The sequence below is a fragment of the Mustelus asterias genome, chromosome 21 (assembly GCF_964213995.1).
Source record: "Mustelus asterias chromosome 21, sMusAst1.hap1.1, whole genome shotgun sequence".
In the NCBI taxonomy this organism is placed as follows: Eukaryota; Metazoa; Chordata; class Chondrichthyes; order Carcharhiniformes; family Triakidae; genus Mustelus; species Mustelus asterias.
The window spans coordinates 77,337,730-77,469,238 of NC_135821.1; the positions used below are offsets into that span (position 1 = coordinate 77,337,730).

At 44.0% G+C, this 131,509-nt stretch overlaps 1 protein-coding gene across 1 annotated transcript; it reads left to right on the forward strand.

Annotated features, from left to right (window-relative positions):
• Positions 1-6,082: 6,082 nt before the first annotated feature.
• On the forward strand, positions 6,083-85,756 carry LOC144508991 (S-adenosylmethionine decarboxylase proenzyme-like). The gene is made up of 9 exons (XM_078237211.1): positions 6,083-6,287; positions 10,168-10,254; positions 33,144-33,270; positions 33,887-33,989; positions 34,255-34,297; positions 49,936-50,080; positions 64,357-64,449; positions 78,627-78,782; positions 85,634-85,756. Exons 1-9 carry the CDS (start codon positions 6,181-6,183, stop codon positions 85,754-85,756), a joined length of 984 nt encoding a protein of 327 aa, XP_078093337.1. The 5' UTR covers positions 6,083-6,180.
• Positions 85,757-131,509: the final 45,753 nt, after the last annotated feature.

Consider the following 131,509-nt stretch of genomic DNA (forward strand, 5'->3'; position numbering starts at 1 on the left):
ATCCTTAGCCTTTTCTACTGATTTACTCTAAGATTGGCATTCTCTGCCCCTTGCCATCATATTCTGTTTATCCTTTCCCATTTTAGTACCTTTCTCTCTCATTCCTTTTCTTTACCACATCTTCCCAAATATAGTTTTCCCTGTTTCCCAGTATAGTTTGCCTCTAAATGTTAGAAGCAAATGACCTGATGAACATTGGGTTAGAAGCAAATGACCTGATGAACTTGGGTGGCACGGTAGCGCAGTGGTTAGCACTGCTGCTTCACAGCTCCAGGGTCCCGAGTTTGATTCCCGGCTCGGGTCACTGTCTGTGTAGAGTTTGCACATTCTCCTCGTGTCTGCGTGGGTTTCCTCCGGGTGCTCCGGTTTCCTCCCACAGTCCAAAGATGTGCGGGTTAGGTTGATTGGCCAGGTTATTAAAAAAATTGCCCCTTAGAATCCTAAGATACGTAGGTTAGAGGGATTAGCGGGTAAATATGTGGGGGTAGGGCCTGGGTGGGACTGTGGTCAGTGCAGACTCGATGGGCCAAATGGCCTCCTTCTGCGCTGTAGGGTTTCTATGATTCTATGAACATGGGGAACTATCCTAACAATCTATCAGTCTTTGAATCAAACTGATACGCAGGAAGATTTTAAAATTGTGGGTGGGATTTTCCACTGTGTAGCTGTGAGGAGAGATTGGATAGGTTGGGGTTATTTTCCTTGGAACAGGGAAAGCTGAGGGGTGACTTGATTGGGATGCACAAAATTATGACGGGAAGAGATAGAATGAACAGGATCAAATTGTTTCTCCTGGTAGGGACAAATATACTCCATTAATATTTCTCCAGTTTAATTAAGATGTGGAGATGCAGGTGTTGGACTGGGGTGGATGAGGTGACGAAGGAATTGACCCAGGAGTAGCGCTCCGAAAGCTTGTGGTTTCAAATAAACCTGTTGGACTATAACCTGGTGTCATGTGAACTCTCAGTTTAATTAAATGATTTACACTCAGAGAAACAAAGCCTTTTTTACAGAAGAACACAACATTCCCCCAAAATACTTTTAAAAATAACATCCATTCTCACACTTACTTCTGGGTCAGTCGACAAGCGTCACTGTAGGAGATACACTTGCTTGTTTTAAATTTGATATTTTCGAATTAATTTGAGAATTCATCTCATATTCATTTAATCATTTGTTTCAGTCTGTGGTATTATCTGTAGGATTATATTTTGTGTTGACAGATTGATGGAGTATGTTCCATTGATAGACTTCAGACCAGTGCAATGAGAGAAGTGAGCTTCACACCCAATCGTTGGAACAGACAAGTGATACAAAAATAATTAGTCATAAATTACAGTCCCTACCTCCCACTGCGGTTAGTAGAATTCAGAAAACAATATGGCATTTTTAAAAATCTGTGCCTTTAGTACATTGATCCATTGACTCTGTCTACACTTCCCGCTGTCTCGGCAAAGCAGCATACTGAAGGACCCCATGCACCCCGGATATTCTCTCTTTCACCTTCTTCCGTCGGGAAAAAGATATAAAAGTCTGAGGTCGCGTACCAACCGACTCAAGAACAGCTTCTTCCCTGCTGCTGTCAGACTTTTGAATGGACTTACCTTGCATTAAGTTGATCTTTCTCTACACCCTAGCTATGACTGTAACACTACATTCTGCACTCTCTTGTTTCCTTCTCTATGAACGGTATGCTTCGTTTGTGTAGCGCACAAGAAACAATACTTTTCACTGTCTTTTAATACATGTGACAATAATAAATCAAATCAAAGTCTTTAAGACAGAGATAGATAGGTTCTTGATCAATAAGGGGATCAAGGGTTATGGGGAAAAGGCAGAAGAATGGGGATGAGAATCATTTCAGCCATGATTGAATGGCAGAGCAGACTCGATGGGCCAAATGGCCTAACTCTGCTCCTACATCTTATGGTCTTATGGCCCTGTCGTATACATAGCCCAGTTCAAGTCTTGATCAGGTCTTCAAATCATGATAGATGTTTGAATAAGTATTTAAAACATAGATACGAGCTATGTAAAAATGTAGGTGGAATATATTTTGAATGTACCATTCTCTCTTGTACCTAACAGATTCATTCTTGATATAACTATGTTTTATAAATATTTGTTAATTGTCCATGCTCATGACTGGTCAAGCAGGGTTAGAGTATGCGAGGGAATGGAATTGAATGTGGAGGAGAGGACGGTTTTGGTGTTTCTGATTTTGCTACATGGGGTGGGATGGGAATGAGATGGGGGGGTCGGGGTAGGATGAATTTGGTACCTTGTGCTGGGTGTTACATGATGGAAGCAGTGTTCAGTCATGACGGGCTGAACACTTTTACACAATGGGTCCTATTTTACCATTTTGGTTCTAAGTGCTGGGCGGTCCTGAAACTGGGAGTGTTTCAGATCCGACTTTTGGACCCGTTCTCAGGTGCCCCCATACGCACTCTGCCTGCAAAAATGTCAGCAATTCCACTCTGCACAAGCCTGTGAACGGGGCTTAATGTGCCCGAAACCCTGTAGCTCCGATCAACATCTCCAACTGCGCATGCGCAGAAAAAAATATGATAGAATGCGGCTCCCCTGCCACATCACTCTGGGGCTGGATAATGCCTCCCCCTGGCCCCCACAGACATTGCCCCACCCCCACAACATTAATGACCCCCTTATCTCCCCCACTCACCCGCCACTGAGACCAATCATGGGCCCCTCCCCCCTTCCTCCCCACCGATCCTGGGCAGCGTGGCAGCAGACCCCCCCTCCCCCACACCGACCGTGGGCAGCGTGGCAGCAGACCCCCCCTTCCCCCACACTGATCACAGGCAGAGTGGCAGCGGACTCCCCCCCCCCCCCCATCCTTCCCCCCCACCCTGATCTCAGGCAGAGAGCCGTTGGACGCTCGGTTCTTACCTCCTCACTAACTGGAATGCCCAAATTGGACTTTTGTGGAGCATGTCTGCTTCATGCCGATTCTGGATGGGTGAACATGGTGGTAAAGGGGGAAGTACTGATAAGGTTGGGCATGCAGCCCATTAAGTCAATTTAAATGCATGCAAAAGTATTTAAATGACTGTCGCGCCCGTTTCGGGCGCAGTCCTGATTGCGGCTATTTCGTGCCTGGTAAAGGGAGAACCGGTGCAGAGGCGGGCGCGGATCGCGCTACTCGCCTCACGCCCGACTTTACCAAGTATCCGTGCCTGAAAATGGATGCAACCTGTTGGTAAATTCAGGCCCAATGTCAACTTTCTGTTCTTGCCACAGATGTTCTCCAGCTGCACATTTCTAGCACCTTCTCTCTTTGACTATTTTTTCCAGCATTTGCGATTTTAATTTATTTTCTAAATACATTTATCAGTCAAAAGATTGTAAAATTGTAAAAACATTTTGTAGGATTGCAAATGGGAAATACTTCCATTGATGATTGAAACCCTTAGTCAGCATCATAAGAGTGTTACATATTATGCCATTCATGTCACTGCTTTATTTACATAATGGTCTGTCATGAATCTTGCTTTCAGATCTTACAGCAGTTTAGCTGACTCTAAAGAGGTATTTTATCTCAAAATCAGACAGTTTAATAGAATCATTTATATAAGCCTGAGACATAGGGCTGGAATTTCATGCTTTAGTCCATGTTGGAACAAAGTCATGATTTAAATATGGCTGACAGGTCCCAATTCTGGAATTCCCACCCCCATTCTTGTCATGTGGGTAAGGTCAAAAAGTGTTGATAACTTCACGTCATAATTCAATGCAATAAGCTTCATATGTTTTTAATTTAGTGATGAATAATGGACTTTGTTTCAAAAAGGAAAGTGACCTTTAAACTGACCAGCATTGTAAAGGAGCATTAAAGTAATTTATCCTGTGGATAAAGTGTTCTTCTGGATTCAATCATATTAGGTTCTGGGTTCAAGTTCCACTCCAAGTCTTGATGATGGCCATGGAAGGAATGTTCAGGGTGTAGCCTATCAGATCGTTAATCAGCCTGTGAGCATTTCCAATACGCCTCGCCGTTCTCCAAGTTGAAGAAAGCGTGTGAAAGTTTATTTATTTATTAGTGTCGCAAGTGGGCTTAAATTAACACTGCAATGAGGTTACTGTGAAAATCCTGTGGTTGCCACACTCCGGCGCCTGTTCGGGTACACTGAGGGAGAATTTAGCATGGCCAATGCACCCTAACCAGCACGTCTTTGGACTATGGGAGGAATGATGTGAAGATGCCGGCGTTGGACTGGGATGTGCACAGTAAGAAATCTCACAACAACAGGTTAAAGTCCAACAGGTTTATTTGGTAGCACAAGCTTTTGGAGCGCTGCTCCTTCTTCAGCTGAGTGAAGAGGGTCAACTCTTCAGTGAAGAGTGTCAAATAAACCTGTTGAACTTTAACCTGGTGTTGTGAGACTTCTTAGTGTGGGAGGAAACCAGAGCATCCGGAGGAAATCCATGCTGACACGGGGAGAACGTGCAAACCCCGCACAGATGGTCAAGGCAGGGAATCGAACCTGGGTCCCTGGCACTGTGAGGCGGCAGTGTTAATCACTGTGCCACCGTACCACCCAAAAACAAACATCACCATACTAAAGGTTTGCCTGTTGTATAGAGGAGACTTACTCTAGACACAACATTGCCAAAAATTATTACAAGACTTGAGTTAAGGCAAACATATCTCACTTATCTCGGGCTGACTGTCTTCCCTGATTGGGGCACAGAGAGGTAAGTAGTTGCTTGCTTCAGTTCTGCAGCTCAAACTGATGCAATTCATGTTGAGTCAGTGTGGTGTGAGATTTCCAGCATCCGCAATAGTTTGCTTTTAGTTATGTGGGCACCCATACTATGGTCAGGACAATAATGACAATGTGCTTGTACATTTTGTGGTGAATTGTACTGCTCACCATTCCCTTCATGAGAAATTCACAACTCCCAGCTAGCAAGGACTAATACCCACTGTTGGCAGTTGTTTACAGCAACAACTTGTACTTCTATAGCACCCTTAACTCGATAAAGAGTGTCAAGGTGTTTCACAGGACTATGTCCCCTTTGGGGTGGGTGGGTAACATCATTAGGATTTCTTTGGGATGAAAGTTGCTTGGCAGAGGAGTTTCAGTGCCAAATAATCTGCCTTGATAGACACAGTACCACACTGATATTTCAGCTCACTGCTACCTCACCAGCCACACTGACTCAGTGAACTGACTGTGAACTGAGGCTTCCAACTTTATCATAATGTCTCTGTGAGGGGTGTGTTTCTACCTGGGCAAATAGCAGAAGGATTCGAGGATCTAACTTTAATTCTGCTGTGGCCTGCGGCCAAGCTCCCTACTCCATGTAGAGCATCCTCACTGGGGGAAAGTCTACAATCTATATTCGAGAAACAAACAATGGGGATATCAGTAGCTTGCTTGGAGACTGTTAAACAGGGTGATGTTCATATCATCCTGGTGACTAAAGAGAAATTGTGTATTTCATAGACTCTTTACAGTGCATAAGGAGACCATTTGGCCCATCGAGTCTGCACCAACTCTCCGGCAAAGCATCCCACCCAGGCCCTAACCTTTAATCCCATGTATTTACCCTGCTAATCCCCCTATCTTGGGACACTAAGGGGCAATTTAGTATGGCCAATCCAGCTAACCCGCACGTCTTTGGAGTGTGGGAGGAAACTGGAGCCCCCGGAGGAAACTCACGAAGACACGGGGAGAATGTGCAAACTCCGCTCAGACAGTGACCCGAGGCCGGAATTGAACCCAGGTGCCAGGTGCTGTGAGGCAGCAGCGTTAACCACTGTGCCACCGTGTAGTGAGGCAGTTAAAAAGTGACACTTTAAAAAAAAAACTTTCAGTAATTCTTGGATAAAGTTCAGTAATTCTTGGACAAAGTTCCAAAAGGAGGACAGTCAGGGTACTTTCCCTGCCAAATCATTAGGGGCAAAGGCGAGTTACAGAGTTTGACAACTCACTGGGAAAGGATGGTGGACTACAACTCCCAGGGTACATTTCATGGACACCCAGTTTAAATAAACACAGCTAAAGATCAGCCTGCCACTTTGCTGCCGAACTCACAGATGGCAGGAGACATCAGCTAGCGGATCCCAATACCGTTTACATTCGCATCAACCACAGACACACACACACAAACCGAGCAATTCACCTGAAAGAGGACATTCAATTCGCCATGGAAAACAGTGTCCATTTCTTTGAAGGCACCGAGAAGCTGCTTGAGGTGTGGTTCTCTAGGAAGGATGAAGGTAACGGATCGGGAGATCTCCGCAACATCCCCAGGTACAAGCGACGAAGCAGCGACGGGAAGGACGCAGCAATCCTTTTGGGAATCTCTGTTTATGTGTAAATGCCACTCACTCGCGTTTGGAGAGAACACAGAGCACCAGCCGCTTTGAAATGTTGCAAAGGAACTTGCTTCAGCTTGGTGCCGGCTTGCTGCTGGACGTCAACCAACTGGGGAGGGGGAGGGGGCGTGGAGAGCAGGTTCAAATCAGAGCCAAATGATGCTTCAGATCTGTAGATTCCTGAATCACTTCCCATGGTCGCCCACAAATCAACTTTTCTTTTGCAAATTTAACATAGAAACGAACTAAACCCCAAATAAATTGCCCACTTGAATTCCTACTCATCCACATCACGCATTTATTCAGACAAAGCTAACCCTTAAACTCAGCTGCATAGCTGTTGCTCACATTATTTCCACTTTAAAGAGCGACTGACACAGCCTCTTTCTCTCAAAATTAAAATGTATAAAAAGAAGACAGTTTGGAGGTGTTTGCAACAACAAAGAGGCATTGCAGTAAAATCTACTGACTTCCAAATGTCATTTTTTAAAATCATTAGTATTATTCCTGTACCCAAACCCCATCAGGACCAAAACCAATTTCTGGTCATTTCCAGGCTAGTTTTTACTGGGAAGTCTTTTTATTGATGGTCCTGGGGTGTTCCAGACCACAGATTAGCTTCTTGGAGATTTTTGTCCCAAAAGCATTGTTTTAAATATCGCTTTCTGGAAAGGCGCTGATTCCTCAGACTGCCTGAGTTCACTTGCTTATTTTTCTTTTCTTCTTAAATAACCTCACGGCCCTTTGCAATCTGCACGGTTTTCAACTACAGAAACTCCCTGGCCCAGTCCAACGGATGAGTTATTTTACTACAGCTGTATCTGCAGGAGACAGCAGTGGATTAATGTACCTGGAGGTGAATGCATTTGGTTGGTGCTGTGTATTTGCAGAAAAGCTGAAAGAAAATGCAATCACTTTAGTTTTTTTTTTAATGTGTCAGCTCACATCAAAGGGTTTCAACATATTCTATAAAGTATGATAGAAGAAAGGGCATGATTTTTAAACAGTGTGAAAATAGAACTACCCCTATTTCACCAAATCTATATCCAAATTTAGTAAAAGCAGATTATTTGGTGTGAACACATCTTGGCTTATTGCAAACTAAAATCAGGGTTGTACTTTTCAGGGTATGAAAGGTAATGTCAGAGTGCCTTAAACATCAGTATACGAGGGCGCTCGTGTTACAAACACACTGACTATTAATATTTATATCCAGTCCCCAAGCAGCCTCATTAAAAATACAACACACATTGTCATTCGACCATTTCCTATCAGTGTATTTGAGACAAGATCACTGAGCGTGATCATAATGAAGGATAAAGTGCATTCTCCCAGTGATCCTCTACAGAAATAGTGAGCCTGGCCTCATTTATTTCAGAGGTAAGATTGTGTTTGTGACATTCAGCTGGTGTCTGACTCTGCAGTATTGGCTTCACTGCAACATACCCCAAGCTGATAGAGCTATTCTGGGAAAGGATGTCAAACATTCAACCGTCAGCAACTACCCATTTGATTCAGAACCTCATCAGTAGGTTCTTTTTAAAACAAATTAATAATTAAAATAATGTTGAAGTTTTCACAACTATACGTATTACAGCAGTGATTATTGAGTATTGTGTATTACTGACAGATACATTAAATCAAATATTTTGTATTGAGATTCTTCTCTTGAACCCCCTTTGTTTTAAAAACAATCTCCATATTAGGCATTGCATTAGGCTCATTTGTACCCAGTTAGGGGGATGGTAATATTTATCAAAGCACTGCTGCCTCACAGCGCCAGTGGCCCGGGTTCGATTCCCGGCTTGGGTCACTGTCAGTGTGGAGTCTGCACATTCTCCCTGTGTCTGCATGGGTTTCCTCCGGGTGCTCCGGTTGCCTCCCACAGTCCAAAGATGTGCAGATTAGGTGCATTGGCCATGCTAAATTCTCCCTCAGTGTACCTGAACAGGCACCGGAGTATGGCAACTAGGGGACTTTCACAGTAACTTCATTGCAGTGTGAATGTAAGCCTTGTGACTAATAAATAAACTTTACTTTTGATCAGTCTGCAGCGAGCAGGGCTGGGGAAGGAGCAGTGTGTAGATATTGGACAAGAACAGGAAGAGACTTGCTAGTGATATCCTTTCCCTGCTCCCCAGTTAAAACATGCTAACGCTTAATTGGTGAGTTTGCTGATGAAGAATAGCCGCTGGAGGGATGTTGAGGAGAGGCAGTGGAGTGAGGGCAGAATGAAAAACCTTGGGTACAGTGTGCGAATAGAATACGCTGTGAATCACATATCTAATTATCTACCTTTTAATTAACCACCAGTAATTAAACGGTCAGGAAAACTTGGTAGTGGATAGTTTTGGTCAGGAATCCATCTTTAAACATCTACCTTCCTATTTTTGATTAAGTATTTTTTGGTTTTAAGAAACGTTCATCCTCGCTGGGAAATTGAGAAGATAATCCACTGTTGCCTTGACAACAGATCACTCACAGAGGCTTTTAGTCAGAAGTGCTTCAAGGCTATCTCTGCAGCTTATGCCATTCATATCTGTAGGTCCAACTGCCACCCCCACCCCTCCACCCCGCAAGCCCCCTCACCTTTGATTTCCAGAAAATTCAGACCTTCACCTGAGGAACACTATCACTGTAAATATTTGGAAAGATGGGAATATTCATCATTCATCATTGCTGCTTGATAATGTTATATGTCACTCGATGTCAGCACACACAATAGCACTTGGTCAGTGTTGCTAAGCAAATTACATTACATGTTTACACTTATCACATGTTTGGGTGAAAGCTGCTGTAAATTGATGGCAACAGGTAATATTGGAATGAACCAGAAATCGGAATTGTCTGTACAACCGGGTTCAATTCTGGCCTTGGGTCACTGTCTGTGTGGAGTTTGCACATTCTCCCCGTGTCTGCGTGGGTTTCCTCCAGGTGCTCCGGTTTCCTCCCACACTCCAAAGATGTGCAGGTTAAGTGGATTGGCCATGCTAAATTGCTCCACCAAATTTTTGCACATCATTGTTATAGATTGTATTTTACACTTGTAACAACAACAACACTGCTACACTATAGAGCTTGACAATATTGCTAGAGGGATGGAGTTTAAAAACAGTGAGGTTATGTTGCAGCTATATAAGGTGCTGGTGAGGCCACACCTGGAGTACTGTGTACAGTTTTGGTCTCCTTACTTGAGAAAGGATATACTGGCACTGGAGGGGGTGCAGAGGAGATTCACTAGGTTGATTTCGGAGTTGAGAGGGTTGGCTTATGAGGAGAGACTGAATAGACTGGGACTATACTTATTGGAATTCAGAAGAATGAGGGGAGATCTTATAGAAACATATAAGATTATGAAGGGAATAGATAAGATAGAAGCAGGGAAGTTGTTTCCACTGGCGGGTGAAACTAGAACTAGGGGGCATAGCCTCAAAAGAAGGGGAAGCAGATTTAGGACTGAGTTGAGGAGGAACGTCTTCACACAAAGGGTTGTGAATCTGTGGAATTCCCTGCCGAGTGAAGCAGTTGAGGCTTGAATGTTTTTAAGGCAAGGATAGATACATTTTTGAACAGTAAAGGAATTAAGGGTTATGGTGAGCGGGCGGGGAAGTCGAGCTGAGTCCACAAAAAGATCAGCCATGATCTTATTGAATGGCAGAGCAGGCTCGAGGGGCCAGATGGCCTACTCCTGCTCCTAGTTCTTATGTTCTTATTAATGTAACAGTAAGTCCTTTACTGTGACTGGACAGCTAGTCACAATGAAGATGATGCTAAAGCTTTTGTCAGTAACTGCTACCATCTTCTGTATGAAATAGATTTGAGTGGAACAAGCTCCTGAAAAATGTGCATTGTTTGATTGTCAGCGTGACAAGAACAGACTGGCAAGATGCTTATGTGCTCAGGTAAGAGACAACTATGGCACATAATATAGATATTGATTGTTGGACTATTTTAAGGATCCCTTAAACCCATTGTTTGACACATGCTTATTCTGTCTGATTAAAAAAAGGATCCTGTTTTACAATCACCTTGATTTATAAGAAAAGACAAGTTGAGCAAGTTTTAAGATTGTGTGATACATAACTTATATGACCACGATAATGAATGCATCTTATTCAAGGGCAAATGTTTGAAAAGTCTTCAACACAGACTCCAGATATTTGAGAATGTGGGGCACTTTTGAAAGTTACTCGCACTGTTCATTAAATTATTATAAGAGTATTATTGGATGGCACAGTGGTTCACACTGCTGCCTCACAGAGCCAGGGACCCGGGTTCAATTCTGGCCTTGGGTCACTGTCTGTGTGGAGTTTGCACATTCTCCCCGTGTCTGCGTGGGTTTCCTCCAGGTGCTCCGGTTTCCTCCCACACTCCAAAGATGTGCAGGTTAAGTGGATTGGCCATGCTAAATTGCTCCGTTAGTGTCCAAAGATGTGTAGGTTAGGGGGATTAGTGGGGTAAATACATGAGGTTATGGGGATAGGGCCTGGGCAAGATGCTGTGTCAGAGAGTCGGTGCAGACTCGCTGGGCCAAATGGCCTCCTTCAGTACTGTAGGGATTCTATGATTCTATGAAAGCAAAAAGTCAGAATGATTTTCAAGAGTCAAAGGTACACATATAAAGTATTTGGGCAATTGGATGAATTGATTGGCCTTCATTCTGGCCTCTTGAGGCCATTGTAACTTCCTGTTATGATGAGAACTGAGTGATTAATGGTAAAATATTGTACGTTTCACAGGAGGAATGTAGGATGTTGCATTCGCTTCAGGCATTGCTTGTGCACCCAAGGCTATTCTGTTACAGGAAAAGCGCACTTAAACCATTTACAACCAGAAAACTGAAAGCATTATTTGCTTTAGAAATTTAGGTTGCATTTTGCAAATGTGAAGAATGGGGACTCAGTCTGCGTTCAGTTTACACATTTAATGAATTAAACCTTTTGTGAATGTGTACAACACATTCAATTTGTAGGGTGGCATATTAAATATTTATAGCACAAAAAAACAAGAAAAATCCTCCTGCGATTGACTTAATTAACCATGTATTAAGTAAGGGACATAATAAAAACCAAACTGTCACAATATGCAGAGGCCATGCATGATTATTCCTTATGGACTTCTGAAACATTTGTTCATGTCCTGCTTTACAGACTCTAAGGTCCATCTTCTGCCTCAATGAATAAAGATATCAGGGATTTTTAAATCTAACTTTGCCTTGTTGCTGTAGATGTCTCAAACCAGTTCTCTTTAGAAAGCACCAATTTATCCCAAATCAATCCTGTCTAATAGTGTTTCACATACTCACAATCTCATGGAAAGCAAAAGGCTTATCCTTGCTCAAGACGTGGGAATTTTGGACTTGCACTCTCTAAGGTCGAGAGCTTCAAATTTTTAGGTGTCCAGATCACCAACAACCTGTCCTGGTCCCTCCATGCTAACACTATAGTTAAGAAAGCCCACCAACACCTCTACTTTCTCAGAAGACTAAAGAAATTTGGCATGTCAGCTACGACTCTCACCAACTTTACAGATGCACCATAGAAAGCATTCTTTCTGGTTGTATCACAGCTTGGTATGGCTCCTGCTCGGCCCAAAATCGCAAAAAACTACAAAAGGTCATGAATGTAGCCCAATCCATCACGCAAACCAGCCTCCCATCCATTGACTCTGTCTACACTTCCCGCTGCCTCGGCAAAGCAGCCGGCATAATTAAGGACCCGCCCACGCACCCCGGACATTCTCTCTTCCATCTTCTTCCTTCGGGAAAAAGACACAAAAGTCTGAGGTCACGTACCAACCAACTCAAGAACAGCTTCTTCCCTGCTGCTGTCAGACTTTTGAATGAACCTACCTTGCATTAAGTTGATCTTTCTCTACATGCTAGCTACATTCTGCACTCTTTCGTTTCCTTCTCTATGAACGGTATGCTTTGTCTGTATAGCGCGCAAGAAACAATACTCTTCACTGTATGTTAATACATGTGACAGTAATAAATCAAATAAGTCAAGTAAAATAGTGTTGTACTCATGTTTCCCTTTAGTTATTCCAGCTGTGTCTCAGTTGGTTGCGCTGTCACCTAAGGTAGTGGGACTTGAGAGTGAAAATCCAGTGCAGTACTGAGAGATGCTGCACCATTTGAGACGCTTTTGGATGAGACCCTATCTACTGTCTCGTGTGAGTGTATAAGGTTCCATGACACTATTTCAAAAAGCAGGGGTGTTACCCACCGTGACCTGGCCAATGTTTATCTCTTAATCACCATCACAGTAAATAGATTATTTAGTCACATAGCTTGTCTGTGGGAGCTTGCTGTGCACAGATCGACTGCAGCATTTCCTACTTCTTCTTCTTCTTTAGCAGTCCCTCAGGGTCGAGGAGGACTTGCTTCCACTCCAGGGAGGTGGGTTCTGTGGTGGTGGCTGAATGGTCCAATCCTGGAGGCGTAGACTCTGCCACAGGTTTGACAGGGGGTGTTTGATGAGGTGAGTGGGTGGGATGCTCTGGATTCTGCACTCTTTCCTCAGGTGTCCAAGGACTGCACTGACACATTGCAGTCAATGCTGGATTTCATTGTCGATGTCTGCCTGTGCCAAGAGGAGGCTCCTGAAGTCTGGGAAATGATCCACATTGTCCAGGGCTCACTGTGGATCTTGATAGTCGGTGAGCAGTTTTGTGTGGCAGAAGCGGGTTGGTAGAGAACCTCTGTTTTCCAGATGTTTAGTCTGGGGCCCATCCTCTCCTATGCCTCTGTGAATGTGTTGGCGATGGTTTGTAGCTCGCCTCTGAGTGTATGCACACACAAGCATCGTCTGCGGACTGTAAGTTGATGACAGAAGTTGGGGTGGTCTTGGTTCTGAACGGGAGGTGTTGGATGTTGGAATATTTTCGCTTGTCCCGTAGGTTAGCTCTGCTCCAGCGGGGAGCTACAAGGTGATGGGGTGGAGTGTTGCTGCGAGGAAGATGGAGAAGAGCGGTGGTGCGACGATGCAGCCCTGTTTGACCCCAGTTTGCACGAATATTGGGTCGTGTTGAGGATCACGGCTTGCGTGTCATCGTGGAGCAGGCAGAGAATGGGGATGAATTTCTGTGGGCAGCCGAATTTGAGGAGGATGTTCCACAATCCTTCACGGTTGACAGAGTCAAAGGCCTTTGTGAGATCGAAGAAGGCCATGTACAGAGGTTGATGCTGCTCCCTGCACCTTCCCTGCATGTGTCACACGCTGAAGATTACGCCCATTGTTCCTTGCGGTGGGCGGAACTGAGACTCGGGAAGGAGCTCTTCAGCCACCGGGAGGAGACAGTTGAGGAGGATTCTCACAATACCCTTTCCCGTGGTGGAGAGTCGGGAAATCCCTTTGTAATTTCCACAGTTGGGCCTGTCTCCTTTCTTGAGGATGGTCGCAATTAAGGTGTCTCTGAGATCTCCTGGCATGCTCTGTTCATTCCAGACAAGGGTGATGAGGTTGTGCATTCTTGTCTAGAGTGCCTCTCGGCCGCATTTTAATCCTCCAATGGGGATTCCATCTGTGCCAGAGGCTTTGTTGCTTTTCAGCTGTCAGATGGATTTTTTGACATAATGGTGAGTTGGCATTGCGCTGAGATGGTGATGGGTAGCGTGTTGCAGGATGGTGTCGAGGGCACTTACGTTGACGGCTGCATCTTGGTTGAGGAAGTCCTCGAAGTGCCCTCTCCAGCGGGCGTTGACTACCTCTCTGTCTCTGACGAGCACCTCTCCCTTTCTGGCTCTCAGTGGGCGTGTCACTGGCACATGGACAATGGATGTTTGTAATTGCGCTGAAGAAGACGTGCACGTTGTGGTTGTTGGCAAGTTGCTGAGTCTCCTGCACTCTCTCCACCCACCATCTGTTCTTTAGGTCACGGGTTCTTTGTTCTCCTTGGCCTTCAGTTGCCTTTAGGCTTGTTTCCCCTCACTCGAGTATTGGTGGAGCTGCCAGTTCAGGAACGCCCTGTGTTTGCGATCAATGAGATCCTGGATCTCCTGGTCACTCTCGTTGAACCAGTCTGGGTGTTTCCAGGTTGAGAGCCAAGCGACGCCTCACAGGTGCTGACATTGGCGGCTTTTAAGGTGGACCAACTGTGGGCACTCTGCAGCTCTCGCTCATTGGTCATCGCAGGTTCACTGGGAGGCACCGACAGAGCAGCTCTTTCTTCTCAGGGTTTTTGAGTCCAGCAACATTGAGTCTCCTCTGGCACAGTGCTTTCTTTCTTTGCCGGTTTGGGGTCAGGGTGATGGAGGGGGTAGAGAGGATTAGTCGGCGGTCAGTCCAGCAGTCGTCAGTCCCAGCAGGTGACGCGGAAATCTTTGCAGTCCTTTGCTCGGATGATGATATAGTCTATTAGGTGCCAGTGATTGGAGCAGGGGTGTTGCCGTGAGGTCTCATGCTTGTCCCTTTGGTGGAATAGGGTGTTTGTAATGACCAGGTTGTGTTCTAGGCATTTTGTCAGGAGGAGGAGTCCATTGGTGCTTGTTTACCCCCACACCTTTCCTACTTTACACACCTTTCCAAAGATTTGCGTCCCTCCTGACTCCAGCATTGAAGTTGGTGAAGCATTGAAACAGTGACTGCCCTTCGAAAGTACCTCATTGGCTATAAAGCATTTGGGACAACAGGTGAGCAAGGAAGGTGCAATATAAATGCAACTATTTCATTTTTGAACCCTACCTCATATTTCCTCTCAAACTTTTTTCCAATTAAAGTAAACGTAGTCAGTTGAATCTTTCTATGCAACTTAACCATGTGAGTCATTGAAGTGCAGACCAAGAAAACTACCATGTAATTGGATTTGATTTATTATTGTCGCATGTATTAATGTACAGTGAAAAATATTGTTTATTGCATGCTATACAGACAAAGCATACCGTTCATAGAGAAGGAAAGGAGAGAGTGCAGAATGTGGTGTTACAGTCATAGCTAGGCTGTAGAGAAAGATCAACTTGGTGCGAGTTAGGCCCATTCAAAAGTCTGACAGCAGCAGGGAAGAAACTGTTTTTGAGTTGGTTGGTACGTGACCTCAGACTTTTGTATCTTATTCCCAATGGGAGAAGGTGGAAGAGAGAATGTCCGGGGTGCGTGGGGTCCATAATTATGCCGGCTGCTTTTCCGAGGCAGCGGGACATATAGACAGTGTCAATGGATGGGAGGCTGGTTTGAATGATGGGCTGGGCTTTGTTCACACCCTTTGTAGTTTATTGCAGTCTTGGGCAGAGCAGGAATCATACCAAGCTGTGATACAACCAGAAAAAATGCTTTCTATGGTGCATCTATAATTGTTGGTGAGAGTCGTAGTGGGCATGCCAAATTTCTTTAGTCTCCTGAGAAAGTAGAGGCGTTGGTGGGCTTTCTTAACTATAGCCTCCGCACGGAGGAGCTAGGACAGGTTGTTGGTAATCTAGACACCTAAAAACTTGAAGCTCTCGACCATTTCTACTGTGTCCCATTGATGTAGACAGGGGCATGTTCTCCACTACGCTTCCTGAAATCAATGACTATCTCCTTCATTTTGTTGACATTGAGGGAGAGATTATTGTCATCGCACCAGTTCACCAGATTGTCTATCTCTTTCCTGTACTCCGTCTCATCTTTGTTTGACATCTGACCAACTACAGTGGTGCCATCAGCAAACTTGAAAATCAAGTTGGAGGAAAATTTGGCTGCAAAATTGTAGGTGTATAAGGAATATAGTAGGGGGCTGAGGGCACAGCCTTGTGGGGCACCAGTGTTGAGGATGATCATGGAGTAGGTGTTGTTGCCTATTCTTACTGATTGCGGTCTGTGGGTTAGGAAGTTCAGGATCCAGTCGCAGAGGGAGGAACCGAGCCCTAGGCCATGGAGTTTGGAGATGTTTTGTAGGAATAATGGTGTTGAAGGCTGAGATGTAGTCGATAAATATCTTTGTTATCCAGGAGTTCCAGGGTTGCGTGCAGGGAGATGCTCATCCCCAGTCTCTACACTTGCTGACCTATTGTTCTGATTCCCACTCCGCTGCCACACTCATTTAAACCCACCCGAACCATACTAGCAAACCTCCCAGCCAGGATATAGGTGCCCGCCAGTTCAGATGTAACCCATCCTTCTTGTACGGGCACCACCTTTCCTGGAAGACATCCCAATAATCCACAAATCTGAAGCCCTCCCTCCGGCACCAATTCTTTAACGTGCTCAGCAGCACTATCTCCCTGCTCCTAGCCTCACTGGCATGCGGGGGTCCGTGTGGCTAGCCTGGAGCTCGAGCTTAGTCCTATACTGTCTTTTGGCATCTTTGATGGATCTCCTTAGATCATATGTGGCTTTACTGTATAGCTCAGAGTTGCCTGACTTGAACGCCTCAGACCTCCTGGACTTCAGCAAGCAGTGGATATCACTGTTCATCCATGGTTTCTGGTTGGGAAACACACAGATTTGCTTCTTTGGCACACAGTCTTCTACACACTTACGAGTGTGTAAGGGGTGGCACGGTAGCACAGTGGTTAGCACTGCTGCTTCACAGCTCCAGGGACCTGAGTTCGATTCCCGGCTTGGGTCACTGTCGGTGTGGAGTTTGCACATTCTCCTTGTGTCTGCGTGGGTTTCCTCCGGGTGCTCCGGTTTCCTCCCACAGTCCAAAGATGTGCGGGTTAGGTTGATTGGCCATGCTAAAATTGCCCCTTAGTGTCCTGAGATGCATAGATTAGAGGGATTAGCGGGTAAAATATGTAGGGATATGGGGGTAGGGCCTGGGTGGGATTGTGGTCGGTGCAGACTCGATGGGCCAAATGGCCTCTTTCTGCACTGTAGGGTTTCTATGAATGAAGTCAGTTACTGTCGTGGCGTACTCGTTCAGGCTGGTTGCAGAGTTTTTAAATACTGACCAGCCTACTGACTCTATGCAGTCTTCATCCAATTCCTCAGAACAACAATGCACAATTTTCTTTGACGGATTCTCCCATCTCAGTTTTTGCTTGTAAGATGGGAGCAGGAGCATAGCCCTGTGGTCTGATTTGCCAAAATCAGGATTCCAGCACACCTCACCAAACATGCTCACAGAACAGCCCACTCTATGTCCAAGATACTTTTCCAAAGTTTCCCCTCCCTATCTCAGTGCAATGCAAGGCTTCTGATTCATTCTGCAGGTTGCATTCTATATTTAGGCTTTTCCTAAATTAAAAACACAGTCCAGTAACAGACTCCTCGACTGCGCCATGTCAGTTTGTGTTTGACTCCAACAGATTAATGTACCCAGAATTGTTTCAATTAATGACACCTCTTTCTCCTCAGTCTAATATCGTGGTAGACAGGTACAGCAGGGCAAACAATTAGGAAGTTGTGGCTTTAACTATACTGCATATCCTTTGTCAAACATTGAGGCTTCAAAGACATAATCCAAAAGAAATCTCCCACATACAGCTTTCCAAATTCAATTCAGTTCCAGGCCAACCATTTCTCTCAGAATAGCTGCCATCTCGTTTATTCACACCATCGCAGTTTCGAACAATAATGTAAAGGTCCGGTGATTTTAATATTAACAATGTATTGTGCATTCTCCCCTCTCCTCCTCCCCACTTCACAATGCTGTGCTCCTTGCTGCCTCCTCCACAATATTTCATTCATTACCTGCCTGCCTCATCCCCTACTCCCTTTCCACTGTGTATCCACTCCCTGGTCAGAAGGGGTCCACGTTGATCATCGCTGCTACATTCCAGAGCCCAGGCTGCCTGTGAGTAATGCCACGGGGAGATTACTTAATTAATAATTAAAATGAATGAGGTAAGTGAGGAAAAAATGGATTTAATGGTGCATCTTGTGCTTTAGTTCCAGTGTACCTAAAGGGAATATGGACACTAATTAGGTTTTTGTTGTGAGATGTGGGCTTAATACATTTGAAGCAAACAGTTTCTTCAACTCAGTAAATGTAGTTGCAGTAATTAGACCACAATGTGATGTCTGCATGAAAGACTCACTGAAATTACCGTCACACGTTGTAGAAATTTAGCTCCAAACACCGGAAACAAATTACTGCAAAATCATTGAAGTTTGCATCGAAGATTGAATGTTGTTAGCACCGACTTCCAAGATAAAAAAGATGTGGCGATGTCGGCGTTGGACTGGGGTAGGCACAATAAGTAGTTTCACAACACCAGATTAAAGTCAGCAGTTTTAGTTGGTAGCATGAACTTTCGGAGCACTGCCCCTTCATCAGAGGGGTGTGGAGGGATATGGTCCAAGTGCAGGTCAGTGGGACTAGGCATAAAATGGTTCGGCACAGACAAGAAGGGCCAAAAGGCCTGTTTCTGAGCTGTAATTTTCTATGGTTCTATCAGGTGAGTGCCTGGCACTGTGGTGAAGTGCCTGGCACTCACCTGATGAAGGGGCAGCGCTCTGAAAGCTCGTGCTACCAAATAAACCTGTTGGACTTTAACCTGGTGTTGTGAGGCTACTTACCGAGATAACAAACTAATTCCTTAGAAAGGCACTCAGATCTACAAACAGATGAGCATTTCCCAGGGAATGGAGATAGCAAAAATATTCTGCTGTACAAAATCGACAGATAATCATTTTTGTTCTTTTTTTTCTCTGTTGGAATCACTGACAGAGATTTTAACACAAACTGTTAAAAGAGGTGAATAAGTGAAAATGTAATTAGTTGCGCTGTGTAGCAATTTTCCAATAAGCCATGGTTTGAAATGCAAATGAATTAAAGAAGCAGGCAGTTGAATTCTTGCAAAATAAAGTTGAAGATTCAAAGCTTTCTGTGTAACACTGTGATATCCGCGGATGGAGGAAATGAAAATGAATGTCAGAAATGAACAGTGAAGAAAGGAGTGGAAGAAGCATTGACAAAAGTTGGAAAGTTATAAAAATTTACATTTCCAAAGCATCTTTCTTGACCTCAGGACGTTCTGAAGTGCCGTTGAGCCAATTAATTATGTCTGAAGTGTAACCACTGTTTGGAATGTAGCAGCTAAATTTGCATATAGTAAATCCCCACTAACAGCAATGTGATAATGATCAGATAATCTGTTTTAATTATGTTGATTGAGGGATAGATATTGGCCAGAACACTTGTATATAACACCCCTGCTCTTTGCGAATTGGTTTCGGGCAGATTGGACTTTGCCTTAACCTCTCATTCAAAAGTGAGTAGCTCTGGTGGTGTGGCGTTCCCTCAGTGCTGCACTGGAATGTCAGCATTGATTTTTGTGCTCATGTCTCGGAGCGGAGCATGAACTCACAGCCTTCTGGAGGCGAGAGTGTAGCTCACTGAGTCTAAATCATTAACTTGCACATTCAACCAATTATTTGCTTTCTTCGCCACTTGTCAACATCCAATGCACATCACTACAATCAGATCTATTTTCTGCTGTTACCTAAAGCGTTTGCCACTTAGCATGTAATCCATATTCTCACCCTTTCTACTCAATTTCAGTATTATATCTGTGTCATATTCCATTTGTCACCATCGAATGCCTACAGTGCAGAAAGGCCATTTGGCCCATCGAGTCTGCACCGACTCTCTGAAAGAGCATCTCACCCAAGCCCTTTTCTCTGTCCTATCCCTGTAACCCCGTGCATTTACCATGGCTAATCCACCTAACCTGCACATCTTTGTACACTAAGGGACAATTTAGCATGGCCACTTCACCTAACCTACACCTCTCTGTTCATGACCTTATCCTGATCCAAATCCCCATAGGGCACCACACAGTGATTAGCATCAATTTTGTGTTCTCCATCAGCTTAGAAACCTCGGACAATATTCTGTGTTCCAAATCATTTATAAAAGTTCTGAAAGAGTTTCCTAAATGTTTTTTTTTCTTCCTTCAGCTATCAGTTCTCTATGTTGAGTAATGGTGACACATTGGAGAAGAGACTATGTTGGAGCGAGACACAGACAGGGTGTGTAGTTAGGAATTTAGTCCAGGTGGGAATTTGGTGCGGGGTGGGGGGGGGGGGGGGGGGGGGCGGCGGCAGCGGGGGGGGGGGGGGGGGGGGGGGCGGCGGCGGGGGGGGCGGGGGGGGGAGAACAGGTGTTCCTTTTTTTACTTTTGTTTCCGTCTCCACTTATTGGTGAATTTTCTTCTATTGGCTCCAGCTCGGAGATTGCAACTTTCTCGAACTTTAACTGTAAATTATTAACTAATTGACTATGAAATAAATAAGATTGACCATAAATGGCAGGGCTGGTTGTGTGCCTTGATTGCAGCATTTGAGAATCTATGGAATGCCCTGCAATCCCAGACAACCGTATCTACAACAAGTGTCGGCGGCTGAGCAGACCCCGGAGAAGGGGGATGCAGATGGTGCCAAACATTAGAGTCTGTAGACTCGGGGGTTTCCAGGCTCAGTGTTTTAAACTCAACTTCTTGTCGTCCGGACTGAGCAGCCAGAAATACAGACCCGAAAGACCAGCTTTAAAAAAATCTGAACTGTCAACCTGAGAGTTTCAGTTTTTATAAAGCCAGTCTGTCAGGTCAGTTTCACTGAATTGCTGCGCTGCTGCTTCTGACCTTTGGCCAACTTCAGGGTTACAATTTAAAAAAAAAGCCGGCTGGACAACTACAAAGCTGCACAATGGTTGGAAGCAGTTCATATTCGCAGCTATCATCAGGGGAGTGTCCCTGGTTGAAAAATGAGTGAAATCCTTGCAATAATTCTAAAGCCAATTGGATACTGGTGAGTGAGGGCTGCGGGTGGTAGTAGGGGTGGTTGGTTGAAGATGTGGGGAATGAGGCAATGGTGGGGGAATGAGCGCATGGGGGTGAGGGGGCAGTGGGAGGGGTGAGGGTGAGGGAGGTGGTGGGGGAGTGAGGAAGAAGTGAGGAGTAGTGGCTTGAAAATGTGGTGGTAGGGGGTGGTAAGGAAGTGGGATGAGGAGTGTTGGATGTTTGAGGATATGGGGGTGAAGAGTAGTGAGGGAGTGAGGATGTGGAGATGGTGGGGTAGTGGGAGATTTGGATGGTGGGGGCCACTGCAAGGGTGAGGGGTGGCGGGTGAGAGGCTGGTGGAGGGTGAAGTGGTGGGTGTTTTGGGGGATCACCACAAAATGAAATACTGTTTGAACTTTTCCCAAAACTCTCTTTTGAATTTCATCCAGCTTTTTGTCAATGCTGTAATGCAGGGAGGCACAATTCTGATGACGAGTTGTGTTGATGAGAATCTTAGACCACATCAAAATAAAATGTAAGAAACTCAAAACTTGGAGTGATACAAAACAGGATGTTGACCGTTATCATCCAGTTTACCACTCTTGCAAAATATGGGAATGAAATCTCGATTAGTCACTAGGCGAATGCTTAAAGGTTCAAATGTCTGTTACATTCTTGGGGTTCACCCCAGATAGGCAGTAAATTCACAGTGTGTAATAAAACTTGTATGACAACTTCTGGGGAAAGGATAACAATCTAGTTCTTGAGTTAAGTCTGTACTGAATTTTTGTACTAGAACAACAACTCAATCTCCCTTTTCCTTCAGCTGCTTGTATCTGTCTGACTGACAAATCCTGGGGATAGTGTCATTAACGTAAAAGGGGCAGATGCCATTTATGATATAGTGTGGATTGGTGCCAGAGAACTCAGAATGGTAAGGTTGTATTAGCTACAGAGTTGAATTGTTTTGAAAATGTAGTGATTTCTTTGTGGCTATTTCCTAACATCAGTTGATTGCTGTAATTAATTATCTTCAGAGAAATAATTTCACAATTGCTATAGTCATGCTGCCGACTGCATACAGGTGTAATGAAAAAAGGACTAAACTTAGGATTATGCAACATCTTTCACAATATCCTAAATTGCTTTACAACCTAATATAGACATAGAACATAGAAGATAGGAACAGGAAGAGGCCTTCGAGCTTGCTCAGCTATTCATTACGATCATGGCTGATCTTCCAACTCAGTAGCCTAATCCTCCTTTTTCGCCATAACCTTTGATCCCATTCACCCCAAGTGCTATATCCAGCCACCTCTTGAATGCATTCAATGTTTTGGCATCAACTACTTCCTGTGGTAATGAATTCCACAGGCTCACCACTCTTTGGGTGAAGAAATGTCTCCTCACCTCCGTCCTAAATGGTCTACCCTGAATCCTCAGACTGTGACCCCTGGTTCTGGACTCCCCCACCATCGGGAATATCCTCCCTGCATCTATCCTGTCTGGACCTGTTAGAATGTTATAAGTGTCTATGAGAACCCCCCTCATTCGTCTGAACTCCAGCGAAAACAATCCTAACTTAGTCAATCTCTCCTCATACATCAGTCCTGCCATTCCCGGAATCAGCCTGGTAAACCTTCGCTGCGTTCCCTCAAGAGCAAGAACATCTTTCCTCAGAAAAGGAGTCCAAAACTTCACACAATACTCTAGGTGTGGCTTCACCAAGGTCCTGTATAATTGCAACAACACATCCCTGCTCCTGTGCTCAAAATCTCTCACAATGAAGGTCAACAGGCCATTTGCCTTCTTTTCCGCCTGCTGCATCTGTATGTTTACCTTCAGTGGCTGGTGCACAAGGACACCCAGATCCCTCTGCATACTCCTCTCTCCCAGTTTACAGCCATTCAGGTCGTCTTGTTGTTTGCTTCCAAAGTGAATAACCTCACACTTATTCAAATTATACTGCATCTACCATTGATTAGCCTACTCACTCAACCTGTCCAGATCATGCTGAAGGATCTCTGCATCTTCGTCACAGTTCACCCTCCCACCCAACTTGGTATCATCTGCAAACTTTGAGATGTTACATTTTGTTCCCTCATCCAATTATTAATATATATTGTGAATAGCTGGGGTCCCAGCACTGATCCCTGTGGCATCCCACTAGTTACTGCCTGCCAATTTGAAAAACATCCATTAATTCCTACTCTTTGTTTCCTCTCTGCCAACCAGTTTTCTATCCATCTCAATGCACTTCCTCCAATTCCATGCGCTTTAATCTTGTGATATCTAAAGCAATCATAATCTCTTGTGCGGACTTTGTCAAGCGCTTTATGAAAGTCCAAATATACCACATCTACTGGTTCCCCCTTGTCAACTCTACTAGTTACATCTTCAAAGAATTCCAACAGATTTGTCAAGCATGATTTCCCCTTCATAAATCCATGCTAACTCTGTCTGATCCTGCCACTGCTTTCTAAATGCTCCACTATAAAGTCCTTGATAATGGATTTGAGAATTTGAGTACCTTCTTCCAAACAATGCTTTCCATTACCCATCTTCAGCAAGGATCCACCTCCAGGATTTCCAACTCTCCTTTCACCACGAGCATTGAGGTTTTTCACACAACCTCTCAGGTACTCAGTTCCCAACTGAATACTATTGCTTGAGTAAGGACACAAATCTTATGATTGCTTTAGATATCTGGCTTTGTTCTAACTAATTTCACCCAGTCTGCCCTTTCTAGTTCTGTCTTTAACTTCAATGAACACCCTGCTCAAATTCCACCTTCTGATTTCCTTTTTTACTTCAATCTTCTTTAAAACTTCTTTTCATTCTCTATTTTCTAGAACTAATCGTCCTTTAGTTGCCTGGGACTTGTGTACTTCCCCATTTCTCCATTGTATGGCTTTTCTTCTAGCAGAACTATGGGAGCTGTTTCCTCTCTCACTGCTAATCTTCTTCTGCTAGGAGTTCAGCCAATCATTCCACTTTATTGCTGAGGAGTCATTTGATCTTTCTACCCTGTGAGATTACTGATGAAATAGAATCCAATTACACGCCTTGTATGAAATCATTATATTAAATAATATCATGCACCAGACAGGAGAAAGTCGATTACTTCTTCCACAGAATGGAAAAGATCGTGTGCAGTCCATCTGGGTTTGAAATTATTAAATCCTTCCCCCAAATAGAATCATAGAATCATAGAAACCCTACGGTGCAGAAAGAGGCCATTCGGCCCATCGAGTCTGCACCGACCACAATCCCACCCAGGCCTTACCCCCATATCCCTACATATTTTACCCGCTAGTCCCTCTAATCTACGCATCCCAGGACACTAAGGGGCAATTTTAGCATGGCCAATCAGCCTAACTCGCACATCTTTGGACTTTGCGAGGAAACAGGAGCACCCGGAGGAAACCCACGCAAACACGAGGAGAATGTGCAAACTCCACACCGACAGTGACCCAAGCCGGGAATCGAACTCAGGTCCCTGGAGCTGTGAATTTATTGTCACCGTATCCATATGGTGCAATGCGCAGAATATGTTAATGAGGGCTCAGGACATCACCATGTTATCATCTGCATAGTGCTATTAATAACAGGATATTTTCCTGTCAAATTAACAATATTGCTCAATGTTGCTAAAGTAAAATTTGTGCTCTGTGGTTTATTTAATAGGATGACCACAAACAAACACTGCATTATATTGTCGCTTTTAATCTTAATTAATCCTAATGTCTTGTTGAAGTTGTACAAGACATTAGTAAGGCCACACTTGGAATACTGTGTACAGTTCTGGTCACCCTATTATAGAAAGGATATTATTAAACTAGAAAGAGTGCAGAAAAGATTTACTCGGGTTAACCAGGACTTGATGGTTTGAGTTATAAGGAGAGGCTGGATAGACTGGGACTTTTTTCCCTGGAGTGTAGAAAGCTTAGGGGTGATTGTATAGAGGTCTGTAAAATAAACGAGGGCATATTTAAGGTAGATAGTCAACATTTTTTCCCAAAGGTAAGGGAGTCTAAAACTAGAGGGCAGAGGTTTAAGGTGAGAGGGGAGGGATACAAAAGGGTCCAGAGGGGAGAGATACAAAAGGGTCCAGAGGGGAGAGATACAAAAGGGTCCAGAGGGGCACTTTTTACATGCAGACTACAACCTGGAGCAGTAGAGGCTCCAATATTATTTCCAACATATGGCTGACCAGGAATCTCTCGCGCTCTCTGCAAAGATTTGTAGTCTGATACTCAAACTGTTGACCGTATTATGAATGCTCCTTCCTTGGCCATCAGGTCCTGGAGTGGGACTAGAAATCAGAGACAGGGATCCATCAAGTACAATGTAAGACTTCAAAGAACAAAGAACAAAGAACAGTACAGCACAGGAAACAGGCCCTTCGGCCCTCCAAGCCTGTGCCGCTCCTTGGTCCAACTAGACCAATCGTTTGTATCCCTCCATTCCCAGGCTGCTCATGTGACTATCCAGGTAAGTCTTAAACGATGTCAGCGTGCCTGCCTCCACCACCCTACTTGGCAGCGCATTCCAGGCCCCCACCACCCTCTGTGTAAAAAACGTCCCTCTGATGTCTGAGTTATACTTCGCCCCTCTCAGCTTGAGCCCGTGACCCCTCGTGATCGTCACCTCCGACCTGGGAAAAAGCTTCCCACTGTTCACCCTATCTATACCCTTCATAATCTTGTATACCTCTATTAGATCTCCCCTCATTCTCCGTCTTTCCAAGGAGAACAACCCCAGTCTACCCAATCTCTCCTCATAGCTAAGACCCTCCATACCAGGCAACATCCTGGTAAACCTTCTCTGCACTCTCTCCAATGCCTCCACGTCCTTCTGGTAGTTGCTTAGTAGTTAAGTTAAATACTCTAAAAGTGTTCAGTAAACCAGTTTTTGTTTATCATACGCTGAACATGAATGTAAGTCTGGAACCTGGATGAATTCAACTCGTGCTTTGTTTCCAAAATGTGAGTAAATATTTTACTCTGAATAAGTAAAATTTAAAAAAGCAGTTCAAACATTTTTCATTAATTCTCGTCTCCATTAAATTTTAACCGTGGGTCAAACTCTGAGCAATGAGAGTTCAATAAAACCAGAAAATACAAGGAATACTGGACAGGTCTGGCAGCATCTGTGGAGGGGGAACATTTCAGATCAGTGAACTTTCAACTTAACAGTTTGACATACCTCTCTACTATTTTCCCAGTGACCAAACTCCATGCCCACCTCCATCCCCCAACTCTGTCTCCAAGTCCACCCACCTCAGAGCCAGGAACATTCTGCCCCACACATTTATCCTGTAGTTATAATGAGCTGCTGGGCCTGACGCAGAGCTCCACTCCCATCCCAGACATTTTTAATGTTTTGAGCTCACAAGTGGGAGAGTTAATTTGCTCAAAACATTAAAATGGACCTTAATTAATTTAATAAGTTATCCCAGACACTTGCTCAAGCACTCAAGTGCTTCTTTAAATCCACCCTCTGCATTGTAGATACATTGCATGTGCTGTTAAATCCAACAGTGTGGGACAGTGTTTGGATTCGATCTTACCCCACTACACTCTGTGATTAGATCTGGACAAATCTATGGAGTTATACTTTTACGTCAGTGGGAGACTGCAAATATTTCTCTGTTGAGAATTCTATATCTATAAGACCCTGAAAATTCTAGGGCAGAGGGCAGAAAGGGAGACCAATGTATCATAAGTACAAAATAGAACTCCAAGGTGCTGCTACAGCTCCTTGGGAACAGCAGTGGACAATAAGCATTGCGTTTATTATAATAGTCAGATACCAGACTTCCAAAACAAGTCGCTTTCTCCCAGTTCGGCCAGAGTGGGACAGAAGAAGCAGTTCAAGGATGTGCTGAAAGTCAACATGAAGCGATGCAATGTTGACACCAACTCCTGGGAGACCATCGCCTTGGACTGAACCAGATGGTGATCGAGGCTGTGGGAAGGATCCCAGCATTTTGAGACTCGATGATGACAAAGTGAGAAGGAAAATCGAAAGTGGCAAAAAAGAATACGCTGCGACTGAATTGATGATACACGACCAGACATCCCACAAATGCCCTGCATTCTGTGTAACTTGCAGATCACAAATGGACCCCACCTGCCATCTTCAGACTCACAGAGGACAATAATCCTTGCTAGCGAGGGATAGCCAATAATAATAACAGAAAGAATTGATCAAAGACCACGCACCTCTGTGCAGCAGACACTAACAATGGGCCTAAATCAATGATTTAGCAACTTGTGAAAAATATATAATTATGATGCCATTGCTTTGAATAAAAAGATCTAAGAACCAGCAAACAGAGGATAGGGATTGAGGGAGTTGAGTAAATCTGTAATTGGAGCCCCTTGTTTGTTCATAGTGTTTCAGTAAAAGTTTATTTGTTAGTGTCCAAGTCGGCTTACATTAAAACTGCAATGAAGTTACTGTGAAATTCCCCGAATCGCCACACTTTGGCACCTGTTCAGATCAATGCACCTAACCAGCACATCTTTCAGACTATGGGAGGAAACCGGAGCACCCAGAGGAAACCCACGCAGACACAGGGAGAATGTGCAAACTCCACACAGACAGTGACCCAAGCCGGGAATCGAACCCGGGTCCCTGGTGCTGTGAAGCAGCAGTGCTAACCACTGTGCCACCATGCTGCTCCATGTATCTATGTGAACTGGCTACATTGAAATGCATTGAACTGACCATGTTTACATACATGTATACAAAATATATATTTTAATACATGTTGTGATCATCGTAGTGCAAATTTCATATGTATATCCTTTTTTATGTTTAAGGGGAATGTTTAAAAATTCAGCTTTATTCTGTACAGGTAGTTGGTATGTCTGGCAGGAACGCAGCTCAGATGCTAGGAGAGCAGGATAATTACTCATTTCACCTAGGAATTTGTTACTTTGATAGAGCTAATGGACTTTTGTTTACAGATTCTTTGGGGAAGTTGATCAACAGGGTCATGTGATGATGTGGTTACTGGGCAGTGCTGGGTCTGTAGCAGAGAGGGGAAGATTTTGCAGTTTAGAGTTGCAGTTTTTGCTGGGAATTATTTGAAGGTCGAGATTTCTACAAGTTGCTCTGAAACTCATTTTCTCTCTGAAAGCTTCAAAACTGTTTACACTCATTATAGAAAGTATATTTATGATTGTTTACTGAATTCAAAGTGGCATTTAAGACTGGAAGAGGAATGTTGTTTATTTGTAACTGAAACAGAGATAAATTAGAAATTAAAGTTGTTTTCTTTTCATTTGTAAATATTGTTCAACTTTTAATAGTTAAGCTGCTTCATTTGTTAGAGTTATATTTAAACTGTGTTATTAAAAAACGTTTGTTTCACTATAAAAGATCCCTAATTGTTTTTATTCATTCGTGGGACATGGGTGTCGCTGGCTGGCCAGCATTTATTGCCTATCCCTAGTTGCCCTTGAGAAGGTGGTGATTTGCTGCCTTCTTGAATCACTGCAGTCCACATGCTGTGGGTTGACCCACAATGCCGTTAGGGTGGGAATTCCAGGATTTTGACCCAGCGACTGTGAAGGAATGGAAATATATTAATATAAAGTGCTTTATAAAGCACTGGTTAGGCCCCATTTGGAGTACTGTGAGCAATTTTGGGCCCCACACCTCAGGAAGGACATACTGGCACTGGAGCGGGTCCAGCGGAGATTCACACGGATGATCCCAGGAATGGTAGGCCTGACATACGATGAACGTCTGAGGATCGTGGGATTATATTCATTGGAGTTTAGGAGGTTGAGGGGAGATCTGATAGAAACTTACAAGATAATGAACGGCTTAGATAGGATGGACGTAGGGAAGTTGTTTCCATTAACAGGGGAGACTAGGACGCGGGGGCACAGCCTTAGAATAAAAGGGAGTCACTTTAGAACAGAGATGAGGAGAAATTTCTTCAGCCAGAGAGTGGTGGGTCTGTGGAATTCATTGCCGCAGAGGGCTGTGGAGGCCGAGACGTTGAGCGTCTTCAAGACAGAAATTGATAAATTCTTGATTTCTCGAGGAATTAAGGGCTATGGGGAGAGAGCGGGTAAATGGAGTTGAAATCAACCATGATTGAATGGTGGAGTGGACTCGATGGGCCGAATGGCCTTACTTCCGCTCCTATGTCTTATGGTCTTATGGTCTTATATACAGTCAGGATGGTGAGTGGCTTGGAGGAGAACTTGCAGGTGGTGGTGTCCCCATGTATCTGCTGCCCTTGTCCTTCTAGATGGAAGTGGTCATGGGTTTGGAAGGTGCTGTCTAAGGATCTTTGGTGAATTTGTCAATGGAATTACTCCTGGAGCAAAACCTATCCGCACATTTATGCCAAAATAGACAAATTGTTGGGGTCTAATCTGGCATCCTGAGGTAACTTGGGGTTCTGATCCAGCAGCCTAGCAATGTACACATGTGAACTGAGCACATTTATATACATGTATGTATGTGAACTGAGCACGTTTATTTCCATGTATGCATGTGAACTGAGCATGTTTATATACATGTATACATGTGAACTGAGCACATTTATATACATGTATGCATGTGAACTGGGTATGTTTATATACATGTATGCCTGTGAACTGAGCATGTTTATATACATGTATGCATGTGAACTGATCATGTTTATATACATGTATGCCTGTGAACTGAGCATGTTTACATGTATGCATGTGAACTGAGCATGTTTATATACATGTATGCATGTGAACTGAGCATGTTTATATACATGTATACATGTGAACTGAACATGTTTATATATATATGTATGCATGTGAACTGGGTATGTTTATATACATGTATGCCTGTGAACTGAGCATGTTTATATACATGTATGCATGTGAACTGAGCATGTTTATATACATGTATGCATGTGAACTGAGCATGTTTATATACATGTATGCATGTGAACTGAACATGTTTATATATATATGTATGCATGTGAACTGGGTATGTTTATATACATGTATGCCCGTGAACTGAGCATGTTTATATACATGTATGCATGTGAACTGAGCATGTTTATATACATGTATGCATGTGAACTGAACATGTTTATATATATATGTATGCATGTGAACTGGGTATGTTTATATACATGTATGCCTGTGAGCTGAGCATGTTTATATACATGTATGTATGTGAACTGAACATGTTTATATATATATGTATGTATGTGAACTGAGCATGTTTACATACATGTATGCATGTGAACTGAGCATGTTTATATACATGTATGCATGTGAACTGAGCATGTTTATATACATGTATACATGTGAACTGAGCATGTTTATATACATGTATGCATGTGAACTGAACACATTTATATACATGTAGGCATGTGAACTGAGCATGTTTATTACATGTATACATGTGAACTGACAATGTTTATTGAACTGAATCATGAGAGTAAAATACAAGAAAAAAATATTTTTAAATAAAGGAAATAATATTAGGCTAACTGAAACCATTCTTTGGCATTGGATTGTGTTCCTTTATGCATCACAATTCAATCAAATTCGTTAATATATTTAATTTACTACATTAATAAATTACTGATTCATTCACCGGTCTGCAGTTTCTTCAACACTTCCCTCTGCAAGCAGCCTGCCCTCAATATCATTGTCTTTTCTTTCCAAAGGTTAACGCCACATCTTGGTTTAAATTTACTGCTGCCTATTTTCGATACAGCTGGTGCCAAGAGATATCAGGAATCGGAAGCAATGCCATGATATTGTGCAGTGCCAGAGGAACAGTGGGATACAGATTCACACCCTCATGTGCTCACACAGTGAGCTCTTGATCTCGGTTGTGCAGTCCATGTGGATGCCGGCACACACCAGACGATTCCCCGCAGAAATGAAATTAAAACGAGAAGGTGAATTACCCCCAGCCACAGGGACCTGTGTGTCTAGTGGCTGTGATAGAGAGCCTGAGAGGAGAGCAAGTGGCTGCTCTTGGACAAGGGAGTGGTGTGCATTGAGACCACAGAAGGGGAAGGAGAGAATAGGATAAAATCACTCCAAGAGAAAAATTAGCAGCCAGTGACATCTACCTCTGTGTCATTGAGGAAATTTACCCTTTTATTCTCATTAACCTAAAAACTAATTGACCTAAAAGTCTAACATAGAAAACTCACCGTATAATTTCATTTCATTTTTTTTCTCTTTAGCCCATCTATGAATCAGTAAGAGCTGAAAAATAGAAATACACCATTGATAAAAAATTTCAGCAAAGGTTATATTGCTCTGTGAATCTGCTGGGTTTTCTGCATTAACATCAAAAGTTCCAATAAATTTCGGTTTGATCACAATCAAAATGAGGATAACGGATCTGTTGCAGTAGTTAGCCCGGTCATAACTGCAATCACTGGGCTGATCTTTTATAAAGATAGATTGAACTTTCTAACCTCGGGAAATGAAGCAGTAGAATTGCATTGCCTTTTGACCATCTCAACTTAACTTTCTTACGGGCAACCGTCCAAGACAGGAAACGACTTCACACTTGGCACGATAATTTTACATTTTTAATCATAGGCAGACCCCCAAGCTGAGCGTGTACAAAATCGCAAGGCCATCTGGAGCAGCAGGATGCACAAACAGGGCTACTGCTGGCCAGTGCTGGATGTAACAAGGTGAATTCCCCACCAAGGTGACTTTTCCAGTCACTGAAAGGGGACTGCAAGTTTAACAGAGAAAAACCAAGGCACAGAAATGCAGCTGAGAAACGGCCCGTTTCTCTGGAACTCCTTTCTTTCTGCTGTTTTAAATAAATGGGTTAACTTTTGTGAAAAGCCCAAAGAGAGGAATTTTAGGTGGAAGTGTTAGGCAGCCACACATTGCTATCTCATTGCACAATTTCAAAGCACTTAATCATTTCCAATTAGTCAGTCCAATGCTGATTGGCCAATTTGCATCAAAAATAAGAATCTCAGTAATTACTGCAAGTGTTAATAACAACAAAGCATATCTGAACATGGACACATGGAAATAGAGAGTGGTGGGACACTGGCATTGCTTGTGATTTCCCAAATGGTGAGATTGTAATCATAGCCTATCGCTCTGGAGAGACCTTGACGAGAGGCTGGCACATCATTGCCGGAAAGGAGGGAAATCTGCCAGGAAAATAATTTCAGGTCACTCCCAATCATCTCCACACAGCGCCACACCAGAAAAAGGATCCAGACAAAAGGAACCTTGTTCTCAATTCTATAATCCAGGAAGTCGGAAATAACAGTATTAGGTTAGGTGCACTTACGCTAAACACCTTTATCTGAAATTTCTCTCCCCAGACATAAATACAGCAAGTGTTTATATGCTAGTGTCCCGCAGTGTGATCCCAGAGTTATTGTTAACCGGCTGAGTATATTTTCCTTTGTTTACAGAGTAGCAATGTTGGCCAGAATTCTCCAGCTGTTCACAACAGCGGGATTTTCCAGTCCCGCTGCAGTGAACGGAGATTTGGTCGAGCGCCAAATTCCCCGTCCTCGCTTGCAGTGGCATTGGGATGTGAGCAGAAAATTCCAGCCCTTAGCTTTCATATAAATCCGATTTCTGATTTCTATTGCTAAGATGGAAGACATTATACCCGTCAAAAAAAATTGTATGTGATTTATGGAAAATCAGACACTTGAGACATTTCTTTCACCAAACGTTTGGACGATTTCAGCCCTGATTTTACCATTTTGAAATTCTCATCCTTGTCCTAAATCCTTCTATGTCCTCGCCTCTCGGTCAACTCCTACGCCAGAAAAAAACATCCAGGATGTCTCTGCTCATCCAATTCTGCCCCCTTAATCATTCCCCGTTTTAATCACTCACCACTGGTGGCCATGCCTTTAACTGCCTAGGCCCAAAGCTGTGGGAACACTTCCCCGAACCTCTCCGACTCTCTACCTCCCTTTATGGTGCTCCTGAAAACCTCTTTGACCAAGCGTTCGGCCACCTGTTCGATTATTGTCTCATGTTGTTGATGTCTAATTTTACTTTAGGACCCTCCTGCGAAGCACTTTGGGAACATCTAATTATGCTAAAGGCCCCAAACAAATTGAAGTTGTTACTGTGTAAAATAAAATCTCTCCTATTCTATGTGGTTTCTTGACAGCGAGAGCAGTATGTTTGTATCGAAGAGACGTTACATTTTGAAGACGTGTGGGGCCACCCTCTTATTGCAGGCAATGGGACCCCTTTTGGAACTGGCGCAGAAATACTGTGGCTTCGACATCATTGAGGTAGGGCATAACCGGGGATATTTCAGTTTGTACTCCTCACCGTAGAATCATAGAATCCCTACAGTGCAGAAAGAGGCCATTCAGCCCATTGAGTCTGCACTGACAACAACCCCACCCAGACCCAATCCCCGTAACCCCGTGCATTTACTCTGGTAATTCCCCTGACACTAAAGGGGAAATTAGCATGGCCAATCAAACTAACCTGCGCATCTTTGGACTGTGGGAGGAAACCGGAGCACCCGGAGGAAACTCACGCAGACACGGGGAGAACGTGCAAACTCCACACAGACAATGAACCAAGGCTGAAATTGAACCCGAGTCCCTGGCGCTGTGAGGCAGCAGTGCTGACCACTGAGTGACCATGCCACCAAGGGAGGACACAATGCAAAATGAAAGGGCCAATTATTGTGCAAATTCAGTGACAGGAGACTGGATTATTATTCAGACTCTGCTTTGACTGTTAAACCAGCTCCACCGGCCTTTCATAAACACAAGAAAGCATGAAATGAGAAATGGCCAAACAGTGAAAATGGGAATGTAATGACAGTAAAAAGATTAGACAATTAGAAAAGAAACTGACAAGAAATCATTTATGTTTGCGTCTTATTCTTTCCAGGATATCTTTTACTCTCGCAAAAACTTTATAAAACCAACAAGCCAAGACTACCCTCATAGGAGTTTTCAAGAAGAAGTAGAATTCTTAGACAAATTGTTTCCAAGTAAGTTGAAATAAGGTGATTTTTGATTTGATTTATTATTGTCACATGTACTGGGATACAGTGAAAAGTATTGCACCTTGCGTGCCACACAGACAAAGCATACCATTCATGGAGCACACAGCGGAGAAGGAAAGGAAAGGATGCAGAATATAGTGTTACAGTCATAGCTAGGGTGTAGAGAAAGATGGATAACTGAGATGAATAACTTTGCTGCTCTATGTTAAAACTAATTGAAATCCACAATTATATTCTGTTTCTATTGCAGATGGTGTGGCCTACTGCATGGGGCGTATTCATTCAGATTGCTGGTATGTTACACTGAGATCATCTCTCTCGAGTTTCGAGATAAAATCATTTAAAACTGTTTGGGTAGCTCGTAGAATATAACAAACGCTGAAGGTACAGCAGCCTGAAACTCTTGATTGTATTCGTTAGTCTGGTTTAGTGTTTGGAAGAAATGCATTTGGCATTGGCTCAATGGAGTTAACAATCTGATGCGCGTTATCACACACGAGACTTGAGATGCTCAGGAAATAAAGGCTTTTATTTGCTGTAACAACGAAGCTACTAATTATATACACGATCCCAGACTGAGGGGTCCCAGACAGAGCAGAGACCTTTATACCTCTCCCAGGAGGTGGAGCCGACTGGGATGTACCACAATAACTATAATACAAGGTGTAACAGCCCAACCCTAACCCCAACAGCAACAAGTAGGACAACCCATCCCTAACCCCAACAGCAACATATATACATACTTGTAGTACTGGCCAGACCCTGGCTCAGTACTATCTAGTGGGAACCAACGATGGTTCACCACATTCACCCCTCCTTTGAAGACAAAGGCCGGCGGGGTACAAAAAAACAGAATAATTTGTCATCAGTCTATAAGTTCAGACGGTCAGGGGGACCGCACCGTCGTTGTGACCTCCTCAATACCGGCGATGACACCGGAGTAGGCACTCGCGGTGGCGTTCTCCCCAAGGCGATGTCCAACTGTTCCTCCACAGTCTCACGGGCCGGTTGACCCCGAGATGATGGCAATCCATGGAGTTCCGACACGCCCTGAAGTGGTGACCATCCTCTGGACTCAGGCAAGCTGTACACGGGAGTAAAAGGGTTAAGTAATGGTCCCGATGCTGCCCGCGCCGTGTCCGGAGGGGAAACAAGAGCAATGGGGTTTGTAACAGGGGGTATGGGAGCGACAGGGGTTTCTACGTCCCCTGCTGGCGCCAGGTCTCGAATCGAGACCATGTCCTCTCGCCCGTCAGGGTATGCCACATAGGCATACTGAGGGTTGGCGTGGAGGAGATGGACCTGTTCGACCAACGGGTCGGACTTGCGGGCCCTTACATGTCGCCGCAGGAGGACAGGTCCTGAGTACATCAACCAAGACGGTAATGAGGTCCCAGAGGAAGACTTCCGAGGGAATGAAAACAGCCTCTCATGGGGAGTAGCGTTGGTTGCCGTACACAGGAGTGAGCATATGGAATGGAGCGCATCAGGGAGCACCTCTTGCCAACGGGAGACTGGAAGGCTTTTTGACTTCAACGCCAGTAAGACAGCCTTCCAGACTGTAGCATTCTCACGTTCCACCTGTCCGTTACCCCTGGGGTTGTAGCTCGTGGTTCTACTAGAGGCAATCCCGTGTGAGAGCAGGTATTGCCTCAAGTCATCGCTCATGAACGACGAGCCCCTGTCGCTGTGAATGTAGCTGGGGTACCCGAACAGGGTAAAAAGATCACGGAATGCCTTGATAACCGTGGCAGCGGATGTATCAGAGCAGGGAATAACAAAAGGGAATCTCGAGTACTCATCAATGATGTTGAGGAAATACACATTCCGATCTGTTGAGGGAAGGGGGCCCTTATAATCGACACTCAGTCTTTCGAAGGGACGAGTGGCCTTGACTAATTGTGCCCGGTCAGGTCGGTAAAAGTGCGGTTTGCATTCCGCGCATACCCGACAGCTTCTTGTTATGGACCTGACATCCTCCACCGAGTAGGGCAGATTGCGGGCTTTTACAAAGTGGTAGAGCCGAGTGACCCCAGGATGGCATAGGTCATTATGGAGAGCCTGCAAACGGTCCTCCTGTATACTAGCGCATGTTCCACGCGAGAGGGCATCCGAGGGCTCATTGAGTTTCCCTGGACGATACATGATGTCATAGTTATAGGTGGAGAGTTCAATTCTCCACCGCAAGATCTTGTCGTTCTTGATCTTGCCCCTCAGCGTGTTATTAAACATGAACGCCACGGACCGCTGGTCCGTGATCAGGGTGAACCGTTTTCCCGCCAAGTAATGGCGCCAGTGCCTGACGGCCTCCACAATGGCCTGGGCCTCCTTTTCCACCGCTGAATGCCGAATTTCGGGGCCTTGGAGGGTGCGGGAAAAAAATGCGACGGGCCTGCCCGCCTGGTTAAGTGTGGCGGCCAGGGCGAAATCAGATGCATCGCTCTCCACCTGAAAGGGGATGGACTCATCAACAGCGTGCATCGTAGCTTTCGCGATGTCGGCTTTTAGTTTATCAAAGGCCAATCGGGCCTCTGGTGTTAGGGGAAAAGAGGTGGACTTGATGAGCGGACGGGCTTTGTCCGCGTAATTGGGAACCCACTGTGCATAATAAGAGAAGAAGCCTAAGCATCTTCTCAGTGCTTTTGCACTAGCGGGCAGGGGAAGTTCAGAAAGGGGGCGCATACGGTCTGGATCAGGGCCAATGACCCCGTTTTCCACCACGTATCCGAGGATGGCTAAACGGCGCGTACGAAACACACACTTCTCCCTGTTGTAGGTCAGGTTCAGGCGAGATGCAGTGCGTAGGAAATTCAGGAGATTTGTGTCGTGGTCCTGCTGGTCATGGCCGCAGATGGTGACATTATCCAGGTACGGGAAGGTAGCCCGCACCCCGTTCTGGTCCACCATTCGGTCCATAGCACGCTGGAAGACCGAGACCCCATTGGTGACACCAAAGGGAACCCTGAGAAAGTGATACAAGCGACCATCCGCCTCAAAAGCCGTGTATTGTCGGTCCTCTGGGCGAATGGGGAGTTGGTGGTAGGCAGACTTGAGGTCTATGGTGGAGAACACCCGGTACTGCGCAATCTGATTGACCATGTCAGATATGCGCGGGAGGGGATACGCATCCAGCTGCGTGTATCTATTAATGGTCTGACTATAGTCAATGACCATCCGGGGTTTGTTCCCACTCTTGACCACCACGACCTGCGCTCTCCACGGACTAGCGCTAGGTTGTATGATCCTTTCCTTGAGGAGCCGCTGAACTTCAGATCGAATGAAGATCCGATCCTCAGCGCTGTAACGCCTACTCTTAGTCACAATGGGCTTGCAGCCTGGCACAAGATTCTGGAACAGGGAGGGTGTGGTGATCTTCAGCGTCGAGAGGCTACAGGCGGGGCGCGTTGGGCAATTTGGAGGCTGCTGTTCTCCCACTGAAAGCGAAGGGAGTGGCCCACCATACTGTAGGGTTACACTCCTCAGATGGACCATGAAGTTTAGTCCGAGAAGTATTGGCGCGCAAAGGTGCGGCAACACCAGGAGCTTGAAACGCTCGTAAACTGTGCCTTGCACCGTTAAAGTTACCACGCAACTCCCTAGCACGGTGACAGACCGGGACCTTGATGCCATAGAAATTGTCTGTTTGACAGGTTGAATCCGGAGTCCACACCGCTTCACAGCGTCTGGGTGGATAAAACTCTCAGTGCTCCCGCTGTCAAACAGACAATAAATCAAGTGGTCGTTGAATGTCCATCATAGACTTGTCAAGTCTATGAGGCTTGGCCTGGTCCAGGATGATCGACGCCACCGTTGGTTCATGAGCGCCACTGCAGGCGGCTGAGATTGACGAGGATGACCCCTGCTGGTCGTTCGCGGTCGGTGCTGACCAACATGGCCGCTCCCATAGGTCGCACGTGGGTGATGGTGCCAAACTCAGCGACCCCTGGTGGTCACACATCTCCGACTCCGTCAACCGTAATGGCGTCGTCCTGGCCTCGCACGTGGACGAAACCCTCGACGATGCCGACGACAAAGAACCGGGCTCCGAGGAATCGCAGGCCGCACTGCTGTTCCGAGAAGCAGATTTAGATCGGCACATCTTCGAATAGTGCCCCTTCTTACCGCAGGCGGAGCACAACACAGCTTTAGCGGGACACCGTTGCCGAGTATGCTTCGCTCCCCCACAGAAGTAACACCGCGGGCCGCCCGGAGCTGCTGCCGTCGTCTGGCCCGAGTGTGAGCACGCCATCATGCAGCTTTTCGAACCCGAGGGACGAGGAGGGATCAGCGACTGCTCCTGCCACGTTGTCTCCACGTGGTCTTCAGGATACAATACTAGACTTTTGGAGGCCGTCTCCAACATATCCGCTAGTTCTATTGCCTTGGTGAGGTCAAGGTTACCTTTCTCCAGCAGTCTGAGTCGGATGTAAGATGATCCGATTCCCGCCACAAACGCATCTCGAGCGAGGTCGTTCATATTCTGGTCTGCCGACACTGCTTTGCAGTTACAGCCCCTGGCTAGCTGTAGGAGCTCGTTCGCGTATTCTTCCGTCGTTTCGCCGGACTGCCGTCGTCGAGTGGCTAAGAGGTATCGAGCATGCATTTCGTTGGGCGGTTTAATATAACGCTTCTTAAGAAGCTCGAGGGCCTTTGTGTCGTCGGTGGCCGCACGGATTGCGAGGTAGACGGTGTCGCTTACCCTCGCATGGAGGACCCGGAGTCTGTCATCATCTGTGGTGACCGCTGCGGAGGCTGCCAGGTAGTCCTCAAAACATTTCAACCAGTGGTCGAAGGTGTTAGAGGCGCCCGCCGCACGTGGATCCAGTGTAAGGCGTTCAGGCTTCAGTATCTGCTCCATACTCTCTATATCGTTTTTTTTTCGACGAGAGTTTACTTACAGCAAATAAAATTGATGCGCGTTATCTCACACGAGGCTTGAGATGCTCAGGAAATAAAGGCTTTTATTTGCTGTAACAACGAAGCTACTAATTATATACACGATCCCAGACTGAGGGGTCCCAGACAGAGCAGAGACCTTTATACCTCTCCCAGGAGGCGGAGCCCGACTGGGATGTACCACAATAACTATAATACAAGGTGTAACAGCCCAACCCTAACCCCAACAGCAACAAGTAGAACAACCCATCCCTAACCCCAACAGCAACATATATACATACTTGTAGTACTGGCCAGACCCTGGCTCAGTACTATCTAGTGGGAACCAACGATGGTTCACCACACAATCTTTAACTGAGAATCATTTCTTCATGGTGGGAGAACAAGGGGTTGACGCCATAGAAATACCTAATATTCCCATTGACTTTCAATGAACATTGAGGGTGACAAGTACAATTGTCCAGATGAGATTCCAATCACAAAGGGGTCCCCACGATTGCGAGGGGAGGGGGTTGGTTCAGGCTGGCTTCAGCAGCAGAGGCCTGACAGATCTCTCTTTCTGTCAGGCCTCTGCTGTTGGAATTGTGCACGTGCAATTGGGATGGAAGCGAGAGGGCCACCCACCTGACCACGCCAGCTCCTTCTGCTGCTGGCTGGTGAATTAAACCCCAACAGCTGCCTGTAGTTGTTAGAAACAGTCCAGCCCATTTTCTCTTGCACTGTGCGCTCAAGATTGGGCATAACATTGCACCTAAAAAATGAATCTGCAACTCTCCCATTTTCATGCTAGCTTGACACTTAGAATTCTTCACATTAAATTCCATCCCAACTCTCTGACAGAATATCTTAGCTAGTTCCTCTCCCCCACCCTATCCCCATAATCCCAAACATTTACCATGGCTAATCCATCTGACCTGCACATCTTTGGGAGGAAACCAGAGCACCCGGAGGAAACCCACGCAGACACAGGGAGAACATGCAAACTCCACACAGGCGTCAAGATCCAAAATGATTTTGGATGAGGAAATGTGACGTAAATCAATAATACGGGAATTATCCATTCTGGAGATTCAGTGTGGTGACAAGCGGGACAGTCGGTGTGATTCCCGCTGGGCAGATCTTCATGTCAGATCCTCTGCTTTTCAGCTAATTAATTATGCATCAGCGCAGAGCCCAGCGAATCTTGTGACGGGGGGCAGGGATTCGCCTGCCCTGCTGTTACCTTGTAGGGTCGAAGGTTTTGGCACCCTATTAAACGGCACCTGACCAGGTATTCAATCTCTATAAGCCAGGTGAATTGGGCCACTCAGGTACGCCGTGACGCCTGAAAGATCCAAACCCTCCACCTCTGCTCTACGGTTTAGCGAAGCCTCGCTGGGGATTCTCCTCCAAGTGGTCCAGGAATGGTGGATGGTCTTATTTCCAAGGGATGGAGGCAAGAGGGCCACCCACCTGACCACGCCAGCCTGGGAGGAGGTCACGAGGGAGGTCAACGTCCACGGCCACCAAAACAATGTCCACGCTGAAGTGCAGGGAGTGAAACTTTCTCCTCACTCAAACTCACAGGGCATCAGGCAGTCTAAGGGTTAGAGTCCGTAGGGATGTCACACACTACTAGCAGATTGGACATCAGCGCTAAATGTCTGCCAGTCACTTTAAGATCCCCATCTCATGTACGATCCTGCACAAATTACACCTTCAGCCCTTCCTAGGGAGGGATCAGCACACACATCAGGCATCTGTGTTTCGGAATTGCTCTGTCATCCACAGTGCTCTCAGTCAATCCATCTGTCTTCATCCAGGACAAACTCACCCATAATCAGCGTGAGGGGACAAGATGGGAGAGTTCGATCAGAGCTGAGGGTATTCTCCTCCCATGAAGAGTAGGGAGGGAGCTGGCTGGTGAAGACAGAGATCATTCCCGTGTGGGAGATGCAATCAGCCTCCCCCAGTGAGGGTCCACCCAGTTTATATCAGTCACATGCAGACACTGACTGTGAGCCGCCTATAGTGTAGGAACCTGACCAATCACTCGTCTCTATTCCAGCCACCAGCAAGAAATGGGAGAGGAAGAGTTGCAGCAAGAATCTCAGCCCCAGCCCCCAGAGCATCTCAGATGATGAAGAACATCCATTTGATGAAGACCCATCACTGTGTTCACCTGCTCCCTCCCCCAGCGCAGATACACACACCTCAGTGGGTTCTAGTTCTAGATTAGGTTGGGGATCACAATCTGGTGACTACCTCACGAACACGAGTCCACAGCAGGTAGAGGCGGTGACAGTCGAGGTCTCTGACTGCTGGAGACCCAGCCTCCGCTGAGTCAGAGTCTGATAACGAGTCTCAGCATCGACTCTGAGAGGAATGTTGGAGATACAGAGACAGACGGGGGAATATCAGGCAGGGCTGTCAGAGGCTGTCACCAGATTGGAACAAAGGATGGAGGAGTCCATCCTCCTCTGTCTGATGTTGTGGCTCCAGGATGTGAGTGAATTGAAGTCTCCATGAGAAGGGGGCGGCTGCCTTGGAGACCTGGTATCGGCGGAATGCACAGCTTCTGTCGGGTTTACGCTCCATCGCTCTCACAATGGCGTTCCAGCAGTGGCTCAGCAAGTGGGGAGCCCCGCATCCTCTCGGTGCCTCTTCTCTGTAAGGAATCACAGAGGGGTCCTTGGGAACCCAAATGGGGGAGGACTGTCGGACACCCACCCAATCTCACCATCGGTGCCTTGCGACTCCAAATACCCTCTGCCTATGACATCAACTCCAACAGCTCAGGCAAAGGGGCTGCACTCAGAGCAGGAGAGCCCTGAGCAGGCCATGGCCCATCCAGGCCTCAAATCTCCAGAGGACACCCGCCAAAGTCATCTCAGGAACAGGGCATAGCAGTCAGCAGACTGCCTCCACCTCGGCTGCTATGTCAGGTTTGCACCTGGACAAGGAAGTAAAGTGAGGAAAATTAAAAAGTTGTGAATGTGGGATGTTGGCACGGGTACTTAATCACTGGATATACCTTTCACTTTTATAAATATATTTCACCCTCATTCCTCTCCAAGTCTCAGGATGGTTTGTGGATGTGATGCAATGTCCTGCATTCACTCAAGGGTATCAGATTCAGCACCCTCCACCCTGCTTCAGAAGATACCGCCCATCATATTTGGTTGAATCATGCCAGGTTAGAATGCCTGACAAGAGTTAACTCGCCTTTCAGTTAGGAATAACTGATGTTGTCTAACTTGCCATGTTGATAAATCATCACCAGCTCAGACTGTGGTGGGTGCGTGGTTTCAGGAATCTGCCAAGGAAACAAAAACACATTCAGAATCAGACCAAAGGAAAACAGATCCACAGAGTCCCAAGAATTAAACTTATTATCCCAACCACTGGAAAATCAAATTTACTTTATTGAACAGGAATGAATATTCTTCACTCCTTGCACCCAATGCCAGGAATATTTCTTTATTTTTGTTTTCTTTAAAAAATATTAACTAACAGTGGATAAATGCGACAAGTGGCCTGATACTATTTGGCATGCGGTGACCTGTTCCGTACCAATTTTTAATTTACAGTCAGGGAGTGAGTGTTGCCTCCTCCTGGCTGGGCAAGACGGGGGGATAAAAATCAGCCACTGTCATCATTCTACCTTCCTATTTAGTGATCATTGCTGAAACATGCTCTTGTTAATGTTGGATGAAGCTGTTTCCGTTGCACATTTGAAAAGTCTACATGAAGAATGATGGGTACCTACGCGATCCTGACATGGAAATTATATACCAGCGAGAGTAACCACTTTGAGAAGAGATGAGAGAACCATTTTCTGGTTCAGTAGCCTTTATGTACCTTCAATCTGACTCTACAAAAAAATTAATTTATATTTTTTTCATTGATGTCACAACATTTCAGGATAGTGAGTCTGCCGACTTATTTTTCACAAACTCTCATCGTTTGACATTGAAAAACAAATCACACAATCTAAACATGATAAAATACACCACTCTCCTGCAGTTTTAAAGATAGTGCAGTTGCTGGAACCTTTAAGTCCCTGCATGGATAGGAAGACCCTACTCTCCTTTGTTGAGAGGTCCATAACCTGAGGCCATGGCCGCAGGGTGAGAGGTTCAGAGGGGATTCAAGGGGAATTTTTTTCACCCAGAGGATGGTGGAGAACTGGAACTCACTGCCTAAAAGGGTGGGATATGCACTTAAAGTTCTGCAACCTACAAGGCTACAGACCAACAGCTGGAAGGTGGAATTAAGCTGGATGGCGACTTTTTGGCCACTGTGAAGATAGAGTCATAGAGGATTACAGCATGGAAACAGGCCCTTTGGCCCAACGTCTCCATGCTGCCCCTTTTTTTTAACCACTAAGTTAGTCCCAATTATCCGCATTTGACCCATATCCCTCTATACCCATCTTACCCATGTAACTGTCTATACACTTTTTAAAAGACAAAATTGTACCTGCCTCTACTACTACCTCTGGCAGCTCATTCCAGACACTCACCGCCCTCTGTGTGAAACAATTGCCCCTCTGGACCTTTTTGTATCCCTTCTCTCTCACCTTAAACCTATGTCCTCTAGTTTTAGACTCCCCTACCTTTGAGAAAAGATGTGGACTATCTAACTGATCTAAGACCCTCATTATTTTATAGACCTCCATAAGATCACCTCTAAGCCTCCTACGCTCCAGGGAAAGAAGTCCCAGTCTATCCAGCCTCTCCTTATAACTCAAACCATCAAGCCCCAGTGGCATCCTAGTAAATCTTTTCTGCACTCTTTCTAGTTTAATAATATCCTTTCTATAATAGGGTGCCCAGAACTGTACACAGGTGATGGGCAAAGTGGCTTATTTTTGTGCTGTAAATCTTTATGATACAATGGGCAGAACCTTCCCGTCCCGCCGGCCACAGGAATTGTAGTGGGCGGGACAGGACCAAGCAAAGGTCCGTTGACCTCGGGCGGTATTTTCCAGTCTTGGGGCGAGTGCGGCCGGAGAATCCCACTCTATGTTCCAGGTGATTTTGGGGTCAATCTACTAACCAATGACAAGCCACCTCTATTCATCCAAGTTATTGATACAATGCCAGTTTGAAAAATTGCACGATGCTGAAAATGATAAGAGTGGCAGACTGTATTTAACTGGTTAAACCACTGGCTCCTGGACCACAGACCTATCACACACAACTGGCCTTTGTGCTGCGGATGGTCTGCATTTAGTGGATAAATATAGAGTAACGTATGTCTGGTGGTGAGGCATAAAGCTCCATATCAGTATAGAATTCCAATAACACCCTAATCCACACAACAAAGATTCAACGTCATCTGTCTCCAAGATGGATTACAGCCTTTCACTCACAGGTAGTTGTTATTTTATGCAAAGCATGGAAAACATTCCGATATTTTTTGCTCTATTTCTGTGCGGTCTCTGAGATCGAGTCAAGATAGCAGAAAATTATGAATATTGGTAATGTGTAATGAGCATTGGAAAATTGTGGGCATAGTTTACTCAGAGTTCCTACATCTGCTCCAAGAGGATGTGGTGCCCCCATCGGGAACATAGATTCAGTAAATGAGTTTTAACGTGTTTACTCTGCTCATTTGGAACTTGAAGGACAGTAAGCTTAATTTGACAACCTCAGACTGATATCGAAAATGTAATCACAAGTGCAAGGCTCAGCCAGTGATGAAGAACCAAAGTTAAAGATATTTAGTATTTCCCACATTTTATGCATTAAAACATTGAAATAAATATTCTGAGCAATATTGTGTTGTTCGAAATGAGGTGGTCACAATAATACTATTAGCTGTATCTTGATGATAGCTTCAGAAATCTACAGAGGCAAATAAAGGGGATGGGAAAGGAGATATTTTTTGTGATTATGCAAATAACAGGAAAAAGGAGAAAAACACGAAAAATACCAGAGTAAATAAATAAATATTTGTTCCGCAAACAAATAAATATTGCAAATCGACTGTGGGGAAGTAAAAACAAAGCAGTTCATAGAAATCATAGAAACCCTACAGTGCAGAAAGAGGCCATTCGGCCCATCGAGTCTGCACCGACCACAATCCCACCCAGGTCCTACCCCCATATCCCTACATATTTTACCAGCTAATCCCTCTAACCTACGCATCTCAGAACACTAAGGGGCAATTTTTTTAGCATGGGCAATCGACCTAATCCGCACATCTTTGGACTGTGGGAGGAAACCGGAGCACCCGGAAGAAACCCACGCAGACACGGGGAGAACGTGCAAACTCCACACAGGCAGTGACCCAAGCTGGGAATCGGACCCAGGTCCCTGGAGCTGTGAAGCAGCAGTGCTAACCACTGTGCTACCATGCCGCCCAGTTCCTTTATGATACAACAAATTTTAAAATGTCGGAGAGGAAAGCGTCAGCAAATGTACTCACATCTTAAGCAAGGGTTTTGTTGATGCTTTGTAAATGGGTGGCACGGTAGCACAGTGGTTAGCACTGCTGCCTCACAGCGCCAGGGACCCGGGTTCAATTCCAGCCTCGGGTGACTGTGTGCATGTGGAGTTTGCACATTCTCCCCATGTCTGCGTGGGTTCCCTCCGGGTGCTCCGGTTTCCTTCCACAGTCTGAAAGACGTGCTGGTTAGGTGCATTGGCCATGCTAAATTCTCTCTCAGTGTGCCCGAACAGGCGCTGGAGTGTGGTGACTAAAGTAAAGTTTATTTATTAGTCACAAGTAAGGCTTTCATTAACACTGCAATGAAGTTACTGTGAAATATCCCCGAGTTGCCACACTCCGGTGCCTGTTCGGGTCAATGCATCTAACCAGCATGTCTTTCAGACTGCAGGAGGAAACCGGACCACCCGGAGGAAACCCACGCAGACACGGGGAGACTGTGCAAACTCCACACAGACAGTGACCCAAGACGGGTCTGGGTCCCTGGAACTGTGAGGCAGCAGTGCCAACCACTGTGCCACCGTGCCGCAGCGATATGACTCGGTGACTAGGGGACTTTCACAGTAACTTCATTGCAGTGTTAATGTAAGCCTACTTGTGACACTAATAAATAAAACTTAAAACTTAACCTTAAAATGGTGCTGCAAGCGTTAGTCTCTAAGACCTTTTTTTTTAACCTCGTGTGATTCGATTGCTCCAGTGGAGTTGCAGCTTTGGGAAACAGCAGCGTGGCCTCGGCTCTGGGAGAGCCTCAGCAAACCTTAGAAACCACATTCCAGGGGGCAGGCAGTCTGCATGCAGACAACACAGACTGGTTTAAAAATACCTCTGACATCAACTGCTTCACATAGCTGCAGAAATTATTTGCTGAAACAGGTTTTGTGCGGAATCGTTCATCAAACAAATATAGCAAATTCAAACGCAGTCCAGTTTAATGATCTGTGTTAATTACGAGCAGTTACAGCTTAGAAAGAATCAAACTCTGCTTTCAGATCATCAATGAATATCTCTGTAAAGATTTTATAGTCAGTGGTTATGGAACACTGCATTAATATATCTGAATGAAGTGCACAGTATATTGTACTCCTGACAGCATTAATTGATTGTAAGAATGGTTTTATGTAAATTAAAGTGATCTACTCAAGAGATGTACAGAATAGAATCTGCATTATCCTGAACTTCAGTCCTCCCTGTGACAAATTTGCATAATGGGGATGGGTTAGAGTAGATGGACAGACATTTGGGAACCTTTGTCGCTGTTGGGAGTTGTCACATATTGGTTCAGTAGCAGTTGGATTGAAGTATTTCTCAAATAGCCGTATTAAAGTTCTGTGTTTGATGATGCAGGGATAATAAAGTTGCAGAGTAAGAAGAATCGATTTAGCAGGATGTGAAGCAGAGACATCTGACTGCGTTTTCATCCTCTACTGGATCTGGGACGAGAGGCTTAGCCCCACTCTCTGACATGTTGGTTCTCTGGCTCTCTCTCTCTCCCCCCCCCCCCCCCCACCCCCCCCCCCCCCCCCGGGCTATCTCTGCAGAGGTAGAATGAGCACCTGGGCTACTTGTTCGTATGAGGTAGATTACCAGTTAGGCTCATTGAGAGCAACTTGAGGCCAATCTAAAGAGGTTAATGGGACATTTTCCATTGGTTTTCAGGTTCCTGCAAGTGGTAGCAGACAGTTTAGGTGCCTGGAGGAAACCTCACAGCATTAGGACGTCCATCTTGAAGCACCCTCTCTCTTACTTACCTTCCATCCCTAACTGCTGCTTCTTTCAAGCTAGAAGGCCTCTAATTGGCTCTCCTGCTTCAAGAGCCCACCTGCTGCCCTTAATTGGAGAAAGACCCTGTCTCCAAGCCAAACAAGGGGCATCCACATGACAATCTCAATGAGTGACTCTTTTCCCACCAGAAACTGTCCTGATCTCTATTTCCCACCTCCCAGTGTGAACATCCTGCCCATCATCACTGCATCATGACGGCTCTACAATCTCCAAAGTCAAGAAAAATATTTGGAGAAATGTTATTGTTTTCCACCTTCAAAATTCTCCCCAATGTATGGAGTAAAACTCTGGTAAAGCCCCACAGAATATCACTGGCCACACCAGCGTTCTTTTTATCCTTTCATGGAATGTGAGCATTACTGGCAATGCATTTGTTGCCCATCCCTAAATGCCCTTGAAAAGGACATGAGTTTAGGCGTGGAGTGTTGTTTGAGCGTTTAACTGTTATGTGCCAGCCAAGACTCAGTCAGTTGCACCTTCAGCTCTGAATCAGAAGATTGTTGGTTCAGGTCCCACTTTGGTGATTCTCATTCTATTGATGTTAGTGGGAGCCGCCTTATTTACAAATCGGCAGCAAGATTTCCTGCATTACATCAGTCACTACACTTTAACACTTTAATTGGCGGTCAAGTATTTTAGACATCCAAATTTCAATTTTATCTTTATCATATCCTATTATGCTTCAATGGCCGGAAATCTACCACCTCGCCCGCCACGGAATTGGCACGGGCAAGGGTCCAACAACGAAACTCTCCATTGACCCTAGATGGGAATTTCCAGTCTCGCCCAAGCAAGACCGTAAAATCCTGCCAACATCTCAAACAACTTCATCCATTTGGAATAGAATTATCGTTAGTATGTTGGCAAATAATAACTATTTCCCTCCACCAACTCCATTCTCCTTTAGACCAGGTGCTGAGCTCAATTCTAGTCCCCCCCAAGACCAGCTAACTAAGCGTAGACCGCAGGTCAAACTGAACAGCTTGCAGTCTGTACAGTATCAGTTGAGAGGTTCCATGTTAGAGACAATTAATTTCAGGCTTGCTGTTACGCTTTCCCCTAACTGGAGTTCTCTTCTGGCCTGCAGTTCTGTTGTACGACTTCCTCAACTCCCAGCTAACTGGTAATTTCAGAAAACAAACAATGTTGCTTTGCAGGTTGGAATCAAAATCTATTCAATTTGTCAAACTTCAGAGTTTGTGAAGGCAAAGATTTAACAATAATTGCCAATGCAGATAGGGACCGGGATAGCACGTCTGCAGCTATTTGAATAAGTGGAAGCCTAAAACAACTAAAAAGACTATTTTGAAATCCGATCAATAGTTGCACAATTCATTGAATGGACTGATACTGGGATACAAGAAATCCTGATTGATATCACAAAACTCACCAGAGTTCTCACCAGGGCCCCGTCTGCAGTTGAAGCAGTTTCTTGAAATGAAGTAAAGGCCTCACTCAGTTCCTGCATGGCGGCTGATAACAAGCTGGAATTCTCTCTCCTCTTAACAAAGAATATTGTTTTGAACAGAAACTCTCAGGAGGGAATTTCTTTAGTTTAAATATCCTTCAAAATGCACAAGAAACAAAGAATCTGCAGATAGACCTGTCCTTATCTGCGAGTCTCTGTGAAGAGTGGAAACAGATGTGTTTTAAAGATATTACCAGATAGAAATACAACAATGAGGCAGCATGTTGGGACAGTTGAGACCACTGACACTATTGTTAACCAGTTTTAGCACACAACCTCAATGAAACCTCAAATTAGTCTGACTTTGTACAGTTATGAATTTCGAACAAGCAATTTCTAAATCAGAATCGAATGCTAAGGACCAATGAATGGAACTTCCATTCCATGAACTAATTCCATGATGGGTGGAGCCCATGTTGAGATGGGGGATGGATTAATTGAATTTAAATTCCACCAGCTGCTGTGGTGGGTTTTGAACCCATGTCCCAGAACATTAGCCTTGATTACTGGTCCAGTTACATTACCACAGTGTAATCATCTCCCCATTGGTTTTATTAATAAAGGTCCATTCCATTATACCTCCAGAACACAGATTCAACTAATTTCCTTATTGTAAATAAGGGAACATCATTTGACACGGTGAAAGAAAGAAAGCTCACGTTTATGGGACACTTTTAATGTGTTCAGGACATCCTAAAGCACTTCTCAGTCAATACATTCCTTCCAAAGAGTAGTCACTGTATTTCTTACCAGCAAACATAATGGCCAGAATTTTCCAGCTGTTCACACCCCACTGCCGGCGACAACGGAGAATTTGGCGCTCAATCAAACCTCCTTTCACTGCAGTGGGTCCGGAGAATCCCAGCCGCGGGTGAGGTCGGAGAATCCGGCCCAATTACTAACTTGGTCACAAAGTCCCACAAACAGCAATGAGGCGAACGACCACTTAATCTGTCTGGTTACATCAGTAGAGGGGTGAATGTTGGTCAAGATTCTGTGAGACATTCCTGTTCATCTTGAAAGAAGTGCCATAGGATCTCATACCTTCATCCTGAACAGGCTTTCACTTAATAACCTACCCTAATGCTAGTATCTCTGACAATGTGACATTCTCTGAGTACTGCATGAAAGTGCTAGCTTAGACTAAGTACTTAAATCCTAGAGTAGCCCTTAAACCTTCAATAATCAGAGGCATGGAATACTAACATAGAAATATTTTTCAAGTACAGATTTACAGAAAGGAATAGCAATTTTCATAAGATGAAACTGCCAACAATACAATCAGGGTACTGAAATTCACCATCTCAAATTCTGGATCTGTATGTGTTGTGTTCACTGCTCCATCAGGTACCTCTACACTCTGGATATCAACGAAGGTTGTGGGGTCCTCCAGCCTGATCAGACTCTGGAAATTTTGATGAGACAACTGGACCCTGAAGTAATGAAGCAATTCTTCCTGAAAGATGGTGTCATTGCTGATGATGTCACTCAGGTATCAATTCTTAAAGATGCACAGGGAATTACATTTGTTGAAGAACTTGAAGCTTCGTAAGACTATTTCTAACATAAAATGTTATTGCTAATAAGTCTTGCAGAGTGTTTTATTTTCTGACTTGAGAACAGTTTAAAAAGCTGTGTAGTTAAAACTGATCATAGAATCCCTACAGTGCAGGGAGAGGCCATTCGGCCCATCGAATCCGCACTGACCACAATCCCAACCAGGCCCTATCCCCATGCATTTACCATAGCTAGTCCCCCTGACACTAAGGGGCAATTTAGCATGGCCAATCAACCTTACCCGCACATCTTTGGATTGTGGGAGGAACCCAGAGCACCTGGAGGAAACCCACGCAGACACGGGGAGAACGTTCAAACTCCACACAGACAGTGACCCGAGCCAGGAATGGAACCCGGGTCCCTGGCACTGTGAGGTAGCAGTGCTAACCACTGTGCCACCGTGCCGCCCGTGATGCAGAACGAATCTATTTTAACCACATAACCGCGTGCAGTTCTGGTCACCACACTACCAGAAGGAAGTGGAAGCTTTGGAGAGAGTGCAAAGAAGGTTCACCAGGATGTTACCTGGTCTCGAGGGTGTTGGCTATGAGGAGAGACTAGGATTGTTTACACTGGAAAGACAGAGGCTGAGGGGAGACCTGATAAAGGTCTACAAAATTATGAGAAGCATCGACAGGGTGGATAGTCAGAGGCTATTTCCACAGGGCGAAAGTGTCAGTTACAAGGGGGCACAGGTTCAAGGTGAGGGGGGAAAGTTTAAGGCTATTTTCACGCAGAGAGTGGTGGGTGCCTGGAACGGCGCTTCCAGAGGAGGTGGTGGAAGCAGGCGCATTAGCAACATTTCAGAGGCATCTCGATGAGTGCATGAATAGGTAGGGAATAGAGGGATATGGCTTGAATAAGGGCAGAAAATGTTTTTATTAATGTAGTTAGGGCATCATGATGGGCAAGGGTCTGTTCCTGTGCTGTATTTCTCTTTGTTCTTTGTTCTTTGTGTTGGCAGGATAGTTCAGTGTCCTTTATCGCTGCCATGTTATATTGTCATTGAACCTTCAGAACTTGGACGCCCAATGGGCGGCCAATTGAACTACTTAAGTGGCCAATTAAGAGCCTTTCCTGCCTTCTGTCATCCTCTCAGCAGGCTCCAGGAGGGGAGGGTGGGAGGCTTTATGGACCACCCCATGATCCAAGGAGGAGATTCCTAATGGTGGGGAATATCCTTGTGGTAATGGCACCATCACTGCTCAACAGCCTTCCACTACCCGCCACCCCCTCGCCCCCAGTGCGCTGGTCATCATGGCCTCCCTGCCTGGCCCTGGCATCCCCAACCCAACTCTGGATTTGAGGGCATCCAGTCACTGAGACACCTTTTGTCTGGAGCTACTGATGGTGCTGTTGGACTGCCAAGCTGCTGGCCCTCTGATTGGGCCAGCAGTATATGAGGGCGGGCCAATGTTCTTAACTGGACAGTAGCCCCAACAGTGGCTGTTTAGTCGTAGAAACATAGAAACATAAAAATTAGAAGCAGGAGTAGGCCATTCGGCCCTTCGAGCCTGCTCCATCATTTATTTTGATCATGGCTGATCATCGAATTCAATATCCTGATCCCCCCTTCCCCCCATATCCCTTGATCCCGTTAGATCCAAGAGCTATATCTAATTTCTTTGTGAAATCAGACACCGTTTTGGCCTCAACTACATTCTGTGGTAGTGAATTCCACACATTCACCACCCTCTGGGTGAAGAAATTCCATGATGTGGAGATGCCGGCGTTGGACTGGGGTAAACACAGTAACAGTTTTAACAACACCAGGTTAAAGTCGAACAGGTTTATTTGGTAGCAAATACCATTAGCTTTCGGAGCGCTGCTCCTTCGTCAGATGGAGTGGAAACCTGCTCTCAAACAGGGCACAGAGACACAAAATCAAGTTACAGAATACTGATTAGAATGCAAATCTGTACAGCCAAACAGTGCCCTGTTTGAGAGCAGGTTTCCACTCCATCTGACGAGACCGTGTGTCTCTCCTTGCAGCTTAACCCCGAATCCAGGTATCACTTCAGTAAATTTGGGCTGCACTGCTGTAACTCAACCACCTTTATTAGTGTATTTTCTTTCTCAATAGTTTGTGACTTGCTGATCTGGCCACATGTCCCAGAACAACCAGCATGCTCTCTGCAAATTTTTTGTAATCTGTCGGTAGCAGTTTTAGAGTCAGGTTTTGGTGCAGGTCTTGACCTGGAGCCTTGTTCTCTGAGGTTGGGGGGGTTGGTGGGCAAGGAGGTAAGTGGTGTGCCCATGTGTCCCTCTGCTGCTGCCAGGTTGCAAAAGCAGGGTCCCCCAGGGAACTTGGGGGTTGGGTGGGCTCACGCTAGGGGAAGGGCTTGACCTTGGGACCATCCCCCAGGATGGGGGTCTAGTGGCCACACTTGTTCTTGTCGCCCTTGGAAAGGTGCTGTTGAGTTTCTGGACGGTGAATTCTGATGAAATTCTGAGATATTAATTATTGCTTCTATCCCCTGAAACCTTTTAAGTGCCCTGGTCACTATGACATCCATATCCATTGGACAGCTGGAAGCCTTCAAAGTCACCGCAGCATACGGTTCCACAATAGGGATTGGCCCAGATGTCAAAAGCCCACTTTAAAGGGCTGTTATAGAAATGCCCTGATGCATGAATATAAATGCTGCAGGTGGGAGAATGCCACCTGACAGGTGCTGCTAACGCCAACCTGAATCCGCTGGCATCAACACTTAGAACCGATTAGGAGAATTGCAGCGATACACAGCAGCATTAACAGAGGGTGAAATGAGGCTATCATTGAACCTACAGATCAGAAATACTGCAGTGCGGACAGGAGGCAGCTGAAAAGTTACAAAATAACTATTATTTTTAAGGAGGTGGGGTTGTGGGTGTGGGAGGGAGATTGAAAGCTTTCGGGCTCAATTCAGAATTGGCCATGTGTAATAAATGATATCATTAATGGCAGCCTATAATGCACAATCATGTATATTACATTCGTATTAAGACAAAAAAGTTATTTGTATTTGATTTGATTTATTATTGTCACATGTTTTTGGAAACAGTGAAAAGTATTGTTTCTTGCACGCAATACAGACAAAGCATACCGTTCATAGAGAAGGTATTACAGTCATAGCTAGGGTGTAGAGAAAGATCAACTTAGTGTGAGGTAGATCCATTCAAAAATCTATGGCATCAGGGAAGAAGCTGTTCTTGAGTCGGTTGGTACGTGACCTCAGACTTTCGTATTTTTTTCCGGATGGAAGAAGGTGGAAGAGAGAATGTCCAGGATGCGTGGGGTCCTTAATTATGCTGGCTGATTTTCTGAGGTAGCGGGAAGTGCAGACAGAGTCAATGGATGGGAGGCTGGTTTGTGTGATGGACTGGGCTTCATTCATGACCCTTTATAGTTACTTGCGGTCTTGGACAGAGCAAGACCAAGCTGTGATACAACCAGAAAGAATGCTTTCTATGGAATATCTGTAAAAGTTGATGAGGGTCATAGCAGACATGCCAAATTTCCTTGGCATCAGCATGGAGGGACCAGAACAGTTTGTTGGTGATCTGGACACGTAGAAACTTGAAGCTTTCAACCATTTCCACTTTATCCCTATTGATGTAGACAGGGGCGTGTCCTCCACTACCCTTCCTGAAGTCGATGATATCTCCTTCATTTTGTTGACATTGAGGGAGAGATTATTGTTGCTGCACCAGTTCACCAGATTTTCTATCTCATTCTTGTATTCCGCCTTATCATTGTTTGAGATCCGACCCACTATAGTGGTACCATCAGCAAACTTGAAAATCGAGTTGGAAGAGAATTTGGCCTCACAGTCATCGGTGTATAAGGAGTATAGTAGGGGCTGAGAACACAGCCTTGTGGGGCACCGGTGTTGAGGATGATCATGGAGGAGGTGTTGTTGCCTATCCTTACTGATTGTGATCTGTGGGTTAGGAAGTTCAGGATCCAGTCACAGAGGGAGGAGCCGAGCCCCAGGCCATGGAGGCTGGAGATAAGTTTTGTAGGAATAATGGTGTTGAAGACTGAGCTGTAGTCAATAAATAGGAGTCTGACATAGGTGTCTTTGTTATCCAGGTGTTCCAGGGTTGAGTGCAGGGCCACGGAGATGCTCATCCCCAGTCTCTACATTTGCTGACCACCTGTTCTGATTCCCACCCCCTGCCACACTAGTTTAAACCCACCCGAACCACAATACAATGAACAGATTCTAAATGTATATTGAATACCCATCATTATTCATTAAATACAGGTCAGTAATCCCATTGTCTTGTGTTAAATGATGATACCCTGCTTGTGAAATGATAAACTGGGAGATGATTTTGCTATTGGTGAAAATGAGATTACAGAATCCTAAATTCTAATTATCAGCCAAATTGCATTAATTTATTTATTTACGAGTTTTGTGCAAAACACTCAAAGTAACAGAAAGTGTGAGCTGGTGGAGGGGATATCTTCCTTTCAAGTGCCAGACATTCCCAACCAGATTCTTGCCTCATTGGCACTTTGATTGTAATCAGAATTCTCTTTTAAAATGATGGCTTTCTGCCTCCCGCCTCTAATCGTGAGGAAGGTTTACAACTGGGTCGTTAAGAATGTTCAAGGCTGAGATAGGCAGATGTTTAATCAGTAAGGGAATTGAGGGTTATGGAGATATGGCGAGAAAGTGGAGTTGAGGATTTTCACAGCGGATCAGTCATGACCTCATTGAATGTCAGAGCAGACAGGAGTGAGGCAGCTGGAAGCACAACTGGCAGCATTTATTGCCCATCCCTAGTTGCCCTTCAGAAGGTGATGGTGAGCTGCCTTCTTGGTCTATGATCTGGCATCTGTAGCGAGCTACTCTTGGTGATGGACATACAGAACACATTCTGTACATGTTCTATATGGAGGAGTCCTGATTCATCAGCAGTGGGGGTGGGGGGGGGGGGGGGGGGGGGGGGCGTGGAGCGGGGTACATGGTAATCAGCAGGAGGTTTCCTTGCCCATGTTTGACCTGATGCCATGGGACTCCCAGGACAACTCCCTCACAACTGTATTTCATTGTGCTGCCACCTCTGCTGGGCCTGTCCTGCCGGCGGGACAGGATGCTGGCGCCTGGGACATTATCTGTGAGTATAACAACGTCAAGCTGTTTTTTGGCACGAGCCCCCAGATGTTAGTAAGGAGGGCTTTGCAGAGTCGACAGGGCTGGGTTTGCCATTGCCCTTTCCGGTGCCTGGTGGTCCGTCTGGTTTCGTTCCTTTTTGTTTTCTTTGTAGCGGTTGAATAAAGCGGATTGGCTGAGTAGGCCATTCCAGAGGGCAGTTAAAAGTCAACTACATTCCTGTGGGTCTGGCGTCACAAGTTGGTAAAGATGTAAGGAAATTTGTTTCATGGTCGTCATTAGACTTTTCATTCCAGATGTTTGTTTTATTGAGTTTAAATTCCACTATCTGCCATGGTGGGATTTGAACCCATGTCCCCAGAACATTACTGAAACAGAAAATGTTGGAAAATCCCAGCAGGTCTGACAGCGTCTGTGGGGAGAGAATAGAGCCAATGTTTCGGGTCTGGATGACCCTTCATCAGAGCCTGCTCTAGGGGCATCCAGACCCGAAACATTGGCTCTATTCTCCCCCCACAGACGCTGTCAGACCTGCTGGGATTTTCCAGCATTTTCTGTTTTTGTTTCAGATTCCAGCATCCACAGTATTTTGCTTTAATCCCCAGGGCATTACCCTGAGTCTCTGGATTGCTAGTCCAGTGACAATACCACTGCGCCATCCCCTCCCAGAATGATTAAAAACAAGAAAGATCTATAGTTCGAGGAGAGCAGAGATCTCAGAGGGTTGCGCTGCTGGAAGAAATAACAACACCCGGGTGGCACATTGTGGGTCCGGCACTTCACAATAACTCTTTTATGATGAATTTCTGAAGAATAAATAAATAGTTACAAGTTGACAAATGAATATGACAGTCACATAAATTAATAGATTCCACTCGATGCCTCAGCCAATGCCTTTCTGGAACACATGGCTGGTTTACATATTTTAGCTTCGGATATTAATATTCAGTCAGCAATTTGCTTCACCTTGGAAGTTGGAGAGAGGGACAGAGTTTTAAAAACATTCGCTGCAATGATCAGTCATAAAAATGCCAGAAAACATAACTTACCCAATATAGAAGTCCCGAGGTATTTTATTATCAGATTTTGTCCAAGAAAATAAAAATAATCGTCAGGTTAATTTACAAAAGAATTCTAATTAGCTGTAGCAGTCGTGGGATTTTGCACAATTAATCTCCTGCATTTACGGGATAAACAAATCTTTTACAAACAGGAATTTGTCTTTGGATTGTAACCATCGATACATTGGGACAATATCTAAATTTTCTTGTTTCTCTCAGCTGGGCATAGGGATGGCATGGTGGTACGATGGTTAGCAATGCTGCCTCACAGCGCCAGGGACCCAGGTTCAATTCCGGCTTGGGTCACTGTCTGTATGGAGATTGCACATTCTCCCCATGTCTGCGCGGGTTTCCTCTGGGTGCTCCGGTTTCCTCCCACAGTCCAAAGTTGTGCGGATTAGGTTGATTGGCCATGCTAAATTGACCCCAGTGTCAGGGGGATTAGCAGGGTAAATATGTGGGGTTACGGGAATAGGGCCTGGGTGGGATTGCGGTCGGTGCAGACTCGATGGGCTGAATGGCCTCCTCCTGCACTGTAGAGATTCAATGATTTTCTGAAGTAATAAATTCGTAACTTTTATATAGAATTTTAGTTGAAAACTGAATTAAATTCATTATTGTATTCAGGTAATAATTTTTAATAATAGAATTGAAATTTTTAGGTGTGACAGCTGGATTTAATTTAAGAATATAAGAAAAGTCGGAGGCCATTCAGCCCCTCAAGCTTGTTCCACATTTCAAATAGATCTTGGCTAATCCTTACCTCAACACATTCGCTCACTGAGATAGGAGCAGGGATGGCCCACGTGGCCCATTGAACCTTTCTGTCATTCTATACGATCACGGCTGATCTGGGGTTTCACCTCCACTTCACAGCCCGTTCCTCACACCCCTTGATACCCTGAGAGACCAAACATCTGTGATCGCAGCTTTAAATATATCCAATGATGGAGCAACTCTCTGTGGAAGGTATTCCAAAGATTCAAAACCCTTTGAGTCAAGAAATTTCTGCTCATCACAGCCTTAAATGACGCCCCCTTAGAAGTATTTTAGATTCCCCGACCAGCAGAAACAATCTTCAGCATCAACCCTATCAAACCCCTTCAGAATCTTGAGTGCTTCAATGAGGTCATAGAGTCATAGAGGTTTACAGCATGGATACAGACCCTTCGGCCCAACTTGTCCATGCCGTCCATTTTTTTTAAACCCCTAGGCTAATCCCAATTGCCTGCATTTGGCCCATATTCCTCTATACCCATGTAACTGTCTAAATGCTTTTTAAAAGACAAAATTGTACCCGCCTCTACTACTACTTCTGGCAGCTTGTTCCAGACACTCACCACCCTCTGTGAAAAAATTGCCCTTCTGGACACTTGTATCTCTCCCCTCTCATCTTAAACCTATGCTCTCTAGTTTTAGACTCTCCTACCTTTGGGAAAAGATATTGACTATCTAGCTGATCTATGCCCCTCATTATTTTATAGACCTCTGTAAGATCACCCCTCAGCCTTCTTCACCTAAATTCCAAGGAATATTGACCCAATTTACTCACCTTCTCATTACAGGACCTCACCTTCATCCCAGGGACTAATTTACTGAATTGTGGCTGCACCAACTCTAATGCAAATATAGTCCAGGCAACAGGCAATGGAAAGTTTGTATATTTGCCTCCAGGATTTTGATAGAATTGGAGCATTGCTATGCAGCCATTGAGAAGGAGTCATTGGCAGTGACATGGGCAGTAGAGAGATTCTCTGACTGCTTGCTGGGTTTACCTTTCCAAATTTGGAATGACTATAAACCACTTATCATCCCCTTGAATTCCACAGAGATCGTTAAAATGACCCTACATATTCCAAGGTTCAGGCTTCTGTTAATGTGTTGCCAGTACATGGCTGTGTATGCACCAAGAGAATCTCAGACCATGGACCTGCCCTATCCAGAGCGAGGGTGGACCAAGCCCTTACCCAGGACTCCATACTTGTTTCCGAGGTTGGACCATTCTCATCAACAGAAAGAATTCCCCGCCCGTCTCTGCCTGAAATCTGCAAGAGGTCCGAGAAGCACAGAAGGAGAATGTGAAGTGTGCCTAAGTCTGAGAATTTTGAAGGTTAGTCCAAATACAATCCCACTGACCAGCTCCTCGGCAAATATCTTGAGCAAAACGGGTGTCTAATGATCTTCTGGTCTTCAATCACTCTGTGGTCATTCCCAGGATGATAAGGGAAGAGACTCTCTGTGGACTCCATGGTGGCCACCTGGGGCCAGCAAGGTGAGGATAGTGGCACAGCAATCTGTGTGGTATCTGGGCATTTCCCAGGCTATCCAAGATGTTGTCTTGCCCAGCTCCTACACAGAATCTATTACCCTTGCCGCTTCCCAGATAGACCTTGACAGAAACTGGGACTCGATCACTTTGCCTTTCAAGAAACAGCATTCCTCATTCCTATGGAACATTATTCCAGGTGGATGGAAGCTTCCAGACTCCACAGGACAACGGGGAAGTGATCAGGCACTATAGAACATATTCTCCTCAATTCGTCACTGAAAACTTCACAATATTCACAACCGACTGTGGGATCTCCATGTAACCAGTTCTCCCCCCCACCCACAGACCAATGGAAAGACTGAAAGAGTCATAAAAACCACATGATGTTAATGACCAAGAATTCAGCCCTGCTGCACTACAGAGTACATCTTTGACTAAAATAATAAAATAAAAGCTCTGAAGAAGAGTCAAGCAGACTGAAACATTAACTTGTTTTTTTCTGTCCACAGTTGCTGCCAGGCCTGCTGAATTTTCCCAGCATTTTACGGTTTTGATTTCAATTTTAACTACTGGCTTTTCACCAGTGGAACTGCTCATGGGTTGACGGCTGAAGACACAATGCGTTCTGCTACCTCAGAACCTGAAACCCAACGGTAGGGCAGCTGAACACAAAAGAGTGAGGGACATAGAGATCGAGAAGCAGCAGGACTGGTACAACTCCAGACATAATCAGGACTGTAGTCCCGTTAACACCAGGCCAGACGATCTGGGTTTGGGATCATAAATCATTCAAAGGACAAAGCATCCATGTCCCTACTTTGTTCAAACACCATCAGGTACTTTCAGGTGCAATAGGAGATTCCTGATCTCAATGACCCTTAAGAGAACGTCATCCAATGATCCAGTTCCAGACTACTACTTCCCTCAGTGGTCACAGCCACGCAATCAGGGAAAACCTTTTGGGCGTATTTTCCCGTTCTGCCCACCATGGGAATCAGAGTGGATGAGGGGCGTACTATGGAAAGATCCGTTGACCTTGGATGGGACTTTCCAGTTTTAGACCTTTGAACTATGAATGTTGCGGGGAGAAGGTGGTAGAGCAAATGCAATGTAAATAGTCTAAGAAATAGTTTACCATCATTATTAAAGAAGTTGGTTTTATGGGGGTGGTGTAGTATAATGGAGTCATAGAATAGTGTATATCATGATGTATATCACAATGTAACGGTGACATCAGTAATCATGTGCTAGAGACTCTGTGAGGCAGATGGAACGGTCTATACTCAAAGAAGATGTGCCAACCTTAAAGCTCATGATGTTTGGAGCGTATAAAATATAAATAATGCAATTTGGATTTGGACCGCGGTTACTCAAGGTAAGACTGGCCACTCAACCAGGATGTAAAACCCATGGTCATGAAACCAGGAAGTGTAGGGAACTCTAAGGGAAGATTAAGCGGAGATTTTATAGAGTTTAAAATGATGAGAAGTCTGGGCAGAGCAGGAGAAATTGTCTCCAGGCAGAAGGATCACGAACCAGAGGAAACTGGTTTAAGGTAATTGGCAAAAGAAGCAATAAAGACGTGTGGAAAAACCTTTTTACAGAGCGGGTGATTAGGGTTTGGAATGACTTTCTGAGAGTGTGGTGGAGGCAGACTTAATTCAAAGGAGAATTGGATAATTATCTAACGATAAGAAATGCACAGGCGACAGGGAAAAAGAGGGGGAGTGTGACAAGGTGAGTGCTTTTGCACAGAGACAGCACATACTAGATGGGCTCCTCCTAAGATGTAACTGTTCTATAATTCTAAATGCAGAAACTGGGCACATGTGATCCTTTTTCCTCAGATTCTGCAAGCACCAGCTTGTTTGATAGGATTACCAAAGAGAATGAGAACAGGAGACAGTCTGATTAAGGATAGGGAGAAAGAATATTGTACGATTTTTGGAGATGGGGTTGAGACATTAGCCTAATGGATAGGAAGGTGAAAATGTGAGAATGGGAGGTTGCTTGATGATTGCACAGTGGGGAAAATGTTGGCAGGTGGCTGGCAAATGGGAATTTTTGTCATGTGGGTGAGCGTGGTTACTAAAGACAGAAAGTAAGGTTGCCTAGTGTTTGCACCACATGGTGTCATGAAGCTGGAGTTAAGAGACTATTGAGAGGGAGCGAATGTTGTAAATATTGCGTACTCGTTGGCAGAAATAATTGCAGAGTTGTATCAGGTTTCTTTTTTCCATTTTAGCCAATCAAAAATGTGATACCATAGTCTGATAGGGTAGTTGTGACCAAGAAGGAAATGTATGCTGCTTTAACAGAACATATGAAATTAATTTGGCAAAATCAAGACACTGCAGATGATGGAAATCTGGTATAACTTTTATTATCAAGTTACATTTAAAAAAAATTAAGCTGAATTTTTCATGGCATATTTCAAATATTGGAATTTTTATACAGAATTTGGAATTCCTCAAGAAATAATTTATTGTTTTGGTCTTACCTAGGGTTCCACATGTTAAACCTGGGCTTTTGTGTGTTTTTAATAAATGTATCAAGAAACATACTATTATAGAGAATCTGGAACTGAACAGAATAATTTTTTTTAAAATTCATTTATGGGACATGGGTGTCACTGGCTAGGCCAACACTTATTGCCCATCCCTAGTTGCCCTTCAGGAGGCGGTGATGAGCTACCTTCTTAAACCACTGCAGTCCCTGAGGTGTAGGTACACCCACATTGCTGTTGGGAGGGAATTCCAGGATTTTGACCCAGCCACAGAGTGGAACGACAATATATTTCCAAATTAGGATGGTGAGTGGCGTGAAGGGGAACCTCCAGGTGGTGCTGTTCCCAACATCTGCTGTTCTTGTCCTTCTAGGTAGTAATGATCATGTGTTTGGAAGGTGCTGTCTAAGGAACCTTGGTGAGTTCCTGCATCTTGTAGATGGTACACACTGTTGCTATTGTGCATTGGTGTTGAATCATGTTAGTGAAAGGGGTAGCAATCAAATGGGCAGCTTTGTCTTGGATAGGGTCAAGATTCTTGAGTGTTGTTGGAGCTGCACCCATCCAGGCAAGTGGAGAATATTCCATCACACACCTGACTTGTGTCTTGTAGATGGTGAACAAGCTTTGGGGAGTCACGAGGTAAGTTAACTGCCGCAGGTTGCCTAGCCTTTGACCTGCTCTGGTACAAGCAGTGTTTATATGGCTAGTCCAGTTAAGCTTCTGATCAATGGTAGCCTCCAAGATGTTGATAGTGGGGAATCAAAGAACAAAGAACAGTACAGCACAGGAAACATGCCCTTCGGCCCTCCAAGCCTGTGCCGCTCCTTGGTCCAACTAGACCAATCGTTTGTATCCCTCCATTCCCAGGCTGCTCATGTGACTATCCAGGTAAGTCTTAAACGATGTCAGCGTGCCTGCCTCCACCACCCTACTTGGCAGCGCATTCCAGGCCCCCACCACCCTCTGTGTAAAAAACGTCCCTCTGATATCTGAGTTATACTTCGCCCCTCTCAGCTTGAGCCCGTGACCCCTCGTGATCGTCACCTCCGACCTGGGAAAAAGCTTCCCACTGTTCACCCTATCTATACCCTTCATAATCTTGTACACCTCTATTAGATCTCCCCTCATTCTCCGTCTTTCCAAGGAGAACAACCCCAGTCTACCCAATCTCTCCTCATAGCTAAGACCCTCCATACCAGGCAACATCCTGGTAAACCTTCTCTGCACTCTCTCTAACGCCTCCACGTCCTTCTGGTAGTGCGGCGACCAGAACTGGACGCAGTACTCCAAATGTGGCCTAACCAGCGTTCTATACAGCTGCATCATCAGACTCCAGCTTTTATACTCTATACCCCGTCCTATAAAGGCAAGCATACCATATGCCTTCTTCACCACCTTCTCCACCTGTGTTGCCACCGTCAAGGATTTGTGGAGTTGCACACCTAGGTCCCTCTGTGTTTCTATACTCCTGATGACTCTGCCATTTATTGTATAACTCATCCCTACATTATTTCTTCCAGCGATAGTACTACCGCTGATTACTATCAGCGATAGTAATGCCATCGAATATCAAAGGGGCGATGGTTAGATTGTCTCTTATTGGAGATGGTCATTGTCTGGCATTTGTGTGGCACAAATGTTACTTGCCACTTGTCAGTCCAAGTCTAGATATTGTCCAGGTCTTGCTGCATTAGGACGTGGACTGCTTCAGTATCTGAGGAGTTGCTAATGACACTGAATATTGTGCAGTCATCAGCGAACATCCCCACTTCTGACCTTTGATGAAAGGAAGATCATTGATGAAGCAGCTGAAGATGGTTGGGCCTAGGATTTGATTTGATTTAATTTATTATTGTCACATGTATTAACATACAGTGAAAAGTATTGTTTCTTGCGCGCTATACAGACAAAGCATACCGTTCATAGAGAAGGAAACGAGAGAGTGCAGAATGTAGTGTTACAGTCATAACTAAGGTGTAGAGAAAGATCAACTTAATGCAAGGTAAGTCCATTCAAAGTCTGACAGCAGCAGGGAAGAAGCTGTTCTTGAGTCGGTTGGTACGTGACCTCAGACTTTTGTATCTTTTTCCCAAAGGAAGAAAGTGGAAGAATGAATGTCCGGGGTGCGTGGGGTCCTTAATTATGCTGGCTGCTTTGCCGAGGCAGCGGGAAGTGTAGACAGAGTCAATGGATGGGAGGCTGGTTTTTTCGCTGAGGGACATTACATTACACTGAGGGACTTCTGCATTGATGTTCTGGAGCTGAGACGATTGCCCTCCAACCACCACATCCATCTTCCTTTGTACTGGGTATGACTCTAACCAGTGGGTAGTTTTCCCCCTGAATCCCATTGACTCCAGTTTTGCTGGAGCTCCTTGATGCCACACCGGTTATAACTGCCTTGATGTCAAGGGCAGCGACTCGCACCTCACCTGTGGCATTCAGCTGTTTTGCCCGTGTTTGAACCTTTCCTTAAATCCCCCAGCACCTAACAATCTATTGATTGCTGCCGTGAATATCTACAACAGCTGAATATCCACCCTTCTGTTCCAAATGCAACACTTAATAGCTTGGAAAGTTCTGTGAACTGGAAGAAAGGATTAATGTTTTTATCTGCACTATTCTTTCAATATAAAAGTTTGAGAATTTGTCTATCGTTGACAACTGGTCCCAATAGTGGAACAGGGAAACAAAAAAATTCTAATTCTCCTGACAGCAAGAAAAGCAGTGTTCGAACACTCTGTGAACAGGATACTGGCTCCATTGTCAAGCCCAGCTAAGTGGTGAATTAAGATGGACTATTCTGTTCACTCTGCAAACTCGAAAATTCTTGCCGATGAGAAACATAGAGCTCTCTGTACTTATGGTGCAGGAAATCCAAGACAATGGAACATTGTAAAATAATTACTCTGCCTTTTTTTGGAGAATACAGTTGTAAAAGGAATACCATAAAATGGAATTTAAGGGTATAATTATAAAGCATTTAAGCACAGCACACTCAGAAAATGTGCAATTTCTTCGTGATCAATTTCATGCTTCAAGTGGGATGAACTCTTAGCTTATTTTGTAGAATTGAAAGCAGATATGCAACAAATTAAAAACCGAAACCATTCCACTGATTTGATGTTTGGACCTTTAACCATTTTGAGAATGTTCAGAATTCCGGTCTTAAAACAACATTGAACAAACGCTGAGTATGAATGATTTTAAATACAAAACTGGAACTTAACCTTCCTTACACTTTCCCTAAAATGATTTGTTTTTCAGATGAGTGGGATTCGGGATCTGATCCCGGGCTCAGTTATAGATGCCACAATGTTCAATCCCTGTGGCTACTCGATGAACGGACTGAAAGCAGATGTAAGTATTCGACGACGCAGCTAAAAAGCAAATCTGTGATTGTGCATATTATAAAAACAGTCTGTGATTGGTAACCTGTTAAATGCATCTTGATGTGTAAATAAAAAGTGAGAAAAAGAGTCTGGTTGGTAGTTCTATTAAAATGTCACTATATCTTTGTGACAAACATGTTGGGGCTCTTACCAGCAGATTGTATCATCACAGATTGAGAGTAAAAAAATAGATTTTGGGTCTTTTTTCTGTTTTAAGGAAAGTAGGAATGCAGCGTAGTGAGGTGTTGTGGGTTTCTGCTTTGGACCAATCTACACCTCTGACACAAATTACCCCAAAAGCATTGTATTTCCCTCTGTGTTTTTTCACAAACTCACTTGCACAAAGTCTGTCACAGCCCAGTGTAATCAGGCAGTGGGGTGGGGGGGGGGGGGGGGGGGGGGTGGAGCGGATGTTGGGGGCAAGATGGAGAACGAGAAGTGGAAAAATGGAACTGAGAACGTGGGATGATAAAAATGGATGAATGAGATGAAGGGAAGAAATGAAACAAAATAAATGGAAATGGGGTGATGGTGGAGGGGGGAGTTCGTGCTCTGAATTTGTTGAACTCAATGTTCAGTCCGGAAGGCTGTAAAGTACCCAATCGGAAGATGAGGTGCTGTTCCTCCAGTTTGCATTGGGGTTCACTGGAACATTGCGAAGGGCCAAGGGCAGACATGTGGACAGGAGAGCAGGGTGGTGTGTTGAAGTGGCACCTCGGGGGGAATAGAGGAGTAAAAATGTGGTGTTGCGGGGATAGGACCGGGGAGGGATTACGACCTTTGCCTAATAGACCTTCAGTTTGGAAGGCAGATGTACCCGTCTTCATTCCCTCACTGATGTCCAAAGGCTACCCTTACTTTGACAGTGTTCCCATGCATCTCGCCATTGATCCAGACAACTGATAGATTGTGCTGCCAAGGGAGGTGAACCGATCTGATCTTGACAGGTTCGGGTCATGGACTGAAACATTGGGTGGGATTTTGCGTCTTCGCTCATCCCAAAACCATAAAATCCCACCCGAGGTCAATGCACATTCCCATTGTCCGCCCCTCGCCCGCTCCGATTCCCATGGCCGGCGGGGCGGTAAGATTATGTAGCTTAGGTTTGAGATGGAGCTTTCCTGGGGCAGGCTGGTACGTCCATGTTGAAGACCAGGCTGAAGTTGTTGCACGTGTTGGAGATCAAGTCCAGAATGCATTGCAGCTCCAGTTTTCAACCAGCTGCTGGTGTAGTTGTTGCCAAACAGGAAATTGCACTCAGTGTCCTTGGAGATCTTTGTCTTTGTCTGGAGTCGTCTCAGATTCTGCAACTTCCCGTCTATGGAATATCCAGGGGGAATTCTCCTATTCCGTCTGTAATGACTTCAATCAGGCCATTGAGGTTGGCCTATTGGAATCTGAGCTCCCTGATGAAGGAGTCAATTGATGGGACAATCAGGGAGCCTTTTCCTTGTATCAAACTGGGAGTGTCAGTTCCTTTGGCACTCCTCACGGTAGACTGCTGACTGATAGCATTCTGTGCACTGCTGTTGGAATTGTAAATAAAGGGGTTTTGGTGAAGGGACTTCAGCCTCCAAAGTCTTATTACACCACCCACCACGGGAATTGTTGCGAATGAGGGGCAGACTATGGAATGGTCTGTTGAAGTCGGGCGGGATTTTCCAGTTTTGGGGCAAGCTCAGCTGGAAAATCCCAGCTCTGGTCCATGTCAGGATCACCACCATGGAAGGCATTGGATGCCATTGTAGAGAAAATCATGAAGAGGGTTGGTACTAGCATGCAATCCTGCTTAACTCTACTAGTGACGAGGAATGGGTGAGAAGACGCCCCATTATCCAAGACACCTGCAGGCAAACTGTCATGGAACTGTCGAACCATTGTGATGAATTTCTCAAGGCAGCCAAATTTCTCCATTATCTTTCCTCTTTGTTGATTGTGTCAAAGGCCTTGGTCAAGCACAGAGTTCCATATTGCTGGAGGGCAGCGCTGGATCCCATCTCCCTCAGGACAATTCGCAATTATCAAAGCACCTGCAGGGGGAGGGATCAGGAAACCCACTTGCTGCCAGTTTACAAACCCTTTCGGAGCTTGTTATGGGACAGCCTAGAACAGACTGGAACTTTCAATCTTTTTACTGGACAATGATGAACTATTTGGTACATGTCAATGCACAGCTGGTAAAGTCATCAATGGGCAAAACGAAATTTGTTTCCATGTGTGTCATTTTGTGAAATTTGAGGAGTCAACTGGTACTGGATCATGTACTGTCCCTCAACTTGGCATCCATGACCACTTTACGCCATCTTCATTGTCCTGGTCCTTCCATGAGCTGCCTTCTCTCTGCAGCAACAGCACCCAACATGGCCGCCATGTGTCTTTGTAGCTGGTGTCAGACTGACAGCTTTCGCTTGGCTTTCGGAAGGTGTTCGGTGCCTGTCTCTAATTGGATGTCGAGCTTGCCTCTTGCCCAATCAACTCATTTAAATTTAGCATTGCGAGAGCACTGGGGTTCTGCAAGGATAGGTGAGTGCGGGGGGTGGGGGGGGGGGGGCGTGTGGGGTAGAGGGGGCTAGTGTCACTGAATCAGACAGTACAGCTGCAAATGGAACAGCTGGATCTGCAGCTGGTCTTTCCCCTGTTTGTCATTTTTTTGTATGGTGCTGAGGTGACTTGTCTTCATTTTGTCTCGTTCTCCCTCACGCCGTGAACTTGAATACCGGTTTGGGATTGTGGTTCCTCACTCACGGTCCACTTAACAGACCTGGTAAACCCCATGTCGGCAACCAGCCTTGGCTCCACAGTCAGAGAGTTTGCTACCGACCTGTGTAAACGTGCTGAGGAGGAAGTGGAAGCTTTATGCTTTTTGTGCGTTTTTATCTAAAGTCCGGGGGCAGTTAATTATCTTGAACCAGTTAAACCTGGAAAATGGATCTTGCTTTTCTTTGTCTCATCCTAAAAAACCTTGCTTAATCTAACAGACCGTGAAGTGCTGAGCTGGAAGGAGACACCAGAGGACACAGTGCCTACATATTGGTTGTTAGGAATACTTTGTAGAGCTTGACAGCAGAAGGTGCAATAAAACGACAGAGAAATAACTCCAAAATAGTCCACATTTTTACAGAGCAGTGAAATACTGCAGGCTTATTGCCATGCTTATTCCTACGCTGTTACGAATCCTCTCGTGTGAAACAGACTATGATGGTGGAAGAGAATGATATTGAACAGTAACTCGAGTTTCAGGAAGGGATGATTATAGGTTTCTGCCAGAAATCTTTTAAAGGAACAAGCTTTTACATTCTTAGCAGCAGGCCTTACTGTCCGCTTCTATGTTGGAGTGGGATGAAGTGAAAATAAACTAAAACTTAACAACTTTATCACAGAATCCCTCCAGTGCTGAATGAGGCCATTTGGTTCATTGAGCCTGCACCAATTCTCTGACACGGCATCTTACCCAGGCCCTATCCCTGTAACACCACACATTTATCCCACTAATCCCCCTAATCTATCCCATCTAAATGGGAGTCTCCATTTACTTATTACACAGACATTTCATTTTTTTCTTTTTAAGGGGCGTCTGGACAAATACATGAATAGGATGGGAATGGAGGGATATGGTCCCCGGAAAGGTAGGGGGATTTTAGTTCAGACAGGCAGCATGGTCGGTGTAGGCTTGGAGGGCTGAAGGGCCTGTTCCTGTGCTGTAATTTTCTTAAAGAACAAAGAACAATACAGCACAGGAACAGGCCCTTCGGCCCTCCAAGCCCACGCCGTTCCCTGGGCCAAACTAGACCATTCTTTTGTATCCCTCCATTCTCACTCCATTCATGTGGCTATCTCGATAAGTCTTAAACGTTTCCAGTGTGTCTGCCTCCACCACCTTGCCCGGCAGCACATTCCAGGCCCCCACCACCCTCTGTGTAAAATACGTCCTTCTGATATCCGTGTTAAACCTCCCCCCCCCTCACCTTGAACCTATGACCCCTATTGAATGTCACCACTGACCTGGGAAAAAGCTTCCCACCGTTCACCCCATCTATGCCTTTCATAATTTTATACACCTCTATTAGGTCACCCCTCATCCTCCATCTTTCCAGTGAGAACAACCCCAGTTTACCCAATCTCTCCTCATAACTAAGCCCTTCCATACCAGGCAACATCCTGGTAAACCTCCTCTGCACTCTCTCTAAAGCCTCCACGTCCTTCTGGTAGTGTGGCGACCAGAACTGGGCACAGTATTCCAAATGCGGCCAAACCAACGTTCTATACAACTGCAACATCAGACCCCAACTTTTATACTCTATGCCCCGTCCTATAAAGGCAAGCATGCCATATGCCTTATTCACTACCTTCTCCACCTGTGACATAAGAACATAAGAACATAAGAAATAGGAGCAGGAGTAGGCCATCTAGCCCCTCGAGCCTGCCCCGCCATTCAATAAGATCATGGCTGATCTGACGTGGATCAGTACCACTTACCCGCCTGATCCCCATAACCCTTAATTCCCTTACCGATCAGGAATCCATCCATCCGCGCTTTAAACATATTCAGCGAGGTAGCCTCCACCACCTCAGTGGGCAGAGAATTCCAGAGATTCACCACCCTCTGGGAGAAGAAGTTCCTCCTCAACTCTGTCTTAAACCGACCCCCCTTTATTTTGAGGCTGTGTCCTCTAGTTTTAACTTCCTTACTAAGTGGAAAGAATCTCTCCGCCTCCACCCTATCCAGCCCCCGCATTATCTTATAAGTCTCCATAAGATCCCCCCTCATCCTTCTAAACTCCAACGAGTACAAACCCAATCTCCTCAGCCTCTCCTCATAATCCAAACCCCTCATCTCCGGTATCAACCTGGTGAACCTTCTCTGCACTCCCTCCAATGCCAATATATCCTTCCTCATATAAGGGGACCAATACTGCACACAGTATTCCAGCTGCGGCCTCACCAATGCCCTGTACAGGTGCATCAAGACATCCCTGCTTTTATATTCTATCCCCTTCGCAATATAGGCCAACATCCCATTTGCCTTCTTGATCACCTGTTGTACCTGCAGACTGGGCTTTTGCGTCTCATGCACAAGGACCCCCAGGTCCCTTTGCACGGTAGCATGTTTTAATTTGTTTCCATTGAGATAGTAATCCCATTTGTTATTATTTCCTCCAAAGTGTATAACCTCGCATTTCTCAACGTTATACTCCATTTGCCATATCCTCGCCCACTCACTCAGCCTGTCCAAATCTCTCTGCAGATCTTCTCCGTCCTCCACACGATTCACTTTTCCACTTATCTTTGTGTCGTCTGCAAACTTCGTTACCCTACACTCCGTCCCCTCCTCCAGATCATCTATATAAATGGTAAACAGTTGCGGCCCGAGTACCGATCCCTGCGGCACGCCACTAGTTACCTTCCTCCAACCGGAAAAACACCCATTTATTCCGACTCTTTGCTTCCTGTCGGATAGCCAGTCCCCAATCCACTTTAACACACTACCCCCTACGCCGTGTGCCCTAATCCTCTTCAGCAGCCTTTTATGGGGCACCTTATCAAACGCCTTTTGGAAATCCAAAAACACCGCATCCACCGGTTCCCCTCCATCAACCGCCCTAGTCACATCTTCATAAAAATCCAACATGTTCGTCAAGCACGACTTTCCCCTCATGAATCCATGCTGCGTCTGATTGATCGAACCATTTCTATCCAGATGCCCTGCTATCTCCTCTTTAATAATGGATTCCAGCATTTTCCCTACTACAGACGTTAAGCTGACCGGCCTATAGTTACCCGCCTTTTGTCTCCTTCCTTTTTTAAACAGCGGCGTAACATTAGCCGTTTTCCAATCAACCGGCACTACCCCAGAATGCAACGAGTTTTGATAAATAATCACTAACGCATCCACTATTACCTCTGACATTTCTTTCAATACCCTGGGATGCATTCCATCCGGACCCGGGGACTTGTCCACCTTCAGTCCCATTAGTCTACCCAGCACTGCCTCTCTGGTAACATTAATTGTATTAAGTATTTCTCCTGCTGCCAACCCTCTATCGTTAATATTTGGCAAACTATTTGTGTCCTCCACCGTGAAGACCGACACAAAAAACTTATTTAAAGACTCAGCCATATCCTCATTTCCCACTATTAACTCCCCCCTCTCGTCCTCCAAGGGTCCAACATTCACTCTAGCCACTCTATTCCTTTTTATATATTTATAAAAACTTTTACTATCATTTTTTATATTAATTGCTAGCCTAGCTTCATAGTCTATCCTTCCTTTCTTTATCGCTTTCTTAGTCTCTCTTTGTTGTTTCTTAAATTTTTCCCAACCACTTGTTTCTCCACTATTTTTGGCCACTCTGTACGCAGCTGTTTTTATTTTAATACTCTCCTTTATTTCCTTCGTTATCCACGGCTGGTTCTCCCTTTTCTTACAATCCTTGTTTTTTGCTGGAATATATTTTTGCTGAGAACTGAAAAGGATCTCCTTAAAAATCCTCCACTGTTCCTCAGCTATCCTACCTGCCAGCCTGCTCTCCCAGTCTACCTTAGCCAATTCATCCCTCATCCTATCATATTTCCCTCTGTTCAAACAGAGGACACTGGTTTGGGACCAAACTTTCTCCTCTTCCATCTGAATCAGAAATTTGACCATATTATGGTCACTAGACCCAAGAGGGTCCTTCACATGGACTGCTTCAGTACCTGAGGAGTCACAAATGTTGCTGAACATTGTACAATCATCAGTGAACATCCCCACTTCTGACCTTATGATGCAAGGAAGGTCATTGATGAAGCAGCTGAAGATGGTGGGGCCTAGGACACCACCCTGAGGGACTCCTGCAGAGATGTCCTGGGACTGAGATGATTGACCTCCAACTATCACAAGCACCTTCCTTTGTGCCGGGTATGACTCCAACCAGCGGAGGGATTTCCCCCTGATTCCCATTGACTCCAGTTTTGCTACAGCTCTTTGATGCCACTTAGTCAAATGCTGCCTTGATATCAGGGGCAGCCTCTCTTACCATACCTCATGTTCAGTTCTTTTGTCTATTTTTGGATCAAGGTTGTAATGAGGTCAAGAGCCAAGTGACCCTGACAGAACTCAAGCTGAGTGTCAGTGAGCAGGTTATTGCAGAGTAAGTACCATCTGAAAGCACAATCAATTACATCTTCCATTACTTTGCTGATAGGTGAGGGGAAACTGCTGGGCGGTAATTGGCTAGGTTGGATTTTTCATGCTTTTTGTACAGGGCATATCTGAGCAACTTTACAGATTGCTGGGTAGATGTCGGTGTTGTTGCTGCACTAGAACACCTTAGCTAGGAGAGCGGCAAGTTCTGAAGCGCAAGTCTTCATTACTATTGCCGGAATGTTGTCAGGGCCCATTGCCTTTGCAGTATCCAGTGCCTTCAGCCAATTCTTGATATCACGTAGAGTGAATTGAATTGATTGAAGACTTACATCTGAGATGCTGGGGATCTCCAGAGGACGTCGAGATGGATCATCCACTCGGCACTTCCAGCTGAAGATTGTTGTGAATGGTTCAGATTTATCTTTTGCACTGATGTGCTGGGCTCCTCCATCATTGAGGATGGGGATATTTGTGGAGACTCCTCCTCCAGTGAGTTGTTTAACTGCAGACGGACCATCCACCTGGCTGTTCTGTTGAAGTTGGCTGGAAATGCTTCAGTTTTCCCTTTTTCTTTATTCATTCACAGGATGTGAGTGGCTAAGCCAGCATTTATTGCCCATCTCTAATTGCCCTTGAGAAGGTGGTGGTGAGCTGCCTTCTTGGATCGCTGCAGTCCATGTAGTGTAGGTACAGCCATAGTGCTGATAGGGAGGGATTTTGACCCAGCGACAGTGAAGGAACGGCCAATATATTTCCAAGTCAGAATGGTGAGTGGCTTGCAGGTGGTGGTGTTCCCCTGCACTTTCTCAATGACAGAGGTCAGAGGTTTCAAAGGTGCTGTCAAAGGAGTCTTGCTGAGTTGCTGCAGATGGTTTTGCACTGATGTTTTGGGTTTCCCCATCATGAAGATTGGGTTACTTGAGAGATAATGGAGTCTCCTCCTCCAGCAGGTTGTTTAATTGTCCACCACTATTCACGTCTGGATGTGGCAGAGCTTCGATGAAGTGTTTGCTGTGGGGTCACTTTGCTCTGTTTGTAACTTGCTGCTTATGCTGTTTGACACACAAGTAATCCTGTGCTGTAGTTTCACCAGGTTGACACCTCATTTTTAAGTATGTCTGGTGCTGCTTCTGGCATGCCCTCCATGCATTCTTCAATGAGCCAGGGTTGATCCCCTAACTTGGTGGTAATGGTAGAGTGGGGAATATGTTGGGCCATGAGGTTACAGATTGTGGTTGAGTACAATTCTGCTGCTGCTGATGTCCCACAGTGCCTCATGGATGCCCAGTCTTGAGTTGCTAGATCTGTTCAAAATCTATCCCGTTTAGCACAGTGGTGGCACCATACAACATGATGGAGGGTATCATCAATGTGAAGGCGGGACTTTGTCTCCACAAAGTCTGTGCGGTGATCACTCCTCCGATACTGTCATGGACAGATGCATTTGGGAAAGGTAGATTGGTGAGGACATGTATGTTTTTCCCCCTTGGCTTCTCACCACCTGCTGCAGTCCCAGTCTAGCAGCTATATGCTTTAGGGTCTGGCCAGCTTGGCCCGTGGTGATGTTACTGAGTCACTCTTGATGATGGACATTGAAATCCCCACCCAGAGTACATGCTATACCCTTGCCACCCTCAGTGCTTCTTCCAAGTGGTGTTCAACATGGAGAACTTCTGATTACAAAAAAACAGATTGCCTGTTCATTATTTGATTGCTGTGTGTGGGAGCTTGCTGTGTACAAATTGGCTGCTGAATTTCCTGCATTATAACAATGGCAACACTTTGAAAGTACTTCACTGGCTGTAAGATGCTTTGGGGTGTCTTTAGGTCTTAAAAGACACTATATAACTGAAAGTATTTCTTTTTTATTCTTCCAAGAGAATATTTGTATATTTAAGAGAACAAAGAACAAAGAAAGGGAAGGGCCGTGGATGTCGTCTGTATGGACTTTAGTAAAGCATTTGACAAAGTCCCTCATGGTAGGTTGGTGCAAATGGTTGGATCTCATGGGATAAAGGGGGAGGTGGCTAGATGGGTGGAGAACTGGCTTGGTCATAGAAGACAGAGGGTGGTAGTGGAAGGGTCTTTTTCCGGCTGGATGCCTGTGACTAGTGGTGTTCCGCAGGGCTCTGTATTGGGACCTCTACTGTTTGTGATTTATATAAACGATCTGGAAGAAGGTGTAACTGGGGTGATCAGTAAGTTTGCGGACGACACAAAAATGGCAGGACTTGCAGATAGTGAGGAACATTGTCAGAGGCTACAGAAGGATATGGATAGGCTGGAAATTTGGGCAAAGAAATGGCAGATGGAGTTCAATCCAGATAAATGCGAAGTGATGCATTTTGGTAGAACTAACGTAGGGGGGAGCTATACGATAAATGGCAGAACCATAAAGGGTGTAGATACGCAGAGGGACCTGGGTGTGCAAGTCCACAGATCCTTGAAGGCGACGTGCCTTCAAGGATCTGTGGACTTGCACACCCAGGTCCCTCTGCGTATCACACCCAGGTCCCTCTGCGTATTAAAACATGCTACCGTGCAAAGGGACCTGGGGGTCCTTGTGCATGAGACGCAAAAGCCCAGTCTGCAGGTACAACAGGTGATCAAGAAGGCAAATGGGATGTTGGCCTATATCGCGAGGGGGATAGAATATAAAAGCAGAGATGTCTTGATGCACCTGTACAGGGCATTGGTGAGGCCGCAGCTGGAATACTGTGTGCAGTATTGGTCCCCTTATATGAGGAAGGATATATTGGCATTGGAGGGAGTGCAGAGAAGGTTCACCAGGTTGATACCGGAGATGAGGGGTTTGGATTATGAGGAGAGGCTGAGGAGATTGGGTTTGTACTCGTTGGAGTTTAGAAGGATGAGGGGGGATCTTATGGAGACTCATAAGATAATGCGGGGGCTGGATAGGGTGGAGGCGGAGAGATTCTTTCCACTTAGTAAGGAAGTTAAAACTAGAGGACACAGCCTCAAAATAAAGGGGGGTCGGTTTAAGACAGAGTTGAGGAGGAACTTCTTCTCCCAGAGGGTGGTGAATCTCTGGAATTCTCTGCCCACTGAGGTGGTGGAGGCTACCTCGCTGAATATGTTTAAAGCGCGGATGGATGGATTCCTGATCGGTAAGGGAATTAAGGGTTATGGGGATCAGGCGGGTAAGTGGTACTGATCCACGTCAGATCAGCCATGGTCTTATTGAATGGCGGGGCAGGCTCGAGGGGCTAGATGGCCTACTCCTGCTCCTATTTCTTATGTTCTTATGTCCAAATGCAGCAAGATCTGGACAATATCCAGCCTTGGGCTGACAAGTGACAAGTAATATTCATGCTACACAAGTGCCGGCAATGACCATTCTGGGCATCACACTTTAGGAAAAATGTGAAGGCATGAGAGAGAGAGTGCAGAAATCATTGATGAGAATGGTTCTCAGGATGTGGAACTTGAGTTACAGAGATAGATTGGGGAAGCTTCAATTGTTTTTCTTGGAGAAGTGGAGCTTGAGCGAGATTTGATAGAAGGAGTCAGGACTGAATAGATAGAGAGAATCTATTCACTGGTGGAAGGATTGAGAATAAGAGGGCACAAATTTAAGGTAATTGGCAAAAGAAGCACGAGAGACACGAGGAAAACCTTTTTCACACAACGAGTGGTTAAAGCCTGGAATGCGCTGCCTGAGAGTGTGATGGAGGCTGATTCAGTTGAGGCTTTCAAGATAGAATTGGATTCTTATCTGAAAAGGAAAATGTACAGTGCCACAGGGAGAAGGCGGGAGGATAGCACTGGGTGAATTGCTCATTCCGATAGCTGGTATGGTCATGATGGGCTGAATGGCCTCCTGTGCTGTAACCATTCTGTGCATTTCACAATTTAACCTATTACTTTTGGAATTTCTTTGTAGGATATATCCAAAATTAATAGCTAGCTTTCTCCAGCAAAAGTATCAGTTTCTACCTCTATAAAGAATGCTGTACTTCAATATCTGTTGATTCCAATGAACTGTGCCCTGTTTGAGAACAGAGACCACTCCATCTGACGAAGGAGCATTGCTCCGAAAGCTTATGGTATTTGCTACCAAATAAACCTGTTGGACTTTAACCTGGTGTTGTGAGACTTCTTACTGTGATTCCAATGAATACAGGATTTGATAGAGAAAGCTCATGTTGCCATTAAATGTCCTGTGGACCAATTTCAATTGGAGCAAGGACTTTGCTCAGTATCCTGCTTTTTAAGAATTCTTTCATGGGATGTGAGCGTCACTGCAAATCCGGCATTTGCTCTCCCTCCCTAACTGTCCTTGACGAGGTGCTGCCAGCTGGTTTATTAATCAGTACGGTGTTTCTGAAGTGGTTTTAGTCCAACTAAGTGGCTCGCTAGATCCTTCCAGAGGGGCAGCTAAGAGTCAAAGAGTCTAAGAGTGTGGAGTCACACCCAGACTGCATATGGACGACAGACTTCCTTCCTTATAGAACATTAGTTCATGAGTTGCATTTTTTCAACAATTGATGCTGGTTGCCGTGGTCACCATTACGAGTTTCCAATTCCAGAATTATTAATTAAATTTAAATTCCATCAGCTGCTGCTGTGGGATTTGAATACACAGCCCAGAGGATTTGCCTACGCCCCTGGATTCTTATCCAGTTACGTTGCCGTCACGTCACCATTTGCTCTTCCATGCATCACTCTGTCGAATAATACCATCAAAAATAGATTAACCAGTTATTCATCTCATTGCTGTTTGTGGAATCTTACTGTGTACCTGGAGCACCCTTGATTTTCATTGGGCCGCAGAGTGGCACAGTGGTTACCTCACAGTGCCAGGGGCCCGGGTTCGACTCCCAGCTCGGGTCACTGTCTGTGTGGAGTTTGCATGTTCTCCCCATTTCTATGTGGGTTTCCTCCGGGTGCTCCGGTTTCCTCCCACAGTCCAAAGATGTGCGGGTTAGGTGGACTGGCCATGCTTAGTTGCCCCTTAGTGTCAGGGGACTAGCTAGGGTAAATGCATGGGGTTATGGGGATAGGGTGTGGGTGGGATTGTGGTCGGTGCAGATTCGATGAGCCGAATGGCCTCCTTCTGCACTGTAGGATTCTACTATTTCACCATTGGTGGCTGTTACTTCAGCTGCCTGGGCCCCAAGCTCTAGAATTCCCTCCCTAATCCTCTCCCCCTCTCCTGTTTTGCACTCCTCAGTTAAGATGTTCCTTAAAACTGCCTCTGATCAAGCTTTTGGTCCCTGCCTAATGTCTCCTGCTATGCCTTGGTGTCATTTTTATTTTCTGATGATCCTGTGGGGTTCACTGGGATGTTTTATTCCACTAATAGCACTATAATAAGTTATTGTGCGTAAAATAGTGTTTACCAATAGAACTACAGAAAATGGGCTTCCAATTAACCACTGTCTATGAAATGCTTCGGGATATTTCATATCATATTATTAGATTTATAGAGTATAGTGTATCGTTGAGTGCATCTTCTAACAGGTCTACAGAATTTATTATTTTCCCATAAGATTGGGAAGTATCAGATTTGTAAAACAGAGATTTATTTTTCACAATAGTAATGTCTGCGCTATCACAATCTCTACATCAGGCTCCTGCTTAATAACAAGAACAAATGACATTTGTATAGAAAGGATATTATTAATCTAGAAAGAGTGCAGAAAAGATTTACTAGGATGCTACTGGGACTTGATGGTTTGAGTTATAAGGAGAGGCTGGATAGACTGGGACTTTTTTCCCTGGACTTCGAGGTGATTTTACAGAGGTCTATAAAATAATGAGGAGCATAGATCAGCGAGATAGTCAACATCTTTTCCCAAAGGTAAGGGAGTCTAAAACTGGAGGGAATAGGTTTAAGGTGAGAGGGGAGAGATACAAAAGGGTCCAGAGGGGCAGTTGTTTCACACAGAGGGTGGTGAGTGTCTGGAACAAGCTGCCAGAGGTAGTAGTAGAGGCGGGTACAATTTTGTCTTTTAAAAAGCATTTAGACAGTTACATGGGTAAAATGGGTATAGAGGAATATGGGCCAAATGCGGGCAATTGGGACTAGCTTCGGGGTTAAAAAAAGGGGCGACATGGACAAGTTGGGCCAAAGGGCCTGTTTCCATGCTGGAAACCTCTATGACTCCAATGTAAGAAGAAGCCCTGAAACACTTGACAGGAGTGTTATAAGCAAATTTTGACACAGAGTCGCAATATTAGGGCAGATGGTCAAAGAAGGAAAGTTTCAAGGAGCAAGCTGGAGAGGTTCATGGAGGGTATTCCAGAGCTCGGGCCCAAGCAGCTGAAGGCATGGCAGCCATCGGTGAAGCGATTAAACTCAAGGATGCTCAAGATGGCCAGAACTGGATAAGCACTTGGAAGGTTGTGTGGCTGGAGGAGGTTACAGAGATCAGGAGAGATGAGGTCATGGAGGGCTTTGACAGCGTTGCTGAGAATTTTAAAATCGAAGCATTGCTTAGTCAGGATAAACACAGTAAGAAGTTTAACAACACCAGGTTAAAGTCCAACAGGTTTATTTGGTAGCAAAAGCCACACTTCTTAAACTTCTTACTGTGTTTACCCCAGTCCAACGCCGGCATCTCCACATCATAGTCAGGATAAACACAGCCCATAAATACATTCTGGATCACATAAATTTGAACTAAAACCTTTCTCACAGTTCAGATGGTTTATGTTAAAGATGCCTTATGAATAGGAATTTCTGGAATTTAGGCTAGGAATATCTATAAATATTCAGCAAACAGTCCAGAATATTGAATGCAGCAGAAGAAAGATGCATCTGCCACAATTCTTGCAGCAAAACTTTTGTTTGAAAACACAGGGTAGCTTCTTTCTGCAGAGAACAAACTCTTCCGAGTGACTAAAAGGCAGTGATTGTGAAATCTGTGCTTGGTTTGTGTTTCTGCTCTTTCCCCCTGAATGGGCTGCTGTTGGATGGAGTTTTAATTAATGCACACATTTTATTGCACCATTTTTCCACAGCTACTTCTTTCTTTGTCTCTTCATAACAATAGGGAACATATTGGACCATTCACATCACGCCAGAACCTGACTTTTCCTACGTAAGCTTCGAAACTAATCTAGCCTTGAATTCCTACACCAGACTGATTAAGATGGTAGTGGACATTTTCAAACCAGGGAAGTTTGTTACAACTCTCTTTGCTAATCAGGTGAGTTCCAGCTCAAAGCTCCAGCAAAAATTTGTTTGTTTTGTTAGGTGGATTTGCAATTTACAAAGGTGAATTTACCTTTGTGGGGCAGTACGGTGGCACAGTGGTTAGCACTGCTGCCTCACAGCGCCAGGGACCCGGGTTTGATTCCCGGCTTGGGTGACTGTCTGTGCGGAGTCTGCACGTTCTCCCCGTGTCTGCGTGGGTTTCCTCCAGGTGCTCCGGTTTCCTCCCACAGTCCAAAAGACGTGCTGGCTAGGTGCATTGACCATGCTAAATTCTCCCTCAGTGTACCCAAATAGGTGCCGTAGTGTGGCGAGTAGGGGATTTTCACAGTAACTTCATTGCGGTGTTAATGTAAGCCTACTTGTGACACTAATAAATAAACTTTAAATAATAGCTGACTGGTGTGAGTAGATCCTGATAGACCTTGAGGTTATATGTTGAACAACTCAGTATTATCTACCGGATCATGAATACTGTTTATCAAGTGCTTCTCTAACTGTAAATGTGGGTAAATGGAATAGAATGCACAATGTGATTAACCTGCCCTATTCTAATTTATAGCAGACAACTTGTCCCATTGGAATGAATAGGTAGGAAGGTATACCATTTTATAAGGAAAGGGCTGTTGCACAATGTATTATTGTATGATGTTGAGAATTGTTACATTGTGGTAGCAATTCTCTTGTAGATGTGGAAGGTCTACATTGAGAGAGCTGTCCACTGATAAATGGTATTTAACCTGGACTCTCCCTCTAAGGCCATTGCGTGGAATTGGAGCAGAGGTGAAGTTTATTTTGCTCAACTTTTCCTGTGAGAAAAAGTTCTGCAGTTAATCACATCCTAATTTTTGTGCTTATCCAAACATAAGATGCTCTCTGAAGTACCCACCGCACACTTCTAGCGAAGAAGGAATGATCTATTGGATGTCTAATACACCAGGTTTTTAGCTGATTGTAAGTCTGTACCACACAAGAGAAGTCAGTTTATCAAAATCAGCAGAAGACCAATTTTTTTCTTTTTTTGATACTTTTCCAAAGATTAATGCGTTGTCACTTTGATATTTTATGAATGACATTTGATCTAATAAAGTGAAAGCGTAAGGCAAATTTTTCACTTTAAAATCTGATCAGCATGATACACCAGAGTACTTTGGTTTTATTTAAAGACTGGTGAATCTTTCATGAAATGTCTGGATGGAGGTTGTGAGTTTGACGTGCCTGGCCCTTTAAGATGATGTGGGACTGTTTGCAAACTAGTTACAGCCAACCAGAGGGCAGTTATAATTGGTTGTAAAAATCTGGTTCTATGTTTAAAGAACATATTATGAAGTGACGTGATCATTTTAAAATAACTGTTCTTCATCTGTAAAGAAATGGGAGTTTGGAGTTCAGCATCAGGCGTATGTGATGCACATTACAAATACAACACACTTGTGGATCTGATACAGACATTGGGTGCGTGACTAAGGGTGGAATTTTCCGGTCATTCCTGCCGGCAGGATCTTCTGGTCCCGCTGATGGTGAACTCCTGCTTTGCCGGCCAATGGCGGGCCACCTTCGCTGCCATGAAACACATGGCGGGGAGGTGTGGAAAATCCCGCCCACGGTGTTCATCGACTTGTATCCATTTTAATGACCATCTTTGGTTAATAGGGATGTGGGGTGGGATTTTACGGCTTCGCTCGAGCGAACAACATTTCAAACTAAAACTAAAATTATAATAAGATTAAATCATCAAAAAGTAAACAATTTAGTTAAAAAATGGTGGTTTGTTTACACCACATAATCAGCCAATAAACATTATTCACAGATAAAAAACAAGTCAAATAAACAAGACATTTAAGTAGGAAGCGGTTCATCTACAATTAACACAATCTCACCAGGAGGTCTTCTTCCTTCAAAAATCATTACCTTCAAACGCAGCCTTTCCAAACGCACTAAGGCATTACGTGATATTTATTTTGTTAACCTCTGGCCATCTAAACTGGACTGATCAATTTGGTTATAAGTTAGCATGGTATATTTGTGATGTGGTATTTAAAATCTGCAGCATGTGAGTCAATACACAGCTTACTGTAAAGGCAATGTTTTCCTGTAACATATGGCCCTGCTTGTGCCTGTGGCAAATTGCATATAAATGAGGCGCGAGATAGAAACTGGATGCACAAAGTTGGAGAGATGGAGGACATTTACAACATCCAGATTATTAGATGATTCTCCCTTATGTTTATGGAAAGCTTGACTTTGGTTTCAATAGGAATTCAGTTACAACATAAAAGCAATCCTACCATGGGCAAAAATCAGGTTTCCCACTAATTTCATAGACAGTGTGTCCAGAACAATAATGCTATATTTTTGTCAAAACTCCCTTTACCATTGATTCAACAAATAATAAAATTCACATTCGGTACAGCGCTATGTTGTAATTGTCACTATTTTAAACCCATTTGTAAGTGCTGCTTTATAATACCAGTGCAAATTATTGTAAATCCCCAAGTGTAATCAGTTACCTTATATGATTCTGTGAACTATCTTCTGCCAAATATAGTTGCTAATTACAATTTGCAATTCATTAAAACAAAGATTTATTTGCTATCTGAATTTCAAAAATGCAGTCTAATCAACTTTCAAACAAGTTGCGTAAGTCATTTGTAAGTTGCAAAGAGCGTGCAAGTGCTGTGCGTCATCATTTTTGTATATTCAAACTGAGCAGATGTGAGGGCATCAGGAAATAGAGCAGAGCGACAGAGAACCTTACCTCCCGCACTGTCAGACCCAGTGCAGCCTTGCCATGGATGACTGCAACAACTCCCTTGAACTCATCATTAGTGATTGTCACACATGAGAACAGATGGTTCGAATTACCCTCATGTAAATCGGAATGTTTATTTAATCTATTTATTCAATCTTCATTTCCCTAACTTAAAGAAAAGATAATATCTAGGTCCTGAGTGGGGGCTGAGGTGACACAGCAGTGAGATTACTGGCTGTACATTTCCCTCAGTCCTGTTTCTTCCCATCTCATTACATTTTCCAAGGATTTTTTAACTTTGAGATTGACTTTATGATGTTACTCAATGATGTTGGACCAATCGCCTGTTTCCCTCTATTCCCTGTCTGTTCATATGTCTATCTAGATAAATCTTAAATGTTGCTAACATATCTGCCTCAACCACCTCACTTGGCAGTGCATTCCAGGCCCCCACCACCCTCTGTGTAAAAAAACTCCCCCCCCACATCTCTACTTAACCTTCCCACCGCCCCCCACCCCCCCTTACCTTGAACTTGTGCCCCCTGTAATTGTCATTTCAGCCCTGGGAGAAAGCTTCCAGCTGTTCACCTTATTTATGCCCCTCTTCAATCAGGTCGCCCCTCAGCCTCCGTCTTTCCAGGGAGAACAATCCCAGTTTATTCACTTATGTTACTTTTTGCTGAATCTCATTTGAGTGGGGGATTATTTTCAAACAGTGAAATATGGAGGGAATATAATATTGGTGATTTAATTGCTCCTGTATTTCTCGTTAGATGATTTTGTTTGTATTTTATAACCTCCATGCAGCAGAATCTATATATAATCTTATTTACGCTCAGTTTAAGAATGAATTATTTCTGTAATGTGAATATATTTTAGGAGCAGAATTAATCACACGTTTCTGAGCCTCTGGAACATGGTGTAGGCCGTTTTGTTTGTGCATTACCGTGCTGATGTGGCTGAGTTGAACAAATAAAACTGAGCAACACTTTGATCCATTTTAAACTGCAAAGTCTATAGGGATGGTTTCTGATAGGGTTTGTTCAGTACTGCTTGTAATAACCAGTTGCCAGAGCGTAAGGGGAAGGATAAGAATTTACGTCTTGTTACAGTTTCTGCATCTTCATTTCCTGAACTCAGTTGGCTTTTGAAAGGTGGGCATGAGTGACAACAAAATGATTTTTTAGGAGGGTCAAAAGGATGGCCTGGGGTGGGAGGTTCAATTTAACCCAAAAGGCAATAAGGCACTTACTTAGTGTTTGACTGCCGGAGGCTGAATGCGTTTATTTGACTGTTCTCTCTGGTGCTCTTTATTGTACAGTGCAGCTAATACAGACAGCCCTAACTTCAACATCAGTGAACTAAGCTGCTGCTGAGAGATTCTCAAGTCCATCTAACAATATGGGTTTCAGGTACTTCATGTCTGCTGCTGGGTCCTGGGATGGTGACTGGAGACCCATCGATTCTAAGCACCTCTTTCACTGCACACCATTAGGAAACAATTAAGAAAACGCAGCACATTGTTTGTACATTACTGCACTGTTCCGAAGCACTCAATTACAGCATCAATGTGCGATGGAGCAACTATCCAGAGTATCTTTCACAGTTACAAGTTTGGAATTTGGAGTATTCACTGATGCATGAAACCCTTTCAGAAACCAAGCTGTGCAGCAACTCACGCAATGCCGAATGAATAGGTGGTCCCATGAGTTCGGGTAGATTCATTTTGTACCGGCCTACTAATGGTATAAAAGTTGGCAAATTATGTTGCAGTTATACAAAACGTTGGTTAGGCCACATTTAGAATACTGTGTCCAATTCTCGTCACCACACTACCAGAAGGAATTGGTGGCTTTGGAGGGAGTACAGAAAAGGTTTACCAGGATGTTGCCTGGAATGATGGGTATTAGCCATGAGAAGAGATTGAATAAACTGGGATTGTTCTCCCTGAAAAGACGGAGGCTGAGGGGCGACCTGATGGAAGAGGGGCATAAATAAGGTGAACAGCTGGAAGCTTTCTCCCAGGGCAGAAATGACAATTACAGGGGGCACAAGTTCAAGGTAAGGGGGGAAAGGTTAAGTAGAGATGTGGGGAGAAGTATTTTAGACAGAGGGTGGTGGGAGCCTGGAATGCACTGCCAAGTGAGGTGGTTACTCTTCCCTGCAGGGGCAAGAGAGCGGGAGAGATGGCTGTGGCTGTGGCTGGTAGTGTACCAGTGATGGTGTATCCCTTTACAGGCCCAGCTTGGTCCTTCTCCAGTGTCTCCTCTCAGACTTGTACTGATCTTGTTGCCGGTTTTCATGCGGATCCACTGTTTTGCTTCATCTTCTTAGCGAGGAATCGCTTCATCCTGAATGTTTTGTGTGATGGCATGGCCGCACGTCCACTCCGGGAGGATGGATCGGCCACAGACTGGCAGCGGACACCCACCCCCCCCCCCCCCCCAACCGACCAGAGGATGATCTGGGTCCTGCCCCCCCCCCCCACCCCCCTCCCCCCCCCACCCCCCTCCCCCCCCCACCCCCCTCCCCACCCACCCCCCGACCAGAAGATGATCGTCAGAGAGCCGCTCTCTCCGCTTTCTGCTTTTTTTTTTGTTTCGTGCCCGGGCGCGCTCTGTCAGATTTTTTTCGACCTGTGCATGCACAGTTCAGAGCTCCGATCGGTCCGCCAGCACTAAGCCCCGTCCACAGCACAGCGCGATAATGGCCTCTCACCCGACTTTACCACTTTTTCACGTGCGAAAACGGGCGCGAGGCAATGGTAAAATAGGGCCCTATGTCTCTGGATTACTAGTCCAACAACGATACCACTACGCCACTGCCTCAGCACATTTTAATTACCTGACCATCTCTGAGTTAGCAGATTTTAAATACTGAGATTTGTATTTAAAAACTTAAAACTACTTTTGAGTTATGCTGGGGTGCAGCTATCAGCTTATTGGTAAATTAAACTAAAATCACATTTAAAAGCTTTGAAAACAGATCTTTTAGTGCCCTTGTTCTCAAAAGACCCAGAGATGACCTGCAAATGGAAATTTCTAACAATGTTTTAGGAGTGTGGGCGGGACCAATTTCCAGCACTATTTTTTTGAACTCGTAGGAATGAAGCAAATCAGGCTTGAAATTCCGCAATCCTTCGTATTTATTTAGCTAAATGGTGTCCCCCCCCACCCCCCACCGCCTCCAAAAAAATCTCCAGTGCAACCTAACAGAAGCTGCAAGTCACAATATATTGAAGAGAGGTTCTATAGAAGGGTCATTTGGACTCGAAGCATTAACTCTGTTTCTCTCTCCACAGACGCTGCCAGACCCGCTGAGTTTATCCAACATTTTCTGTTCTTATTTAAGATTAGTCTCATCCCCCCTCACAGGATCAGTTGGTAGATGCAATATAAACAGATCAGACACATCATAGATTGGATGGAACAAAATCTATTTCTTACTGCAGTGTTGCTGTGCCAGTTATTTAAAACATTTTACACTAACCTTTACCAAAAAATAATCATCACTTTAGAACTCTGTAGGCCTAATTCTGATTGGTCAACTATGTACATGTTGTTGAATGCAATTATTTTTCTCGGCATTCTGTAATAGAATCATAGAATCGCTACAGTGCAGAAAAAGGCCGTTTAGCCCATCGAGTCTGCACCAACCACAATTCTACCCAGGCCTTATTCCCATAATCCCATGTATTTCTCTTGATAACCCCCCTGACACTAAGGGACAATTTACTATGGCCAATCAACCTAACCCGCACATCTTTGGAATTGCTGACTTTATTGACAAAATAATATCTCAGTTATAATTTTAATTAAATAAAATACAATCTGTAAGAAATATCATGAGAGGGAAGTGTTGCTGAGGCTTTGGGGGTTGTGGCTGGTGCAGGGAGGTAAATTGGGAAAGGCTGGACGGAGGGTGCTTGGTGCTGCCACATTATTAAGCGGAAGTGAATATTATATTCCTGAGCATTAGATCCCTTGATTTAATAAGCATAATACCACAAATAGAAAATAACGCGCTGGTAAATGTATAGCACAGCCACACTGCTGAGTCCAGACATTATAATTAATTCTGCTGATTCCCTGCAGAGTTCGAAATGTCACATCTCCTGTTCGGCACCTCCAGCCGTGGATGGATTCAAGCGCAAAGATTTGCAGTATGCTCAATTCAACAACTACAGCTTTGTATTTGCGAGTTATGTCAAGCATTAGCTTCACAGCAGAGAAGAAAACACCCCAGCTGTACAGAACCAAGCATGAAACATGAATTACTGCATCAATTACGTTAATCTATTGTAACAGCTTGCATGTCATAGTTAAAACAGGCAGAGAAGTGCAGTCCAATTTGTGCCGTATCAGCCAAGCTTTGAATACAGTTATTTGGTGCAATATCGTTAAGATAACATCTTTGTTAAATATACTCTGCATCGGTGTGTACCATTTCCACTGATGGCTTTTAAGTGGTAGGTTTCCGCAAAGAAAAAAAACCTCTCCTAAATCTTAACTTAGCAACCTGCTGCATAAAAGACAAATCTGGAATTCATTTCCTCTACCTCATCTATGACATACAGAGAGGGAAAAACAATTTTGCAAACTGGATTTCAGGTTGCTTTAAATGCTTTGGTTAGTACGTGTAATCATGAATAGATACTGTACGGTATAATGGACCTTGGTACCTCAGTATTCAGGCATCCTCCATAGATTTGAACAGATATTCTAAACATGTAACCACCATTTTAGCTACGAGGAGAGATTGAGTAAACTGGGATTGTTCTCCCTGGAAAGACAGAGGCTGAGGGGCAACCTGATAGAAGTTTATAAAATTATGAGGGGTATGGATAGGGTGAACAATTGGAAGCTTTTTCCCAGGGCAGAAATGACAATTACAAGGGGGCATAAGTTCAAGATCAGAGGGGAAAGATTCAGTGGAGATGTGCGGGGGAAGTTTTTTACACAGAGGGTGGTGGGGGCCTGGAATGTGCTGCCAAGTGAAGTGGTTGAGGCAGTTACGTTAGCGACATTTAAGACTTATCTTGATAGGCACATGAACAAACAAAGAATAGAGGGATATAAGCGGTTGGTCTAGATAGGACAATGTGATCAGCACAGGCTTGGAGAGCCGAAGGGCCTGTTCCTGTGCTGTACTGTTCTTTGTACTCTTTTCTTTGTACATTTTATGCAATTTGAAATTATACTAATTGTCTGAACCAATGATTTTGTAGGGAATATTAACCCGTTTTAATATGAAGTCAATTTAAATAGCCTTATCACCAACATAATACTTTGCCAGCTATTCCAAAAAATATTAATCCAAATGCCTGTATTATACATGTATCCAGAAACAGCCCGAAACTTTGCACTTTTCCCTCTCTATGGAAGAGAGAACAGAGAACAGACAGTGTTGTCTCCTGGTGCAGTCTGAGCAATATAATACTGAATAATTTTGTGATTTGGTTAGAGATAATTAGAGCCAGTCTTTCTCAACTCTTTAAAGTAAGGGACAACTAAACCAACTAATAGTTAAAAATAACTTTGCCTTTTGAACATATGGAAACATATAGACATTCTTCAAGTCAAACACGTTTCCCTTTTTGTTACCTATTCCATTTGATTAGATGTACATGCTTATTAATTAGCAAGTGTCCCATTAAATGATTAACTAACATTTAGATAATATTGGCACCTACAACCTTCATACTGGTCTGTCTATGGAACAGAGAGGAACTCAAAGTGTTAATGTTTGAGAAAATATCAGTGAACAAACAAAAACGTCAACTGCAAAAATATCTTATTTGCTCTGACATTGGCAGTGGTGCCGTCAGCTGCTTGGGCCCTAAGCTCTGGAATTCCTCCCTAAACCTCTCAACCTCCCTTTCCTCTTTTAAGACATTCCTTAAAACCTAAGACTTTCACCAAGCTTTTGTCCACCTGTCCTGATATCTCCGCATGTGGTTGTGGCAATCTTTGTTTGATAATGTTCCTATCAAGCACCTTGGGACATTTTATTAAATAAAATGTGCTACATAAATGTAAATTGTAGTTATTCTAAATACCATAGAACTATAGAACCATAGAAAATTACAGCTCAGAAACAGGCCTTTTGGCTCTTCTTGTCTGTGCCGAACCATTTTTTGCCTAGTCCCACTGACCTGCACTTGGACCATATCCCTCCACACCCCTCTCATCCATGAACCCATCCAAGTTTTTCTTAAATGTTAAAAGTGATCCCGCATTTACCACTTTATCCGGCAGCTCATTCCACACTCCCACCACTCTCTGCGTGAAGAAGCCCCCCCTAATATCCCCTTTAAACTTTTCTCCTTTCACCCTTAACCCATGCCCTCTGGTCTTTTTCTCCCCGAGCCTCAGCGGAAAAAGCCTGCTTGCATTCACTCTATCTATACCCATCAAAATCTTATACACCTCTATCAAATCTCCCCTCAATCTTCTACGCTCCAGGGAATAAAGTCCCAACCTATTCAATCTCTCTCTGTAACTCAGCTTCTCAAGTCCCGGCAACATCCTTGTGAACCTTCTCTGCACTCTTTCAACCTTATTTACATCCTTCCTGTAACTAGGTGACCAAAACTGTACACAATACTCCAAATTCGGCCTCACCAATGCCTTATATAACCTTACCATAACACTCCAACTTTTATACTCGATACTCCGATTTATAAAGGCCAATGTACCAAAGGCACTCTTTACAACCCTATCCACCTGTGATGTCACTTTTAGGGAATTCTGTACCTGTATTCCCAGATCCCTCTGTTCAACTGCACTCTTCAGAGTCCTACCATTTACCCTGTACGTTCTACTTTGGTTTGTCCTTCCAATGTGCAATATCTCACACTTGTCTGCGTTAAATTCCATTTGCCATTTTTCAGCCCATTTTTCTAGTTGGTCCAAATCCCTCTGCAAGCTTTGAAAACCTTCCTCACTGTCCACTACACCTCCAATCTTTGTATCATCAGCAAACTTGCTGATCCAATTTACCACATTATCATCCAGATCATTGATATAGATGACAAACAACAATGGACCCAACACCGATCCCTGTGGCACACCACTAGTCACAGGCCTCCACTCAGAGAAGCAATCCTCCACAACCACTCTCTGGCTTCTTCCATTGAGCCAGTGTCTAATCCAATTTACTACCTCCCCATGTATACCTAGCGACTGAACCTTCCTAACTAACCTCCCATGAGGGACCTTGTCAAAGGCCTTGCTGAAATCCAGGTAGACAACATCCACCGCCTTCCCTTCATCCACTTTCCTGGTAACCTCCTCGAAAAACTCTAATAGATTGGTCAAACATGACCTACCACGCACAAAGCCATGTTGACTCTCCCTAATAAGTCCCTGTCTATCCAAATATTTGTAGATCCTATCCCTTATCACACCTTCCAATAACTTGCCCACCACCGACGTCAAACTTACGGGCCTATAATTTCCCGGATTTCTTTTGGAACCTTTTTTGAACAACATGAGCCATCCTCCAATCATCCGGCACCTCCCCCGTGAATACTGACATTTTAAATATGTCTGCCAGGGCCCCTGCAAGTTCAACACTAGCTTCCCTCAAGGTCCGTGGGAATACCCTGTCTGGTCCTGGGGATTTATCCACTCTGATTTGCCTCAAGACAGCGAGCACCTCCTCCCCTTTAATCTGTAAAGGTTCCATGACCTCCCTACCTGTTTGCCCTATTTCCGTAGACTCCATGCCCGTTTCCTCAGTAAATCCGGATGCAAAAAAACCATTTAGTATCTCCCCCATCTCTTTTGGTTCCATACACAGTCTACCACTCTGGTCTTCAAGAGGACCAATTTTATCCCTCACTATCCTTTTGCTCCTAACATACCTATAGAAGCTCTTTGGATTTTCCTTCACCCTGTCTGCCAAAGCAACCTCATGTCTTCTTTTAGCCCTCCTGATTTCCCTCTTAAGTAGCTTCTTGCACTTTTTATACTCCTCGAGCATCTGATGTGTTCCTTGCTGCCTGTACATTTCATACAACTCTCTCTTCCTCTTAATCAGTGTTACAATCTCCCTCGAGAACCAAGGTTCCTTATTCCTATTTACTTTGCCTTTAATCCTGACAGGAACATACAAACTCTGCACTCTCAAAATTTCTCCTTTGAAGGCCTCCCACTTTCCATTTACATCCTTACCAGAGAACAGCCTGTGCCAATCCACACTTCCCAGATCCCTTCTCATTTCATCAAATTTGGTCTTTTTCCAGTTCAGAACTTCAACCCAAGGACCAGATCTATCCTTATCCATGATCAGGTTGAAACTATTGGCATTATGATCACTGGATCCAAAGTGTTCCCTCACACTCACATCCATCACCTGCCCTAACTCATTTCCCAATAGGAGATCCAATATCGCATCCTCTCTAGTTGGCACCTCTACATACTGATGTAGAAAATTCTCCTGAACACATTTTACAAACTCTACCCCGTCTAAACCTTTAACAGTATGCGAGTCCCAATCTATATGTGGAAAATTAAAATCCCCTACTATCACAACTTTGTGTTTCTTGCAGTTGTCAGCTATCTCTCCGCCGATTTGCTCCTCCAATTCTCGCTGACTGTTGGGTGGTCTATAATACAACCCCATTAATGTGGTCATACCTTTCCTGTTTCTCAGCTCCACCCATAGGGCCTCTGTAGACAAGCTCCCTAATCTATCCTGCCTGAGTACCGCTGTAACATTTTCCCTGACCAACAATGCCACCCCCCCCCCACCTTTTATCCCTCTGCCTCTATCCCGCCTGAAACATTGGAACCCTGGAACATTGAGCTGCCAGTCCTGCCCCTCCTGTAGCCAAGTTTCACTAATGGCTATAATGTCATATTTCCATGAAGTGCTGACATTTCGAGTCCAGACGACGCTCTGTCATCAAACAGCTTTGACAAAGCGTGGCCTGGACTCGAAACATCAGCTCTTTTCTCTCCTCACAGATGCTGCCAGACCCGCTGAGATTTTCCAGCGTTTCCTCTTTTGGTTTCAGATCCCAGCATCCGCAGTTATTTACTTTTCTTATAACAGGAACACCAATTTGATAAAAATTTATCTTGTAATTACACACAATTTCCCAAATATTCGACTTTATAGTGGAAGCTGAGAGACACCATGGATTAAACACAGTTTTTCACATCTGGAGTGTGGGTTTGAATCTAGTCAAAACAGATGATATGAAACTCTCCTTCCTGGACACCTAGGTTTTGATGAACGGCACTTGGGCTGTATCTAGTTCCCAGTGGGCAGAAGACTATATAACAAAATAGCCCTGACATTCAACCCATCTGAAATGATTTGCAATAATTCCCTCTAAGGGACCATAATGATGGGCAGCTATTGTAAAGAGAAAAGTCACTTAATTGAATGGAGAATAACCCTGTTTTTCCACAGGTTAGGATTTAGATACTGTTATCAAGCAAGTACATGTCAGGGGGTTCGGTGGCACACTGCATCCAATCCATCCATAAAATCCCTACCGTGCAGAAGGAGGCCATTTGGCCCATCGAGCCTGCACTGACAACAATCCCACCCAGGCCCTATCCCCACAACCCCACATATTTACTCCACTAATGCCCTGACACTAAGGGGCAATTTAGCATGGTCTACCCACCTAACCTGCACATCTTTGGACTGTGGGAGAAAACCAGAGCATCGGAGGAAACCCACGCAGACACGGGGAGAATGTGCAAACTCCACACAAACAGTGACCCCAGGCTGGAATTGAAGCCAGGTCCCTGGCGCTGCGAGGCAGTCATGATAACCACTGTGCCACCCATATCCATGATACATCTGATCCAAGCTCCCACCCAGCGGTTTCTGACTTGGTTAGGGTGAGGGGCAGTGGTGAGGTGGGAAATTACATAGATGGAATTCTGTATGGGATCCTGCCCACTCTGACCCAGATGTGATCTTACAGTGCTGCAGACAGGGCTGTGGACAGTGGGCTCACCCTTGCCCCTAGTAAGACCCTTAAATAACCTGTTCCCACCCAGCCTTCATTTTTAGACTGGCAGATGCTGGGTAGCAGAGGGTGGGAATTAGAAATAACATCACTGACCTTGATCTCAGGCAGAGGGATGGGATCTCTATTGGAAGCCCTCTTAGAGTCATAGAGGTTTACAGCATGGAAACCGGCCCTTCAGCCCAACTTGCCCTCTTCTTACTGGGATGCCCTCCCCTCACAGACCAGGCACCTCTGGACATCCTTTTCCATCCTGGCCTACCCCCTGATCACCCCCTCATCTCCCACCCTGTCCCTGCACTTACCTCCCATTGGCTCCCTGTAGTTAGTCCCAGGCATGGTGTTGCAAGGCCTCTTCCGGCCAATGCAGCTCTGCGCCAGGATGGGTGGAGATTGGCCGACAGCTTTTCAAGGCAGGGCTTCCTTCCAATTGCAACTGTAAGTCCTGTTTACTGCCAATCAACATTCATTGGAGCATGAGTTGGCATTGGGCCTGGGCAGGATTGCATTCCCATTCCCGCTGGCCACCCGAAAAATTCAGGCACAAGAGAACTTAATTCTGAAACTCCAAACACAATGAGCGTGGATGGATAAAATTCCTTTTTAACATGTCATACTTGCAATTGATTTTGTTTGTTACCAGTTTGCCCAAACCTTTTCATCACAGGCTGCTGCTGAGATTGAACTATGGAAACTAACTGCCCCAAATTCAAGTTGATTTCAATGTTCCCTTGAATCTGCAATGCATCTAAAAATCTCAGTAACAATACACCTTGCTGCTTCTGATTTTGGATTTATTCAACTAATGAAGCAATAACAAGGGGAATTGTCCTGTTCAAACTCCCCTGCCCACAAAATTCACAACACAACAAATCAGAAATAGAAGCAAAACTGGAAGGTTGATTGGGCATCTTGGGATAGATCATTAGGGCTTATCTAGCAATTAGCTGTCACTTCCATAGCCATCGCCTGATGCATTATTTGAGACACATTTCTGCAAATTGCAGGATTACTTGTGTTTATTCTGCTTGCGAAAGTAGAATTTGCATTTGGAGTTCAAACTAGAGGGTCCTGTGTTTCTCTGTGTACTGAACATGAAATCTTTATCAGTTATTGGAAACGTGGACCATTAATTAAACTTTTACTTGATTTTTTTCCCCCAAACATCACTTGTATGTGTTGAACTGATATGTTTCTCTGTCTCTGATAGGCAGATAAAAGTTCACATGTAATTGAGAGTGTCCTGAATGTTTGACGAATATAAAAATTTTGATTGCTTGACACAGGTGCCACAGTAAATAAACAGAACCACATAATGAACACTGTATGAAGTGACTATATATCCACTTTCACTCAAAAACTAAGTTAATGTAATTTACTCTCGTGTTAAGAGGGACTTAATAGAACAAGCTGTCAGGTGTGAAGGACGTGGCATATTCTGGAGAGGGTGACTAACTCGTGAAATGATGCTTAACACTCCTAGAAAGACAAGAGACAATGATAAGATATATCCAGACCTCAAAGTACCTTACTGTAATTAGAGTACTTGTGTTCTTAAATAGTATTTAAACCCAGATGTTGTGGAGCCCATCAAAATAACAGTTAACTACTGACAAGGTAGAGTCAATATTATAACCTTTAAGAAACGTTACATGGAATTGAAGAATATATGCAGCAATAAAACCTGTGGTACTGTATAGATTAATAAAACACAGTAAAACCTATCTCCCAAAAGACAATGAATACATTAAGAAGTCTCATAACACCAGGTTAAAGTCCAACAGATTTATCTGGGATCACGAGCTTTCAGAGCGCTGCTCCTTCATCCACTCACCTGATGAAGGAGCAGCGCTTCAAAAGCTCGTGATTCCAGATAAACCTGTTGGATTTTAACCTGGTGTTGTGAGACTTCTTACTGTGCCCACCCCAGTCCAATGCCGGCATTTCCAATCATAATGAATACAGTTACATCACTTTTCAGGGGGTCATTGTATTCTTGATTTGATCAAAGCGGATTTGGATGTTATAGTCACATAGTTGTAATTTTAAGGGATTGAAGCTTTTAGTTCTTTTTTTCTAAGACTGATGCCTGAGTTGATTATTTGAGGATATTGGTTATGTTTCTTACCCATTTCATTCATTTCACTCCTGCACCATTTTTCAGATTCTTTCATTTATATTCCTTTCACATTTCTCATCCATGTTTTGCACCTTGGTGATGTAATTTACAGACACAACATCACCTTCCATGTGTGTGTGCTGGTCACACCCAGCTCTACCTCACCTGGGCCACCAGCTCTCTCAGCGTCTACAATGTCTCCGTGTTTTCCCAGTTCCCTATCTACAAATTGCATTCCCCCCACCACCACCACCCGGTCCCATCACCGCCTCTGACTGAACAAGACTGTTTGTGACCTCAATGTCCAACTGAAGCTAAATCCCCTAGCCCCACATCTACAATATCTCCCCTCTCCCCCTCTATATCCGTCTAACTGCGGAAATCCTCACTCATGTTTTACTTATCTTCGAAACGTGACTATCCCAATCATCTCTTGGAAAATCTCTTATTCTCCACAAACTTCACTCATCCAAAATTCTGCCACTCGTATCCTGTTCATACAACAACTGCTGATCTAAATTAGCTTTTCGTTCTGACAATTCTCAAATTCTTGTTCCAATCCTCTTCCAAGCCCACGTCTTGCCCCATCTCTGCAATCTCCTCCAGCCCTACAAAACTCACCGATACCTGCATTCCTCCAATTTTGGCCTTCAGGGCTTATTCTATTTCCATCACCCTAACATTGCCAGCTGTCTCAGACCTACACTCTGGAATTCCGTACACTCTGGAATTCCGTACACTCTGGAATTTCCTACACTGTGGAATTCCCTACACACTGGAGTTCCCTACACTTTGAAATTCCCTTCACAATGGAATTCCCTATACTCTAGAAATTCCCTACACTGGAATTCCCAACACTCTAGAATTCGCTACACACTGGGAATTCTCTACACTCTGGAATAACCTACACTCTGGAATTCCCTACCCTCTGGATTTCCTTCCTAAAACTCTCATCAACCATAGAGTCATAGAGGTTTACAACACGGAAACAGGCCCTTCGGCTCAACTTGTCCATGCCGCCCCCTTTTTTTAAACCTCTAAGCTAGTCCCAATTGCCCGCATTTGGTCCATATTCCTCTATACCCATCTTACTCATGTAACTGTCTAAATGCTTTTTCCAGTAGGTCGTCTCACAACACCAGGTTAAAGTCCAATAGGTTTATTTGGTAGCACAAGCTTTCGGAGTGTTGCCCCTTCATCAGGTGAATGAAGGAGCAGTGCTCCGAAAGCTTGTGCTACCAAATAAACTTGTTGGATTTTAACCTGGTGTTGTGAGACTACTTACTGTGTCTACCCCAGTCCAACGCTGGCAACTCCACATCATAAATGCTTTTTAAAAGACAAAATTGTACCCGCCTCCAATACTACATCTGGCAACTTGTTCCAGACACTCACCACCCTCTGTGTGAAAAAATTGCCCCTCTGGACACTTTTGTATCTCTCCCCTCTCCCCTTAAACTTATGCCCTTTAGTTTTAGACTCCCCTACCTTTGGGAAAAGATATTGACTATCTAACTGATCTATGCCCCTCATTATTTTATAGACCTCTATAAGATCACCCCTAAGCCTCCTACACTCCAGAGAAGAAAGTCCCAGTCTATCCAGCCTCTCCTTCTTACTCAAACCATCAAGTCCCGGTAGCATCCTAGTAAATCTTTTCTGCATTCTTTCCAGTTTAATAATATCCTTTCTATAATAGGGTGACCAGAATTGTACACAGTATTCCAAGTGCAGCCTTACCAATGTCTTGTACAACTTCAACAAGACGTCCCAACTCCTGTATTCAATGTCCTGATCAATGAAACCAAGCATGCTGAATGCCTTCTTCACCACTCTGTCCACCTGTGACTCCACTTTCAAGGAGCTATGAACCTGTACCCCTAGATCTCTTTGTTCTGTAACACTCCCCAACACCCTACCATTAACTGAGTAAGTCCTACCCTGGTTCGATCTACCAAAATGCATCACCTTGCATTTATCTAAATTAAACTCCATCTGCCATTCGTCAGCCCAGTGGCCCAATTGATCAAGATCCCGTTGCAATCCTAGATAACCTTCTTCACTGTCCGCAATGCCACCAATCCTGGTGTCATCTGCAAACTTACTAACCATGCCTCCTATATTCTCATCCAAATCATTAATATAAATGACAAATAACAGTGGACCCAGCACCGATCCCTGAGGCACACCGCTGGTCACAGGCCTCCAGTTTGAAAAATAATCTCTACAATCACCCTCTGTCTTCTGTCATCAAGTTAATTTTGTATCCATTTGGCTACCTTGTCAAAGGCCTTGCTAAAGTCCATGTAGACAACGTCAACTGCACTGCCCTCATCTACCTTCTTGGTTACCCCTTCAAAAAACTCAAGTCAAATTTGTGAGACATGATTTTCCATTCACAAAGCCACGCTGACTGCCCCTAATCAGTCCTTGCTCCTTAAAATTATAAACTGAATCCAGCTTTTGGTCACCTGCCTGGGATCTTTTTGTTCTATCTGATTGTGTTCCTGTTAATCACCTTGTGATGTTTCACTATGTAAAAGGCACTACATAAATGCAGATTGTTATTTTCATGTTTTCTCTTTAATTCTTTTATCATTTTGCTTTGCATTTTTCCATTAACTCTTCCCATTGCTTCATTTGCATCATATTTCTACTCATTTGACCTTCTGCCCCATTTGCTTCCTGGCTGTTTTTTTTTCTCTCTCCTCTTTTTCCTAATGTGCTCTCTCTCTTTCCCAGTCTTTCTATTCATTTTGACATCTTTCCTTTCCTGTATCCAACCTTTATTTCTTCAGCAGCAGGAATGGGGGAAGTAACAGCTACATTTTAGTTAAAATTTGAATTAAGATGGTCAAGCTTTGTGTAAGATAACTCTGACCGGAGCTGGAAGAATGACTCTGTCTTTTAGTGAGGTTCCTTTGCTGGTGCTTCCTTTGTGTTGTGTAATCCATCAACCAACTAACTCATCAACAGCATGACATTGATCTTGGAGGTAGATTTGGAGCCTCACTGTTACTAAGTGATCCATTGATATTGATGCAATCCTTGTGTGGAAAGTGGACAGGATTGGAAAGGCAAGGGGCACACTTGTTAAAATATATGGAGGAACTGAGGTGAATGATCAAGATCCATTGTGTTCTGATGCTTCTAATGAGAATGAATGATGAGACATGAGCCCCAAAGCGTGGTGGAGGCTGGATCATTAGAAGTATTTAAAGTGGAAGTGGATAAATATTTGATAGATCAGCCATGACCATATTGAATGGTGGGGTGGGTTTGAAGGGGCTGGTGGCCACTCCTGCTTCTATTTCTTGTGCTGTTGTGTGTAAAAACATGGGTTTTTCAAAGCCAGTAGATTGGAAGAGGGAATGAGGGAAGGAATTCTGTACTTTGGAGTCTTGGGAAAGAATGATTCACAGGTGATGAGCTCTGAAATTAACAATGAACTTGTAAAATGACACATATAAGGGAGATATTTTTAAACGGTGGACAGCCCAACTGTACAAAACTATTCTGGGAGGAAGTCCTTTTGTATCACAGTATCCCACTGACAAAAGACATTCATGGATTTGAGGGAGAGATTGCCCTGTTCTTCCAGCTGATTTATAACTGGATGTGGGGCACCAAAAAAAAGGCATAAAATTTCAGAAACAAAGTTCCCTATTTCTGAGAATAGAGGAGTTGGTGAATGGACCACTGAAAGCAACCAGAGCGTGCAAAGAAAATGTTACAGTCGCCATCGAAATCTTCCAAAGTGCAGCAGACAGAAAAAAGAATATTTATATGCAAGAATAAATTGACAATTTTAAAAACCAAGCAGCAGTGTTTGTAATCAGACTATTTAATTTTGTTGGGATTTGGAATATGTTTCAAGAGAGGAATTTTCCATATTAACAGTTTTTTATTGCAAAAAATTGTTATTTGTCATTTTTAATGTAATCATTTAAAGTGCCTCTTATGTAATATGTAACTCGGTGCATTGTGTCTTGTTCCTATAAGAAATTTAGTGTGGGTTTACAGTAGCACAATACATGATCACATCTGTCCTCATTTCAGCCCATATAAGCTATTCATAGAGCATCAGGTCAAACGGGAAACATTTATGTTTTTAAACACTGGCAAAGTACATGGTAAATACAGTGTGAATGGACAAAGTAACTATTCCTTCTCATGTATATCCATTTCACGACAAATGTAGATATTCAGGAAATTCAAGGAACTTGTGATTCTTTGGGATATGTCAGACGATTGTTCGATACGTAAAGTCTGCGACTTCATGTCCAGATTTGTAAGATGGTTCATTAAAATTGATGTGAATGTTTCAATCTGCAACTTTGTGGAAAATATGTCCCTTGTCCTGAATTTCTGATGTTTACCGGAATCTGTGAGCGTAACTGTTCATCCTTCAATTAAAAATAAACCCAATTTCACAGATTTATGCAGTTTTTATTTACAACATTTGCTCACAGGATTGCAAAATACCATCAAGGATTGCTCAAGAGTTAAATCAAAAGAAGATATGTTTACCATGGTTGTATGCCACAGTACAGGTTTCGCCTTAAGTGGTACAGTCTACGTGTATCATCTTAAAATACGCATGCTAGAATTTTACACCCCTGTTACTTGTGGGAGTTTAAAATTGGATGGGTGGATGGGGTGTGGGCTGTTCTGCCATGTTTGTCACCTTCTTTCCTTCGCTAGTATTTTACCAGTGGTGGAGTAGGTGACAGGTGGCACATCTACTTTTAGATCATATTTTATTATTATTCATTCATGGGACATGGGCTACGCTAGCTGACCAGCATTTATTGCCCACCCTAGTTGCCCCTGTTCAGAGGACAATTGAGAGTCAACCACATTACTGTGGCTCTGGAGTCACATGTAGGCCATGCCAGGTAAGGATGGGCAGCACGGTGGCACAGCAGTTAGCACTGCTGTTTCACAGCGCCAGGGACACTGGTTCGATTCCAGCCTCGGGTAACTGTGTGGAATTTGCACGTTCTCCCTGTGTCTGTGTGGGTTTCCTCCAGGTGTTCTGGTTTCCTCCCACAGTCCAAAGATGTGCGGATTAGGTTGATTGGCCATGCTAACTTGCCCCTGGGTATCAGTGAGATTAGCAGGGTAAATATGTCAGGCTACAGGGATAGGGTCTGGATGGGATTGTTGTCGGTGCAGGCTCGATGGGCCGAATAGCCTCTTTCTGCTATAGAGATTCTATGATTTCCTTCCCTGAACGACATTAGTGAACCAGATGGGTTTTTCTGACAATCGATTCATGGTCATCAGTAGATTCTTAAATCCAGATATTTTTCCATTGAATTCAAATTCCATTATCTGCCGTGGCGGGATTCGAACCTGGTTTCCCCAGAACATTAGCTAAGATTCTGGATGAATACTCTAGTGATAATCGCACTAGGCCATCGCTTCTCTGATAAACTGAAGTGCATAAATGATGAATAATTGGCCACATATAGGCCTCTCTTATTCCCACATCGCTGCTTGTATTTTACAAATGGTTGGGGTGACCATCAACGATAGCAAGGCTGCCTGATATACTGAGGTGGCTTGGCGGCAAGTTCAGGAGTCTACTTGAAGGGGTACCCAGTGCCCTACAAAGAGCATATCCTCCAGCCCTCTCATTCCACCTCAGCCCCACATGCCATGACCTGCTCATGGGCGCATTGGGAGAAGCAACCCTTAGAGAAGGCGGGGCCACCAGAGGCACTAGTATCCTCACCGGCACACGCCCCCCTACAACCCTTTAGACCAACCCCCACACCTCCTCTCAGCAGAGCCTGTCTGGTTGGTCCTGGAAAGTTCACCACACTCACCTGTCCTCCAGCAATGCTTTTAGGGTCAGTTGAAGTCCCAGCTACTTATCATTGCTTCCAGTGGAAAAATAGTCTTCTGATTGGCTGGCAGTTCTTGGCAGTGCAAAATACTGCCTTGTTTGCAGGGCCGGGGGTGGTGGGGGGGGGGGGGGGGGGGGGGGGCGGGTTGGGCAGGGGAGGGCAGATGTAGGAAACATAGAAATAGGAGGAAATGGCCATTCAGCCCTTCGAGCCTATGCTACCATTCCACATAATCATGGCTAATCCTCTATCTCAATGTCATACTCTCGTTCTCCCCACATCCTTTGATGCCTTTAAAGTCTAGAAATGTACTTCTTTCTTAAATATATTCAGTGATTTGGCCTCCAGTTTTCTGTGGTTCACCCCCCTCTGAGTGAATACGTTTCTCCTCATCTCAGTCCTAACTGACCTCCCTGTACCCTGAGACTGTGACCCCCTGTTCTAGACCCTCCCAGCCAGAGGAAACAACATCTCTGCATCCAGTCTGTCCAGCCCTGTTAGCATTGTATACGTTGCAATGAGATCCCCTCTCATTCTTCTAAATTCCAATGAACACAGGCCCAGTCGACCCAATCTCTCCTCATACGACAATCCTGCCATCCCAGGAATCAATCTGGTGAACCTTCACTGCACTCCTTCTATGGCAAGTATATCCCTTCTTAGATAAGGAGACAAAAAAGCGTACAATATTCCAGATGTGGTCGAAGGCCCTGTACAGCTGCAGTAACACATCTTTGCTCCTGTACTCAAGTCCTCTTGCAATGAAGGCCAACATACCATTTGCCTTCCTAACTGCCTGCTTTACCTGCATGCTTACTTTCAGTGAGTGGTGTATAAGGACACCCAGGTCCCTTTGTACATCAACATTTCCCAATCCATCACCATTTGAATAATACCATTCTGTTTTCCTAACGAAGTGGATAACTTCACATTTATCCATATTTTCCTGCATCTGCCATGTATTGCCCACTCACTCAACTTGTCTAAATTGTCTTGAACCTCTTTACATCCTCCTCACCACTCACATTCCCACCACATTTCATGTTGTCAGCAAACTTGCAAATATTACATTTGGTTCTCTCATCCCAATCATTGATGTATTTTGTGAATAGCTGGGGCCTACGAACTGATCTCTGCGGGACCCCAGTAATCACTGCCTGCCACTTCAAAAAAGACCCATTTATTCCTGCTCTGTTTCCTGTCTGCTAACCAATTCTCAATCCACGGCAATACATTACAGCATAGTGACACAGTTGTTAGCACTGCTGTCTCACTGTGCAGGGACCCGGGTTCAATTCTGGCCTCAGGTCACTCTCTGCGTGGAGTTTGTACTTTCTCCCTGTGTCTGCATGGGTTTCGTCCAGGTGTTCCGGTTTCCTCCCACACTCCAAAGATGTGCGGGTTAGGTTGATTGGCCATGATAAATTGACCCTTAATGTCAGGGGGATTAGCAGGGTGAATGTGCGGGGTTACGGGAACAAGGCCTGGGTGAGATTATTGTTGGTGCAGACTCAATGGACCGAATGACCTCCTTCTGCATTGTAGGGATTCTATGATTACTCTCAATCCCATGTGCTTTAATTTTGCACCTTGACCTCGTGTGCGGGACTTTATCAAAAGCTTGCTGAAAATCCAAATACATCACATCCACTGGTTCACCCTTATCTATTCTGCTAATTACATCCTCAAAAAAACTCCATAGGTTTGTCAAACATGATATCCCTTTCATAAATCCAGGGTTACTTTGTCTAATCCTGCTATTAGTTTCTAAGTGTCCTGTTATTACATTCTTTATAAGAGACTCTAGCATTTTCCCTACTACTGACGTTAGGCTCACCAGTCTGTAATTCCCTGTTTTTCCCCCACCCTCCTATTTTAAATCCTGGGGTTACATTTGCCACTCTCCAATCTGCCGGGACTGGTCCAGGATCTACAGAATTTTGGAAGATGAGAATCAACACATCCACTATTTCCACGGCCACCTCCTGTAGTTCCCCGGGATCTGGATCATCAGCCACTGGGGATTTGTCAACTTTCAGTTTCCTTTATTTCTCCATATTATTTTTTAGTAATACTAATTTCCTTCAATTCCTCCATCTCATTGGATCCTTGGTTCCCTTGCATCTCTAGAAAGTTATTTGTGTTTTCTTCCACAAAGGCAGAACTAAAGTAGTTATTTATTGAAGAACAAAGAACAGTACAGCACAGGAACAGGCTCTTCGGCCCACCAAGTCTGTGCTGACACAGATGCCTCTCTAATCTAATATTTCCTTGCCTCTATGTGCTCCATATCCCTCTATTCGCTGCCTATTCATGTATCTATCCAGATGCCTCTTGAATGTTGTTATAGAATCTGCTTCCACCACCTCCTCCGGCAGCGCGTTCCAGGCATTCACCACCCTCTGAGTGAACATCTCTTTTAAACTTTCTCCCTCTCACTTTCAATCTATGCCCCTGGATAATTGAACCTTCAACCCTGGGAAAAAGACTGGCTATCCACTCTATCCAAGCCTGTCATAATCTTGTAAATCTTTATCAGGTCCCCCCTCATCCTCCGACGCTCCAATGAAAACAATCCAAGTTTGTTCAACCATTCTTCATAGTCCATATCCTCAAAACCAGGCAACATCCTGGTAAATTTCTTCTGCATCCTTTCCAATGCATCAGCATCCTTCTGATAGTGTGGTGGCCAGAACTGTACACAATACTCTAAATGTGACCTAACCGAAGTCTTATACAGCTGCGACATGATTTTTCAATTCCAATATTCAATGCCCTGTCCAATGAATGCCAGCATGCCATATGCCTTCTTGACCACCTTAGTTGCCACCTTCAGGAAACTGTGGATCTGCACGCCTAGATCCCTCTGTATGTTAATATTTCTAAGGGCTCTACCATTTACTGTGTACTTTCCTTCTGCAGTAGACCTTCCAAATTGCATCACCTCACATTTGTCTGGGTTAAATTCCATCTGCCTCTTTCGATTTATATCCTGCTGTATCCTCTGACAATCCTCCTCACTATCCGCTACTCCCCCAATTTTTGTATCATCTGCAAATTTACTAATCAGACCATCTACATTTTCCTCCAAATCATTTCTATATGTTACAAACAACAAAGGCCCCAGCACTGATCCTTGTGGAACACGGCTTGTCACAGACTTCCAGTTAGAAAAGTGCCCTTCCACTGCTACTCTTTGCTTTCTATGCCCAAACCAGTTTTGTATCCATCTTATCAGCTCACCTCGGATCCCATATGATTTCACCTTCTGTATCAGCCTGCCATGAGGCACCTTATCGAAGGCTTTACTAAAGTCCATGTGTACAACACCCACTGCCCTGCCCTGACCAATTTTTCTTGTCACTTCCTCAAAGAACTCAATCAAGTTTGTGAGACACGACCTCCCCTTCACAAAACCATGCTGCCTATTGCTAGTAAGCCTATTCTCTTCCAGATGTGAGTACATCCTGTCCCTAAGAATCTTCTCCAATAATTTTCCCATCACTGATGTAAGGCTCACAGGCCTGTAATTTCCCAGATTGTTTCTTCTGCCCTTCTTAAACAGAGGAACACTGTTAGCTACTCTCCAATCCTCTGGTACCTCACCCGTGGCTAAAAAGTATCGCTCTGCCATTTCTTTGTTCTCTGTTACGAATTCCCCAATTTTGGATTGTAAGGGACCTACATTTGTCTTCACTAATCTTTCTCTTTTCATGTGTACAGAAGCTTTTACAGTCACTTTTATGGTACTTAAAGCTCATTTGTCATTTTTGCCCTCTCAATCAATCTCTTTGTCCTCTTTTGCTGAATTCCAAACTGCTCCCAATCCTGAGCTTTGCTACTTTCCCCAGCAACGTTATAAGGCTCCTCTTTGGATTCAATATCATCCTTACTTTCTTTTGGTAGCCATGATTGGGCCACTTTTACTGTCGTGTTTTCTGTCAGAAAGGAATGTATAACTGTTGCAATGTATATATTCATTCCTTAAACATTAACCATTGCCAAGCCTCTTAATGAAGTTTCCCAATCTATCTGAGCCATCTCCCACCTCATACCTTTGTAGTTTTCTTTGTTTAGATTTTGGACCCTAGTTTCAGATCAAACTGCTTGACTTTCCATCCTAATAAAGAATTCTATCATGTTGTGGTCACTGTTACCTAAAGCACTCAGCACAACAATAAATCCCTGAAGGTGGCAGTTAGGATGGTGAAAAAGACATATGGAATGCTTGCCTTCATGGAATTTAGGAGTGGGGAGGTTTTGGTCTAACTTTATAAAACATTCGTTAGGCCACAGATGGACATTGTGTGCCCTTCCGGTCACCACACTATTGGAAGGAAATTATTGCACTGAAGAGGGCACAGAGGAGATTCACCAGGATGGTGTCTGGGATGGAAAGTTTCAGCTATGAGGAGGGCCTGGATAGACTGGGTTTGTTTTCACTCGAGCAGAGGAGGCTGAGAGGGGAGGCATTGATAGGGGCAGCTTGGTGGCACAGTGGTTGGCACTGCTGCCTCACAGCACCATGGACCAGGGTTCAATTCCCGGCTTGGGTCACTGGTTGTGCAGAGTCTACACGTTCTCCCCGTGTCTGCGTGGATTTCCTCTGGGTGCTCCGGTTTCCTCCCACAGTCCAAAAGACGTGCTGGTTAGGTGCATTGGCTATGCTAAATTCTCCCTCACTGTACTCAAACAGGTGCGAGAGTGTGGTGACTAGATTTTCACAGTAGCTTCATTGCAGTGTTAATGTAAACTTACTTGTGACACTAGTAAATAAACTTAAACTTAGAGTAGATTGTAAAAATCTTTTCCCCATGGCAGAGGTGGCTAAGATGAGAGGTTTAAGGTTTAAGGTGAGGAGTAAGTGGTTTAGAGGGGATCCTGAGGAAACTTTTTTTCGCCCAGAGGGTGATGGAAATATGGAACGCGCTGCCTGAGAGGTTGGTGTAGGCAGCCACTCTCACAACATATAAGAAGCATTTGGACAGTACTTAAATTCCAAGGCAGAGTAGGCTATGGTCCATGTGCTGATACATGGGATTAGTATACATTGCTATTTAATGGTTGACATAGACATGGTGGGTTGAAGGGCCTATTTCTGTGCCGTATGACTCAATGCACAAGATTAATAATTAACCCCCTCTAATTGCACAATACCAAATACTATGTTCCTTCATTGGTTCCTCAACATACTAGTCTAAAAAAACATCTTGTGCACATTCTAGGAATTCATCCACCACACTATTATTGCTAATTTGGTTTGCCCAGTCTCTATGTAGATTAGTTACCCATGATTTCTGTAGCATCCTTGTTACATGCATCTCTAACTTCCTGTTGAGTGCCTTCCCCTGCCTTACCAGTACTGTTTGGAGACCTAGATTCAACTCCCACCAATATTTTCTGCCCCTTGTTGTTTCTTAGCTCCACTCAGATTTATTTCACATCTAGATTTTCTGAGCCAATATCCTCTCTCACTATTGCACTGATTTTATCCTTAACCAACAGTGCCACCCCTCCTCATCCACCTTTTTGCCCATCCTTTCTAAATATCGAGTCCTCTTGGATATTCAGCTCCCAGCCTTGGTCACCCTGCAGCCATGTCAACATAATTGCAATCACATTGGACCCATTTACATCAATTTGTGCTAAATGTGTCTTCCTTATTGCAAATGCTCTATGCATTGTTGCACTTGCCTTTTTAAGATTCTGTTTGTACTGTGGCCCTATTTGCTGTTAGCCCTTGCTTCCTTTGCCATCCACTTTTGCTTTCTACCTTTCTGTCTTTCATTTTTATATTTGTTTCCCTGTCCTGTGTCTCCCCTCTCACGTTCCCATCCCACTGACACTCTAGCTTAAACCCTCCCCCCAACACCAGCGAATACCCTGGGAGGATACTGGTCCAGATCCTGCTCGGGTGCAACCATCCCCCATGCAGGTTCCTTCCTCCCCAGAATCAGTCCCATTGCCTCAGAAATCTAAATCCCTCCCTCCATGGGCAGAAGCCACAACATCAGACAGCTCATTGGATCTTAGTCATAGTTTTCTCCTTCCATATGGGAGGTTTAAACTGATTCGGGGGGGGGGAGGGATCCTGAGTAGTGGGGCTGAAAGTGAGGGATGCATGGATGGGGACTGCAATGCACGGCATTGCAGAGGTGGGGTGGAGCAGGGTTTGAAATGTGTATACTTCAATGCCAGGAGTATTCGCAATAAAGTGGGTGAACTTGCAGCGTGGATCAGTACCTGGGACTTCGATGTTGTGGCTATTTCAGAGACATGGATAGAGCAGGGGCAGGAATGGATGCTGCAGGTCCCGGGGTTCAAATGTTTTAGTCGAAGTAGGGAAGGAGGTAGAAGAGGGGGAGGGGTAGCATTATTGGTCAGAGATTGTATCACAGTGTCAGAGAGGAGGTTTGATGAGGACTTATCTGTTGAGGTAGTATGGGCGGAGATTAGAAATAGGAGAGGAGAGGTCACCCTGTTGGGAGTCTTTTATAGACCTCCTAAAAGTTCTAGAGAGGTTGAGGAAAGGATTGCGGAGTCAATCCTGCTTAGGAGTGAAAGTAATAGGGCAATTGTTATGGGGGATTTTAACTTGACTAATATTGACTGGAATTGTTATAGCTCTAGCTCGTTAGAGGGGTCAGTTTTTGTTCAAAGCGTGCAGGAAGGTTTTTTGACTCAGTATGTAGACAGGCCAACTAGAGGTGAGGCTATATTGGATCTGGTGCTGGGAAATGAGCCAGACCAGGTGCTAGACTTGGAAGTTGGTGTGCATTTTGGTGATAGTGACCACAATTCGGTTACGTTCACCTTAGTGATGGAAAGGGATAGGCATGAACCTCGGGCCAGTGGTTTTAGCTGGGGGAAGGGTAATTATGAGGCTATTAGGAGAGAATTAGGAAACATAGGTTGGACTAGGAGATTACAGGGACTGGGAACGTCCGACATGTGGAGTTTTTTCAAGGAGCAGCTACTGCGAGTCTGTGATAGGTATGTCCCTGTCAGGCAAGGAGGAATTGGTAGGGCTAGGGAACCGTGGTGCACCAAAAAAGTTTCTTTGTTGGTTAAAAAGAAAAAGGAGGCTTATGTTCGGATGAGACGTGAGCACTCGGGTAGTGCACTAGAAAGCTTTAGATTGGCTAAGAGGGAGTTGAAGAGCGAGCTTAGAAGGGCTAAAAGGGGACATGAGAAGACTTTGGCGGATAGGGTTAAAGAGAATCCTAAGGCGTTCTATAGGTATGTCAAGAACAGAAGGTTGGTTAGGGCAAGTTTAGGGCCAGTTATAGATGGCAGAGGGAAGTTATGTGTGGAACCGGAGGAGATTGGTGAAGCATTGAACCAATATTTCTCTTCGGTGTTCACGCAAGGGGACATGAATATAGCTGAGGAGGACACTGGGTTGCAAGGGAGTAGAATAGACAGTATTACAGTTGATAAGGAGGATGTGCAGGATATTCTGGAGGGTCTGAAAATAGATAAATCCCCTGGTCCGGATGGGATTTATCCAAGGATTCTCTGGGAGGCAAGAGAAGTGATTGCAGAGCCTCTGGCTCTGATCTTCAGGTCGTCGTTGGCCTCTGGTATAGTACCAGAAGATTGGAGGTTAGCGAATGTTGTCCCATTGTTTAAGAAGGGGAACAGAGACTTCCCCGGGAATTATAGACCGGTGAGTCTCACTTCTGTTGTCGGCAAGATGTTGGAAAAAATTATAAGGGATAGGATTTATAGTTATTTGGAGAGTAATGAATTGATAGGTGATAGTCAGCATGGTTTTGTGGCAGGTAGGTCGTGCCTTACTAACCTTATTGAGTTTTTTGAGAAAGTGACCAAGGAGGTGGATGGGGGCAAGGCAGTGGACGTGGTATATATGGATTTTAGTAAGGCGTTTGATAAGGTTCACCATGGTAGGCTTCTGCAGAAAATGCAGATGTATGGGATTGGGGGTGATCTAGGAAATTGGATCAGGAATTGGCTAGCGGATAGGAAACAGAGGGTGGTGGTTGATAGTAAATATTCATCATGGAGTGCGGTTACAAGTGGTGTACCTCAAGGATCTGTTTTGGGGCCACTGCTGTTTGTAATATTTATTAATGATCTGGATGAGGGTATAGTTGGGTGGATTAGCAAATTTGCTGATGACACCAAAGTCGGTGGTGTGGTAGACAGTGAGGAAGGGTGTCGTAGTTTGCAGGAAGACTTAGACAGGTTGCAAAGTTGGGCCGAGAGGTGGCGGATGGAGTTTAATGCGGAGAAGTGTGAGGTAATTCACTTTGGTAGGAATAACAGATGTGTTGAGTATAGGGCTAACGGGAGGACTTTGAATAGTGTGGAGGAGCAGAGGGATCTAGGTGTATGTGTGCATAGATCCCTGAAAGTTGGGAATCAAGTAGATAAGGTTGTTAAGAAGGCATATGGTGTCTTGGCGTTTATTGGTAGGGGGATTGAATTTAGGAGTCGTAGCGTTATGTTGCAACTGTACACAACTCTGGTGCGGCCGCACTTGGAGTACTGTGTGCAGTTCTGGTCCCCACATTACAGGAAGGATGTGGAGGCTTTGGAGAGGGTGCAGAGGAGGTTTACCAGGATGTTGCCTGGTATGGAGGGGAGATCCTATGAGGAGAGGCTGAGGGATTTGGGATTGTTTTCGCTGGAAAGGCGGCGGCTAAGAGGGGATCTTATTGAAACATATAAGATGATTAGAGGTTTAGATAGGGTGGATAGTGATAGCCTTTTTCCTCTGATGGAGAAATCCAGCACGAGGGGGCATGGCTTTAAATTGAGGGGGGGTAGTTATAGAACCGATGTCAGGGGTAGGTTCTTTACCCAGAGGGTGGTGAGGGATTGGAATGCCCTGCCAGCATCAGTAGTAAATGCGCCTAGTTTGGGGGCGTTTAAGAGATCCGTAGATAGGTTCATGGACGAAAAGAAATTGGTTTAGGTTGGAGGGTCACAGTTTTTTTTTTTAACTGGTCGGTGCAACATCGTGGGCCGAAGGGCCTGTTCTGCGCTGTAATGTTCTATGTTCTATGTTCTATGTTCTATATAATTCTCAATGTTTCACCTTTGTCTCTGTAAAAAAACCAAAGTGAGAATCCTACCGATAAGATGAAAAAGAATGTCCAGATTTTGATGAGGGGAGCTGGAGAGAAAATTTAACTGCAGGACACGGTCGCCATGGAATATATCAAGTTATCACAATAATGATCTGCTCTGGCAATGGGTAATGCCAGCGTGTGCTGCACAATTGGGAGAAATGATAGTTAACAAAGAAAGTTAGTGATATTATTGGTGTATCGTGGCCTGGGTTTAGCAGTGATATGATAATGGCAAATGTCCCAGCAGGCCACTGAAATTAACAAGTTTGAAGTCCACACATGCATGCTTAGACATGGAAATCTGAAGTTGCTGTCAGTGATTCTACACTCCTGCAGAGGGTGCGCTGTTGAGGAACCGCCCCCCCCCCCCCCACCCCCCCGCCCCACCTACTCCCCAGAGTGCAATCTCTAAATAATGAGTGAATTTTACACTGTTAGTCTCACTGTAAAAATCCTCAAAAAAGTTTCACCCTGTTGAATGAGGTTGAACTGGATTCTAAATGCTTCATTATCACCACTGAACAGCCTCACTGCCCCAGGCAATTCATTTTCGATTTGTGATGTCAATTTCTCCCATTGTGATAAAAACATTTAAGTATTTTTAAAACAAATACGTTTTTCATACATAAGCTTCTACCTTAATCCTATCATAATGTGAGCGCCATGTGGGCACAGTGGTCATCATTGCTGCCTCACAGTGTCAGGGACCCGGGTTCAATTCCGGCCTTGGGTGACTGTGTGGAGCTTGCATATTCTCCTCGTGTCTGCAAAGATGCTCCCGTTTCCTCCCACAGTCCAAAGGTGCGCAGGTTAGGAGGATTGGCTATGCTAAATTGTCCCTTATTGTCAGATGGATCAGCTGGGTAAATGCGTGGGGTTACAGGAATGGGGCCTGGGTGAGATTGCTGTCGGTGCAGACTCAATGGGCCGAATGGCCTCCTTCTGCACTGTAGGGATTCTTTGATAATCATTTGATTTGATTTGAAGATAAACTAAAAGTAAATGCTGTTAAGTAGGTTTAACTTGCTGGATTATGAGAATACTTCATTGTGATTTGACTATTTATTCAGCTTGCTGCCTTCACTGCTGTTGGATATTTGGAGATCCAATTCATTTGCTGCCAGGTTTAAACTGCTGTCAGGAAAGGGGAAATCCATGCCACACAGGGACTTTCTTCAAGGTCAGTGGCGAGTGAAGTTGTTTTGCTGCCGCCTACAAAATCCACCCTCCCAGGTGTTGCTGAAATGGATTTTCACCATCATTGTGACATTTCTCCAAGATGGACAGAACCCTGGACGGTGGAAATAGCCAGCTTTCAGATCCTGGTCACTGCAGCTTGAATTTTACTGGCATTGTGTTTTCTGTATACACTTGAGAAGTGATTCCGAAACACATCTGTGATCGTTCTCATAATTAACAAGCAGCAATCCAGCTGTGACCTTATTCTGAAATCTGTGCAACTTCTGGTCTTAACAGGGCAATTTTACACTTGTAATTGGGTGGTTTGAACATTGATGATAACAATTAGGTTACCAAGGCAGCACAATGGAACAGGACTTTTGCACTCCAGCACACTGTGGTACAATGTAGGTCTGCATTTATATTTCTTCCTCTAGTAAATCTTGATATTTTTTGCTGCCTTGTAATGCAGGTGACGAGATAACCTACAATGGTTTAGGGAAGAAAATGGGAGAATCTTGAGCAAGTTTTGTGTACTTTTTAAAAATTAATGTCACAAGTAGGCTTACATTAAGTTTATTTATTAGTGTCACACATTAACACTGCAATGAAGTTACTGTGAAAATCCAGTAGTCCCCACACTCCGGCGCCTGTTCGGGTACACTGAGGGAGAATTTAGCATGGCCAATGCACAGAACCAGCACGTCTTTCGGACTGTGGGAGGGAACCGGAGCACCCGGAGGAAACCCTCGCAGGCACAGGGAGAATGTGCAAACTCCACACAGAGAGTGACCCAAGCTGGGAATTGAACCTGGGTCCCTGGTGCTGTGAGGCAGCAGTGCTAACCACTGTGCCACCATGCCACCCCATGGAATTTTGTAAGGGTCCTGTCATTAGCCTAACTTGTCCACATTATATAGAAAGGTCCAGATATTGAAAAAGTGTATTAAAAATTAGATTTGAGCATCTTAAACACAGAGCAACGTGACAAAGTCCCAATGAGTTGAATGAAGTGAATTTGTTCAAATGCATTTCTGAAGGTCAGAGTCATCCAGATGACAACTGCCTCCGGATAGGGAGGGAAAACTAAAGGAAGAGTAACTTTAGTCTTCATGAGCATCTTCCGACAGTCAGCTCAAAGCAGTATGATCAGAGTGCTGGCAATAAACTGGCAATCCTCCTTCTCGTTAAGAATAGCTTTCGACACAGGAAATGAGGAGAACGTGTTTTAAGAATAAATCCACCTCAATTAAAGAGAAAATATCTAAACCACATTTTGGATTCCTGCCTTTACCAATGGGAATTTCTTTAAAAACGGATCTCTGAAAACCATGACATACCAACTGAGGGATCCGAATAAAACTAGAATGTTTTTTTTTTGCAACATGTTTTATGCTCTAATTACTTTAGCTACTTTCATTTCATATTTGTTCTTCATTAAAGAAACATTTCAACAATGATATATGTTGGTGAACAATAAGATTTCATAGCAGCAGACAGGTGTAGCTGGCATGTATGCTTTCTGCTAATGTATTCAGTTTAACATTAAGCTACAGGGGAAGATGCTGCAATGGGATTTGATGTTTGCAAATTCCTTTACTTTTCTCCCAGTACAAAGCTGCAAAGCTGCAGCGTATTTTGCCACAAGATGTCAGCAGTTTAGATAGTGAATGCTGCACTGCAGATTATTAGGGCATTGAAATTTGGTTAAACAAATTAATTTCTACTCCAGTACTTTTTAAATTTTGAAATTGTCAATTATGGCTGCTCTTCACATTGTGAAGACAAATTTCACTATCTTTAATACTTCTAATCAAACTAAAAGATTTGGGATTAATTTTGATCATCTTTTGTTTCCATTGCTATTGAATTTCTTGCATAATTTTTGTTTAATGTTGTGTGGTGATTACACCACTAGGGACCGGCCTGGAAGAAATATTAAACTATATTTGTGTGCCACTGTTGAATGCGAATCATGTCCGCTATTCCTTCGATACATTTTAGATGTGTAAAATAAACCATTCCACTGGAACAGAATGTGACTGCATTAACATAAGATGAACTATAAAGCGTCTTAATGTGTTATCACTCTTTCCTCTGTTCTTATTCAAATGAGAACACACATTTTAAAGCAGATTGCTTTCAAAATGGCAAATTGTTAATTTGGACAATGCTCATGTTGTTGAAATGGAAAATGGCATTTTGCAAAACACCACGGACAACACCAGCAGTTATCGTTTTATCACCTTGGTGGGTGGTTGGAATGGAGAACTCTACCAAATGGAATGATCTGGTTACCACCAACTTACTTGAAGTGGGTTTTCTTCACTGAACAGCCCACAATCCAGAGTTGTAACCACACGGTGTTCATTTCCTCTTCACCAGTTTCACCCACTCTATTTTTTTTTGTCATTCCTCAAAGATACGCAGAGATGACACACAGCAGGTTGTGTGTGTGAGAACAGGACTTTATTAAAAAAAGATCTTTTAACATTTCTGCCACAGAGGGTTCCAGCTTGCTTTCAGTTTCTCTTTCTCTGTAACTATACCCACAGGCTCGACTAACGGCACACAGCACAAAGAACATTGAACAGACACACACAACCAAGCATTGAAAACTCGAGTACTACACATTCTGGCCATAATAAGGTGATTCTATTAGAGCTAAAGATTTTCTCAAATCCTGTCACAATTGCCACACGTGCCTTTAATGAAGGAGCCCATCTGATATTTTCCAACTGGAATTTGAGCCTTTTAAGTTTACTTACGCGATATTTTCAATCTTTTAGTTGAGTTCTTCTCTTAGCAGCTGAAATTTGAAGCTGTATCTGTGAATAATTTTTGAATTGTCTGATCCAGTAGAATCTGAATTTTATTATCACTCCAACCATTTTGATGGAATTAGTTTTTATTCACTTCAGCCTTGCTTATACCAATGGATGAAACTCGGTCCTCATCCATCAGTTAGAAAAGTTTAAGGAAATAAAAATGTACAACAGTAAGTTTATGGTTTGAGAATCACTGGAAAAAGGAACAAGGATTTACAAGACACAATTAGTCAAGGTCTAGCTGGTGTACGATTTAGCAATGCAAGTTACAAACAGATATTGTGAGAGACTTTGAATGTAAATGGTCTCAGTAAAATAAAACAGGAGGAAATACTGAGTGGGGATTTGAATCATTGAAGCAACAGAAGATTGGGTGGTAAGGTGTTTGCTATATCAGTGGACCCAGAGTCTTCTTAGCAAGGCTGTTTGCTCCTTCAGAAAATGGCTTACATCATGAGAAAGATGGAGAGATGGTTGAGGGCTATCAGAAAGACAGATGGAAATGAATCCAGAACAAGGGGCAGACAGAAAGAGTCTTGTGCACATGTTACATTGCCACTCATGTACAGTAATCCACTGGATCACAAAAATGGGTTCCATTGAAGACGATGCTAAAGCTCATTTGATCTTTCCCTTCTAGAATACCAAACCTCCCAATATCGCATCCAGCTGTGAACCACTGGCAATCCATTCCAGTTGCCCATCATATACTGCGTTTGGAAATATTGCATTATGTCCATGTTACGTTTTTCCCTTAGAACTGTGAATGTGAATTTCTTGTCCTGCTTCTCTAGAATTTTGTAACTGATAACTCTGCCACTGCAATGTTTTTGAGTGGAATATCCCTAGCTTATGGAACTGTTCTTATAATTGCTCCCTCTGACACTGGAACCATTGTTTTCTGCTATATTGCAGCTCGGGGGTTGGATGGATTATGTTGTCATGTTAACTATTATACAGATACAGTGGGCCTGAGTCTAACACTAAGTGAATGAGTTTTGTGACTGAGATAAAATTGGGTCCATGCCAACCAACCCTTGGTTTTCAACACAACAGAACTCAAAGTAACCCAAATCCTGCAGATTATTTGCTTCGACGATTTCCGCCTCACACTATTTAGAGAGACAGTGGCGAGAATTCACCTTTCTCTGCATGTGTAGTGACAGTGGTTGGCAGCCTGCTTTACCTGCTTACCCAATTTTAATTTCTATTTGGATAGATTCAAAATCCATCCTGGTGAGAGACAGGACAATAGCTTTAGGTTCTAATTTTAATCAATTCAAGAATGTGAGGTTTGTCCTGAAGATTTGTTGGTATTAAACTGTACTTACCATTTAACAACTCAGGTACATTCTCAAGCTTTCATTGTATGATCTTAGTTGACTCGACTGAATCCACAGTTCCTGGACAGCCTCACTACCCAACTGTGGTAAACCACTGTTAGCTTATTGCCTGTGTGTGTGACATGCCTGGACACGTCCCTGCCGGGGACTCCTCCCCCCCCCCGGTCCAGGTATAAAGGCGACTGCTCCTCACCCCCCGCCTCAGTCTGGACCAGTTCATCGGCATGGGTGTGCTCCAAGTCTTTTGCTAATAAAAGCCTATTTGTTCTTGCAAACAAACTAGTCTTTGCTTGATTGATGGTGCATCACCAACTATCTGCAAATGCATCACGTTAATGTTGATACTGCAGTTCCCAGTCACCAAGAATGACACAGATCCCAGACAGACTCCTAGAACTATCCACCCAGTACCTCCTCCCTACCGTTACTACAGCTTTGCTCCCCCTTTGACTACATTTTGCCCTTCAACCAGACTTGTTTATATGACTGTCTCTTTAAGCATCTCTTATGAATCTCCCTAGCCATCATTTTCCAGGAGTTCATTTTTTCCTCTCCAAGATCAGTCATACAGTCTGTAATGTTGTTTCCTCCCAATAAATTCACCCTCCTAGATATCCATTCATTCTTTCCCTGAATTCTTATCATTCTGTTGCTACTTTCCCATCTCCCATCCCAAATTTTTCAAACTCATCCCTTCCATAAGGCCAACCTCCTGCTCTCTCTGTCCTCTCCCCAATCAATTCATGAATGTTGTATTCCACTTCCTGGCTCCCATTGCTAAATGCCATCATCAATGAGCCCAGCACAAACTCTGTCCCTTTCACCAGTCACAATGCTTAGGCTGAAACGATTAGAGCTCGAACAGAACTTTAAGCTCGACATCTAATCCATCATCCTGGTGGCTTATCATAGAATCCCTACAGGGCAGAAAAAGGCCATTCAGCCCATCAAGTCAGCACCAACCCTCCAAAAGAGCACTCTCCCTAGGTCCACTCCCCCAGAACTTTGTGCATTGATCATGGCCAACCCATTTAATCTGTAAACTTTTAGACACCAAGGGGCAATTCAGCATGGCCAACCCACTTAATCTGCACATCGTTTCAGGGGAACTCACGCAGGCATGGGGATAACATGCAAACTCTAATGGAGCCCACTGATGATTGGACTTATCAAAGGGAGCCAGGAAGTGGAATAGAACTGTCATGGGTTCAGAAACTGTGGATTCAGTAGAGTCAACTAAAATTGCACCATGACAGTCACCCAAAGCTGGAACCGAACCCGGGTCCCTGGCGCTGTGAGGCCACCATTCTGCCCATTATTTCCACCGTGCTGTCCATTATTTCCAGCACTAAACCATTGCTCTGCTACTGAAACCTTTATCGAAGCTTTATTCACCTGTGGACTCAACTATTCTAATGCTTGCCCTGCTGCCCTTCATCCTTCACTGTCTAGGATTTCCAATTTGTCCAAAACTCTGCTATCCATCTCCCTAACTGCTTGTTCATTAACCCATTCTTCTTGATCCAAATTGACTCCTATTCTCATTGCATTAAACTTGAAATCTTTATCCACATCTCCAGTTTGTGTGGATTAACTTGTATCTTTCTTGATTTTCTTTCCTCTTCTCTCTGATAGACATCGATTCCTTGATGGAGTGCAATTTCACATCAATTCAATGTTTTCTGGCAACTCTTCAAAAAGACAATTTTTCACATTAGCATTCGCAAGTTGTTGAAAGTGGGAATTAACAACAGTAAATAAACCCTATTCTCGCTCAAGGTCCTCGCAGAGATTTCCAGCAATTATCGCTGGATGAGATACAGTAATGACCACCTTGGCTCATTTTATTCCCTAACTCAGGGTGTTGAGGCCAATCTGAGTTCACCCCTGCCACTTCAGCTGAGAAGAGTTCTCTGGATATTTAATGGAACAAATCATTTTACTATATAGTCAATAAAAGTGATTCCACTTTTGCAATTTTCTCTCCTCTGGGTTTATTCATTCATGGGACTGGTTGGCCAGCATTTATTGCCCATCCCTAGTTGCCCTTGAGAAGGTGGTGGTGAGCTGCCTTCTTGAATCGCTGCAGCCCACATGCTGTGGGTTGATCCACAATGCTGTTAGGGAGGGAATTCCAGGATTTTGACCCAGCGACTACGAAGGAACGGCGATATATTTCCAAGTCAGGACGGTGAGTGGCTTGGAGGGGAACTTGCAGGTGGTGGTGTTCCCATTTATTTGCTGCCCTTGTCCTTCTAGATGGAAGTGGTCGTGGGTTTGGAAGGTGCTGTCTAAGGATCTTTGGTGAAACTCTGACTTATCACCACATCATTGAAAAAGATTCTTAGTGAATATGATCCTTACTATGCCTTATAAAGGCTGGCCTATTGGTGCAGTTAGCTGAAGAAATTATTATTACAATAAATACATTTCAAAAGAACATGCCTTGTTATTGATATAAAGATTGCCGTTGGACTTTTTCACCTGTGATATGCCTTTCAATTTTTTTCCAGTAACTAATTGATATGGACTTTACATTGAGAAACCTGTGATATTCCATGCTCACCTACTCAGGCCCATTGGCCTTATTCTTAGTAGATGCTGGTATTTCTAACCATCTTGTGTGTCTGTATATTTTAGAACCAAGAAAATTCATAAATATCTCACTGCATTTTAAAGTTTCTAAAGAGGCTAATTTCATGCTGCGAATATGGAGGATGTGGGTTAATGACAGACATATCAAACTGCTCAGATTTCCTTCTGTTCACGACCTGCTGTGACATATTTGTTTCCCAATGATGCAGGCAAATGAATATTTCAATTCTCTCTGTCTATGCTGCTGTGTGTGATGATGTGCAGGAGAGAGAGGTTGTGATGGCCGCAGGTGGCTGCTCTTACTACTTCCATTATTTCCCCTATAGACAAGCTCTTAGCCTCTATTCAGTGCCCTTCCAGCAGTCTGCCTGTGTGCCGGGAATCAGCTTTAGGGAACTGCGGCTTTATACTTGTGCTTGGTGCACAATAGGACATTGGCAGAGTACAATTTGATCCCATTGTTTATGACAAAAAAAATTGCAACCCCATGATAATTTTTATCGTCATTTTGGTGCCAATAGCATTTGCCATTGAATGGTAGGTCATATTTTAGAATTCATCAGATTTTGAGTTAGAAATTTGCCAAAGAATGACAGCTTGAAGTAAAAGATTTCAAATTTGAGAAAGTGACCACATAAAGGGCATTTTGTTATTGTATAATTTGTGAAGAGTAATCATTCTTATTAAAGATACAATGAATGATCCCCATCAGATTTTATGGAAATAGTGGACAGGGAGCTGATAAAATACAAGTTCCATTCAGGTAGATTTTGTTCCAAATTCCTACATAGCACACATTACAATATTTTTTATGGCCTGTATTAGATGGATAGTGAGGCATACCGAACCTTGGTAGCTGAATCTGTTCCAAGAATGTGTACTGATGCTTTCTCTCCCAATGTAATTTTGAATCTGTAAAATCCTACTTACAAATAAGGCTGCAAGGAATGACCCTGTGGGTTTTATTGTGGAATAGGAACTGGAAAAATACTTGAATTAGTTGGAGGTACTTATGGATACATCTGGTTGGATTAAGAACCAACAGCAAGTGATTATAAATACATCAGAAAATAAATCAAACAAAAAAGATATGCATTAACCTGCGAACATCATTTAAATTTTTTTTTCCAGAATATTAAGTTTGTGTGTTCTAATTTTACAGCGTGTCTGTCTGGAAGTCCAGACAGTACTTTCACTGAGTAGAGAGGTGTTTGGAACATGTCCCCAGTTGTAGCACATTCTGTTTCTGTGCTATCTAATATCTTGGGCTGACTTCTAACATTTTTTTATGAACTGCATGTAACTCTCCATCGAAAGTGGCTCAAGTCTTTTAGCTTTCAGCTCTGAAGAAGGGTCATCTAGATTTGAAACGTTGGCTCTATTCTCTCTCCACAGATGCTGTCAGACCTGCTGAGATTTTCCAGCATTTTTCTGTTTTTGTTTCAGATTCCAACATCCGCAGTATTTTGCGTTCATCCATTTTTTTTAGTGTTTGCTAGAACTGTGAGATGTTACAACGCAAAATAAAAGTCTCCAGAGACAAGTGGGTGCGTAATATTTGGACTTGTGCACCTGGAATTATTGACTGCTGGACAGCCAATTTTAGATTCTTCTTAACCGTGTATAAATGCAGTCACATTGAAACTGCCCGTGTGCTTTATGCTGATTTTCACATTTTAGCTGGTCTGTACCTTTTCTTAAAGGATTCACCACGCTGACAAACACAAAGAGAGTCTTCAGATCACTAGAATTTCACTGAAGTCAGAATTCCCCATTTCATATTCTTGACCCAGCCTACACTGAGAAGGTTCATAGACGTTAGATATGGAGTCATGTTTCTGGTCAGTTTGGATCACAAACAGGAGAAAGGGTTGAGTGAAAAAAGGCTCTGCACTTGGCATTGCACTTTTCACAATTGCAATGAGTCAAAGTGTTTTACAACCAATGAAATGCTTCTGAAATGTAATCACTGCTGTAATGTAAAAAACGTGGTTGTCAATTTGCACACAGCAGCCTCGCACAGACAGCTTGTCCAGATCATCTGTTTTTGTCATGTTGATTGAAGGGAAATATTAGCCAGGACGCTGAAAAATATTCCCCTGCTCATCTTCGAATAGTGCCAGGAATCTCTTACACCCACCTGAGAGAGCAGACAGGCCTAGGGTTAACATTTCATCTGAAAGGCAGCACCTCTGAGCAGTGCAGCACCCCAGAACTCCTTCAGCACTGCGGCACTCCCTCAGCCCTGCGGCACTCCCTCAGCCCTGCGGCACTCCCTCAGCCCTGCGGCACTCCCTCAGCCCTGCGGCACTCCCTCAGCCCTGCGGCACTCCCTCAGCCCTGCGGCACTCCCTCAGCCCTGCGGCACTCCCTCAGCCCTGCGGCACTCCCTCAGCACTGCACTGGAGTGTCAGCCTTGAGTTTTTTAATTCATTCGTGGAACATGGGCATTCCCAGCTGGCCAGCATTTATTGCCCATCCCTAGTTGTCCTGGAGTTTTGATACAACTGCGTGGTTTGCTAGGCCATTTCAGAGGGCAGTTAAGAGTCAACCACATTGCTGTGGCTCTGGAGTCACATGCAGGCCAGACCAGGTAAGGATGGCAGATTTCCTTCCCTAAAGAACATTAGTGAACCAGATGGATTTTTCTGACAATTCACGATGGTTTCAGGTCATCGGTAGATTCTTAATTGCAGATTTTGTTTTTCATTGAATTCAAATTCCATCATCTGCCGTGGTGGGATTCGAACCTGGGTCCCCAGGACATTAGCTGAGGTTTTGGATTAATAGTCGAATGATAATAGACTAGGCCTTTGCCTAGTCTATTATCAAGTCCTAGATTGGAACTTAAACTAAGCGACTGACGCAGCTGGTTACAGAATAATTCTCGGGAGGTATTTGCAACTCCAGAAGGAGGCAACCTGATTGAGGTCCTGTGGAAGCTATTTCCCAAGGGAAAAGGTTTATTGTTTGAAGCAGCAGCTGCCAATGGTGAAATGGAGGGATCTGGGAATAATCAGGAATCAGGATCAGAATATGGGATACAAGGCGATCTATATTTTATGCAATTGCTGTAATAATAAGACCATAATAAAGGAATTCCAATCTTGGTATTAGATCATCAACATTGCAATACAATAAAGTGTAAATATATAAAAGGAAAATGAATTTTAAAAAATGCCCATCAGAAGATTCAAGTGCTACAGAGTAGGTTTTGGTATTGCTAAAAAGGGACATTTTATCAAAGTTTTTCATCTTGCACTCATCAGCACAGAGCCATAAGAATACCAAATTTCAAAGGGAATAACCATAGAACCCCTACAGTGCAGGAGGCGGCCAATCAGCCCATTGAGTCTGCACTGACTCTACGACAGACCACCATACCCAGGCCCACCCATCCGCTCATCCCTGTAACCCCGTGCATTTACCATGGCTAACCCACCTAACCTATTTGGGACACTAAGGGACAATTTAGCATGGCCAATCCACCTAACCTGCTCATCTTTGAACAATTTATACTGTATGAAAAAAATGCGCTGATTGGTTGGCAAGTGGACTTTGATTAGTAGAGGCATTTCCCTGTGGAATGCATCAGAGAACACCAAGTTTTGTTGAATCGAAAAAGGTGCAATGCTTGGGACATGTTCGTATTGTCTGCAATGGACTGGACTCTGTGTCTGAATCTATGGGGCTTCCAGCACACACATTGTGAGCCTGACAGATAATCTTAAACTGGTTTCCGGTGTAATTTTTAGCACAATCAGGATTGTTTTAACAAGTGTTGTCCAATGGTGGAATCACATCATGTTCTAAGGTTTGCAAACAGCAGCTGGTTGAGTACAGTCAGTACTCTGCCTGTAGTAAACAGCTGGTGAAACGTGCTGTTTGACATGATCCACCAGCCACTGAGAGGTACGGCTACACCCTGACATCATGCCGGCGCTACATACATCATGTAACTCATGTGTGTGATAGGCAGAATGTATTTTAGACTTGACCGCAGCATGCTGTTAGTGACTAATACCACTCATGTTGCTGCTGCATTGTAACAGTGTGAAACAGCAAGCTTCACCTGTTGCTCAAATATTTGAGATACTTTACCCTTCCAGGGTAATCCAAGGTAGTCTGGGCATTTTTCAGGGCCAAAAGTGGCAGTTTAGGCTGGTTTATAAGTTTGTGCGACGTACACACAGAGTGATGGTCTGATTGGGGTAGCTGTTATCCTGCAGGATGGCTTTACTGCACCCTATTATGTTACCAAACTTATCCAGTGAGCAAATGTCTCAGAATCTACTTACCATGTTGCCAATAAGGCCCAATTTTTAGCAGGTGGAGCAGCAGGAATACCAACACTTACTCCTAACAGGAAAGGTAGACGTGCCATAGACAGTCGAGAACCCAACAGAAAATTTCTCAACTAGCACGTTGTGGACATGGGGTTTGTTCGATCGCTCCATTTCAAAGGTGACTGTGAGCGGGCAAGGAGCCCAGTGAGGTGTGTAAGGAAATTCTCATGTGCAGCTGCATACTCAACCAGCTTGCGCTTGCAAAACTCAGAACACAGGACGGAATTCTCCCCTCCGGGGCTGAGTCCTGTGGCGGGGGTGAAGATTGTTTTCTGCTGCAGAGGATGACAGGAAACTATGTTCCACCCCGACCACATTAGTTATGCATCTGGGGTTTATTGTTGTATTTGAAGACAGGGCAGGTTTGATTGTGCATGTCGCACCATCATATCTGGTGTAATATCGAAAAGGTTCCCAACATCACTGACCCACCACAGAAGGAAGAAGCTGCATCTCCGGGAACATTGAGGCTGGAAGATTGACCCCCTCGATGGCACTGAAGTTGGACGATCCGCCCAATGGATGCTCCCCCCACCTGCTGTCGTGTTCCAGGGTCCAGGGTCACTGGCAGCTTCAATCCTGAACTCTGGAGGCAGCCCCAGGCATTCCTCATGAAGTCCCAGTTTCCACACACCACGCTGATCCAGATGTGTTCTGGACTGGAGTGTTTTCCCGCTGGCGTCACAGAGAATCAGGTGTGAGGAAAGATTCCGGTTGGGTTTTCATCTGCGTCCCATTCACAAGATGCAAATCAATTTCATGCTGGTCTCCAGTGAGTTTCCTGATCCACCGTGGTGGGCATCAGCAGAAAATCCCCCAGGAAATTCACACCGGCATTAAACCGTTTTTTGGACTTCTGCCAAATTCTCCCGTCTACAGGAGCATGGGAGAACTCCACCCAGTGTCCAACATTAGATGTGATTACACAATTGGACAACAATACTGCACTATCCTCAGTGTGGTGATAATTACACTAACAACCAATTTAAGATTATTAGTCGGGCTCATTCACATTTTCTAGAAGGCTACATATATGCAGGACCCTACCTCTGCAAACAAAAAGAACATGTCCAAGCATTGTACCTTTTTTAACAAAACAACCTGAGGGTCAACTGCTCCCCGGTTCATTTGCCAGTGGCAACATCCCAGCCAATCAGAATTGCCTGGTTTCAAGGTAATCAGAGGTTTGGAGGATAGCTGGTGCATTCTCCATGGCCGTGCCTCTAATCATAGTCTACTTGCCAACCAATCAACACCCTTTCTTCATGCAGTACGATTGTTGTTCCCTTTGTAATGATAAGTGCAATTTGAAAAGCTTCAACTGCATGTTTCTTTTTCAGCGGTACATAAATGTTAAACTAACCTTGACATTAAATATTACTTTATTTTTTAGTCTTGCGTTTACTGCACAACACCAAATACCAATCCAACTGTGTTTATGTTCCAAGGAGTCAACTTCTCGCGAAAAAGCATCTGGATTGTATTGTTTTATTTAGCGAAGGCTTGGGAAAATCGACATTGAAGGGGCTGGCCAAAAATGTATCCACCCATTTAGGCAAAATCTGCTTCTGCAAAATATAGGTATATTATGGAAAGAATGCAGAACTATCTGAAGTAGCAATCCATCCACACAGCTTGCCTTCTCCACAGGAGACACACTGGAGGCCTTCGCGATGGAGAGAGGCATAACTTTATACATGATGTCATCAGTGAACCTCCAGAGGCTAAAAGAAAAATCAGTCAGCTCAAACACTGCAACCTTGGCACACACTAACCCTTCATCATTACTGCTGCTAATTTAATCTCCATCCAACATTTTCATTTAAATAGTGCAACACAATTTTTTTCTTGTCTGGTTGACAGCAGTCGTGGTCGAAGAAATATTCCCTGACAAGCTGGTTACATCTCTCAGAATTTAACTGTTCCATCAGCCGCAAAACTACAAGACAATGTAGACTGCAATTTCTCAATTTTGTTATTTATTCAATATATCAAAAAGGAAAGAGCCAAAGTGACACCAAATATCCTGGCATTTAAATTCAGCCACTAAGTTCTTTATTGATCACAGATTGAGCAGAATTCTATATTGTTGATATTGGATTTTGTTTTCAAATTGATGTCCTTCCCTTTTATCTACAGACAGCTTTATTCACGACTGTTACAATACATAACGGGGAGAGTGAATTTTAAATATGCGATACTGCAACAGTAAGCCAGGATAATTAATAGAAACAATTATTTTGGAAAAAGAGGGAGAGCACATCCTTAGTTTGGCAAAGAAAAATAGATTAATAATTAAGAGAAATTGTTCAATAATTAATGTATTAAATAATGAAACAATTTATAGTTTTGAAGGCTTCAGAGCATTTAGTTTTATGATAGTTTGAACATTTTACCATTTAATGTCCACAAATATTCCATTTTGCGGCAAGTTCAAGTATCTAGCTTTATGAATATGGAATTTAGCCAGCAATAGAAAATTGTTTATCTGGCATTTGTCTCAGGTTAAAGCCGGTATCCTCAAGTCCCACTATTTTGCAGGACATTCCAATTGGTGTTCTAAAATTTCCAGCACTAACACACATGACAAAGAACTTTCACTGTTGTGTTATTTTATCGGAAATTTCAGTGTATAGGTTTAAGTTTAACATTGCAATACTCACTCTCATTTTTAAGAAACTTTAAAAAAAAACCATACCCAGGCTCACACTTTGCTGCGAAATTTGAAAACGCAGACAGTTCTCCTTTTGCAGAAAGTGCTTTTCCTTCCAACAAAGAATTTCTGCTCCGTCATTGCTGCCATATATTTCATATGAACTGTTGCACCGAATGGTGCAATAACTTGAAAGAATAGAGATGGATCAGTCACATCTAGAGGGTTGTCATCTAATTCCTTGAATGAATCTACATTCCACACATGAACGGGCTGCCCAGTCAAATGAAACAAAAATCAGTGATACTTATCTTTCTCAGATGTCTGAGGTGCCACATACGATCTTTCTTTCCCTGCAGTACAATAGTTCAACTTGATTTCTTTCCCCAGCAGCAGAGGAATCAGCACAGAATGGCAGGAATCCTATAAAAAAAACCTTCAGAACGCAAAAAACTTGCTATATAAATAAAAGTAAACTGAATGTCATTTTCACCTTAAAAATGGAATTAATACATTTTCAAAGAAGGAGGCACACCTCAATAAAGAATTTCACAATTCTTGGCGGCAACATGTTAAGAGTTATAGATCTGTTTGAACAAATACCTAAAGATGCGCAATCTATCTTTACTTTTGCATCCAATATAACCTGGGGTGGCCCATAAAAAGTAGTGCTTCTGGTGGGAAATCTGGACCAGTTTGACTTGTATGATGAGGTAATGTTAGCATAACTGTGCCAAATTGTTCAGGAAGCACCAATTCTGAATGAAAGTGAGCAAACTGATGCAGATTGTCAACACAGAAACTCAATGCTTCTTTGTCTGTGGTCCAAAACAATGATTTCTGATTTTATTGGGGCAACATAGTCCATCAATTCATGTGTCTAACTGCCTGTTTAAAAATGTGAAAACACAACTTTCTAATTCAGTGCGAGACTGAAAGCTTGGGAGAATTCCGATGATTATACATCAATTTAATAGTCAGTGACTTCCCACGTCAGCCATTCACTGCTGTTATGCAACTTATCAAAAGCCTCCTTAAATTCCCAGTGTAGAATGTCAATAGAGTTTCCTCATCCTTGCCCAGGAATATTTTGGGGAAAACAAAAAACCTGGCATGTTAGTTAGGCATTCGGACTCCTTCCCGAATCCACATCAACTCAAACAAACTGCATTTTCCTCGAGCTTTGTCCATCTGATTCCCCAAAATTGTCTCACAGATTATCCCGACAACCCATGTTAAAACTTGTCAGTCTACAGCTAAACCAGAGTGTGCAAGCAAAAACAATCTGCACCACCGCCGATAACGGAATACAAGTTTTCTGCAGGTCCTCAGAATTAGAAACCGAATGATATCTGTTTTAAGAGAATCACATTTTAATTTAAGGGAGTGAAAGGGAGAAAGTCATTATCGATTTCTATCTATTAGTAAAACCAATTACGCCCCAAGGTGTAAAAAAAAATCCTGACAAACACACAAGGAGAACAGAGGGAGAGGAGATGTTGAGAGAGAGAAAGAAAGAGAGGGGGAGAGAGAGCAAACAAAATAAAGAGGAAGAGAACTGTCAGACATGATTTATTCCATGCAGACTTTGTGGATGTTTTTTTTTGCCTTTGTGAGTCAAGCAACATCACACAGGGGACTGCAGAGCTCATAGCAACGGCAGGCTGGCTGGTTTCCTTGGCAGTACACAACAGAATTCACTGCATTCTCATAAGTCAGACAGGGTTGGAGGTCACTTCACTCCCTGTACTATTTTATGCAGTGACAAAAAGATGTAACATTCAACCGATCTGCATTGCATCACAACAGTTTTTAATTAAAGGGCTGGTAAAAGATTGCAGAGCAACAGGACTCGCGTTTGTGGCAACAAAGGATCCACAACCAAAGATATTCCTTTAAACAAACAAAATTGTACTGAATTATTGAAATTAAACATTCAGATGTGTCAATTAATAAAATAGGGATGTAACATCAACAAACGAATCAGATTGGTTCTGTACATTTTTCTCACATAACACAAACACACATTGTTAATGGAACTTGTCATCTCTACTGCTCCAGAGTGCTACGTGTCAATGCCCCGATCAGACCTAATCCTGCCCTCACTTAGGGCTGGATTGACTGCAGCCCATTGCAGTGGGAAATATGGAGGCTGGGTCCACTTAACCGTGACTGAGGCCCCGCATCACTCTTCTGGCAGCAGCCAAATCTCCGATTAATTCATAGGGCCGCAGGATTCCCAGTCACTGGTACCGGGATACCAATTACACTCGTTACCCCCAAGCCCACAATCAGTGGTGGTTCAGGGGTTAAATTGGGGCCTTCCTGCACCTACAGAAGGTGGTCCATCAAGTTCAGTCATGTTTGTCACTAGTATCCTGCGGGTTTGGGGGGGGGGGGGGTCCTCGTGTTCAGGCATTCAGTGCGCAATCGAGACACCAGGCGTCAGGCAGGCTGGCTGCTGAAAGCCCACCCTCCTGCTCTTGCCTCTGAACTCCAAACATGATCCCCTGTCTCACCTTCACTGGCTTGGGTCCTATGCTGATCCTGGGCCCCCAGTGAGTACAGTATTGGCAACAGCCACCACTCCCACACTCCCGTTGGCAACATGAAGAGCTGCAGGCCTCTGAACAACTAACAGCTCTAGACAGGGAAGGCCACTGGAGTGCCTGAAGGGCATTTGATTCCATTGGGCTTCCACCACAGAACAGACAGTGTTACCCCACCAGTTCTCCAATCGGTGGACCCATCCGAATCCTGGCTTGGAGTCTACATATGTTGTCCATTTGGTGGTGAGAGCTTTCACTAGATGGAGATTGGGAGCAGAAACTACCTACGGCCCTCACTATAGAGAGTAGCTACAAGACAAGGTCCTAGGTTCACAGTAAAGAATTATGAGGAAAGTTTGAGAAAACCTGGGCTTATCACCTTTGAATTCTGGACACCTGATAAAAGGTTTATAAGGTAATAAATGTTATATAAAGGTAAATCTAATACACTTTTCAAATTGTACCAATGTATATACTTAAATTAATGATACAGAAATGTATAATTGAGATCTGGAATCACAACATATTGCAGCATAGAAAAGGCCATTCTGTCCACTGTGCCTATGCCAGCTCTTTGGCAGAGCTATCCAATTAGTGTCCTGCTCTTTCTCCACAGCCCTGGAAATGTTTCATTTTCAAATATTTATCCATTTCCCTATTAAAAGTTATGATTAAATCTGCTTCTACCACCTTTTCACGCAGTGTTTTCCAGATCATACCTCACAGCATAAAAGGAAGTTCTGTACGTGTCGCCTCTGCTTCTTTTGTCAATTACCTTAAATTGTTCCCTCCAGTTACCAGCCTGTCATTTTAAACCGTTTCTCCTTATTTGCTCTCTCAAAACTCTTCAAGGTTTTTAACACTTTATTTCAAATCTCCCTTTCATTTTCTCTACTCAAAGGCGAACAACCCAATGTTCTCCAGCTTTCCAAGTAACTTGTATCTTTCTTGGTAGCATTCTAGTGAACCTTATCCATTTCAATGGAGCCCTAACCAGTGCTTTACAAAGAATTGGCATAAATTTCCTGCTTTTGTGCTCTCTTTATATAGCTAAAAATATTGCATGCCTTTTTAACAGCCTTCTCAAACTGCCCTACCACCTTTTAAAATTTGTCCAATTAGATTATAATGTCTCTCCCCATTCTTTCCATCAAAATTAATCACTTCCCACTTCTGTTGTGTCATCCGCCACGTATCTGTGTGGAAATAAAACAAAAACGGGAAAAAAAAAATCCTTAGTATGGGAAGCACAGAGTTCAGGAACTACAGGTCCTCATGGGCCCGGAAACCTCCACGCATTCATTGGCCAGGAATGGGCGGCACATTCACAATTGATCCATTTTGACACCTTCAGGCTGAGAACCGGCCTTGTGCACATGTGCAGAAGAAAAAAATGGAAGTGTGAAACTGCAGGTCAGGAGATCTGAAGATGAGTGCCATTCTAGAGAAGATGCCCCAGGAAACTGGATGAGGGGGTGGGGAAAGGGAGTACGTCCCAACACAGAGAGTGGGACAGAAACAGGTCCAAGGTAAAGGACAAATACAGAGATCAGAAACAGATCCTGTTGAGCAAAGTTGAGAAAAAGGAGCAGTGCAACAGGCTCTGAATGAAAGAGCGAGAGAGCTGCGAGGAACAGACTTGAAGCAAAGTGGGTTCGAGAAAAGCCCTAACGATCAGAGAGGGCAGCTGGAGGTTGGTGATCCTGTGGTGATGAGCTAAGGACAAAAGCAGCCTTTTGGAGCAGTGGTGTTCTGTTTAGCACAACTGGCAGCATGGTGACACAGCGGTTAGCACTGCTACCTTACAGCTAGATTTCAGGATTGGGTCACTGTCTGTGTGGAGTTTGCACGTTCTCCCCGTGTCTGCGTGGCTTTCCTCCGGGTGCTCCGGTTTCCTCCCACAGTCTTAAAGACTTGCTGGTTAGGTACATTGGCTATGCTAAATTCTCCCTCAGTACCCGAATAGGCACCGGAGTGTGGCGACTTGGGGATTTTCACAGTAACTTCATTGCAGTATTAACGCAAGCCTACTTGTGACACTAATAAACTTTAAAACTGAAAATGTGAAATGGTGCTGAGGAAAAATTAATCTCAGAAGGAGATTGAAACCCTGAGGTGCATCCTGGTTGAAGCAATCTGAGTGTGGAGGATGTAAGGCAGAGATTCTTAGGTGAGTTTCAAATATGAAGATTGGAAACCCTGCTGAGAAAAACAGAGTTTCTGTGAGAGCGGCTGGTTCACGGTGTGACAGGCTCACGCTGTGACAAGTGTCTGGGTGGGTTGTTGAGAAACCTATAGAATCTGACTTGGTCACATCTGTTATTTACTTTGCAGTCTGTGTATCTGTCCACAGTTCTCCATTTGGTTCATATGTACGACATGCTTACTCTGAATATCAGAGAATGAGTTATTGTAACTGGTTTTGTGTGCCTGTAAAAATCTAGATGGGGGGAAGAAATCGTGAACATTTGAATAATTCCCCTATGTTTGTGTTGCAATCTTCCCAAACATTGTCTGGTGTAATATTTTTAATGAATGTTTTATTATGTTTTAAAAGTTCATCAGCAGACTCCTGGTAACTTGTTTAGTAACTTACCTCCTTGGGTTCTAAAAAAAATAAAGTTAGGATATATCAAGGCAGGTTTCACTCTGGTATCTGACTTGTCCTTACTGATCTGTCCTGACCTGTCCATCATAACATGTCCATCTCCACTTGAACTCTGACTATTCTCATCACTACATTTTTGAGTTTCAAACATCTGCAGATTTTGCTCTGTATATTCAAGTCCAGTCCATTAATATATAACAAAATGAATCATAAACCAACACTAATCCCTGGGGTGACACCACTGCGTACTTCCCTCCTGTCCAAAAAATCTTTCAGACAATTTTGTATGCATGCAGCCACTGACACTTCATTTTGTTGACATATAGAACTTTATCTAACATCTTTTTAAAGTACATATACACATCAACCATGCTATTCTTAATGCTCTCTGTTAACTAACTCAGACAAGCTAATCAAAGACAATCTTCAAATTTAATTTACAATTTAACAAATCCATATTGGTTTTTATTTATTATGTATAATTTGGCAAGTGTCAATTAATTTTATCTTGAACAAATGGGGGAATCGTCAGTCAGAAGGTTGTGGGGAACCCTCAGTTTGGGATTTCCTTACCCACTGTGGAACTTTGACGGTGGCCTGGGGGAGAAGGTTGGTCGTAGATGCCTGATCGAGGAGGCTCTTCAGATGGACACCTGGATCCAGGAGGTAAAGTCAGTCACCTCTTGAAGGCTTTAACTATCAATAGACATCACCATTTCTAGATGCGAGTGCTAATCAGAAAAGACCCAAAGCTTAGGGTTTTATTTTATATTCATTGTTTTATTTCATTTTGAAGAAAATAAGCCATTTAATTGTGTATATTTTATATTTTCCCTATTTACCCTTCCATTATCCTCCAGCTGTAGCCTATTTCCTGGCATGTATCTTCATCCAGGACAGAGAGTAGACTGTAACAACGTCCTAACTGCAAAATGATCAGCCAGTTTAAGAAATAGCTCCCATTAGGAATGGTGGAGGACCTGAATTTTCTTCTTCCTCCCAACAAGAGATATATAAAAATTTGATTTATGTATGAATTTGATTTGTGGCATCTAACCAAGAACTAATTAAACTCTGTGAATAAGCAACAGGATGCTGAAGCTGCAGGTTCCCTGACGCTTAGGAAACCCGACTGACAGCTGGTAAATTCCCAAATCATTGGGACTCATAGCCTCATTATCATACTTAAAGTCCCAAACTGCCTCCTTGGATCAGGTTGGTCTCCTGTCGAATTGTTGGCTCAGTTAAAGCTAAAAAATAATGGGCAGGTCTCGGCCAGGGCCGGGTTGCAGGAGAGACGTCTAAGATGTCAACTCCCTACCCAACCTAAATGTGCTTTTTTTTTTAGTTTTAAATTTCCTCTCAATGTTTCCCCAACACTGACAAAAGTTTTCTCTCACAGTGACCAACAAGTGGAATGGACTTCAGTGCCAGCTGTGGGAGGCAGCAACATTGGAATTATTTTAAAATCATAGTTGGAATTTGTATTGGAGAAACTGAGAAGGCTTTTCCTGGTGGAAGAACTAAAATGGATGAACGGAAATTCCGCGCCTGTATCTATCTTGTGATTTGATTCACTGAAAAGAGAAAATTAATCAAAGTGGCTGAATTAGAGAAAATGACATATTGTGCAGGAAGGTAAAGACCACTATTCCATTTCTTAACAGGACAATATTTCCTTTCAGTTTCCCAATTCACAAGATTACTGCAGAGAATAAAAAGACTAAGAAGCGGTACTGGGCATTATCAAAATAACTGTTCATTCAGAAAGGGGAGGCCGATATATTGTGCAACAAAATTACATCACAGATAGAAAAATTAAAATCCCTAAATATCATTACATGGAGGATTAAAACATTAAGTTTATAGTTAATAGTGTCTGTGAATTTATCACAGTAGCTCTTGCAAACTAATGGATCAGATGTCCAAAACCTGGGGATAAGAACCAACTATTTGAAAATGGTCTTATAAATTGGCAGTGTCATTCCTGACTCATTGTTTTAAGATGTAGTGCCTTTACTTATCAATAGATGTCACCAGTGCACATTTAAATCAAGATCAATAATTATCATTTCCAGATGCAAATACTCATCAGAAAAAATCTCAACTGAAGGGTTTTCTTTCATATTCTTACTTTTATTTTAGAGAAAACAAACTAGCCATTTTGTTTTTATCCATTTATCCCTTCCATCATCCTCCAATGGCTGCGCCTTTCCTGGGATGTGTCTTCACCCAGGACAGAGTAGACCGCAACAACGTCCTAACTGCAAATGGTCAGCCAGTTTAAGAAATAGTTCCCACTAGGAATGGTGGAGGATCTGAATGTTCTTCTCCTTCCCAACAAGAGATATATAAAAACTCGATTTAGGTATGAATTTCAATCATGGCACCTAACCAAGAACTAATTAAACTCTGTGAATGAGCATCAGGATCCCTGGGGCAAATTGATAATCTTCTGGCTGAGAGTCAAATATTTCAGCACCACTTCAGCTTGAACTTGCTTTTTCAGAAGACATTTCATATAGTAGCTCGTCTGCTGTTTACACTGTCCATAAACAATTCAGTGCCCCGTAGTTACACAGTTCAGCTGCTTTTTCCTCTCAGATGCCAGGAAATTTTGGCTTCTATTGTTTCAGTCTACACTTACAGGTGAGGACTGGTTTCCAGAAAGGGTTCCATTTTCCCTAACAGCTACATAAAATCAATAGTTTGCCTGGGTAATGAATAAGCATCCTGTTTGAGATTATTTTTGCCACTGGGTCTCATCCGGTGTGTTCACGGATTCCTTTTATGCTTTCTCAGT

Bases quoted from the DNA above. Each gene is read 5' to 3' on its own strand.
- LOC144508991 (XM_078237211.1), top strand. From the start codon at position 6,181: ATGGAAAACAGTGTCCATTTCTTTGAAGGCACCGAGAAGCTGCTTGAG. The intron at 34,298-49,935 runs GTATGTTACACT...CTGCTCCATCAG, and splicing joins CGTATTCATTCAGATTGCTG to GTACCTCTACACTCTGGATA. The intron at 78,783-85,633 runs GTGAGTTCCAGC...GATTCCCTGCAG, and splicing joins CAACTCTCTTTGCTAATCAG to AGTTCGAAATGTCACATCTC.